The 111,003-nt window shown below is 44.4% G+C and overlaps 2 protein-coding genes across 4 annotated transcripts; one reads left to right on the top strand and one right to left on the bottom strand.

The window, feature by feature from the left end:
• Nucleotides 1-8,625: 8,625 nt before the first annotated feature.
• LOC108937774 (zinc finger protein 521-like) lies at nucleotides 8,626-88,365 on the top strand. 3 transcript variants are annotated; one of them, XM_018757922.2, is made up of 8 exons: nucleotides 8,626-8,817; nucleotides 22,935-23,126; nucleotides 41,354-44,715; nucleotides 45,215-45,299; nucleotides 71,029-71,160; nucleotides 77,179-77,294; nucleotides 78,642-78,695; nucleotides 87,653-88,365. In XM_018757922.2, the coding sequence occupies exons 3-8, from the start codon at nucleotides 41,713-41,715 to the stop codon at nucleotides 87,680-87,682; spliced, it is 3,420 nt and encodes a 1,139-aa protein (XP_018613438.2). In that variant the 5' UTR covers nucleotides 8,626-8,817; nucleotides 22,935-23,126; nucleotides 41,354-41,712; the 3' UTR covers nucleotides 87,683-88,365. The 3 variants fall into 3 exon arrangements, with proteins under 3 accessions (XP_018613438.2, XP_029109554.1, XP_029109555.1); XM_029253721.1 differs by lacking the exon at nucleotides 8,626-8,817 and adding an exon at nucleotides 9,343-9,515; XM_029253722.1 differs by lacking the exons at nucleotides 8,626-8,817; nucleotides 78,642-78,695 and adding an exon at nucleotides 9,343-9,515.
• Nucleotides 88,366-100,811: 12,446 nt separating this feature from the next.
• Nucleotides 100,812-107,733, bottom strand: LOC108937592 (histamine H3 receptor). Its single transcript, XM_029253719.1, has 3 exons — nucleotides 107,203-107,733; nucleotides 105,264-105,430; nucleotides 100,812-101,901 (listed from the first exon to the last, which is right to left on the bottom strand). Exons 1-3 carry the CDS (start codon nucleotides 107,453-107,455, stop codon nucleotides 101,173-101,175), a joined length of 1,149 nt encoding a protein of 382 aa, XP_029109552.1. The 5' UTR covers nucleotides 107,456-107,733; the 3' UTR covers nucleotides 100,812-101,172.
• Between the last annotated feature and the right edge of the window lie 3,270 nt (nucleotides 107,734-111,003).

Here is a 111,003-nt window from a genome sequence, read left to right as displayed (position 1 = left end):
TTGCCGCACGGGAGGAGCAGCGGCTCGTACTGAACACATCTGGAAAAAAAAACCAGCTGTGAATTATTCACATTGCCGAATAATTTCTCATCGTTTCCCCCGCAGCGAACAGATCTCCGCTCTTTATTGCAGCGTGTCACAAGGCCAGCGGTTTGCTCTAATGAAACATGCATCGTTTACAAAAGCACATCCTTGCAACTTATGAAATTAGCAGCAGTGGTGATGGGCCCTTGGAGGGGAGGCTGCATACACGTCTTTCATTAGCTATAGGGACCTGTGGGGTTTGCATGGGCAGTCCTCGTGGCCTCCTATTTTCATCAGCGGCTTTATTAAATTCGCACTGATGTGCATTCATCTCCCCGCAAACATTTTCACAACGTGTCAGATCAATACAATGACAAAGGAGGCTTCCGCAGCACTGCGCCGTTTTGAAGACCGTGCGTCGTGTTATTGCCCAAGAATGATTAAAGAGGGGCCCGAGCAGTTACTGTGGCAATTAAAACCTTGTTACTTTCGGCCTGGAGACTGAGAGAGTCGCTTAGCCACCAATCCCAAAGAACGACATCTTAAACAGAATAGCAGTGTCCTGGGAATATGACTCCCCACTTTATTGTGCATGTAGGTTTAATTACCTCTGTCTGTTGGGCAATATGAAAAACACAGGGTACATATTAGGATATGTGTGTTTATGAAAAATGAAACAAAACATAATCAGTCCTTTCCCTCTGCTTTGTATTTGTGCTGATGTTGCTATCTATCTATCTATCTATCTATCTATCTATCTATCTATCTATCTATCTATCTATCTATCTATCCAACAGAGCTCATGCCTGCTGATCAGATAATAATGTGGTCAGCAGGTCATGTGTCTCCATTCCCCATGTGGTCTGTTGAGCCTCAAGACCCCATTGGTGAAACGTGTTATTATGCAGGTCTCATTTAGACTTTCGGCTCCATCACTCAGTGGTCTAACACTGTAACTCATGCTCTGGACTTTGGAACATTACTAGACTTACTGAAGATGTAGTAGAGGACATTTCTTTTGCAGAAATACTCTTTAAAACATTATTTTATCTAAAGCATGTATGGGGATATGGTCAAGGTGAAGTTATTTTTCATAAGCCTGTAGAGTACCTGTGCCCAAATGTTTATTTCAGACACAGTCCAGTTTCAATCCTGTTGGCTTCACAGACCCACAGGTGACCTTGAAGACATCCCAAGGATGACTGTCCATCCTGAAGAGAAGAGAGCAGGATTATGGGATATACTGTTCCGCTGTATCCTGAATTTTGAGCAGTTGTAGTTATGTTCTGTAGTGGGATTTCCACTGTCTCTCAGTGAGTTTCATTCTTAAGGGTGTGTGCAATAAACATGTGAGGAAAACCATTTAATACACTGATACTGTTCACATAGATGGGCTATTTAAAGTGGATTCTGTTATCACATTTTTTAAGGGTCTCTCAAAAGGGAAGAATGAGTCCATATTTGAATTTGCTCATAATCCTGAAAACAGCATTGATTCACTATGTTGTGGAACATCAGTATTATAACTGTCGGGATAATTTTCCGACACTAAAGAAAGGTTTGGTGACTGGAACACAGCAGGAAGAAGATGTCAACAAGGGGTCTAAAAGAGGAACCCAAACCAAAACTCAAAAAGTGCTTTTTTTTACCCCCAATCCTATTCTGAAACATCCTCTTCCCCACTGCGGGGAGAAAAATGTTGGTTTCCTCTCTCTATTTTAGGAGCCATGTGCCCTTCCCCTTGTGGTTTCCACTCCGCTCACTTGGACCAGGCTATTTTTAGGGGACACCTCTCAACATCCTCCTGTTCTGGTATGAGCATGGCCGCCACTTCCTGCATACCAGCAATACACCAGCTGTACACCAACCTGGCTCCTTTCAGCAGCCATGGGACACCTTCCCCAGGACCGGTTAACCAGCTACCAGCAAACACCTGGGCACTGCTTTCACAGGTGAGCTGTGGGCTGGCGAAGGTGGGGCTATGCAGCATGGATGCCTGGATCACCAAAGGTACACTCAGTGGCTGGTCCCTGAGCCCCAGGCAATTAACCCCTTTGTTTAATTAATGCCGTCCCAGAATTCCGAGCTTCCCCCTTTCCGGTGACGGCTCGTTTCCCTACTGCCGTCAGGGGAGCGATGCAGATGAATAATCTTCAGGTTTCCTGGCAGAGGAATTTCTTCAGGTCCTTTTCATCTCCACCTCATTCACTGGTCTCCGGTGCCTCACACAAGGTGTATGTCGGTGCCGGTACAGATTCAGACTAAACATGGCAAAGAAGGCCTTCCCCACAATGTTTCTAAGACAGCATGATGAAGCTCTTTGTGACGGAGCGCACACACACACACACACACACACACACACACACACCTCTGGCAACAGAAACACCTTCTGTGAAGCCCAGAGAACTTTTCTGCATCTCGATTCAGCATTTCAACTTTTCTGTATCTCGATTCCCTCCCACATTAGCTTGCTCACTGCAATATTTGTGAACTTCTGATGGAGAAAATGTAGACAAATATTCCACATGTAGTGAATGCAATAATACCCTGCAGATTTTTTGCACAGTCACACTTTTGTGTTGCTGAATGACATAATTAAACACGGCGAAGCGACACGCGGCACAAGTTGTTAGGAATCGGCCGTGGAAACACTTTGTTCCAGGGTCGTGTGTGTGTCTCCGTCTCTAGGAAGCACTGCCTTGGATTAGTCTTCTCTGTATGCTGGAATAGATGCTGTAGGGTGCGACGTTCATCCGCGCCCGTTAACATGTCCTTGCCACTCAGAATGTTCAAACCGATGCAAACCAAATGCTGTCACCTGAGGGAGGCCAGACAAATGTTCCCTCCTTTTTGTCCACTTCTTCTCCTATCCATTCCTCAGGTTCTCAGTCAGCTCTCTGCCTATAATCTTCCGTGCACTCCGATGCGGGGGGAGGCTGCAGTTATGTACACGCATAGATGAGCATTTGTTTCCTTCTTCTGAAAAGCGAGTGAAAAATACTGCAAATCATTGTGCTGCAGTTATGATGTCTGGAGGACAACCGGTTGTGGCAGAGAAGCTGCTGAAGATAAGGAGGAACTGCCCAGCAGATAAAGAGACCTTCTAACAGCAAACAGCTTAATCAATTGAATGTTTTAGAACAGAGGTTCATTAACCTTCTGTAGATCAAGGACCACCTTCAGGATCTTATGAAAGCTGAGGACACCATCTGAGAAAAATGCCCCTTAAAAGAGAGAAAATGTTGCTCTCCGTTTATTGCACTGAAACTTAATCACCTTACCACGGGTTTATGTCATAGGCAGCAAAACAGAGCAATATTTCCTCAATTTTTTAAACTTTCATTTTGTTAATTATTTTTGAGAAACTCTGCACTTCATGGCCACCCTGAAGCAAATCCAGGGGCCCCAGGTTAGGACTCTAGTTTTAGTGTAATGTCCCTTTAAACTCAAAGCAAACTGATGGGAGGAACTGTAAGACCTCCTGAGTTTGGACCAGGAGGTCATGATGTCGGCCCAGTGTGATAGTGAGTGAAGAAGCAAAGAGCAGACCCTCCTAACCCCGTGGACTCTGACACCAGCCCTTTTGGCCGCTGTTGTGGTCGACCTGGTCGCAGTAACCGGCTAATGACCCGGTCTGGGAGTGCAGGTAAGTTTGGATGTTCGACAGAAAGACTGACATGTAGCCGCCTCAAGCTGTTGTTGAAAACATTGTACTTTCATCACAAGGTGTCCTGCAGCAGCAGCACTGCTAGCAGCATCAGTATGAAAATCAACACCAGTTCCAGAACCAGCAATAGTACCAGAACCAGAATGAGCATCGCGAGCATACAGTATCTGAGCCATAGGGCTTTGCAGGATCTAACTGATGTTGACTCAGAATTTTATCAGCACCTTCCTCCTCCTGAGCTGCCAGACAACAGAGGGAGGGTGGAAATAAATCATTTACATCATTTACCAAATGAATTTTTAAAATTATTTGTTTACCTCTTTTCTTGTAATCTACTATTCTGTACCGGGTTGTATATGGAATACGGAGTGGATATGTTATGTGTCAAATTCCTCTGAGGAATTTGTTTTATTCCATTTGCTCAAAGCATAAGCTTTTAAATAATTAAGTTAAATCAACTATACTGTACTTCAGTGTCCATATTTACTTTGGCCGATATGATGAAATTCAGCTGTTACAGCATGTCAGTATTTGTCACGGAATTCTCCCGGGGCGGGAGCGCCGGACCTAAGCGCGGAGCACAGGAAGGGCTTTCAGGGGGCAATCCAGAAAACATGGTTAAAAACAGGCAAAGGGTCACCGATGTGCGAACGAAGTTCAAAGGGAGAATCCGAGAGACGTAATCTGGGGAACAGGCAAAGAGTCTTGGTAAGCCAGGAAGTCGTGGAGATACAGGAGAGGGTTCAGGGGAACGAGGAGGAGGAGGAGGAGGAGGAGGAGGAGGAGGGTGAGGGTGAGGGTGAGCAAAGGCAAGGTGTGCAGATGAGTAACAACACTGAACAAGGTTCCTCATCTGTGTGTGCTCAGTGTCTCCCTTTTATGCGCCCGTCCCCTCATCAGCCACAGGTGCTCCTCGTTGTGCCGAGGGGGGCGTGGCAGCATTGCATCCGGGAGCTTTCTTGACTTGTCAAAAATTTGGTCATTGTTCACGTGGATTCTTTGCTTAAGTAAAAATGAAGAGAAAAATCGTAATGATTAGCAGTGATTTAATATAAGTTTGGAAAAAACTATTTCCAGCAAAGGGTGTTCAGTGGCACAGCAGGTTTGGCCTGCGCCTGCTGTCTGGTGGGTCTGGGGTTCAAGTCCTGTTTGAGGGGCCTTGTGATGGACTGGTGTCCTGTCCTGGGTGCATCCACAGCCCTGTGCCACCAGGTTAGGCTCCAGCTTGCTGTGACCCCACTCGGGACAAGCAGCTTCAGTCAGTGTGTGTGCATGCAGCAGCAATGTGCAGTAACTAAGATGTCAGAATAAGTTATAGTACTAAATCCTGGGTTTAGTGCTGAACATCATGTACTCAGAATTGTAGGAATGGTGCCTTTGGTGTCACATGTGAGCTGTGGTATTAGACTTGACTGGTGGAGCCTGAGAGCGATCTGAGTGTCACTGCTTTCCAGGTTGCTATGCATGAGACGAGAAGAGGGAAGCCCTTCAGCAGAAAGGCTTATTATTTGGTTCTTTATTTATTTGGGGAAGGGGTGCAGGGAGAAGCTGAGCTCTGAGAGATCTGGGCACCAGAGCAACCTGGCAGCGCAGTGGGACAAAAACAGTGGTTCAAAGTGACAGGAGTTCCCTCTGTCACAATGAAACTACTTACAAACAAGGGCTTTGGCGCTGGTATCTTTGTGTTCTGACTATGTGTCTCACCCACCGATGAAGGTCTCCGTGTTGCAATGTATCTCCGACAGCCAAAAGCCCCTCCTGCCCCACAGTTAGGGAGCATTGAGCAAAGTGAGGTTTTACTCCTGCACAAGCTGCTCTTTGCTCTGCGTTTTTATACAAGGAGTCCACGCTGAAGGCACTGGTGAAATACCCCATATTTATGCTACACTTAGGGGATCAAGTTTCAGTACACCGGGTGTTTTTTCAACATGTATGAGATGGTGTCAGTGCAGGAGAAGGAGCAACAACCACAGTGGGGGCATTGGCCTTACAACAAAAACATGGTGGCGCAGCAGGATGCCCTGCTGCCTCACAGCTCCTGGACTGTGGGTTCAGATACAGCTCAGTTTTGCATGTGCTTGTGTTGGTTTCCTCCAGTTACTCTAGTTCCCTCCAACAGTCCAAAAACATGTGCTTCATATGCACGGATGCCTCTAAACTGCCCATAATGTGTGTGTGTCATTGCAATGAAGTAGTGTCCCATCCAAGGTGTACCCTGCCACATCCGCTATGCCTCCAGCCTAGACTCTGGGCCACTGCGACCCTGCATTTAATACGTGGTTATTGATAACGCAAGCATATGAAATTAATATTCTCAGCAAATACAGAAATGAAGCCCTTGATCTTTAGTGTGAACAGTGTCTCTGTGATGCAAGAGCAAGGACCCTCCTGGGTCTTGAACCTACAACCTTGTGCTTGCAAGTCTCCCTTCTCGAACACTACACATGCTGCTGCTCCAGTCTGCTCACACCCCATTGAGGAGATCTTCCAGGTGAGCTCTCAGCATCATTTCCTGCCCCACCTGGTTCCCTGCATTCTGGATCTTCAGCAAGATGGAGGTTTAGGATTCTGGGGCCAATAAAATGTGACATCTTCAAAAACCTGCACACAATAAACAGGTATTTACAGACTAAATACAAGTGCTTCTTAAGAGAGCAGATCATTTAATGCCTCTGCGATGGCTGTTTGTATCCTTGAATATCTTTTAATTGCATGTTATCTCATACTATTTATTTGGCAGATTATTGTTAAAAATATAAATTTAAATGACCAGAATTAACAAACATCAGAATCAGAATGAGTTTTATTGCCAAGTGTGCTGACGCACACAAGGAATTTTCTGTAATTCCAGATGCTTCCAGTATTTACAGACAACAAAGAGCTGACACAGAATTACAGAATAAATAAATAACATATTTACAGAGTATACAAACATGACAGAATAAACAGTAGTATAAATACAAAAATGTAAATAAATAAGTAAATTACAAAAGTGATGGGATATTGTTGCACTGACAGGTGACCTATAAAGGAGTGTTAACTGTTCATGAGAGTGATGGCCTGATGGAAAAAAACCGTTCTTGAATCTGGCCGTTCTGGCAGACAGCGCTCTGTAATGCCTGCCAGAGAGGAGGAGAATAAAGAGTTCGTGCCCGGGGTGTCTGGGATCAGTGATGATTTTGCACGCCTGCTTCCTCATTCTGGACTTGTACAGGACCTGAAGGGTAGGCAGGGTGGCACCGATGATCTTCTCAGCTGTCTTGACTGTCCTTTGTAGCCTATTTCTGTCCAATTTGGTAGCCGAGCCAAACCAGGCAGATATAGCGGTGCACAGGACAGACTCAATGACAGTTGAGTAGAACTGGATCAGCAGTTCCTGTGGCAGGTTGAACTTCTTCAGTTGGCGAAGGAAGTGCATCCGCTCTTGGGCCTTTTTCACGATGGAGTCAATATAGGTGTCCCGCTTTAGATCCCAGGAGACTGTAGGACCCAGGAACCTGAAGGACTCCACGGCTGACACGGTGCTGTTGAGAATGATGGGGGGGTTCCTCCTGAAGTCCACAACCATCTCCACTGTTTTGAGCGTGTTCAGCTGCAGGTTGTTTTGACTGCACCAGCCAGGCAGCTGTTCAACCTCCCTCCTGTATGCAGACTTGTCACCTTCCTGGATGAGGCCGATAACTGCAGGGTCGTCTGCAAACTTCAGGAGCTTCTCAGAGGGGTCCTTGGAGGTGCAGTCATTTGTGTACAGGGAGAAGAGTAGTGGGGAGAGCACACATCCCTGAGGAGCACCAGTGCTGACTGTGCAGGTGCTGGGAGTGAATTTCCCCAGCCTCACCAGTTGCTGTCTGTCTGTCAGGAAGTTGGTGATCCACTGACAGATGGTGGTGGGCACAGAAAACCACATCAGTTTGATCTGAAGGAGGTCTGGGATGATGGTGTTAAACTGATCATACATACTGCTGCACTTCAATCCAAAATCTCTTGGTGCTGAATAAAACAAAAATCACTGCATTCATCTAACAACCAGAGTAAGGCTCACAATAACATATAAAGCAGTATAATTACAGACATCCTTAACTTACATTTCTTATTTCTGCCACTAACACATGAAATGCGTGCGCCCAGCATACAATCTTCCTCATTTTTGAATAGGACTACACACACACACACACCCCATACGAGGTCACGGAGCCAACCCGGTAACACAGGGCATAAGGCCGGAGGGGGAGGGGACACACCCAGGACAGGACGCCAGTCCATCACAAGGCACCCCAAGCAGGACTCGAACCCCAGACCCACCGGAGAACAAGACTGTGGTCCAACCCGCTGCGCCACCGCACACCCCAGGGACTATATACAGTATGGTTTCAATGTAAAATGTATCGGGGTTAATTATTCTATTTGATTTATCAGTTTTGGAGCTTCTGTAGGGTTTAACACCATCACTGGTTCTGTCTCTCCAGAGCACTGTTATTAACCATGGAGGCATTTTTTCTACGATCGAGTGACTTTTTTTGCCAGCATGCAGCATAGTGATTAGGGCTGTTGCCTTTGAAAATAAGTCCTGGGTTTAAATCTCACTTTTCTAGTGGCCCCGATGAAGGTGCTTATCTTTGATCCAGTGAAAATGCCCAACTATATACATGGGTAAGTCATTGTAAAGTTCATTGCTTTGCACTATAAATCGCCATGGACAATGGTATCAGATTTAAATTAATCATGGTTAAAGTAAATCATATTCATGACTATTTTCCGTCTCGGAAGGACATGCAGCTGTATCCTGGATGCCCCGGTGGAGCCGAACAGCTCCGTTTCTGAAGTTTGCCACCAGAAGGGGGACCACCAGTCTGCTGGACGGTGCTCGTCGGCGCTCCGGATCCGAGCGCAAAGCGGAGTCCGCCTGTCCGGGTCTTGCGGCGCTCCCGCCCGTTTTAATCATGCCTCCCTGTCTGTGTGCGAGCGCAGGCGGCCTGACAATGATTTCCTCAGTGATTACGCACAGAGCGAGTCCCTGCGGGCCGGGGGCCCCCTCCGGAGCCGTCCTCGTGGCTTTGGGGGCCTCGCTTCCATTTCCCATTATTATGTGGAGGACCGGAGCGGCGGCGCAGTGCAGGACCTTGCAGGTTGGTGACGAGCAGGGAGGGCGCGCGCGCGGCTCCTCTTCTCTCCACTCCACGCGCGTCCGGACGGGGAGCAGACCCGCGCGCGGCGACCAACGCGAACGCGTCGCGAGCCTTAATTACTTTACGAGCAAAAAAAAGTGGTGTTTTTTTTTGTTGCTTTTTTTTTTCCCCCCAGTCTCACCGGGCGAGCGCCGATGCCTTCGTCGCGCTCTGCTCGATAGGATCGAACAGCAGAGGAGGAGAGGAGGGAGATTTTGTTTTTCCAAAAACTGTGCGTGCGTGTGTGTGTGCGCGCGCAAGCAGCATGCATGTGCGTGATTATTATTATTACTGTAAAAATGGGACAGTGCGCGGCGGAGCTCCGGCTCTCTGTTCAGGTTTCCAGCGCTAGGGAGTTAAATATGCACCGATACATAGGATAGTTCCGATTTTACACCACGTTCTGTACTTACTGTACAGTGCGCTGCTCTGCTCCGCGTCATATAATTTTAATCTAAAAATTTTTTTGCACGTAAATTTATGCGCTTTCGTGTCTGCAAAAGAGGTCTACTAAGCGGAAGAAAGGTTTTGCACGGTGGTGGCGACGGTGCCCGCTGTGACTGAGTAGTTAAGGAGAAGCGGGGATACGGAGCTCCGCGAGCGCCTGTCTATCTCTAGGATGTCTCGGCGGAAGCAGGCGAAGCCGCGGTCCCTCAGAGGTAAGTGCGACGCGCCGCGCGTGCACTGTGCGGTGTATACAGTAGGTACAATGTGCGCCATGTGCACAGCGCGTGGGGCTCCGGTACAGTGCCGCGGTGCGCGGTTTGCAGACATTTAGAAGCACGAAAGAGAGTGTTCTAAGACTGAGGCTCGTGTCGCGTGTCTGCAGTTGAACTTCTTCGAAACTGTACAATAAATGAAGCTTGTCATCCAGCGATACAGAGATTTTTTTTCTTTTTTTTTTTTTTTTGTAATAATTATAGGCATGATGATAATGATCGGGACTTGGCGTTCGCAGATTTTTAGTGCTGTTCATTTTGTGGGCGGAACTACTGTCAGTGAAATTACAATATCTATTCATTGATTTATTGACTGTTTTAGTGCAGGGCCGTTAATTAGGGGGGCACATCGTGAGCCGGATCCTTCCATTGGACGGCGGACTCCCGGGCAGCGCCGTCACGTGACAGTGCAGGGCGCGTGGAGAGTCCAGCGCGAGGGAAGAGCTGCTGAGAGGGAGAGCGTCGAAGAGCTGCAAAGGCAGAAAGTGGAAAAAGAAAAATACAAAAAAAACAATTTAAAACAAAAAACACTGAACATACTAATATTTAAACGGTTGGTTCCTGTCGGGCTTTCGAGTTACACCGGTCGGTTATTGGGTATTAGTTTGGGTGGAACTTCAACATCAAACCGCCGTCAAACAGCAGCCGTCGCTGAGGTAACGCCTCCAATTCGTTTCGTCAAATAATTTAAAGTACACACTGTTAAGGTGTCATATAATAAAAATATCCATAAAATACTGGTAGAGTTTAGCGGTGTTTAATCTGTGGTCGTGTTTAGTAAATTTTTGCACATTTCCAGGTGGCTAGTAGACGACGTGCTTAATTTTATTTAAGAAAATTCGTTTCTTTACTAGTTATTTACTGTATAAGGATTTATTTTTCTTAAGATTTATTTTTTTTCTTTTCTCCGGCCATTTAGGTCTTTATCCTGCAGAGAAAGTGCGAGCTTTGGAATAACGTTAAAACGATATGTGCAGCAAATTTAACTCTATTTGTTTCTGCCCCATGAGAGAGAGAACTCCATCTTCCCACACATTTTAAAGTAGTTTTATGTCAATAGTCGGTATATTTTAAAAAAAAATTGAATTCCTCCAGGAGAAAAATGCTGGCTGACATTTTCATAGTTTCAGTTTATTTAGAATTTTTGGATCTTTTAGTGTGCAAAAGAAATTGATAAGTAAACAGTGAAGTTCATGTATATATTCTTTTTGGCTGTGGATTTTCCTGTATTTTTTTTCCATTTTTTTATAGTGTAATTTATCTTACACTTTTTTTCTAATGTTATATTATAGATCAGCTCAGGGTAAGTACCTTGATTAGGGGTACTGCAACAGGATCAGGGATTCAAACCTGCATCCTTCAGCTGCAAGGCAAAGACTCTCTAAGCATGCCATCTGTTGTAGAAAAGAGTGCCAGATGGAACATCATGAAGGGTTTTTGGTGAGCTGCTGTCAACCTGATCTCACGTGACGGTGCAGGTCTATGGCGAGCTGTGGTGATGGCAAATCACACCTGGGAGGAGTTCTTTTCTCTAAGGCCCATGGTAACCACTTTGTCAGTGAATAAGATCTGGTGGGAAGAGCTGAACTTTGATCTCCAATGCGAAACACAGCAACCTCCACCACATCAGCAGTGGGCCAAGGCCTTGCACTTAGGTTTCTGGCTTCATCACAGAACGTTACCCCATGAAGTGTTTTGTCCAAAATGAGAGGATCAGGAGGTGATGTTTAATCGCAAAGTGGAATGGTTAAATATCAAAGCCCATTTTCTGACCATAGGTCAGATAGTAGAGGGTGCTGTAAAAGCAAAAAAAATAGGTTTTTGGTGAGTATAAAGACCTTATGGGGCAGCAGTTGGCATAAGAATTAGTCATTCTTTGTCCTTGAATTCGCCAGGGTTCAAACCCTTACTTTTTCTCTAATATCCATTGTCAAGGTTCTTCCTCTGAATTACTCCAGTAAAAATTACTCTGTTGTATAAATAAGTAAATCAGCATAAGTACCTTAGAGTAGAGACCTCAGTTTTATGTTGCCTTGGAGAAAGATATCGGATAAATTTAAAAAAAAAAAAAAAAAAGAAGAAGAAATTAAACTACTCTGGGTACTTCATTTCAGTTGAGAGCATGACCACAGTCAGCTCAGTGTTGTGAATAGATCTGTGCTGCTCTGAGCAAACTATTTCTTTTGGGCATTGCAAAAAGTTGCTGTATTAATTTTTTAGGGACATGATATAGCACTTCACACTCTGTAACTGGTTTAATTTTTGTTAGCAAATAGAACCAAAGGTGTGTCACACTAGGTTTCTAAGTACTGTTGCTGTGCTTTTTGTTCTTCCTTTGTATTATGAGTAAATTAAATCATCAGAAAGATGATAGTCAAGTAACTCAGTCTTATATTTTTTTTTAAATTTTGTGTCTTTGTGGCAAAGGGGATTCTAGATCAGTATACAGAGATGCAAAGCGTTTCTGGCTTCTGTGCTAGGATACAGTATTGATCATTTGAAAGATTAATAAGTGATAAATGACATCTATAAATGATAAATGACAGCTTGAATATGTACTCACAATGAAATGCACAATTCTGGTACATGTCTTTGAGTGTTCTTCGCATCAATTAATTAGTTTTTTTTTAATCAATATTGGCAGTATTTTCAGAAAGAGCACTGCAAACATCAATAGTAGTCTTCCATCACAATGCAAGGTATTTGTTATATAGTATTGACTCTTTCACGCCTGTGATTTCAGCTCCATCTCGGAGTGATGGGTTATAATTCTTTTGGTCGTTAAAATGAACTCCATCATTTGGCAATTTAAACAGATCCTGTTCTTGTGAATGCTAATATCACATATAGGGAGAGTGCCTTGTTCTTTAGGCTTTTAGTCCGATATAAGCTTACAGGTCAGATGTCTCTCATTTGACTATTAAAACACATTTTTGGATTCTCAGCAGTAGGAGACTTGATTATGGCAGGTAGTGGGAAAGCCTAAAAGGCATTCAGATGTGAGTAAGAGCTGCATGTCAGTAACTTTTTTTCATTAAAAATATTACAATTCATTGTTACTTTGTTTCTCACTGTTTTCTTATTAATAATGCCCATTTTAGTGTTAATATTATTAGTTAAATCCAAGATCAGTCAAAAAGATTGTACTATTGTAATGACCTGCTTACGGTATTTGAACATAAATTACTAAATTTTAATAAAGATGCTTTAGTACAAAATATACTGAATTAGAAAAACAAAACCTCAATGTTTCTAATCGTGATGTTCAAGTTCAGTCACTGAAATAAGTAATTCAAAGCTACACATGTTCATGGCAGGATCAGAAGGATCCTGTAACTTTGTAGGATCTTGTAGCTTTTTTTTTCTTTTTTTTTTTTGGTTGAGGTGGCAATAATGTTTAATAATTACTTCATAGTAAATCTGAAAAACAGGCTATAGGAAAGAATAAATAAGATGGCATACTCTAATGATTAGTCATAATCAAAAAAACAAAAATGATATTAAGGCAAAACTAAGCAAAGCAATGAGTCATTTGTAGATTACCTGAATATGTAGAAACATTTACAGTGATGTTTGTTGTGTTAAGTGGTCTATAAAACAATGTGTTAAGTCATCCACAGTGAACATCTCATGCACTTTGCGGTTTTTTGTAAACAAAGATGTAGTGGAGGAACCAATTTAGAAGTTTTATGGGTGTGATAAAACTGGAAAGAAGTTTTAGCGCTGAGACAAAACAGCGAAGGAACGGCTAACTTTTAAATGAGCACTTTGCCGGTGACAAATTAGCACTTGCTCTTGCAGTGTTAAGAGTGGCGGCCTCTTGTCATTATCAATTGGCTATGCGAATTTCATGCCTCGCCTGCCTTATTTCACCAACAGGGACAATAATCAAAACAAAAACTCAAACTCCCCATGCCAATTTATGGTGAAGCACGGGGGGATTCATTAAATCCCTTTCTCTAAATGATGCTACATGCAAACCCTCTATAGCAAAGGAGAAACTCATTAAGATGTTGTTTTAAAGTCAGAGGTCTTCCTTTACCTGGGGTTTTTAATAAGGGTTCTGTCCTTGTGTAGTTGAAGGCTCAAGACGCAGTCCTCACAGTAAGACCGCACTCACAAAGGTGAAAGCTCCTGACAAAGGTATGCTTGAACAGAAATAATTAACATACCATTATGTAGCTGTATGCAGTGTTAGTGTTTAAACCACCTCACAATCTCTGATAGTGTGTTTCTGACATAAGTACATCTAACAGTTGTCTGGGAAGTTATAGACAGCTCTGATATTTGTTTTTAACAGTACAATGTCACAGTATTTATGGTGATGGTCAGGTAATATAATTGGCAACAGCATTTACATTATAATTGCAGGATATGGGTCTCTGCTCCTTTGATGAAGGTACTTAGCCTAAACTGATACAGTAAAAATCAACTTACTCTATAAATGGGTAAATAACTGTAAATGTCATAGTGTACAAACCTAACATAGTAAATTACCTTGGAGAAAGGAGGCAGGTAATGTAAATTGGTGGTATTGGTTACTTTGCTTTTCTTTCTTTTTCATCCATAAAATTTATCAGTGTTTCTTTAAGAAAAGTTGGAATCAACACATGCAGACACTTGTGCATTATAAAATATCGCTGTTAGTGAGGCAAAAGTTAGTGTGAATTCTTCACACAGCGTGTGAGATGTGGTTAAAAAATGCTTAAACAAATGTTAACAACAGAATGTAAAAGCTTCTTTTGATTACTTTTTTTAACCTTTGAGTATGAAGCCCAAGGCTCCCACTGAGAATTGCATTCCATTTGCAATGTCTGCATGCCGTTTTAAATGTTTCAACTACAGATAATTTGCTATTTTCGCCCCCCCCCCTTTTTTTTTTTTTTTTTTTTTTTTTTTTTTTATAAATGTGCTGAATTGCATTTGAAAGCTCTGCTCTGCTTTCCTGTTGCTAGGATGGTTTCTCTAGTTTGGAAAGTCACAGGGTGGATATGGTGCCCATGACTGAGAGCGCATTTCTATGGTGAGGATGTGATTTTACATGAACCAGGTGGGAAGGGGTCTCTGCTGCATTCCTACTGTTAAAATGTGTTTAGCTTCATAAACATAACAGGGTGCAGAACTTTCTGGTAGAAGTAATACTGTGTTAAGTAGATTCTCTTGATAAAAGCAAAGTTGTGAGTATGTGTTGGAACATAGTCATTTCAATGTAAGAATGCACGTGGCCTGCACTCAACATTTTTTTTTAAATTTACATTTTGTTGAATAATTGAAAATGTTTAAAATGATTAAATATGCAGTAGTGGAGTAAAAAAATAAGATTGTGAATAAGACTTCACTAGTGATTGTAGATGAGACATTCTGCTTGTTACTGAATAGTTGAATATGCTTTGTCTATGCTTATTTGGCTGTCATGTTGGAATAACTACTTTGCCTTTTGTTTTGTCTTTCTAAAAAGACTCTCTGCAATATGCTTAAGAATGATTGTGGAGATAGAATTTTTGATGCTTTGAAAATGACCCACTTTATAAATCGTAAAAGTTCAACAATGGGCTGGAACCATGGTCGTAAACGGCAGGTACTGTACTTGTCAGGGCCATCTCCTAGCAATATAAAGACCCAGATCCAAATATTCTTCTGTAGTACCCTTGATCGTGGTACTTATAATGAACTGATACAGCAAAAATTACCCAGCTGTACAACTGGGTAAATTATTAAGTAGCTTAGTGTACAAACCTTGTATGTTGCTTTCAGAGAAAAGTATCATAAGATCTATCGTGTACGACACAATGGCTACAATCTCTTTACCTTAAGATTTAAATGAATGTTATGAAAGCAGCATGATTAGGAAATTGTCCAGATGGATGAAAACATTTATCCTGTAATTCGGAATGTGCTGCCTGCAGTGGCATGACTCCCAGGTCATGTGACTAGTGCCTGTGATGACTTTGTGGCATGGGTAGGCCCTGCCCCAGTCTGTGATTGGCACCCTGCGATCCCTAAGCCTGGCACGGCTCTGTGCCTGTCGCTCACCTTGTGTTTCCCAGGCAGTGTTCTCATTAGTGAGGCACCATCTATTGAGCGGGTCTGAGTGTCACAGCACATTACAGGCTGTCACCATGCCGAAGCGCTAGCTGAAGAAACTGCCACCTTGATTCATTAGAATGCACCCACATGCCTGAGAGCTAATGGGGCCTTGAAATGCTTGGGGGAAAAAATACTATTCATGTTTCCTTTTAGAGGTGTGACTCGGTCTTGGAAGTGCACATTTAAAATTTCACTCTGTAACAGCTCAATGTAGAAATGCAGACTGGAGCAATGGCTTACTATTTTTAGTGACTTTTGTTTTAAAACAATGCAATAAAGAGTTTTATTTTATGATTGAATCAAAAACTCCACTATACACAGCATAATTAAATACATAATCCATTCTGTGTTGCTAACTCCTTGTCTGTGCTGGAATGCCGCGGTCAGAACCTAACCAGTAAGAATGTGGTGTGAGACAGTGTGCACCCCGGACAGGATGCCAGTGAATCACAACACACAAATAAATAAATCTAATTGTTTAATACCTTTAACTACCTATGTAGATATCAGCGTCTTCCAGAGTTTTTTTTTTTTTTTTATATATTGTGGCTGAATAATTATCCGTGTCTAAGGGGTAATTGTATCCTAATCATTTAGCAGTGACTTGCCTGTGTTCAGAGTGGAAATTCTGTTGTATCTCTGCAAACGCTGATGCAGAGATACTTGAGGAAAGACGTGGCTTCAAAATCCCACAGCATCAGCCAGTTCCATCGTCGTCTTCATGCCAAATTCCATATTTAAAACATTTTTTTAGGACTTTTGATATCCTCCTCTGTGCCCTGTAATTGCAGCAGATTCTACAGCTGATTGATGTGTTGGGTCTAAGTTTGAAAAAGAAATGATACGATGGGTGCTGGAATTTGTAACAGTACACGTACACGTACTGTATGTGCTTTTGTTAGTAGGTGCTTTGTTATAATTAGATGTCCTGGTTACCTCAACTCCATGACAAAGAAAGCAGGCTTAATAATGCTAAATAAATGAAAAGAAAAAAATTGGCCCAGTGTGAATATGTCAGTATTAGATTGACTGCTTGCTCCACTGCTGATGCAGCATTTCTCCTTTTCTTTTTCCATTAAAGCTTTTCTCACAGCAGTGTCAGAAAATGAAACTAATCACAGTGAAAACTGGCGGCTTGCCCGGTCGGGCAGTGACATCCTGCTCTTTGATTAGTGGTTGACAAGTAAATTGCCTGTCGTGAGATGGTGCGCATTTCTTCATCCACAGAACAGAATGCTGATCCTTTCCTGCTTTCATACTAAGTTAGCTTCAGCTTTTGCAAATTACTCTGTTAAATACACTTTTTGAATTTTCCAAGCCTTAGGAAAGAGTAGACGAAGGGGGGGGACAAAAGGTTTTTAACTATACTTCCATCAACTTGGAACTGCACTTAAGTATCACACGTCTGCATCTAAGTTTCTCTTCCTTCTAATGTAATGCACACATTGTATTTTCTGTGAGATGTACATCGCTTTGGAGAAAAGCATTTGCTAAATGAGTAAATGTAAACTTGCGCTGGTGGATATTCTTCGGAATAAAAGAAGTACAATAAAGTTGTTTATTCATTTAGAAGATGCTTTTCTCCAAAGCGACTTCAGTGAACACTATGTAGTGTTATTAGCCCACCTTATTCACCCTACACTATTTACAATGAGTCACTCATCCATACACCAGTGAAACACACTTTTTCCCTGTCACTAACACATACTCTAGGTGACTTTTTTCAGAGTCACCATTTCACCTGAACAGCATGTCTTTCAACAGTGGAAGTAAACCCATACGAGCACGGGGAGAACATGCAAACTTTGCAGACCGTGTGGGGATCGACCCCACATCCTCTCACTGCACCCAGGCACTATGAGACAGCAGCGCTACTCACTGTGCCACAGTGGTTCCTTAAAAAGATGACTAGCTCTTGTACCATATGACACATCTGAAATACTGGTGCTGCAGTGTTTAGGATGTTTCTTTGCAATCTAGAGGACTGGGTTTGATTTCCATTTCTTTAATACCCTTTATCAAGGCACTTACCCTGAGTTGCTCCAGTAAGAATACCCTGTAGTATACATGAAGAAATCACTGTTTCTTGATAAGTGTCAGCTACATAATAGTTAAAAGTTTTGGCACAGCACATGTTGTTGTGAATTAGAGCCCACGGTTTTCAATAGGTCTGGTGTTTGAAGCCCTCTCCTGCTGTAGTGCCCTTGATCAATGAGCTTACCCTAAAATGATACAGGAAAAATTACCCTCCTGTATAAATGGGTAAGTTACTAGATAGCTTAGTGTACAACCCTGACACTAAGTCAGATGTATAGCTATAATAAACATCACAGGCATCTACCCTCAGGGCCTGGTTTGAGCTCAGTGAAGGTGCTCATATTTGTTTCTTTGTGCTGCTGATTGCGCTATTATCCCTGGGAACAGGTCGCTGACCAGACGGTTCTCCCTTCACTCCTGTGGAGGGTTCCCCCTGTCTACATGCCTGTCGGTGGTTTCTCCAGGAGCAGGGAAGAAATCCAGGTCATAATTCTGAACAGCCAGTATCAATGAGGTCTTTTCTCTCTTGTTTCCCCCATCATCACGACTGAAGGTTACATTTTGTTTTGGTTGTTTTAAACCCGGTATGGCTGGCTCCATCAAGCAATCTGGCTGGAGGGTGTAGTACTGCCAGGATACATAGCAACGATAAGCTGGAGATGGTAGCTTGACCATCATGGGTGTTGTGTATGTTTCTGTGGGTCTTCCTTGAGTGGGAGATTAGCTGTTTACCAGTGACCTCAGTGATCATCTCTTATGTCACAAGCAAGTCATACTGGGAGGGGCTGACTTTCTGGGAAGAAACAATTCTGTCATCAACATGGACCCCCACCTTCATCTTGGGAAGGATTCTGGGTTCAGTGATAGTTCAAAGGCTTGTCTTTTGGATGCTCATAGATTTCCTTCTGAATCAGTCAGATATGGTATTCATACTTCCATCATTTTCATCCAGAGGGCAGCAAGGGGCATAGTGGTTAGAACCGTCTACTCCAAAGATCCAGGTTTTCAGTCCTTCCACTGTTGTGCCCTTTAACAGTGTACTTGCCCTGAGTTAATCAAGTAAAGATTACCCAGCTGTATAAATGGGTAAATCACTGAAAGTTGCTTAATATTATAAGTTGCCCTGGAGAAAATGGTCAGCTAAATAAACAATTGTATTGGCTAAAAATAAGTTGAGCCTTACTGGTATGATGTAGAGTTTCTTCAGCATATAAGTGTTTCATGTTTATGGATGTGGCCACATTATATCCATTAGATCCTCTTTTAATTTAATACACATCCGTAACGTAAGCTTAATGTTTCCTGAAAACATCCTATGATTCTATACCAGCATGTACATACATTATGTAACAATGGCCTTTAAATGTAGCATATGTAACAAATGTAGCGTTTGTCTTCTCATTGAAACCCTTTGTAAACGGTTTTTGTGAACTTGCAGAATAAATATTTTTCAGTCTATTAATTTTTTTAAAAAAATCTTCTGTTATTTCTTAAATCTCTGGCCTATTTCCGGGTTACTTTTTCTGCCAAAAATGGTTTTATTTTTAGCTGAAAAATTGAAGATTATTTCTTAGGTCACTAGGTATGAGCATTCATTACAATCTGTTCAGCTCAGCATTGTGGACCGCAGGGTGTCCTGGACTGCTTTGAGTGTCTCACGGCTGCATGAATTGCAAAATACGTCTGAAATTGAGTTGGTTGTGAGCCAGATCTCAATCAGAAACAGTTCTTATGAAATTGTGATTTAGGAAAAGGTATAAGAATGTGTACAGCTTAACTGTACTAAATGTAATTTGTTTTTTATGTGAAAATTTGTTGGAAGATATATGTACTCTTTGTGTGCTGAGACTTGGAAGCAACTAACAGATATTTTGATATTTATAAGTACCAGTGATCTACAGGCATCAGTCCGTCACTAAACACAGAACCTTATAAAATATTCAATTCTTTACCTTACTGCTAATCTAGCACCCAAACTATCATCTCTTTAAATTCTCCTCATCCTTACGTAGTAGCTCAGTGTAATTATTTGTTATGCTTTCAATATTAGGTTCTTATGAACAGTATCTTGGGCAAGCTCTTGTATTTGACCACCGTTACACACTAATATTGAAATTGCACAGGACTAAAGTCTGAGAGCAGAACTAGCAGGCACCATAGTGGCTAGAACTTTCTGTTTCCACTTAAAAGACCTGGGTTTGGATCCCACCTGCTGCTGTAGATCTCTTCAAAGCTACTTACCCTGAATTGACATTGTAAAATTACCTAGCTGTATAAATGGGTAAATCAGTGTAAGCAGTGTACAAACTTCAAAGCGTAAGTCACTTTGGAGAAAATCATCCTAAAAAGAATAGCAAATTAATAGACTAAATGTTGTCGTGAGTGACATTAAATGAAGCACGAATGCATCTCAAAATACCTAAGACTGTGTTGATCTCTAGGTAATCACAGTCTTGGATATCTAGCATTGTCTGTGCAAAATATTTTGAATGTACTTAAAGTACGCTAAAGAAAGTATCCCTGTGAGCTGCAAGATACTGGCATTGAAGGAGATGTAATGAGACAGTGTTTTTTGGAAATCACTGTACAGATCTCAAGTCTGCAGCTTTACTTTACCACAGACCTAGTCTGTATGCAATTATAACCGCATGATTCCCTCTCTCTTCCCCCCCCCCCCCCCCCCCCCCTTTTTCTTTTTCCTCTGTGTTCTGGTTGTGTCGGGTTTCGGCTATTTGCAGGAAAAGGATGTCGGATCCATTAAACGAAGTGGACAGAGTTCTCATGTAGAATGATCCGGAAGCACTCACAGTTTAGTCATAATGTGATTATTGCCATTAAGAGGTCAGGCAATGTAGTAGTCTCCCATCATCATGTTATGAGTTGTTACTTGCTTAAATACTGTATGCTTGCTTTTTTGATAGTTACGAACTTTGCCTCTTGTGTCCCTTCTGTGAAATTCTGTACATTCTCTGGGCAGGTGTGCCTTCCATGTTGTATTAGCGTGCCTTACAGTATTACTGTGTTTGCAGTTAAGAAAATTATTTGTTTTTGTTTTTCAATGACAGTTGCCTGGCTAAGCAACTTCTGGACAGCTGTCATGAACATTATTCATATTTATTATATAAATTATTTTTGAAATACCTGAGAATGTAGTTGTTAATATGCCCCAAAAGTGTGGTATATAGCATCACTACTGTCCTCTCCGACAGAAATTGTATTTAAACAGTATTAAGCGTATCAATTATTTAACATGTCAACTGGACTTTAAACTTCTTCATTTGCTGTTTTCTTTTTTATGGAAAACCTTCGAACTTTTTATCAAATGGATGCGATGTAGTGGTCATAAGCCATCTGTAGCTAATTTGCAGAAATATTGTGACGATTCGTAGGTCCAGTGTTAGTTGTCATTCCTGCTTACATTAAACTACGTTTATATTCATTAATCCTCTGGATGCTGTTCTTGTGGACAGAAAGTTCTGGTGCGGTCTGTGATGCTGCAATGGTGGCCGAGTCTATGACTTCATATGCATCGATCCACAGCCTGCTTGTGAGGCAGCTAGAAAGGTTATGGACCTTTCAGGGAAGGATAACAGCTCTCTATTTCATACAAATTTGAAAATTATGTTGTATGTACTTTACTGCTCATCAGACAAGCCTCATTACTATGGTGTTCTTTAATTTCAAATAGGGGATTGGACTCACTGTTACAGAGACCGCAATAGAGACAGCAGTAGAATTTAATGTTACCGCTACATCCTGGTGCCATATAGTGCTATCCCATTTAGTGCACATATACTATATGTGTTAACCATGGAACTCTGCACATTAAGCAACAATGGTCTTGGTCTTTGGCTTTGCAGAGTATGATATGGAAAGATCCTAATGGTAAACTTACATTCCTATAAAATGACAAATAATGCAACAGTGATAATATATCTAGCAATAACACTGTATATCAATTGTATCTAGCAGTGTAAGTCACCTTGGTGAATAAGATGTGTGGGCTGATAACACTGCATAGAGTTCATTGGAAATCGCTTTGAAGAAAAGCGTCCGCTAAATAAATAAATGTAAATGATAATGATTAGGAAAGATCTAGAGCTAAACCGGAGGCCTTTTGTTTACTCAGCACGTCTTCACCTTATTGACACGATCTATTAACACCACATGTTCATTATATCTGTGGATCAACCATGCACAAGAATTTGTAGAACTTTCTGCAAGGACGGTGGTGGGTGTGTGCACACTATTACATCAGTATTTTGCACGAGTCTTGGGTGGCTCTCGTGAGTTAATGGAAAAGTACTCCTCTCTCATACATGGAACAACTGATGCTTAACATGATGCAGAGAGTTTTTGAGTCTGGATGTGATGGAGCTGATAAAAATCCGCATCCGTCAAATGCGGATTTAAACTTATAAATCCATATGAATGCGAATGCAGTTTTTAATGAAAATTAAAATGGAAGTATCATTTTTACCAATGCACATAATTAAAAGATGAAAAATAAATATTTTTTTTCATCTTTACATCTGGGAGTAATTTTCATTTTCTGCAATTGAAGAAACATTGGTTCATGCTCAAATATTACTAAGAATATCCGCATTTACTTATACCAGTACGAATATTTCTTAACTCAAAACAAGCTGCATACTGTATATGTGAACTTGCATAAATCTATGTGAAATACCACAATGACATATGTGGTATGCAAACTTTTACAAAGCAGACCTAATACATTTCACTGTGTAATCAATGTGACTATACACACAAATCACCAAGTAGTGATTTGCATAAAAAGGTGTGTACAGGTGTGCACGTAGTACTGAACAATCATTATCACAGTCTCTCTCAAGTTTGCCTAGACTTGTGGACAGCAACGTATATACATATAAAATAAAGTTCAAGTTTCGTTGCTTTGACTACTTTTTCCCCACATCAAATTCTTATCTGCCGAAAAAGCGTTGATAAAATTCTATGCGTTTCGGATATCATATGTGCTTGTTTAAGTCTGAGACAGTATTATTTCTCAGTGACCTGTCCTGGATTTCATGCACTTTTACAGTGAGGTGTGGAGATGGGTTCATGATCTGCCTTAAGTGGTGGCTTTGTGTTGGCTAGCCGTAGTGACCACGGCTTGGAGTTGGAACACCGATTTAGGTTTACTGGATTATTGGTAGGAGCTGTGGGCTGACCTGGTGTTTGTCCCCTCCCCCAATGTTCTTCCTCTTGCAGACCCAGAGAGCAAGCTAGGACGGCGTGTCGAGGGTGTCCCTGAGGCGGACCTGAGGAGAGGACAACTCCCTGTGGAGGACGAGGAAGACGGCGAGGAGGAGGAGGCATCGCATAGCTGCCCAGGCTGCCAGCAGGTGTTTGAGTCGCCAAGCGACCTCGCCGAGCACAGGACCGGCCAGTGCCAGCAGACAGGTAAACTGAGCCCGGTGTGCTGCTTGGACATACTCCCTAGAGGACCTCCCAGAGAGGAGAGGCTGGCAGGAAGCTGTTCATTTCCTGGAGGTGTGCAGCTAAAAATACCAGGATGGCTATTGCGTGAATTAGAACTCCAGCAGACAGTTTTCAAACTTAATCTGAGAGATTGTATAAGGCATGGCTAGAACCTCAATCTAGGGATCCTACTTTCAGTAAAAATAACATATTTCTAAAAAAAAAAATCCACACACTGTCGTCTTACAAAATCCTCTTGGATACCAGTTATAGTGTAACTGTTTTGTTTTTTCACTTTTTGCATCTCAGTTTATAAATGTTGAATTAATTTGCTATGTGCATATGAAGGCTGACAGTTGTTTCCCTGTCTATATACATTTGAAATGAAAACTAGAACTAAGTAAGGAGAATAAAAGGCACTTTTTGGTGTTCAGAGGCCAGTTGTGCACCCCTGAAACATCAGCGCCGGCCTTTCCACCAATGATGGTAGATGTTGGATCATTTAGAGTGCATTGTTGCAGTGCTAAGTATGATTTATTTCTGTCAATATGTCTGAGAGTCAAAGTCCAGTTTATTTCTAAGCAATTTTTTGAGCAATAAATCAAAATGATGCTGCAGATGGATCTTCAATGGAAATCATTTTGCAATTAGACTCTGCACCTGTTTGGGTGAAGCATATGAATTGATGTTCTGCATTTCCAGATTTGCTTTTCAGTTTTTGTTTTTTCAGTGGCATTCTGATACTGCTGATATGACATTCCACATTCCACTATTGTTGTTTTCTGCAAATATTGTATTTTTAGCCCTGTGATTCACTTAAAAAGTGAGCATCCGTTGAGCAAATAAACACAAATGTCAATGCATTCAGAGGCAAATGGGAATTTATTAAGTGTAGGCACGTGAGATCTAGGGCTTTGCAAGGGCTGAAGAGTCATACTCGCCCTCATCTGAGTGATGACAACGGTTCCTGTTGTCTGAAACCCTGAAATGTGAAGGTGGCCATTTCCTCTGAACTATAAATCTTGCTTCTGGGGAAGTCCAACAAAGCTCGACTGGCCATCCCCAGTCCCTGACCCAGGAGGGCGAAATGGACGCGTTGACCTTGCTTGGCACCTGCAGATAAAAGCGAGGCAACGATCGCTATCCCACCTACCCCACCCCCCGATCAATGGCTGTAGCTGCTCCTCCTGGACTGTCAAGGGTGGCACTTCTCATCTGGCAGAGCTTTCACCTCCCTGCCGCAGTGAAAAACGTATGTATTGGTCCCAGTCCCCTGATGCCGCCGCCCCGATCGATCGCACTAATGGTGAACTGCGCCAGGGAGAAGGGCTGCAGGACTGGACCGCCAGGGACCCCCCCCTCCTGGGGCATTCATGGACCGCTCCCTGCCTTCAGGATGCCTTCGGATCCAATTTCATGCTTGGGATCAGCATTGCGCTGCTGGAGAGGACGCACCCAGGGGATGGTGCAAGATGGGGGCGGGGGTGGTGTTACGCTCTCTGCCTGCTGCTCGGCGACAGGTCCACCCTCTCTGTGTCTGCTGAGCCTCCGTCTGTTGGGGAAGTCTGGAGCTTTTTTTATTGGTGCGGTGTGTGTGTATGAGAGAGAAAGAAAGAAATCCTGTATTGCAGACGGTCTTGCCCCTGGATGGAGCATTTGGCCAGTGTTACTAACCACACTCGTCCCCTGGCTCCCATGGAACCTTCTAGCAGCCGGTCCTCTGTTCAGTTGTCCTTGTTTAGTCTGTCTCCCCCTCTGTGGCTTCGAGCCATGACTGTCATTGCAGACAAGTTCCACAATAAACAGATTTAAATGTCTTTTTACACAAGTGGATTTTGTCCACATCTTTGTTTGTCTGAGGGCACTTATCTCTAACCTGAAAGACGATGTGATGTTAATTCTGAATGGGTGTCTTTGTTCTCTTCTGCTGCTTGTGGGCATTAGTGTGTTCTACAGGGTTTCCCTTGAGAGATATTCATGTGTCCTTCAGAAAGAGAGGGAAAAATGAAACCTCATGGGATTTGGAGGCCTGGCATTCGAACCCATGGTGGCTTGACCTTTGGAGAAGTGCCTTCCTTGGTTTCCGAGAGAATAAACACAGCATTCCGCTCGCCCCCAAGCTGACATATCAGTTATAAATGGAGGAGGAGTAGGCCAGAAGCATGTGCCTTTATTTAGCATGTATTTCAGAACACAAATACATTTGTCTGAATTTGGGTGATTTCTGGGGGGTTTCCTGAAATACCACCTACCAGCTAGCATTATTCTGTGAACATTAGTTAGACCATTCTATGTTGATTCATTTTATAGGAGGTCTGCTTTATGCCACTTATACAGGTTGAATCTGTGTGTATCCATGCTGAAAACAGGATGTTTAAAGACCAATGAAGATGACAAAGCTGAGTCAGCAGGAAGTGACATGTGTGCAACATATATTGTGTGCAGTAGTGTTTTAAGTGCTTCCACACACAGTGCTGGAAGAGGCAGTTAAGTGTTATGGTTGGTGCTTCTTCAGCTTGTCTGCCAACCAGTGTTTTAGCGTGCATGCATTTCAGTGAGACGAATTGCATTAATGAATCTCGGAGAAGTGTGGTTAGCCACCGCAGAGAAGGACACGAGGCCAGAGCCCTGACCTTGGCTCCACCCATTTGAATACTACTGGAAGTAAAGATACAAATGTTTTCCAGTTGGATTTTTTTTTTTTGCATTTTTTTCAGTAACTTTTCTGAAAATTTGCCTTTATAGTGGTGGAAATGCAACCCGTGTTACCATGTGTTACATTACATTACATCACATCAATGTAAAGAGCATCAAAACAGAACAGGGACGTGGAACTGCCTTAATTCAGCTGACTTCTGCAGTGTTTACAGCTCTTGTCTTGTGTTCCTGAGTCTTAGTATAACAATAACAAGGTGAAAAACTTCAAGTTTATGGGATAAATCAGCCAACACTCAGTGCTGAACATGGGTTTAGGGATAGTTTTTTATTTTTAGTAATTGTTAAATTATTTGAATGTAGCTTGAAGTTGTCTTTCAAAGAATTACTTATTATAACTATATCCAAGATTTTATAGAACCTAAACCTTGAATAAATGGAGGAATTACTATTAGCTTTTGTTGAGCTGTGATTTAGTGGTAAAAGTTGAATTGATGCATAAAACAAATTACAAATACATTTCCACTTGTGTTCTTAGGTTGTGGAGCTTGTGAATCCCACTTTTTCTTATAAAAATGAATAAAGTGCGTAAGCAAACTTGCATTTCTTAAAAATAACTACCCAACACCTGCAATATCATCGCATCAGTGCAGTAATCACAAGGGACTTTAGAAATACATCTGAATATACTCTTGAGTGAACTGGTAACTGTCTGCTGAAGACATTATATCATGAGATTCAAGTGCAGATGTCCTTTTCATTGTGGTGGTTGTTCTCTAGAGGCAGCGCCCCCCTACAGGTGTGGATCACATGACACATTAGCAGTCCCCTTCTCAGCCTCCCATGGTGGTTTGAAGTCTGGTCTGTTGTCTGTCTTGTGTCTTTGCTGGTTTAAAGTAAGCCTGAATCCATCACCCTGAGGTGAGCCCAATGACTGACACCAGATGGAGTTACTCTGAAGTAAGCGTGATGACTTCAACCGTCACTCGGAAAAGACAAAAAAATATAAAAAATCTTTGAAGACAATTTTCCGGCCCCTTGGAATAGAGTACCATTTGCTTTGATCTAGTCCCAAAAAAAAAATCCATATGCAGTGTTTACTTTGGATGTTATGTAATTGTTTAGAGTTAATGTAATTAACCTGGGGTGGAAATGGATTGGATTGAAACAAAAAGGTAAGGAGGTAGCCCTTGTGGGAAGCCTTTAGAAGGAAGTGGTCCGACATTTTTAGGTGATTGCAGGATGCCCTGTGGTGTTGCATCGCTCTCACATGTAACTTCATCGAATTCAAAAGTAATTTGTGTTCTGTGTTACGAGTCCCACGACTGGATTCGGCTTATTAAAAACTTTCCAAAATGTCATCTCCCTCGGTGCTTCGCGCAGTCCTTAACCTCCTTTTCCAGAACTCGGAGAGATTTGCACCAAGGCTGTTGCTTCTGTCTCTGATTATTTTTTTTTTCTTTTTTCTCCCTTTATTGAAACCCAGAGCAGATAGCCAGATCCGGTAGGGACTGAAATTTATTTTAAAAACCCAGAGTTTTGTATTTTTATGTGCAAGGAGGTCGGGAGAGTTGTGAACGGTGCACAGGGCTCGGGTTTCTCCCCGAAGCAGCTTGTTAAATGGTCTTGTTGAGCACTCTGCAGCAGCTGTGCTGGGATGTGGATCGGTTGTCTGCTTTATTCGCCTCCGTGGGGTTCTTACTGATGATTCAGGTCACTACAATGAATGTAGTGAGACATTTCATTAGACTACTGCATATTGTGTCTTTTTCTGAGATGCTGCCCTCCCACAGAGAAGAAGAATGCACAACTAAACATATTTCTCCTATCTGGAATTTATTATTATATGGTAATTGTTTTCATTTAGATGTATTGGAGGTATGATTTTTGGATGCAATGTAGAATATATTATCATGAGTCTCTCCCCCATTCTTTGTGTCATGGTTTTTTTTTTTTTTTTTTTTGTTGGCTTGTTATTATTTAGCTGTACATTTGTTCTTCCAGTAGGTGAAATATATTTTAATTGAAAAGTAGTTGTATGTTCTACTGGGGACAACTGGTAGATTAGTGGTTAGAAGTACTGCCTTTGGACCCAAAGGTTGCAGGTTTGATCCTTACCTCTGGCTGTAGTACCCTTGAGCAAAGTACTTACCCTGAATTGCTCCATTAATATTACCCAGCTGTATAAATAGGTGAATAATTGTAATCTTAACATTGTAAGTTGCTTTGGAGAAAAACATCAACTAAATGAATAAATGTGAATTTTGGGGAATTATTTTGTGAGTGTGTAAAAAATCCTCCTTCTTGACTAAGGTACTCAGTCACCTCATCCTTCAGAGCCTCTTCCTTCTGATGTAGAGCTGTAACCTGGGCAGTGATGGGATATTCCTGTTAATCATTTGGTGAGCCTTTGTGGTCCTGGTTGAACACAAAATCGCTTAGGGATTTAAAAGCGCCCCCTGCAGGGTTGCTGGCAGAGCACTTTGGTTGTGTCGAGGGGAACGTGTTGGCCAGGAACACCTAACTCAAGGCTTGCTAGAGGCTACCTGGGCTCCACAGGGAGTCTGCACTGAGGTGAGTTCAGCTGTGCCCTCCCACAATGCAGCACGTTCTCATGTTCTGGCCGATGGCTAAATGTAGCTGACGAGTGCAACACGGCTGCCTTTTCACAAAAAAATGTGTTATATGGCCTTTAACCTTTTAGTGTCATCTCTTCCCAAGTACATGTTTGGAAAACTGGCTCAAATTTATGCTTTCTAAGATACTTTTTGTTCGGTCTGTTCATTTGTTTGTTTAGTAAAAATCCGGAAGTCTCTGTACTTCCTCAGAAATGTGGTATTATGCTACAAAATGTAAATATATCAATCAGATCTCCTCTAACACTCTTGTATGCACTTGCAGAGCTAGTTTTGTGCAAGCAAGGTGGAGGGGGGTCCTCCACTTACCGCCCTCGCTCACCCTCACCCGGCCAGTCCTGTGCGCAAGTGCATGCTGATCCAACACCTGTCCCATCTCTTGGGAGGGCAGCAGCTGGTCTGCAGGCCTTGTTTATGCAGTGTGATGGAATGGCGTCTGCACAGGGCGACCACACTGCGTTGTGGGAGTCAGGCTTGGATACATTTTTGTGCATGTCTGTTGGAAATGCGTCCATGCATCAGTATGAATTTTTTTTTTTTTACAATAATGTAAGTGTAGTTGAGATATAGATGTAACACCTTGTTTTTACATAGTAAAATGCTTTTATATAATTTGTAATAAGTACAATATCTTGTCTGTAGTTGCAGAAAATTGTCCTGGCATCTGATAGATACTGCTCTGCATCCTTGGTTTACAAGGCTGTTATTGTCTGCCTCTCATGGGACTTCTGAAAGTGATGTATGCCACAATATTAGTTTTGCCACGCGGTATGAACGACAATGATAGAAGTGGCATTTGGAGATAGGGTAATAAATCTGAATACAGGGGGAGTGGGCGTGCATGCAGCTTGGAAACACGAGTCTTGTTTGGTGCAGAGCCTGCGCCACTGGGTAGAGGCGTGTTTACAAAGTGTAATTTTACAAAAAATCAGAACTGTTCCTAATCCTTCCAGGAACTTGTTTTGCTGCAATATTGTGGAGCTTCTGGAGAGAACAAAGAGTTTTGACTAATTTGTCATTTTTGCATTTTATTGGATGTTTCTCAGAAAATAACCTTGTAGTTCAGAATTGAGAGGGATGCGGTCATCATGCGGGTGGTCAGGGCAGAAGGAGACCTATGGCTGTTTCTATGAGACCTGCAGGGTTTCCTGCTGGGAATGCTAGAGCTAGGACCTATATACCCCCTCCCCATGAGCCTTTCTAGCCATGTGCTTTGTTTGCCTGCCCTCTGCGTATTAGTTGTCTCTTTCTGTCCTTTGCCTGTTTCCATCTGTCATTTTTCATCAGAGTCTTTGCTTCTCTTTCCTCTCTCTACTGTTGTATGTCCAGTACTGTACTTCTTCCTGTCTTTTGGAGTGTTTTGGTTTTCCTCTTTGGTTAAGTGTCCACCCCAACACATCCTCCTCCACAAACTCTCATCAGGATAGCATTTTCTGTGGACCCTGCTCATTGACAACACAGACACATTATTACTATTCCTGTTTTCCATCCAGTTTTCACACTACGGAAGGTGTGGCCGTCTTACTTCACTCGGACATTGACGGGTCTCTTGTCTCACCTTTGCCTACCCTCCCCTCCAAACCCCCCCCCAGTCTGCCTCTGCTGCTTCTGTCATCAGACCCCCCACCACCGCCACTACAGCAGCTAAGCTGAGCTCTATGGTGTGTTGCACATTTTCCTTTCCTTTCTCTGAGGGCACCCCCTCCTCTCCGCACAAAGAGCGACCATTCCCTCACCTTGTCCTCCGGTGATGTATAAAACATAAAGCTTCAGGTAGGGGATGAGGAGGTTGAACTGACATTCCCCTGAACGGCCGCTCCCACGGATGCACCTAATACTTCACCGAGCAATCTGTCAACATGTCAGCAACACATGTTTCGTAAAAAGCCTCCGATGGGAGCAGAAGGGGGCAAGTTTCTGCCAAGGCCCGGGAAACGCTTTGAATTTGCTGGATTTCCATTGGCCCTGACTCCCCCGGGGCGCCCTTTACAATTCTTGCTTTTCAGAAATTTGAACTCGGGACTCTCTGGGGGCTTTCTCTGTCCAAACGGCCAAAAACGCAGCACTCCCCAAGGGCCCTTTGCTAATACCTGAATTCGGAGAAGCTGGAAATTACTGCACTCCCTGGAGGGAGCTTTATCCACACCAGGAAGAGGTGAATAACTCCGCAGGGATGTTACTTAATGCATTGCTGAAATAAAAGAATCCAAGAAAGACTGACTGAAGTGCCCATGTTTTTTTTTTTTTTTTAAAAAAATAAAAAAGCCTTTAGCTTCGCATGGTGCTTATTTGTTAAGAAAAATAAGGAACCCTCTCCCATCATCTACAGCTCTGCTTTAAAGTTTCTGGAGACCTCGGAGCAGAGCTAGACAAACACCCCATGTGTCCTTTGTTTCGGATATGTTGTTTATGTTGTTATCCTGTACATCTGATGCATCTCATTCTTCTTGTGTCCCTGCTCCCCTCCTCTCATGTGGTTGGTTGTTTTCATCTTTTGTTTTTCCCTTCTATGATTTTGTCTTTTAATTATTGTTTTGCACAATTATCTATAAAATACTGCTGCTCCTATTTCACTGAGACATTCAGACAGCAGCTATTGCATAAAATCATAGAAAGGAATGAATCCACTGGTGGTCAGTTAAGTGTACAGACGCCCCTCTACTTATGTAAATTTGACTTGCGTAAATCCGGATTTCCGTAAAAAAAATTCCCGGCATACACATTATTTGTGGATAGCACTTTTATTTTATGTAAAACATCTGAAATACGTTACGCGCAAGTCTGCATAACAAGACAAAGACAGTTTCCGCATGTTTTGAGATGCGAATGCATCTCCTCTTATTAGTGTAGTGTTTTTATTTTTTTTAATTTTTTTTTTTTTTTAACCCATTTTATTATTCACAATGGCTGGTAGTAAACGTGCACTTGAAGGAAATCGAGAACCATCTTGCAAGCGTACAGCAATCAATTTCAAGATGAAATTAAACATAATAAGGAAGTATGAAGGTGGACAAAGATTATCATCTATATCACGGGAGCCAGGTTTAGCCGCTTCAACTATAAATAGGTTAGTGAAGGATGCTGCACATATAAAGGATCATGTGAAAGGAGCAGCTAGCATGAAAACATCTAAGTAATAACTAAATAATGACAATGAAATATCAAGGTGCAATAGGTGAGATGGAAAAATTATTAGTGTTAAGATACTGAATGGTGGAGGAGGAGAAGGAATCTGACACGTAAATTTTGACTTATGTAAGGGGTTGGAAAAAGTGTTTGCGTAAGTCGAGGAGTGTCTGTATAGTTTAAGATATCCCATCGTCCTCCGTTTTGTGGCCGCCTTTTGCTGGAAAATGATTATGTATCCAGGAGTTTGTCCTATTTTTATGTTCTTTTGTTTCACATAAAACAAACTCATTTGCTCATATAAGAATATCACTTTGAGCTGTCAGAGCAATATTAATTTTGGCATTTTTTATTTGTCATTTTTCTTCATTTATTTGTTATTTTCAGTTTGAAGCGGACATAATCTGTGTCTTGAGCACAATGTTTCTCATTTGCACTCTGCCCGTTTCCATTATCAATAACCCGTTATCCAGTGGAGGGTTGCGGTGGTCCGGCACCTATCCTGAAAGCGCAGGGTATGAGGCAGAGTTCACGCTAGATGGAATACCAGTCCACCACACTAAGGGCAATTTAGAGTCACTAATTCACTTGAAATACATGTGTTTGGACGGTGGGGGAGGAAAACAGAGGATCTGGAGGGAACTTATCCCCATACGGGGAAAACATTCAAACTCCACACAGACTGAGCTACAGTAGATTCAAACCTTCATCCAAACCCACAATCCAGTAGCACGACCTGCTCTGCGCTGTGTGACTCCCCCTTTGGTTCCACCATCTTTTTAAAGCATTATAAATCTGACTTATGTAATTGTGGTTATTGAGAGGGACTCTTTTTGCAGCATTTTATCACAACAGGATTCTTCATAACTTTTACCTTAATTATGTTGTAAAAAAAACAGTCTCTCTGATCGCTGTTAATTATTAAAAGTGAGATATTCAAATCTCCATTAGTGGCTTTGCAGAAGTAAAATGTTTTTTGTTTATGTTTCTCCCACTGAGAAGTACAAATCAGTATTTTTTTAACTTAAGTAATTAGTTTTGATTAAGTTGCTCAGGAGGGCAATTAATATTAAAAAGATTATAGTTTCATTATTAGTTAATTAATTGGCCATAATTAAGTTTTAGCATCTTTGCTCTCATTAGTCACAGACAGGTCTGCAACAAAATAATCCCACAGAATTTTGAAGAGTCAAATAATGCTCAGAATTCAGCAAACCTCCGACTCAACCTTTTTTATGCAGAGTTCATTTGCTGTAGAAGCTCATCCTGCAGACTGGGTTTTGTTGAATCGGAGAATCATGGTTATTGATTATTTATCAGTTTGTTTACAGATTCTCCGAAACAAAAACGCAACGGATCATTCCCAGGGATAAACTGCGGCTTCATGTTTCAATCCAGCTGTTGTGGTAATGATAAACAAGACAACCGCGGTGGGAGATGGAGGGATTTTTCTTCATGAGAGTAAGAAATAAGTTGTTCTTCTGAAAGAAAACAGTGCACTGACTAGTGGTAATTAAACCCTGAAGAATAAAGGTTATTCGAGGTCCAGCCAACCGCGAAGTGGCACACAGCAGGGCTTTGTGTTGGGAATCTGTAATGCAGACTCACTTTTAAAACAGCTCTCTGACTGCAAGCTCATGTGTGTGTTGTGTCTCTGTCCGCATGCTTTGTTTGGCCATTTGGCTTCCCTCCGGAAGGCCTGCTCTTTGTTTTCGGGAGCATGGCAGGTGCTTAGAGCGCGCAGTACCAAGGCATTGCAGTTGCAATCACAATGTGCACCGACTGTTGCCGGTATAATACGAGGCAGAGGCATGTTAGGAACTCCTTGGAGATGGTCTACGCTGCCTCCCATTGCTCCACCTGCAGTAGAGGCAGGTGCGTCAGGGATGGAGTGGCACCCCCTAGCTGCCTGCCGGGTTGAATGTCTCCTCTCTCGCTTCCTGCAGACTAGAGAGCACGGTGGAACTCTCCCCACGTTTTAGCAGACAAAGAAAGGGAGCAGGAGGATCCCAGTGATCCACTGTGTCCTGAACAAGACGGCTGGATGGGTCGACAGGGGAAAGCGATCCACCGCGTTGGTGTCTTAAGTAAGGCTGTTCTGAGGCTAATTGAGGCAGATCCTTATAGCTGAGGTTTTCAGTCACCTCCAGGCCTTACTCTTTTCAATGTTTGTTTAATTCAGGAAGGGTGTTAAACATTTGCCAGGATTTCTTCTGTTTCTGTTTGATTTCTTATCACTAGCCAGATATTCATTTACGTTTACATTTATTACATTTACATTTATTCAGGTGTAAAAAGCAATAGATTTTTTTCTTTTTCTAACTTGATGTTTACAGAGGCACAGACAAGTAACAGGTATAATGATCTGTGTTTAGTTGACCGGTAGATCATCATTTCCATTGAATAAAAATTTTTTTTCCCCCCCTCTTGTGGAAATGACTTTGGTGCAGCAGTAGACATATTAGTACTCTTCAACCACAGGGATATATCTATTTAATTTAATTTAAGTTATTTTTTTCTTTCTTTTCCATTACATGCTCATTGGTTTGATTAAAGATGAATTGTTTCTGTACTCCCTCTCTAAAGAATCATGTTAGAGGAACTTGCTGCGGCTTCAATAAGGGCCTCAAACACTTTGCTTTAAAACAATTTCTGTCCAGATCTTTTAACATGCCATATATTTGCATCACATCATCTGTTATGATCACCTTGGTGTTTCTCATCAGACTCTATTCTGTAGATACTCTGGAGAAAAGCATCTGCTAAATTAATAAATGAAATGTAATGCTACCTGGTTTGAGTAAGTATTTCTATTAGCCTTCATTTCTTTGCTGTAGTGCAGTGTATACATGTAAAAGGAAGGTATTCTTACAAAGCACCCTTCTTAACCTCTATAGATCTTTTATGTGCTCAGTTGAGAGGCTGCATTCATTGAATGACACCAATTTGTCCTCAGGTGGTGATTTTTTTTTTTTTTTTTTTTCCCCCCCTCCCTAGTCCAACTCATTCTCTTTGTGAAGATAACCAATGTTATTGGGGGGGGAACTGAAGGGGCAGAAAAATGGAGAGCAGCTAGTTTAGTAAAGGAAAGAGGAAAAGGAGTGAAAAGAGACTAAAAGCAGCAGATGCAGTTACATGCATTTTACCCGTTTAAAGTGGGTAGATTCTGATTATGCATTCTTGGCTGATTCAGAATTGATATTTGGTCTGTCCCTTGATAAATGGCAAAAAATAGTATCCCAGATGGCGGGGGGATTGGTAGCTAAGTAAATAGTTACAAAGCAGTGGTGAACTGGGCAGACAACAAATCAGGAAAATCTTTGCTATAGATGTGCACGAGAACCTGTCATTTTGCCTCTCAGTTTGAGGATATCTTTCAGTATAAAACCAAATTGAAGGTCTTTGACATTTACGTTTTTTTGCTGACACTTTTCCCCAAAGTGACTTGCAATATTAAGTTACTTACCTTTTGTACAACAGGGTAATTTTTACTATAGCAATTCTGGGTAAATACCTTGTTCAAGGGTACTACGGGGGTATGGAACTGAGACTTAGGTCTGTCAGGGGGGCTGGTCTGACTGCTATGCCACCTGCTGGCCCAAGCAAAATCGTTAATGAACTAATTACTGAATTAATCAATCTCCAGTACTCTTTATGTATCTAACTTGCATCTGACTTGATATCAGATAATACAGTAGCACAGTGGGTAGTACTGGTGTCTTTCAGCTACTGAGCTGTGGGTTCAGATGTGGGTCTGAATATGGCTCAGCATGTGTGTAATTTACCTATTTTCATTGTGTCTGTGTGGTGTTTCTCCCGTAGACCAAGAAAATGCGTTTCAGGTGAATTGGTGACTTAAGTTGACTGTTCTGAGTGTGTGTGTGTAGCATAACTGTGCTCTGTAGATGGGTGAATGATTGTAGAGAGTTTAGTGTAGCGTATCTTACTTTTTAAGTCACCTTGGACAAAGATGTCAGCTAAATACTAGTTAATACCAGTATTGTCTCTACATTGTAGGTGAACTGGGTTTGCTGTTAAGCCTTTGTCGGCACGCACATACGTTGCATCGCTCACCTGCTTTTCTGCTCCTCACTTGCTGGGCCACATCCCAGTGTATATGGTCTTTTATGGTACCTTTGTAGTTCTTGCCTTCACCCCCGCCTCCTAGCACCCTGAGATAATATCATAAGTCTGCACAAATTGGTTAGAAATGCGACACGATTAAACCTGCCCATATTAATTAGGTAAGCATTAGTGGGTTGTAATGTTGAGTTTCTCTCTTGAAGGCTGCTGCTCCATGACTTCAGCATCTGCATATTTTTCTCTGCTGTACGCCTGGCCTTGTGCTGTAGTGCTCTGCGCAAAGGGGATGTTTAATAGCATTTTCTTGCCAACTTAATCCGTTATGTAAAGACTGAAATGCCACTAATAATGTCTCGGAAAATTTACCACCAATTCAAACATTAATGATTTCCCTTTATGTGCAGTATATACAGCCTGTAATAAATAGATGTCCCCTTCTGCAATGCAGGAGAGAATTAATGGCTTGGCTGTTCAATTTCCTCAGCAATTTTTTTCTGCAAATAGTCCCCATTCAGCAGAATAATCTAGACAAACAAAAGTAACCAAAACTTTTTTTTTTTTTTTTAGTATGTCCAAAGGCAATGGGACCATGGTAAACATGACCAAATTTGAATGAGTGTAGGTTTTGCCTACGTTAGAAGCGGTCTTTTGTGGTGGATGCAGTCTGCAGGGGGTACACTGTGTGCTAAGTTCGCCCTAAACAGGGAGGCCGCACAGCTTTGCCTTCTTGAGCCTGACCTGATCAACTGTCTGTGGAGACTCCCTGGTCCTCAGTCACAAATGTCAAGGATATTAACGGGTAGCGAGCACCCAGCCTCACGCCTATTTATAGATGTTGTTTTGTTATTCCAGGAAAGCTTAACTGTGTTTTGGAGAAAGTTCTGGATCTCGATGGTTGACACATGGTAACACATTTATTGCATTTTTCGATTGTGCTCGTTAAAAATCATCGCTAAATTTTATTATTGATGGCTTGTATAATAGGAGTACAAAATTTAGACAACTACATAGTAGATTTTAAAGCAAACCTTTCATGAAAATTCAAAAACCCCCACTTTTGTCCAGGGGTGAATTTATTTTTCTAACGTTCTCAGGTTGCCAAGTGGTTCTGCAGTACAAGAGCTACAACTTGAGCTAAAGGACTTGTGTACTTGGAGGAAAGTGTAATGTAGACAAACTAGGTGGCACTTTTTCTGGTCCCTCTGGAGGAAAGATGAAGACTCTGTAACTCATGTCCAGGTCTCAGGGATAGATGGGGACACTGCAGGCAATGGCGTGAGGCAGAACCAGATGCTGCACGTTGCCCAGACTGCACTCAAGGATCTGACCATGCTCTTTCACCCTGCTTTCCCAGAAGAAAAAAAGAATTCTATGGCTACGGTGAGAGGGAGGTTGTCCAGGTAGTGCTCCTGTCACTCAGCTGACACTTCCTGTCACTTCCTGTGTAACTGTGGGCATTGTGAGAAACCTTATATCAAGAGTCATGAGATGTCCTTCTCAAGTTAAATGTATTCCACCAAGCTCCTCTAAGCAAGTTTGACAGTTTTGAGATTCAGATTATTGAGACATTCAGTAGGGTAATACACTTGCATACTTTTGTGTTCAAGGTATTTAAGTGGTATTATTAAATCTATGACTGTTTTGTTCAAAGCGGTCCGATGTGCATTGTGGCCTCCTGTGCTTCCATCTCCGGCCTTGTGGAATGACAGTTTCTTCTGTGTGCACCCACCTCTCCGATGAGTAATAATGGCCACCAATGGCAGTCCTCCTTCTTCAGTGATGTAAAAATCATTGCCACTCTGCCCAGGGCATCACACAACACAGCCAATGTAAGCAGTCTTCCAGACCAAGGTCGTTGCTGCTACATATGCTGCATATAGCAACAACCTTGACAGTGCGTGTCTCAATTTGGCCCATTTCACACTTTGGCCTGGTGGTCAGCTGCGGCAGCTGTCCGCAGCCACAGGCGCCCAGGCAGGCGCTGCTAGCGCAGAGCATGCTGGGAGATGGGTTGCCGGGAATGCCGAGGTGACTGACACCACCCTGCTGCCCTGGCAGCTGCTCAGGATGGAGACTGAAGTAGGGGGCTGCCATCTTTCCCTCCTTCTCAGTCTTTCTCTCTCTCTCTCTCACACACTTTGTCCCACCCAGCTGGTATCTTCAAGCAGGAGCATGGCTTATACATACCCGCTGATGTTGAAACATCCAGTGTCACTACACATCTGCAATTCAAGATACAGTATGTCTTAACCCTTACAGGTATAACTGAAGTGCTAAATAATTATTACAATTATAATTTGAAGCACAGTGGTTTATTCTAACATGTATTTTGGTAATTTTCATGAGAAATAGCACCTCATATTGATGATTTTTTTTCTTTCCTTTATCACATATTGATAGAAGAGTCCCTTTGTACACTCAGGCTTGCAGCTCAAAGGAGATATGTGTCTCGCGGGGGGAGAAAGTATTAAACATGTAAATAAACTACAGAAAATATAGTTCAGTTCCACACACAGTTTCTTAGTCCTGTTCGATAGGGAAATTACCACATTTTGCCATACATACAGTTTCAAAAATAGGATAAAATTTTAGGTTATCTGCAGTCTGGGGACTTTGGATGTATTTACAGTGCTTAGTGTGAGATGGCTATGAAACGGTTCAATCTTAATCACATAGTGTTATATTAAGATCTTATTACAGTGAGCTACAGTCTTGACCTGTCAGTAAAGATCTGCTTTGTATTTTTGCCACTGTTTGCTGAAGCGGTTGGTTACAGCTGTCATTTTGCCATACGGATGTCACGATGGAGATCTTTCTCCCAGGGTGCCATTGAGGAGGAGTTGGTGAGTAAGGGCTGATGGCTTGAAATGGACGGTCCCTAGAGCTGCAGTGCGGAGAAGCGCAATCCTCTGGCCAGCAAGCCGAGTAGAGTAAAGCAGTGGCTGTTTCTGGGCCACAGGGTATCCCCGCAAGGCAGGGAACACAGGCTCAGGGCAGGGCTGTGTAGGCACCTACCCAGCGTTCTGGAGTTCACACACTGCTGGAAATGGACAAGCAGGTGGTGTTGATGAGGGGCAGCCTTTGGGGGCAAATGCAGCACTGATGGAGCGCTAAAGAACAACAAGTACTTAAAGTCACATCTGGATATTTACCCTGGACTACATGCCATCGCTGTCGGCTTGTATGTAGAAGTTGTTCTTCAGATCAGTGTTTTGAAATAGTCCAGCAAATCTTTTTGAACCGAGATGCACTAATGTTTTTCTATCGGATTATTTTCCGCAGAGTAACTTTACAACGTGAGGCATGTTTTGTAACCCGCACACAGTAATTTACCCATTTATACAGCCTAGTGATTTTTGCTGTATCAGTTCAGGGTTAGTATCTTGATCAAGGATGTCATGGCAAGAACATGTCTTTAAACCTGGAACCTTTAGTTGCAAGTTAATGACTGTCACTGCTGCACCACTTTCTACTTAAAAATGAAAGCTGTGATAACAGCTCAAATCATTGATGAGTTGTATTGGAAGTAGTGGTAATCAGCAGTGGAGGAAGAGGAGTACTTGGTATGACTCAAACCCCCAGTTATCAACATTTTTCCATACCTGCTCATTCTTACTGTTGAATCATAATTAAACAATTAGAACACACACACACACACACACACATTGTCTGAAGCCGCTTGTCCCAAGCGGGGTCACGGCAAACTGGAGCCTAGCCCGACAGCGCAGGGTGCAGGGCCAGGGGGGATGGGACACTCCCAGGACGGGATGCCAGTCTGTCGTAGAGCACCCCAGGCGGGACTCGAACTGCAGATCCACCAGAGGGCAGGCCCTGGCCAAACCCACCCCACCCCATTAGAATACTCTTTGTTTTATTTGACAGTTAAAGGTCTTGTGCTTGACAAGGCCCTAGGACTAAAGAGGGAACCTTTGAACCACACATACTCCTTGGTTCTCTGTCTTCGCTGAACTCATTTGTTGGCACTGTTGGACTCAGGGATTTCCTTCAACCTGAGTTCATCTATGCTCAAGCAAGGAGGGAAAAGAAAGGGTGCTTGCACAGGCAAAGTGAGACAACACTCAATTAAACTCAACCTGGAAAAGGGGACATTTTCATAACCAATTAGCTAATCTTTTTCAGTTTCTGCATGGTTTATATTATAGTAACCACTTAGCTGGCAAGTTTAGAGTGATCTGCATTTCTTGCAGTTTTACCCTTCTATTTATTAAACAAGTCCATGTCTTGCACTATTTTTTTCATTTCCATCCTTCTGAATAGACCAGTATGCCTACAACACTGTTGACACCAACAGACCAGTGATAATTTTATGCAGTCATATCCGTTTTAAAGCAGGGAATGTAATTAATTTCAGTGGAAAGGGCTTTTTTAGTGCTCAACTGTTTTTCTCACTTGGTCTAATAAATCCATTTGATTTCCTTTTGTTTGTTTTGTCACCAGTTTTCACATAACTTGCTTTTTCCAGCTGCTTGGAAGGACCTGTTTTATTTAAGTGAGGAAGTGTGGAGCGACTGGGTTTCAGTCGAAGGAAGAGGTGGCTCACGACCTTCTGAACCTCTGAGGAAACCAACATTTGCCACAGAACTTTCATTATGCGATTTCTAAATCCCTGTGTGTCTTTGGTACTCTCCAGAATTTAAAATAATAATTTGCTTTTCTTGTTTTCAAGCCATGTACATTTGCAACACCAGCAATGCATTTTAATTAGCGTGTGGTAATTTGTTAAATTAAGTTTGAACACTTCAGTTTTGATTCCCTCTAAGTGTTTGAAATATTTTTGAAAGCTTTTCAGAAGTAGATTACGACAGCTGGGTTGCAATAGTGCAGCAGAACTCGAACAAAACAGTGTTTACTTTCCCACTACCAGTCAATCAATCAGTCAGCCACCTCCTTGATGCTGTCAGGGATTTGTCATGATTAGTTTGATGCATTCTGGAAATGAAGTAATAAACATAAAAGGACAGTGTCAAGCTGATGTAATAAATTCTTGTAAAACAAGTATACCGTTTCAGTTGACTGTTAACTGAAATATTACAATGGAAAAACTGAGAGGCAGTAAAATTTTGTGGGGAAAATATTACCCTACTTCATGTGCACTGATCCCTTTTCACTAAAAATGAGATTTTGAGTGTTATTTCTACAATATTCCTCGATGTAGTCATGAAATCGCATTCGGAAAGAATTGTGTAGTTTCTGAAAGTAGTACATTTTTTTTCAAAAATGAGAAGCAAACAATAGTTATAATTAAAAGAGAAGAAATCATGGAAATGAACTAATTTGCAACATGTAGGGAGCCCATCTCGAGGTACCCACCCTGTTCCACTTTGGAAGAAATGTCAGCAAGACTGCATTCGGAGTCTCAGTGGGCCAAGTCATTACATGACCACATGCAAGGCTAATTATAGTTGAAGCATTTTCATTTTCTTTTTTAAAATGATGCTGAAAGAAATTCAAATTTAACGTAAAAAATGAAAATGAATCCCAGGGAAGCCTTTGTTTCCAGGACCCAGTGAAAGAAAAAGCAATAATGATGATAATAATAATTCATATTATGACTTTGCGACCTCTAGTTGAGTTTTAACACCTTTTTTTAAAGTGTTCGCCAACTGCTGGGAGTGAACATGAAGCAAGAACAAATTATACCCCCCATGTTTTCTTCAGTAACAAAACAAATGTCTTTGATTTCCACAGATGGTCCTGATGTAGACGATGACCCGTCTTGCTCCTGGCCTGCATCTTCACCTTCTAGCAAAGACCAGGCATCCCCAGATCACGAAGACGAAGGAGTTGACTTTGGAGAAGAAGAGGGTGGCTTGGGACTGCCGTACCCCTGCCAGTTCTGTGACAAGTCCTTTAGCCGCTTGGGCTTCTTGAAGCAGCACGAGCAAGGCCACGGTGACCGTCTGCCCTTTCGCTGCACCTTCTGCAGCCGCCTCTTCAAGCACAAGCGTAGCCGTGACCGACACGTCAAGCTGCACACAGGTGACCGCAAGTTCCACTGCCGTGACTGTGGTGCTGCCTTCTCCCGCAGTGACCACCTCAAGATCCACATGAAGACGCACGCCTCCAGCAAGCCGCACAAGTGTGCCCTGTGTCGGCGTGCCTTCCAGTCCTCCAGTTCGCTACACAGCCACATGCAGGTCCATGAGCGGGCTAAAGATGGTGGACAAGGCCTGTCTGGCGCTGATGACTGGAAGCTGAAGGAGACCCAGAAGTGTGGGCGGTGTGAGGAAGGGTTTGACGCACCGGAGGAGCTGCAGAAGCATATCACAGAATGCCACCCTGAGAACTCTCCTGCCCCTGAAAGGGGTGCCTTGTCTTGCATCTATTGTAAGGAGCTCTTTGGCGATGAGAGTGCTCTCCTAGGCCATATCGAGCAGGCTCACAGCCGGGACAAGAAGGGTCACACGTGCACCATCTGTGCTGAGCAGTTCAGTACTGTGGAAGACCTTTATAGTCACATGGATGTCCATCAGCAGCCAGAATCCAGCAACCATAGCAACAGCCCATCCCTGCTCACGGCAGGCTATACCTCAGTGTCCAGTACCACACCGGACTCAAACCTCTCTGTTGACAGCTCCACTGTGGTAGATGTGGTGCCATCCCTGCCAAAAACCCGACGGAGGAAGCGAGGCGCCCAGCATGCCGCCAGCACAGGCAGGCTATCCTCCAAACAAGCCAAGGTCACGTACAGCTGTGTCCATTGCAACAAGCAGGTGTTCTCTAGCCTGGCCGTTCTACAGATACACCTGAAGACTATGCACCTGGACAAACCTGAACAGGCGCATACTTGTCAGTATTGTCTAGAAGTTCTGCCCTCCCTGTACAACTTAAACGAGCACCTGAAGCAAACCCATGACACGCCAGACCATAGTGTTCTCCTGGGTAACCTGCCTGCCGCTGCCCTGCAGTGCAACTTCTGTCCCGAGGTGCTTGGCGATCTCAATGGCCTACAAGAGCACATTCGCTGCTTCCATGGCTTTCCCAGCCCTGTCGCAAAGGAGAGCAATGCCTTTTTCTGCCCCCAGTGCTTTATGGGATTCCTCACAGAAGCGAGTCTGGAAGAGCATATCCGACAAGCGCACTGTGATGGAGGCAGCTTGCGTTTTGACTCGCCCTTGGCTGGGACCCCCAAGGATCCAATAGTTGAGGTGTATTCCTGTTCTTACTGCACTAACTCACCCATATTCAACAGTGTCCTGAAGCTGAACAAGCATATCAAAGAAAACCACAAGAACATTCCCTTAGCACTGAATTACATGAATAATGGGAAGAAATCTCACTTGACTCTCAGTCCACTGTCCCCCATGTCTGTGGAGCAAGCCTCTTTGAAACAGAGTGGCTCCTCTTCTCGGTTAGCAAACGAATTTATTTGCAATCAGTGTGGTGCCAAGTACTCTAGTTTGGACTTGTTTCAGACTCATCTGAAAATGCACATTGACACTAGCCTTCCTGAGCTGAACTGCCCACAGTGCAACAAAGAGTTCCCCAACCAGGATTCCATGCTAAAGCACGTGACCATCCACTTCATGGTCACTTCCACATACCATATCTGCGAGAGCTGTGATAAGCAGTTTACCTCAGTAGACGACCTGCAGAAGCACCTGCTTGAGATGCACACATTTGTGTTCTTCCGCTGCAGTCTTTGTCAGGAGATCTTTGACTCCAAGGTGTCTATCCAGCTACATCTGGCCATGAAGCACTGCAACGAGAAGAAAGTCTATCGATGCACCTCCTGCAACTGGGATTTTCGTCATGAGTTGGATCTGCAGCGACATGTCCAGCATAGCCACCTGGAAAGCCAGGGCAAGGTCCACAAGTGCATCTTCTGCAGGGAGGCCTTTGGCACAGAGGTAGAACTGCAGTGTCATATCACCACCCATAGCAAGAGGTACAACTGCATGTTCTGCAGCAAGGCCTTCCATTCTATTGGGCCACTGGAGAAGCACCTGCGGGAGAAGCACTGTATCTTTGAAGCCAAGCCCCAGAACTGTGATACAAATGGTGCTGCCCCAGTGTCAGAGTCGGCACAGAAGGATGACGTAGAATTGCAAGGCCTAGTGACCAACAGCCACGAGTCCCACAACAGCCATGACGGAAGTGAGGAGGATGTTGATGCTTCTGAGCCTATGCATGGGTGTGACATTTGTGGCGCTGCTTACACCATGGACTCTCTGCTCACTAACCACCAGCTTCGTGACCACAACATCCGGCCAGGCGAGAGTGTCAAGAAGAAGGCTGACCTGATCAAAGGCAGCCACAAGTGCAGCGTTTGCTCCCGGACGTTCTTCTCTGAAGGGGGCCTCCGCGAGCACACACAAACACACCTTGGCCCCGTCAAGCACTACATGTGCCCCATCTGTGGGGAGCGCTTCCCATCCCTTCTTACCCTCACCGAGCATAAGGTCACCCACAGCAAGAGTCTGGACACGGGAAACTGCCGGATATGCAAGATGCCCTTGCAGAGCGAGGAAGACTTCCTGGAGCACTGCCAGATGCACCCTGACCTGAGGAACTCCTTAACGGGCTTCCGTTGTGTAGTCTGCATGCAAACAGTCACATCCACTTTGGAGCTTAAGATCCATGGAACTTTCCATATGCAGAAGACTGGCAACCCGGCAACCAACCAGCTACCTGGGCGCACCCAGCACCCCTCTCAAAAGCTCTACAAGTGTGCCTCCTGTCTGAAGGAGTTCCGGTCCAGACAGGACCTGGTAAAGCTGGACACCAGTGGCCTCCCGTACGGGCTGTGCTCAGTGTGCATGGGTGCTGGTAGCCAGAATTCCAGCCCTGCACTGAATGGCCGAAAACAGCAACAGGATGCTGTGGCGGCAGGCCAGGGAGACGCACTTGGGCCTGGAGAAGGCAGGAGCAAGGCTACCCCCATCAAGACCAGGTGCTCTAGCTGCAATGTCAAGTTTGAATCAGAAGCAGAACTACAGAACCACATCCTGTGCACCCACAGGGACATGCCTGCTGAGAACCAGAGCGGACCGGTCCAAACACCGCAGGTGTCACCCATGCCCAGGGTTAGCCCCTCACAAACTGAAGAGGTAATATATATACACACACACACACACTCTACCTGCTTTCACATTATTTACGTTTGGAAACGTTCACTGTTTTGGCTGTTTTTCGTTTTGACCTCTGTTAAAAGATAATCAATATATGTACATTTTAATGTTTGTTTAATTTGGATGATATGCTGGAAACCCAGACTATTTGCTTTTCATAAAAATAATTTGTCAACAGAGAGCTTTGAGTCCGGTGTGTAACTGCTTCTATGCTGTTGGTACCAGGTCTTCCACAGTTTGCTCTTGTGTTTGCATGACCTCCACTCCTAATCATTGTATGGTCTACATTTCCTCCAGGGATCTCCATTGTATGCAACTATTGTCTTCTACTTGATCATGCAATTTGTTGTTGTTGACCATCCATTGTATTAATCACAACTGGCAGTCTCTCACAACTTGGCTTGCATGAGAGTCAGGTACCGAACACTTTGACGAGCAGTTAAATTCACCCCATTGAATTGCTTCTTTTACTATGCAGAAGAAGACGTACCAGTGTATCAAGTGCCAGATGGTTTTCTACAGCGAATGGGACATCCAAGTACATGTCGCGAACCACATGCTCGGTAAGAATGAGTTGCATATCTTATTTGGTGCTGAATAACGGAACAGGAGTTCTGAATTATGGTCTGAAGATACACATGGATTGTTGACTTTTTTAAATGGACCGTGGGAAACCCGTATGGTTGCTGTGAGTAAATTGCTATAGATATATTTGTGTGCATATCTATAGTTTATGCCTTATGCCTTTTTGTGTTTGTTTCCTACTGACAGAGTTGTTTCTTCTCCTAGCTGTCCAGTATTCTCTTTTCCCCCCAATATCTTACTCTTTTTTTTCTGCCCCGATTTATGCTTTGACATGAGTGTGATAAGAGTTTTGACAAGTGGAAGTGTGAGAGTTGTGGTGGAGGGTCCTTGAAAGAAATCGATAGTTTGCTGCTGTAGCACTGTGCTAGGTGCATCTTCCTGGCCCTCTCAATGGCCATCCTTTGAGAACGCCACCCTGAGTGTCGGTGTCGCGTGTTGAGAAAGTTGTGTTACAGATGTGAGCCGAAAACTCTAATTTTGTTGATCTCTCGATTCTAACAGTGCCTCTTCTCTCTTCAGCATGTTGATCCCTGAATAATACATTTCTCCTTTGGCACTATGCACCTAGAGACAGCATCTTGGACTGATGGTTTCTGACAGTGCAGCATTTCCATGCTAAACCCTATGGCTGAGACCCCACCATCACTGGTACCAGACATGAGGCAGGAGTATGTACTCTTAGTACTGCTTGCGACTGACTCCCAAGTGAGAAGTATGTGCTTTTCCAGCCAAATTTAAGAGATGACAGAGGCAAAACCTTGTGCTTTCCCACAATACTCTGGTTGTCGTCCTCTTTTAAGCATTCCTTGAGTCCCTACCCGTCTGCTGTCCCTGACGACTCGAGGAGAGTGGGCTGGGATGCTCTAGATGATGTTCTACTTTAGAGTTTTTCTTTTTCTTCCCGAAGCATTCACCTCAGAAGACTTCTGTCTGAGGTCTCCTGTGCCAGATGCAGATGGGTCTTCTGTGCATTTGAGTCACGCACTAATCACTCATTCGCATTTGTTAATGACTGACGCAGCTTACGGCTTTCATGGGTTTTCCCCATTATACAGCTGGGGACTTTCTGAAGCAGCTCTGCCAATGTTCGTCATTCACAACATCGAACCTTCTGGTTGTCACATCCAGTCTCTGTTGCTGAGCCAAATGCAAAGAAAGGGGAACATGTTGAGGAATGTCTGATCTTTTTCAGTAATTCCAGTACATTTAAGTTCAAGGTTGCAAATTTTGTAGCGATGACTTGTTTTTTCCCCTCTGATTAAAAACCTGGTTACAAAATGAAGGTAGTTTTTTTAATTTTTTTTTTTGGATCACCTGAGAAAGAGTTGATTGCACCTGGTATTACTTTTTTAAAAAAATCAGAAAGTAAATTTAAGAAGAGGGTCAGAAGTAATTTTCAGAATTTAACTGGGGTTGTTGTTTTTTTGGTGCTGTGCATTGAAATACTAATTGAAACAGTTTCCTACATTGTGTAAATTAGACTTGTGTGCTGCGATGACAACAGAAGACAGAGTTCAATCCACCTATTCTGTAACACTGCAGATTTTGTAGTTAAAGCAAATCAAGCAAGAAAAAAACAGAAAAGCCAAAATAACCAAGTAATTTAAACCGCCTTGAGTTGCATCCCAGTGTCACAGTGGGTGAAAACTGAGAACTGATGCATTTTGTTGCTTCTCTTGTCTTTTTTTATTTGTTTGCTTCTGTGTTGCTTGTCATTTTGATTGATTTCAATCCAAATGCATTTAATTCCCTCAACAAAGATATGATGTTCATACAGTAGGTCACCAGTAAATAGTCTAATATTTATTTTGAGTGAATTTGAAATTAATTCATGAATGCAAAATTGAATATGGAAATTAGAGCAATTTTTTTGAATATAATAAGAATGTTATTTATTTATATAAATTGAGAATATTCTCATTTAAGGAATATTTTAAGATATTATAATGAGAACAATAATGTATTTTGGGATTGTCATATGTCTATATTACAAATAGATTCCAATATACACACACACACACACACACATCTTCAGAACCGCTTGTCCCTCATGGGGTCAAGATTCCAATATATTTAAAATATATTTTTCCTAGATGTTTAGTAATTTGGGCTATCAATACTTATTTTATTACTACCTCCTGTAAAAAATAAGTAGGACCCACATGGAATAATTATGTATTTACCCCATAACATTTTAATTCCCCGGGCTAAATGCTGTGTCTTTCACTGCTTCTAAAGGCACCTTTGTTGCTGTGATAAATTCAGCTGTAAAAGAAAAGGCAAACAGCTGGAGACGAAATGAGCAGGTCTCATGCAGCTGATTTGGGGCTTAATAAACGATGGAAGTTCCACAACAGGCTTCCTCAGCGACAGTAGCTTTCACTTGGACCCAGGGCTTATTACTGGGAAATCAATTTGGATGAAAACATCCTCATTTGGACAAGATTTAAGAACATTTTCTGCCCCCACTAGAAGGGGATGCTCTCTGCTATAATGGCCATCTGTCCAGGAGAGATTAGCTTGGGCCCAGGTCAGTTTCCGTCAGCTGTCATGTCTCGGTCCTAGGTAATGGTGGAATAACGCCCATTCTTGTGGGCATCGTAAGCCCTGCCCACTGGCAGTGTTGATGAGCAGCGACGGATCCATTAGAAAAGATATGGCCTGGTACAAAAACAAAAGAGAAGGGGAACATAGTGACAAATGGCGGTAATGGAATGTTGTTGCCCTGCCCCTCACGCTCTAGCCCTCCAATCACAGTTTAAGCTGAAACTCCCGCGAGTCCTTTGTCTGCCAGCACATTTTAATACATCAGCAAGAAGGCTGATGGAAGCGGGAGTGGAGAGCCGGCTGGACTGCGCCGTGCTGTAGACCTTTTATACGTTGGATGTGCAAATAGGGTTGTTAAAGGGAGGAGACGGCAGGATGGAGACTGCCCGGCCCCAGTGGTCCTCGAGCCGCTCCATACAGCCCAGTTGAGGAAACTCACAGTTGCAGTGCAGCCTGCGGCGCTGTATGGGGCTGCCTTTGTGTGCTTCGCTCGTGGGAGGGGAGGCCAACACGCTACCAACCAAGGAACAATTTAGCACCAGGCGAGAAGGCAGTTGGTCACTCTTACTTAGTGTTTTCTGGCAAAGGGCACTTTCATGGATGGGTTGCATGTTTTTTTTCCTTTTCAGCCAAAGGAATTTTAAAGTCATTAGCATTCCGGGTTTCTGTTGCATCTGTTGTTAGTTGTGGCTTTGTTTCTCTTGCAGCATGACTTTGGACATTTTTAAAAATGAATGGAATCAGTTGTGGTTCAGTTGTGCAACGAATTTTGTACAAATTCACACGTTTTCCTTGCCATGCTTTTGTTTGTGTTAATCAGTGGGCGTCTTTAATGCACAGGTGTCATCAGTCACAACCGTGAAGTCCACAGTTTTCCTCGCTTTTGGTTATATTTGTACTGGTCTTCTTTCTTTCCATAATTGCTGCAGCTGTGTTAGCAACACCTCCACAGATTTTTGTAGACCATAGCCACTTAAGCTCTTATGTTTCATCTAGGTGGAGTTTTGAAGGAATCTCTTCTGTAAACCCAAACAAATTTTCCCTACTCACACTGTTTCTTTTCGTTGGCTTTTTCATGGCTTCTTTAAAACAATTCGCAAGTATACATTTTAATTCGACAACAGAAGTGTTTTCTTTGCCCTTCGGGTAACAGTGGCCAAAGCAGCGGTGTGAGAAACCTGAGGTGAGCTCCAAGTCACCGAGTCACCTCTACCAGTTGGGCTGTTGACAAGCAGCATCACCTGCCAAGCCCCATGTCACAGGACGGTGCAGCAGCCCAGTAGGCCTCAGTCGGAGACATGCTAATTCGCTGTACAGCTGGTGACTCTATAGGGGGCGGCAGTGTGCCCTCTCTCAGAGCTGCGACCAAGGCGGGCGCAAGGCTACGCCGAGCAAAGCTGGCCTTTCCTTGGTCTTCAAAAGAAAAATGCTCCGTTGCTTACTGTTTACATGGCAAAAACACCAATCGGGTGACATTTAATCTGCCTGCCGTAACTAGCTCTGCAACAAGGCGGAAACATAATGAGAAAATGCCCTGTTTTGTTGCCTGCTCAAACCCCACAATTGCCCAGGGCCCCTGGAGACCTTGCTACTGCAGGCGGACTCTACACCCTTATTGCACTCTAAGGTGGGGGAGGGTACCGGCCGTCTGGTAAACCAAAGACAAGCTTCCTGTAGCATTAGCTGGTGGGATCGCAGCCGAGTGGTGCCTATCGCGCTCCCCAAGGCCGCAACGGAAGCAAAGGTCCAAGTTCGTTCATTCGTGATTCCAGATGGCATCAGAGTGCTCTTGCTACACCTCTGTTTCAAATCTCTATAATTGGTCCTTAAACAGCTCTTAATTGGGGCCTCTTTGAAGGAGGGAGAGCGAGCTGAAACTGCTTTTGTAGAAGTGTGCGCTGGCTTTTGACTTGCGTGAGTAATCTAGTCACCCGCCGGTTCAGCGTGATCTCCACTCTGCGTTAATTGATGATTAATACAGTTCAGCGTTGCTTAGAAAAGGTGCACTACAAAACCTCCTGGGCAGCCAAGTATGTTATTGGCCATAAGCAATTAGCTGCAACTTTGTGCTCATTATATTGCAATTTCTCTAATATACCCAAGGGACGCTTAAACCACAGAGAGGCATTAACTTACTTAATTCTTTGTTTTGGGTTTTTTTTCCCCCCAGTTTGCCCATTTGTTTCTGTTGCTTTTGCCTTGTTGCTTTGTGTTCACTGTTTAACACTTTTGTGCTGCACAAACATTTGTTTAGCGTTGTGATTTAAAAACTACTCCTATATGTTTCAAGCCCACACAATAAATCAATGCAGAGCTAATCAGATACCTTCACGACAGCACAACTGCATGCAAATACAAAGACATGCAACCGAGATGTATTTCTTAATTTGATCATTCTGAGCAGCACAGGAACGTGGTGACAAATGTTACAGGCGGTCATTTCCACTATTTCTCTCATTTAGATGATTTTCCGCAGCAGCGAGCAGTCACTGACCCGTGTGTTTCCATGTTTTATTCATGCCTTTGCAGCAGAGTGCCCTCGCCGTGTTGATGTTGATCCTTCCGATTGTGGACAGTAAGCCACGATCCCGATGATTGTTAGCCCTTCCCAGAATCCTCATAGCTTCGCCACATAATCATTTATGTTGCTAAGCAGCTGGATATATGGAAGACGGAGCAAATAGTCCTCTCTGGATCGGAAAGGTGCGGACCGGAGATAGAACGACACAGTGACGATGGAGACAGCCTGGTGTATCCCTTGACTGTTACATGGTTATGCCACAAACAGACTGACAAAGACACAGTTCCTCTGATTATAAGAAAGAGTACGGCACATTTTTGTAAGTTGTGGTAAATAAAAGCCTTTGTGATGCCCCTGGCCCAAGTTCCGGAGCCTGGTGGAATGTTACGTTGCTTTAATCGGTTACAGGTGCTGTGGGTGGAGGCCATCCAGTTCCACTCCACTGGCAGACGCGGCATGTGGAGAGAGGGTAAAGACTGAATACAGCACTCCATCATCGTCTTACTTTTCATCCGGACCCGTTAGTGTCAGTGCTCCGGTAGACTTGATGTGCTTCTGTTACACATCACATATTGTAACTGGATCTATTGTAGCGCTGCTGTTTCTCGCCTCAGTTACTTTTCCAAGTTATTTACATTCAGAAGACTAGAAAAACACACATGATTCGCAGAATATTACTGGGTTATTTTACCAGTTTTTCTGTGTGTAATAACAGCACAGAGAAGACTGTTTGTCAAATGTGTTAATTTTGTGTGAATCTGCAGTCAGTCCAGATTTTACATGATATTTTTGAGTGGTTGGGGATCCCCCTGGCTGAGCTGGAGGAAGTTGCAGGGGACAGGGGCGGCTGGGCCTCTCTGCTCTCCATGTTGCCACTGGGACCCTAGAAGGATAAGCAGGCAAGAAAATGGATGGATGGATGGATGGATGGATGGATGGATGGATGGATGGATTTTTGAGTCAAAATAATGGGATGATGGTTTATGACTGTTACTTTCAGCTGTTATATTTTACACACGTTTTGTTCACAGACATTCATTGAGTGAAGAGGTGCAATACTGAGTGTCCCTTGAATGTCTTGGTCTGATAGAAATCTTACAGGTCCTTTGATGAAATGTTTTATTCATTTCAATGTTAATGATTCTCTCCACTAATATTAATGCTATAGTGATTTAAAATATTCTTTGTGAAGTAGTAATGTGTAATTTCCTTGGTAACAAAACACCCATCAAGATTTATCATTTTTTTACCCTGTTCATAGTTATTATATAATCAGACTTGATTTGTAATTAAACAGTCTTAATTGCGTGATTGTACCAATTATGCACATTTCATCTAGGCATTTTATGTAAGAACAAAGCCTTCAACAACATAAATAGTATAATAGGGTATTTTTTCTTGTTAAATTTACATTATATATATTTTTGCTTTTAAAGAAATTCTGTACGGCAGTTATTTCTTCTTCATCTTGTAAGACTTGGTTTAAATGCTACTGTTCAAGAAACCAGAGGTTGGTAGGCAAAACCAATACTAAAGTAAATATACTCTTACTTTTAAAAAAATTTAATGTGAAAGCACTCTAATTTATTTTCGTAAATGTAAAAAGTCATATAAGAAACTACTCAAACATGGAAAAAGTCACAATTCAAGTACAAACAATAGCGTGAATCTAACTCATTACTTCCCACTTGTTTAAATTACTCATATTCGGGATAAATTTTGCTTTTTTCTTGTTGCATCCTCACAATCAGTGACCTACTACAAAGATAATTTTAATCAGCAGACCAGTGTGTCCTCACTCATGGTTGCCTATTATGATTTGCGCACTTAAAAATTGTATTATTGGTAGATCCTGTAATGTTTAAATATTCTAATAAATTCAGCTTGGTGAGGAATGTAACGCATCCCTCTCAGCTTAGTGCACGGGGCAGAGGGAATCAAAAGCTTGAGTAATAAGTGAAGAACTTATACAGTATAACACAATATTACACAATATAATGGCATCACGGCCAGGTTGTAGCCATGGTGTCTACTGAGAGAAGCTCATATGAATTTCTGGCCTAAGAAAGATGTATGGAAAGTGCAGAAATGGCTGTGTGAGATAATTTGAGGTATCCTCAGAGCTCCTGATCTCGGCAGAGTACTGAACAAGTCATTTGTAAAGTTATCTGCCTTTATTATCATTATCATTATCACCATTAAATGCTAACATCATTTTTGTTCTTTGGCAAGCATAGCCTCCACCTGATTTTCTTCAGCTGAAGATACCTGGCTATTCCCTCTAGCCAGTCCACTTTGGGAAAGGTGCTTAAAACGTAATGATTATTATCAAGAAATATTAATGTGTCCGGCGTTAGCATCCTAAAGGCTCATTATGGCCCAAGTTGTGGCTCATCAGTCAGAGGAGGGTTGTGCCAAACGGGCTTCTGGTCGGGCAGCCCCCTCCCGACTGTGGATTCTCGCTGGGAAAAAACAGGGTCACTCCTGCTGGTGCCCAGCCCCCACATCGGTGGCCACTGGATTTGCAGCTTTCCAGTCTGGCCAGCTGCAGGGCTGTGACTACCACTTTCTAGAGGTAAAAAACCTGTGGCAGAAGCACTGAGTTATGTGTCCGTGTGTATGCACATACATGTGTTTTCATGCATGTTAATGCTGGTGTTGTCATTGGGGATTGTATTTGGAATTTTCATATGATAAAGACATAAATCATTTTATAATCAGGATTTCTAATTATTAAAATCCGCTTTATTTCCCTAAGCAGATTTCTTTTCCATATGCGATGCTGGCATACACTCATATTACCCTGGTAGTTTTCTAATTAAAATATTTAATGGAAAAATATGTAATCCTTTCAGTGATGTTTTCACATAAGTAATGGAATAACAATAAATTTACTACACATTAACCTTTGCTGACAGTAAAGTACTGATTATCTTTGTAAAGTTGGATTTTACAAGTACTTCTACACCTTTATCAGTTGAAGTTATTGTTTTAACACTTACAGTGTAGCGCCTTTGCCTAAAGCAAGGTATTACTGTCCTGGCTGTGATGCAATGGACAATCAGAAGTCTTAGCTGCTAAACTTCTTGTCACGGTGCCGAACACTGCGGTCCTGGTGATACAGGGGCGCTACTATTTTTCTGTACTGAAAAACAGCTGAATGTAGTGTTGTCTGCTGCATTTAAATGTTTATGGCACATTATGAATGAGGGCCTGAAATTTGCACCACAAGTCAAGCCAGGTTAGAGACGGTGACACTCGGAGATCCTCTGTGAGGAAAGGGCTTGCTCTCCCTGTGACTCTGCAAAGGGAACCAATAGCAGCGATAAGCAGTGTCATTTACTCTCACCAGTAGAACTCATTCATCTATCATCAGTAACCACTTGTCCAGAGCAGGGTGGCAGTGGTCTGGAGCCTGTCCCAGAATCATAGAGTGTGAGGCTGGGTACATCATGAGCAGGCTATCACAGGGCAACCACACACAGCCACTGCCATACAACAAACATTTCAGAGTCACCAATGTACTCTACAGACACCTTTAGATTATGGGAGGAAACCAGAACATGTGAAGGAAACCCTTGTGAAACAGTGAGAACATACAAACTCTACACATACTGAGCTGCATTCGAACCCACAGCCAAGGAACCACCAGTTTCATGTGCTGCCCTAACAGATAAGCTTCTGTATTTTATTGTTTTGGAGCTCTGAGTAGATGGTGATGCCTAGAAGGAAGATTGTTCATTTTATTACACTATACATTCAGTTTTTAAAACTTTTTTCTACGTTGTTGATTATTGAAATACTGTGTATGAAATGCAACTTTTAAGGAAATTCTTACATTATTCACCTAGGAATTCTGTGAGGCGGAGAGGTTTGAAAAAACATCCTGTTTATTGCATCGCTGTTTATTTGAGCTTTGCAAACCTTTATACCTTTTTAGTATTTTTATTCTTCCAGTAATTATTATTTATTATCATTAGTGTTATATCATTGTTGTCCCTCTCTGTGTATTTCTAATTTTGTGGGCTGGGTGTCCATTGAGGGGATTTGCCGTGTTGCTGTTCTAACAGGCCAACACTGAGCAGCATCGGAGTGATGGGGGCATTCGGAGCTTTGGGGTTGTTGGTGTCTTTTGTGGCGCTCTCAGCTGCGGAACAGATGTGGGCACAGTAGGGGGGGTCTGCCGCCGGCCCAGATGCCCCCCCAGGGAGCCGGGCACCGGATGTTTCCCTGCATCTCCCACTGCTTGGCAGTGCACTGTGAGGGAGGTGCACACAGACAGACACACACACAGAGACATTTGTTCAACTGTTTATTTTTCATTTATTTATTTGACCATTTTCAGAGTCACTTAAAATTTTCGGTTTACGCAGTAAACTATTTATTTGCCCATTATACAGCAGGGTAATTTTTACCATATCAATTCAGGGTAAGATCAAGGTACTACAGCAGCAGGCCACAGCGCAAGGCAGTGGCAGACTCAATGGTGTACATTAAGTGATATGCAAAAGGACTGAACACTAATAAGAAAGAAAACATTTCTAGAAATTCAAGTTTTTTTTGCCGCAACCCCCGCTGGGACAAGTGGTTGTTGACGTTGGTTGGTAGGTAGTGAACTGCTGTGTGTTTTGCTCTGTAGGGTACAGAATATACCTGTGTGTGTGTGTGTGTGTGTGTGTGTGTGTGTGTGTGTGCGTGTGTATAAAACCAATTAAATTTTTTAGGGTTTGCAGTGTTCCATCAATGTTGCAAAACATGATTTCTCTCATGTACACACATATGCAGGCAGAAGCTCTCTTAGCCCTGCTGTTCACTACCCCTCCTCCCAGTTGGTATGCTGTGCAGTCTCTGGGGGCCCCTGCCGGCCCCTATAGCCCTGCTGCCAGTTGTTTTCTAGTGGGTCCTGATGGGACTGTGTGCAGTTTGTGCTAAAATGCAAGGCCTGTGTTACTGACAGCAACCCTTCTGCCTCCATCAACATTCAAGCCATAAGAGTCATTAAAGCTGAAATGAGTCCACCTGCAGCAGTAGAGGCACCTCAGACCCTAGGGCTGCACCGCGGTTTTCCACACTCCTCTGCCTTTCTCGTGTCTTTCCATATCATCGTTTTCTCATTTACGGCCCTGGCACACAGTTCGGCGTGTGTGCACTGTCTTCCAAGGGTCTCTCCATTTGGACGTCCTTCATAGTGGAGGCATGCTGAACAGGTGTTTGGGAGGTGACGTTCTAGGAACCTTGCACTCCCATTCAAGAGAATCAGGAAAATAAATGCAGAAATGTGAGGTGGTTTCCACTGCTGGGCCCATGTCACGGGTGGCGATTTGCTGCCTGCTCGTTCCAGTGTACATAAGTTTGTCCCAAACCATAAAGCCCAATTTCAATGGGAATCTGTTGGTGAAGAGGGTTGGTGAAGGGTTGTTGGAGGTTTGAGACCATTCTTAAATGTTCAACAGGATTCAGCAGCTCTGAGGGACAGAGGAAGTACATCCGAGCACATCAGGTCCAAAACCAAGAACCAACGGACTTTTGATTTTGGACCCCTTGTGAGTGGGACGACCAAGTGGCCATAGGTACAGGAGTGCAGTGTTGTAGCAGGTCCAGACCTCTTTCTGTTGTATATTTTGGAAGCATTTTTTAATTTAGTTAGAAAGATATGGCAGTTCTACAACAGAGGAGTATTATGCTGTAATTATTTCCATCATGCGAGTTCCCAAGACTTTTATTCATTTTATAACTGTTACTAAAAATAAAACACACTTTGGTTGTTGTACTTCTCCATATTTACTGCATTCGTTCTTTGGTATTCACGTTTTTGATAGATTGATTCTGTTTAGGTTCTTTTGGTTTCCCCTTTAAAAGTATCTGAACCAACACCCAAGTCCAGGATGACCTTAAGCACAATGTCATTGCTCTCATTAATGTCTGTTCAGGCCAGAGGAGTTCTTACAGTGTTTGTAATTCCCCGAAGAAAGTGCTCATCAATTCATAGAGGGCCTGTAAAAGAAACATTGATTTTCCTTTCCTCTCTCCCTCCTGCTCCTCCGGCCAAATTACTGGAACATGATGCTGCACTCTTGAGTCTTCAGAGAGAGAGACAGAGACAGAGAGAGAAAGAGAGTGAGGGAGAGAGAGATGCTTTGAGGGAGACCCTCCCTCCAGATGGCTGACATCACTTTGAAACTGTGACAGGAGGAGGTGCTTTTCAACAGAGATTGCATCGTGAGAAGCTCAGGCAGCAGGTGGCGTTCACATCAGACCCCCAACAGTTAAGAGGAGACACCAGAAGGCTGTATGCTCAAAACCCCCGAAGGCCTGCTGCGGCTGTGACCTTGAGGAAAGTTCTTGAACTTAATTGTTTTAGTTCATACAGATACAGGCAGCTTCATAGAATGGATCCTGAGGCTGATAAGGGTGCGAAACATAGCTCGCGGTCGGAAAAATCCCCTGTTGAAATGTGGGTGTGGTAAACTGGAGACGTACCGTACCCCTATGAAAATTCTGAGACTGATTGAAGGTTTAAGAGAAGGTCTCCTTTGTGATGTTCCATTACATATGCGATGCTTGGGCTGGTTGTATTCCTCCCTGTTCTTCCCAGGGATGGAGATTTTGTTCTCCCGCAGGGAGGGATCATGGGAAGGCAGACCGTAGCCGTGTCCCAGCCCGCTCTGCCGAGCTATCGAGTTTCCTGCCGAGCTGATCTCCCACCCCCGCCCGCCATTCTGGTCCTGCACCTGGCCTTCATTGCCTCACTGCCCTGAAAGCGATTTAAAAAAAAAAAAAAAAAACAAAAAGAAAACCTGCAGCTCCTGACCCCCCCTTTGGTGCCCCTGGCAGGCTGGGTTCCTCTGCGTTGAGGAGGAAGGCCCACCGTCCCCAGTATGGGCCTGCAGCCGGGAGCGGCACGCACCTTTTCCTGCTCCGCGGGGAGGGCGCCAGATGGAGGAATTTGATTAACCGGCAGCCTGCGACCAAATGTTGCACGGGACTCGGGGCCGGAGGGATGGCTGTAGCGGGAACCTAAAATGGCTGCCGGTGCACGCGGCCAACGGCATCCGAGGGGAGAGGAGCAGAGCGTGCGGAGGTGCGGCGAGGCAGACGGCCACCGAGGACAGCTGCGCCTTTTTAGGAGCCGCCGTCCCCAGAGCGGACCCTCGGCAGCCTGGAAGCGGGCCGACCGCGCCATATGTGGAACTTTTCTGTTCTCCACCTCGTCTCCCCGGGGGCGGGCGGGCCACTGGGATGCGGGAGGCAGGTGAATTGCTCTTAAAGCAAGGCACTTAATCACCAGGTTAACACAGGACGCCTAGGGAGAGGAAATGGATCTGGAGAGAGAGGCCGACTCGGACCGGCTTGCCCCGGAGCGGGCGCCTGGTGCTGCGAAAGCAGCGCTTTTATCCACGCAAACGCCTCCCTCAAACAGATAAATATTTTTTCGGAGAGCCTGCAACACTGTTGCGAATCTCAGCCCCGTTTTACCTCCTCTCCTGCCCTGTATTTAAATCTGTTTTCGTATTTTTGGGTTGTAGTGTGTTCTGGTTTTTTATTTTTTCTGGTTTAGGACACTTTTTTCCCTCTCATTTTCGGAGTATACGGCTGTACTTCCCGCAGAAATGCGAAGGCCACCGAGGTACCGCTGTCCGTCACGTCTTCTTTCGCGGTGCCACGCACTACAGAGGAGGGCTGATGATTGAGAGAGGGGCTTCAAGCAGAGCGGAGTTAAAGCGTCGGTGCCAATCGAGAGCAGTCGGTCAACATGTCAGGCGTCAGGGTCAGGAAGTTAATGCAGCCAGAAGGACCCTGGACTAATAACGCTCCACTGAAATGGCTACCTGCTTTTTTTTTTTAAAAAAATCCCATCAGCATTCTCCGGCATAGTGTCAGCTAGCATGTGGGGAAATCGGCTTCCTCAGCTGGGTGCTTTTCCCTGTGGCTTTCTCCACGCTCGGAGCAGGACAGCTGGGCGAAGGAACCTTTCTACTCTCATGGGAACGGAGAAGGTTCTCGGGCAAAGCGAAAACCAGAACGCTTTTGAAGGATTCTGCTCGACTAGCGTGACAGTTGCTGTTTCGAAGTGACAGTTGCTGTTTCCCTTTAAATCTTATGAAGTATTAGTTGTCCGTCTTTAGGATGCCCCGCTTAAAGGAAGAGGGATCTGATCTCGGGCTGGCGTTCCTCAGCAGCCTCTCTCTTATACCTGGCCGTGAGTAGCAGTGAGGCAGCGCAGCGTTAAAGCTCGGTTGGGAGCACCCCCCCCCCCCCCCCCCACAACTGGTTGAGGAGGCTGTTGAACCCTACAGTGTGGCCTTGGAGCGTCGGTGTGGCACTGGGAGGTGGCGGCGACCCCTGGAGGAGTGAGCTGTGGCCGTCACACTGCGACAAGAGTGTAGACAGCCCCCCGGGAGGCAGCGCAGGTCCTCCGGCTGTCGGCGGTTCCAGCCGTGCGAGCAGCACGAGAGGGCCTCCGCTGGGACCGAATTACCCGGGCCCGGCGCCCCCATTCTGCACCCGCTGTTTCCCAGGATAATTGAGAGCACCGAGGGGGCTTCCATCCTTCACCTCGCCATTCTGAGGTGAAGGTGAAGACGACTGCAAGCGGAGGTGTGTCAGAGCCACGGGTGCGCTCAGCAAACACGTAAAAAAAAAACACTTCCCGTATAAGCAGGCAGAGCCAGACTGCTTACTGCAGTAAAACACGTTCAGTTTCAGCGAATCGTTTAGCGAACAAGATGCGTCAGGAGCAGCACGTTTTCCTAAAACACGGAGTGCGCCTAATTACAGACAGCACGTGTGTACAGGGCCAGCAGGTGGCGTAGCGGTCGAAGTTATTGCCTTGAATTCAAAGGACATGGGTTTGAAAAACCCTTCTGCTATAGTAACCTGTACCACGGTGCTTACCCTGAATTGAGACAGTAAAAATGACCCAGCTGTGTAAATAGGTTTAATGCGCAAACCTCACATTGTAAGTAACTTTGGTGTAAAGTGTCAGATAAATGAACGAATAATGATAAATATGTTGTTCTGTTTCTCCACCTGCTCAGCAAACCCTTTAATAAGTTCTCCTTTGGTTAAATTGTGACGAAAGCATACATCCTGTCAGAGTCATTTGTGTGGAATCTGCCAAGAGGGCAGCAGAACAGTAGTTTGCATGGGAGTGTTTGTGTGTGGAAGCCTGACATACAAACATCAGATGCAGCGTTTTTGAACAGTAACACAACTGTATGAAAGAGTTGTCAGGGGCTTTAACTGAGCCCACACGCTTTGGGGAATAGCTTCAGATCTGTCTCTGTGGTTTTTTTTTTTTTTTTCTTTTTTTTGTTTCTTTAAATTTTATTTTTTTTTACTTTTGTTCGGTTGGTTTTTTTTCTTCTGGGCTTTCCGGGTTCCCCAGAAACGGCGCACGCTTGTTTTGTTCTCTTCTATGCGTTTTCGCGGTGCTTGCGAAGAGGAGGAGAACGCAGGTACGCAGAGCGTGGCTCCGGCGTTTTGCTCTAATGGAACTGTCACCGTGCGCGCTCGTTCTGGAAAGCCGTCAATCAGCGCGACGCCGGGGCTCAAGCGCCCGGACAGGGATGAGGTACCTGTCACACGATCGCGTCGCTCCCATTCCGGAGCCATGCGGAGCTGTCAGAGTTCTCTCCCCGAGTTATCCCGCCATCCGAGGAGGCCGTGCAGCATCGCTTTGAGCCTTTGAGGTCTGGGTACGAGTCACGAGCAGCTATTCAGCTTTAATTACTCCACAGGCAGGGAACGCTGTCAGAGCGGCGTACCACACTGTGGCACCTCGGCATGTTGCTAAGCTCTTAAAGGCACCGCTCACTTCTGATGTCCTTTTGCAGAGAGGTTTTGTTTTTGTGTGTTTCACTATACCGGTACCCGAGTGCTTTGGTGCACTGGGTTGCTCCGGGGGGTCCGTCTTCCCCTCCCCCTAGCTGTCTGAATCTGTTTTTTTGCATGGATCCCCCAGACAGCCTCATGTTTACTACAGTATCTTCTGATGCTCTTAATGGACCAGCAGTTGCTTTTGGACAAATGTGTTGTAGGGTTGAAGGAGTTCGTCTGGCATCTTGGGAATCTTTGTCCACAAGTGGGGTGACATGAAAAGGAAGCAATGTCCACATGACGCTTCCACCGCAAACTCCACATAAGGTTGTTGCTTAGTCCATGTTCTTTTTCAACATAGAGGTATCATTCTGTTCTTTTGCAGAGCTGAAAACAATTTGACACACACACACACACACTGTCTGAAACCGCTTATCCCAAGCGGGGTCGCGGCGAACCGGAGCCTAACCCAGCAACACAGGGCGCAAGGCTGGAGTGGGAGGAGACACACCCAGGACGGGACGCCAGTCCATCGCACGGCACCCCAAGCGGGACTCGAAATCTAGACCCACCAGAGAGCAGGACCCGGCCAAACGTGCCATGCCACCGCATCCCCCCCAATTTGATACAACAGTTTGTATTTTTGAAGTTATATACTGTAGCAGATTTATACAGTTCTGTTGTATAAATTACTCAGTTCTTATTCTGAAAGGAAACGTATCCCCCACACTTTGAATTGCTTACACCTGGGCCGTATGACTGTAATTATTAGTTACTTCAGCAGCCTTCGGAGTGAGCCGTATTTTATGTGGATTTGAAATGATCAAACGCGTTTTCCTGCTCATCCTGGCATGTTGAATGACAGCTGTGTTGATCTGAGCTGTTCTCATACCACCCTGTCATGTTTGTGGAAAAAAACAACTGAGCTGTTTACTGACACATCCGTCAGTTGACATTTGGTTGTGGCAAAATTGGAAGTGATATATGCAAAACAACAAAACAATATGAAGTATACTAGTAGAGTGGTACAAACATGTCTCAACTGGAACTAACATCACCTACCATATTGTTTTATATTTGAATAAATGTAATAAACGTAAATAGATTTTGTTATTCATTAATTTTTCGGACACCTTTGTAACCTAGAGTATTGGGTTTGTACTCGAAGGTACTCGCCGTGATTTACCCATTTATCGAGCCAGGTATTTTTCTGGTCAAGGGTACGGCAGCGGGATGTGGGATTTGAACCCGAGTTCGTGTTGCCGTGAACAAAGTTTGAAGAGGTCGGCTGTAGAGATTCTGTGCGCTACTTGATATACTTACAGGACATCCTTTTCTGTGTTTTGCTTGCTGAGATCATCTCCATAGTGAGATGTAAATTGAATGCTAATGTAAAGTCAAGATGGCCCGTCAGGTGACACCCCCTATATTTGTCAGCGGTTGTGTTGCTGTGTAGGGACAGGGAGGGCATTACCATTTGGGGACCCAGCTGCCAATCAAAATCTGTCTTACAAGAGACAGAGGGGGTGTGACTAAAGGGGAGGGGCTTATCTGTTCGAGGAGTTCTTTCGTGACGCACTTCTGTTGAGTCTACGCTTTCTTGGAAGAAGTTGGGATCCAAAAGAATGACTCTTGTCAGTTGAGGAGTGTGAGGTCAGACCATGTGGGGATCATTGCACACTAGCAATGTTTTGTCGTTGTCTCTCACACTGGACATGTCCTTGTCACAGCGAGTACTAATGAAAAGCAATCATGCACCTTCTCAGGTTTGTATGTATTACTGTTTTAAGTTCTATTCAGTCTTTTTTTATAAGTTATGAATTATTTAACGTGTAGTGTTTTTGAACTCAACGTATGGATCATCCTGAAACAACAGGCATGATTGTGTATGATTGAATGCTCCTTCTGCCAGAGAGATGCAGATCCACCCTGCTTTCCTCTCACACTTTAGTTTGCTTGTCCTCTAATTTCACTTGACTTGCTTTTTGACTTCAGGGTGCCTTATTAGCTCTTCTAATGAATTTGCACGTGTAGGAAATGGACGAAACAGAAGAGGCGGCGATGTGATGAACTGGGCAATGAACCAAGCCGTGACAGAGGCCTTGTCACAGTGGTGTTGGGTTTGCCTGCAGGCTGTCGGGGAGACAGGATGTACCACACCTAATCCTGCTCTCCGAGACCACTTCACAGCCATTAACTAATTACATGCAGGTGTTCTCGTCTCGATCTAATAACAACGTGGCACACGGTGCGAGAAGGAGAAAGACGGCGGCTTTTTGAGAATGTGGTCAAATGTGCTGTCAGAGGCAAATTTCCCACCCCCCCACCCCCACAACTCCTCCAGCCTCAACACCGTTACCTCACATCTCCTCCCTGGATGAGCAGGGCCTGTATAATGAGGTTCCCCATCAAAATGAAGCGACTAATTCTGATTTAGCTGAGGTAATGAAGTCCTCTCTCCTGGTGTGAGCAGCGGTCTGAGGCTGGAAGGGGGTATAACGAAAGTACATTGCACACAAACACATACGCACGCTTGCAACATTATGCAAAAGATCTCCGTTTTATTTGCGGAGATGTATGAAATGTGTAGCATGGCCTGTGCTATATGCAATTATGTTAACGACGTGTGCCCTGTGGCGAAGGCAGCTTGCTGCTCGCCGTCCTGTGGGCTTGGCTCCGGAGCTGCTCTGCACAGCGGGAGACGCCTTTTCTATTAGAAAACCTCCAGATACCTGATGATGAATTTTCCCTCGCCAAATGTTCCTCTTTTGTGAGAGACGGGAGCGCCTCCTAAATGAAGCTGGAGAGAAGCGTGACACGTACCAGGGTCCACAGGGCCCAGGTGAGCTTCTCTGCATCCGCGTACATAATCAATTAATAGTGGCGCAGATAAGCAGGAGCTCGGCTCAGCGGAGTGGCCGGCCAGTTGTATGCCGCTGTGAAGTGCCGGCCAAGAAAATGGCCTGGGTGTTAAATTTTCTGTGCAAATGAGGGCTAAAAATACACCACCTTTTGCCTGCAGAATACTGCAGAATAGAGAAGACGTATATAGGTACGAAACATTATTATACATTATTAACATGCAGAACAGACTGTGGCTAAATGAGATATTCAAATAGGTCTTTGTGGTTCATCACTAGTTGTTGGCAAATTTAATATAATACAATGTAGTCTGCTGTGGCATACTGTAATACAACGTGCATTTTCTTTTCACTGTCTATCAGGTGAATTAGTGTGTGCACAGTATGTGTGTGTGTGTGTGTGTGTGTGTGTGTGTGTGTGTGTGTGTGTGTTTGTAATTGCCCTGTGATGGACTGATGTCCCATCCAATGTGTACTCTACCTAGCACCCTGGTTGATACCAGAGTTCCTTTTCATGGATATTTGTGGTAGAGGCTCCGGAGTAGCAAAACCCTGCTCTGGACCAGCGGTTTTTGAAAAGGAGTGGGTGGGTGGATGGATGGATGGATGGTGTCTTGGTGGGTACTGAAGCAGCTCAGCACAAACAAAGCTGCCTTTTTGACATCGTTCCTACATGATGCATTTGAGTGGTTTGCTACAGGTGAGTAGAAGATGTTCTCAAGATACATGAAAAACCTGCTCCATGTGTCTCGCTGACCCGCTTGGTTTGTCCCCTTTGGCCAGCCGTACCTCCGGCGTGCTCATGTGGTGTTGTGCTTCTACGCATCATTTACCACACAGTGGGCTCCTAGGAAGTCTTACTGTTGCCATGGGAAACCTTTTTTAGGTTAAAATATTTCTTCTATTATTTATCTGATAGAAACTCTTTTTCCAGAATGTATTAGCATTACGGGTCATATAAGAGGTACAGTATAATGAATCTGAAAGGTATTAAACTAAAAGCATCAGTGCCGAACTGTTAAAGTCGCTCAGTAAATTATGCACTATAGCCCAGAGACCAACACACTTTACTCTAACAGTGATTCTATGTCATCGTGGACGAGGATGAGGACCAAGGATCCTGTGTCTCTTTCAGTGGGCCTTAGGCACATATAACATCTTCATCTGCATTGCATTCCTTTCTGTTGATTTGTAAACACATAATTACTCATAGTTGTATAGTGAGCCTACCTGTATGTATTTACACCACGTCGGAGCTTTTCGAAACAATCTGCTGTGGGATTGCGGATGATCAGGGCAAACTTGTCAACACGACGTTGTGTCGTCGATACTCTGTGGGGTGAACGAAGGACACGTGTCCGTGTGCATTTTTCTGTGACCCCAAAGCGTTTCCGTCAGCTCTGCCCCCATACCGGGTGGAACCTGGCAGAATGACGTCAAGCTCAATACCAGGGGCATGACTGAGGTTAGGCATCCCATTATCACCTTCGCTGCTGACTGGCAGGGTGGAGCCCATGTTTGCCTCCCCCCAACTCACTTGCTCACACTAATGGGTGGCCCACTCCTACCCCTTAATCATCATATTGATCCAACCCCGTTACGCCATCTTATGGTTAAAAAGGTTCCGCTCTAGACAATACACTCCTCGCTGCAAGTTTCCTTGCTTTTGTCCCATCATCCCGTTTCTGCGACCAACTCTCAGCAAATTCGCCCCCGGCATGTGGTGTGATCTATCACCCTCTCTGGGCTTTGACCCGTTTACAATCCAGACTTCGGCCTTCCAGCAGTGAGCCCAGGTCCTGCCGCACCAGCGAGAACAATGCGGCACCTTACCGGCATCGCTCCCTTTCTACTGGAGAGCGGAGCGTGAAATTAAACAGAGAGCAGAGCATGTAATTGTGATTTTCAGTATGTGTTATCAACAGCTAAAAGCTTGTGCTGCCGCTGTCTGGAAGAGGCTCTTCTCTTGATTACTCTGCGGACTGTCGTATAAAACGAAATCACAAACATCTTGTTCTATTTGCAATAATGTGATACTTCAGTTATTCCGAAACACTATTATTTTAAATGAGTTTATTTTAGATCACTGTAGCGTGGTCTATAGTTCTGTCGAATTAGATTTTTAGATTTTTTTTTTTTCCCCCCCCTCCATATCCTCCTGCTTCACTCCTTATCGTGCTGAGGATCATCAGACAACTTTATCAGAGTCGCACCAGGCCCCGAATGCTTGGATTAGGCTGCTCTGGAAATCAATACATTCATCCATACTGAGTTTTGTCCTCGCAGTGACCTTCTAAAACCACTTTGTTATGCACCTCTCCTTTTGTGAGGATGTGAAAATCCACCTCCGGGGTCTTATCTGCAGGTCAACATTGACATCGCCCACTGACGCGCACTGTTTGACACTATTTCTATGCACATTGTTGAAATAAGCTGTCCCAACAGCATCTTCAAAAGCTACAGAAATACTTTGATTTTTGGTGGTTTGGAATGCCTTATTACTAATTTGTTGCATGGATGACAAATCTGTTCGTTACCTTTTTAAAAAGGGATCTTAGTGCTGGTGCAGTTGAGCTTTGCTACTGGAAACTTGTGAAACTCCTGAAATGCAAACGGTTGACCGTCACCAGCACTCACACACCAGTGGCGTAGCTGATGTTGTTAAGTGCCACTGATGTCGTAAGAAATTACGGCAAATAAGTTCACAGTCAGTTCAGATGCTCCGACTAGAGAGTAAAAACTGACCCGAGTGGCTAGTTATTAAACGTGTTCGTAACAGTACGGCGAGTCTGTCGAAGTCTTTCGATTGTGCAGACATCCTTACAACACTTTTAAATCTTGTAAATTCCCGCAGGTTTCCTAGAAATATCTATGAAATACAAAACAAAACAAAAAAGAAACCAAAACAGCAAAACATCCAATGTGCCTACAGTGTAACAATGTAGCATTGTGATTAAACTTGTAACCACAAGGTTACCAGTTCAAGTGACCAAAGGTGGCCTGCTTTGGTCTTTATATCCATGATGTCTCCTCATGGATGGTACTCCACCTTAAGTCGTTATCCTACAAATAAAATATGAAAATCTGCATAGGGATAAAAATTGGGAGTTGATTTGGATAATGAAAGCCCCACTAGTGATGGGAAGTAAGAGGAGGTGACTTGTCTGTTTGCCAAGAATAATCAAGCTTTCATTGTTTCTCTACTCTAACACACTGGAGTATCATCCTAGAGTGTTTGTCCACCACCCTTCCTCCTGTGGCCTGTTCGAGCCATGCCCGGTAGTGGATCTTCCCCGGTTCTCGGTGAACCGTGCTTCTCGCACAAGTGCAGCTGCTCATCTCTTTAGTTATATAGGGTCTCTCTCTGTGTGTGTGTGTGTGTGTGTGTGTGTGTGTGTGTGTGTGCGTGTGTGTGTGTGTGTGTGCGTGTGTGTGTGTGTGCGCGTGTGCGCAGGGCCAAGGGGCTTTCAGCACTGCATTTAAGAGCTTTTATTTTCTTCATTCTTTGCTAAGTGATAACTCATGCTGGGAAGATGGTTAGAACAGAACCCCCTGCTGAGCAGAAGGTTGTGGCTCCCTAAATCTCACCCAAATACAGAGTAGATTTACAGGTAATATCTGTTTCTTTATTACCCTGACATGTGGCCTTCGTAGTCATTTTTCTTGTCTTTCCAGTGTCTTTCCATTCCAGCAATCCAGATGTTTTCATTAAAATTTTTTGAAAGGAAAATGAAGTATCCACCTTGTGAACTTGTAAATACTTTCTGAAATAAATAATACTTTTTGAAATAATTTTTTTAGTCCCCCTCCCCCCCTGCATTTTTGTCCATGAGGTTCCCACCCATTTGAACACGCTGCCAAAGAAAACCATTTTCCCAATCTAATGGACGGTGAAGGCAAGGACCGCTGTCACTTTTCTATTGGTTAAGAATGAGCGGAGATGATGTGGACCTGGTTTTCAAAATCATCATCTTTATGAAAAATTTGCCCATCCAGTTTTCAGAACCAGCTCAACATCACTGTGTGAGTGATCACTGTGAAGCCTGTTGGACATGATCAGTAATACTCCTTCACAGTACTGTCACCCGAGACTTGAGCATCGTTGAAGATAGGTTTGCGTGATTTCTATTTCTAAACCCACAATTTTGACAATGGCTTAGCCCATTCAATACATATGTCCTTTTTCATATTTCCACACCCTAAAAAACACATACTGTGCAAACACATTACTGCGCACATTACTTGTGTGTGAATGGTTACGCGGGAATGGCCATAGCCTACTCTTAGTTCTGCTTAGTTATGTTCACTTTAGTTTGATTAATTTTATTCAATTTATTTTTATAGTGTCCTCCTTAACCTCTGAGCGTTTAACATCAAATTCAAAATGCAGAGCTATGTGACAATAGTAGTTATTGTAATAGTGATAAATCATGAATGGATGTTGTAGTCAGCACAGTGATACAGCGAGTAGCGGTGCTGTCTCACAGTGCCTTCCTTGGGGGTGCGAGAGGATGTGGGTTTGATCCCCTCTCGGTCTGTATGGAGTTTGCATGTTCTCCCTGTGTCTGCGTGGGTTTCCTCCGGGTGCTCTGGTTTCCTCCCACAGTCCAAAGACGTGCTCTTCAGGTTCACCCATAGTGTGTGAGTGACAGAGAGAGTGTGTTCCACTGATGTGTGGATGAGTGATGCAGTGTAAGTCACCTTGGTGAATAAGGTGTGTGGGCTGGTAACACTACACAGAGTTCATTGGAAGTTGCTTTGGAAAAAAGCATCTGCCAGATAAATAAATATAATGTATGTAGATGGATGTAGTCACAAAACAGCTATTTCCTGACTCTTGCCTTCTGCTCTTCAATGAATGTTAGAAAAGGAAGAGAAGGCATAGTGAATCTGTTCCGTAAATATTCCGTATGCTGCTGTCAGAGTGTTTCTGCTAGGAAAAATATATTTTTCTGCTGGAAAAAGAAATTGAGGTATTGAGGTAGAGTAGATGTAATTCCATAGCTGGCTTGTAACTGGATACATCAAAGTTGAGATGGGCCAGATTCTCTGGTGGATGCGCTCATTGGTCATCCTGTTGGGGTATGAGTCAGGAAGTGACCTCAACCGTCATGGGAAATATGGGGAATCACTGGAAATGTTGTGACATCCTCTCTAGCCCCCATAAAAGAAATATTACTACATAAAGGCTACTGGGGTATATAGGGGGTGTGAATCAGACATCCCTTGTACCTACTTCTGGTGTCACAGAAGAAGGTTGGACTGAGCAGTGAAACAGCCGGGCAGGTTGGCATGGCCCGCAGGAAACTGCGAGTTATACACATCAGCGTGTATACGTAGATGCGCAGTACATACTATATAATACATCGGTCTCCACAATGCCAAACACAGCCCTGGGAAACACCGGAGCTGTTGTGTTTATTCCTCCGTAGAAGTGGGAAGAAAACATAGAAATATGGTTAAACTCTTTTTAAGTGCACTTGTAATTTTTTTCTGTTAAATACAGTGAAACTCTTTCCATACCATATGGGCTGCGTATCAGATTTGACCCTGATCACGGTCCCGTGTAGCCCGACAGCCACTTCATCATTCACCCACCAAGAGCTCCAGTGGGTCGCGACGGGTTTCACAATGGGATGCCCCGTAGCATCACGTACAGTACCACATCCCCGGCGGCATCCCCCCACCCCCCATCATCCACACGCTGGGTTTATGGTCCAGCACAGGGTTGCTGTCCCTCCTGCAGGATCAGTTGTTTTATATATCATCACCCTGTGGTGGTCTGGTGAAATTTTGCATAGTCCGCGAATTGCCGATGAGCAAGGCGTCGCACTGGGCGATCATCTGATCGTTGTTTGCTCAATCGGTCGATGTCTCTTTCCAACGCCATTTGCAATAGTTAGCAATACGTACCAGTGCTCATGGCGCGTGGTAAACGCGTTTTGGCTGGGTACAGCTCTCCCGTTATTTAATTAGCCACATGTTCAGCAGCGTTCTCCCTGCATTAACGCTTCCATGCTTGCATGCTTCCATGTCCAGCCATTAGGTCTTACAATGGAATTAGTAAATGTTTGCATGGTCCATGAACAGCGGTCTGTTCTGTGATGGTGGTTTAGTGTGAAATGCAGGTTGTGTATTTGATTCAAGTTGCGCATCACTCTTCCCCGAGTTTCTCTCCGGTCGTGGCGACAGGAAAGAGCAGTTCGGCTCTGCTCACAGGATGCATTGAATTCCATCTCTCTCTTGGGACTGGGATGGAGTTGTGAGGCAGACGTTGTAGATGGGGCTCCGCAGCCGAGTCGAAGTGGAAGTGATCGTTGTGTGTGCGAGAGCGGAGGTCCGTAGTGTCAACGATGGATAACAAAGTGCATATCGAAGAGCCAAGATCAGAATTATATGTGTGTTTACGGAGCCATGAAAACATTTTCCACATTAAATGAATAGGAATCTGTTATTTCTGTGGTTCAAAAATCCAAAAACTACAGCCCATTGTTCAGCCAGTGGCTGCAGTCCATGATTTCAAGCAGCTATTGTCCACAGTTTGTGGGCTGACGAGAATCGGGTTCTGCCCATGTGGTTCTGTCACAGAATGAAGAGGGGGAAAAAAAACAGACTTGCTTATGAAATCATTGTGGGCCTATGGTCTCTGAGTTTTTTTTTTTTTTTTGCCATTTTTTCTATTATTAAATAGTTTAGCAGACACACTTGTACAGAATTAAAAATGAAACCTGCCCAAGGCATCATAATAACACTGAGCTGGAGACACACAAATATTTCATTGCTTGGCAGAAGATGGCAATTAAAATGGAGCTATGGCCCTTGTGACCCCATGTGCCCCTTCTCTCAGTGACTCCGCCTCTGGCAGTCTGTTGCTAGGCAGCCTCAGATGCATTGTGTTTTGAAACTTTCCCTTTCACCTGGCCACCACGAACCGGAGCTGATGCTTGGTACTCGTGTCTGAAGGGAACGTGGAAAACGGAGACTTGCTTCTCCAGGGCCCAAGAGCGCTTTTTGGACGGTTGTTTAGTAAACATCACCTTCAAGATCATCACATTAAACCCAGAAAACACCACGTACATCACACGAGTCTATAAGCGAGCTGAAACTTCTTGAAACTTTCCATTGTTTGTTTAGGTCTTAGGCTGTTGCTCCCAATGACAGATGTTGGATATTTTGAGGAGTTGAGCAAATGATGCTAATAGGTGCTGTTTAAAGGAAGTGGACAATAGCCTTGCGGTCTGTGCATGTGTGTGTGTGTATTGAACGATCACAGCATTCCTGTCTTAATTTGACCCATATGGATAAGAGCCCTTGAAGGCTTAATTAAAGCCATACCTGCTAACATCAAACACTTGGGGTTGGAAAGAGGAAAATGTCAGATACTTTGGGTTGCCATAGAATGTCGTACCCCAGACATTAGACCTTTGAAGTACTGCTCTGACCTTCGACCGGCCCGATGAGCTGTTCCAGATTCCTGGCTCCCGTTTGCCATATCTGGACTAAGCCAGAACGCAGAATCCATACCCATATGGCGGTTTTTTTTTTTTTTTTTTTCCCAGAAGCAGTGCAAAAGATCCCTTGGCTGACCTTACTTCTGATTCCCCACACGCACAGTTGGCGCATCATGGGATGCAACCTCATTGTCTCCTGTCAGGAGGAAGCTCAGGATCCAGACAGATGCATAAGCCCCCTGAATTCTGAGCAAGTTGACCCCACAGCTGGTCATTTAAGCATTTCTAATTTCTGTCATTGGTCATTTTTCTGTCAGCGTTCTCAAGCACCTGTGTTTGCGTTTTGGTATGTAGGAAATACAAAGGCTTTGTTAGCAGGATGATAAAGTGAGCCTGAAATATTGAGTTCATTCCCAGCTCAAGGCTCATCACAAGGCCTTTTCTGGAACTGTCCTGTTTACTGATGGAGGTGGTGACTGATTTCTGTGTGTTTCACCTGCCCTTGCAGAGGAAGGTCTCAACCACGAGTGCAAGCTCTGCAACCAGACGTTCGACTCGCCGGCCAAGTTGCAATGCCACTTGATCGAGCACAGCTTTGAGGGCATGGGCGGCACCTTCAAATGCCCCGTCTGCTTCACAGGTATGTCTGTAGTCTGCTGCCTACCCCTCATTTCACATATTAACCCTTTGGTTTTTTTTTTTTTTTTAACTTCTCTGTGAACAGCCTTGGCTGTTTGCCATGGTTCCTTTTTTTTAAATCTCTTGGGGTGGTTGAGGGGTGGGGCGCAAATGAACTCCAGGTTTATACATCTCTTTACAGAATAAGCTTTTAGAACATGGATCTCCATGAAGCGTCTTCAAGGTTGTGTTCCGGCTATAATTAAAGCCTGTCAGGGACCAGGTTGAATGAAGCCGTCTCAATTAGCTGATGTCCTCAGAACACGTTTCAGAAATATCAAAGCAACGAAAAAAGTTAACTGTTGTGCTGTTTTATGGGTTGTATGCATTTGTCTCTGTTACCTTTACTCCAGCTTAGGCACAATGAAAACCCCACAGCAACATTCAGTCACTTTTTTTGAAGGAAGGTATGTTGGGAAAGTAGCTCCCGAGCCCAACTAGACGGTTAGTGCCACAGGTGCCAGGATACATATAGAATATTTAGATGCACCTTATAGATGTCATCCTATGCTTTTAAATGGTACTGCATGTCTGGAGGTGGGGCTTGAACAGCTTCCTAGAAATCCTACAAGTACAATAATAAGTAAATAACTGAATATTGAATGTGGTATATGAATAATACATTTAAATATATCCCATGTAAAATGAAACATACCTCGACATATGGCAGTACACGTGCCATTAATTTTTGGAGCAGCTACATACATATATATACAAGTTATATTTCTCTTCAGTGAGGGAACCTATCTCCAGAGAGGGGAAAGGCTTGTGGACATGTTTGTTAAGCTGTGTGGCTGCAGTAAATATTGTACATAAGTGCATAAATACAAGTTTAAAAGCGCCTGAGGTGGATAGGTCTGCTAGACAAGCAGATAAGAGGAAATAAAAAAAAAATGTGTAATGGTACCGAGGTGCCGCTCTACAATTAGTCTTAGTACCTCTGCAAGTGGGACAGGAGCGCATGCAATTACTGTTGTCTGAAGTGGATAATTATTTTAAAACTGGGGGGAAAGGGGCAGGCCGGCTGGCAAACTCGAAGCAAGAGCATTCTGCTGCGTTTGGGATTCTGAAATTGCTTCCAAATCAGAAATAAATTAACGTAATCAGCACAGAAAGATGTGTTAATTGTCGATGTCAGTCCAGGTAATGTTTTTCCTCTCGCCGCTCGTCACAACAGAGGGAGAGGAGTCCTCCGGCGAGGATCGCTTTCCGCTACCGGGGTCAGCGGGGTTAATTGTCTGTGTAATGAAATCTGTGAAGTCGTCAGCTCATTCTCCACACTTTAGAAACAGGGTTAAGACAGAAAGCAGTAGAAATCAGCACAGTTCCCTTTTTCCCGCTAATGTCTTTATTTAGTACTAGTGCTCCTTTTCCAAGACTAAAGTCGAGACTGGGATGAGTTTCCTGCGGCATTTCAGGAAACGGACCCCGGATTTGAGTCCTGTGACTTAAAGAATCAAAGCTGACTTTTCTCACCGTAAACATGAACGCCATAGTCCGAACTGCAGGCAATGCTGCACGTTGGCACGTGACAAGGAAAAAATGGCACGTAACAGAACGCGATATCCGATGTTGTTCGGGACGTCTGCTCGGCAGATTCGCGCTCCTAATTCAGAGGTTAGCAAAACAGGAGGAAAATGTACTGTGAAGAGATGGAGATTAATTTACTGTAACACTTAACACTTGGCAATATCACCTCTTATTATATAGTTTTAGCAGGAGATTAATTTTCCATTGGTCCAGGATTTAGCAGCTTGTAATAAAATAAATATGTCATTCGCATTGCCAGGCTGCCATCAATCAGAGATATTACACCCAGGTGTGTCATTGCGAGGCACGCCACTCGGGCTCTGTCTCCTCCATCTGGTCAACTGAGTGGCGCAGATGCAGGAACCGGGGAAGTGTCCAGGGGGAGGCCACCTCCGGGGAGCTCCAGGGCAGAAACTGCACGGATAGGGAAAGGGGAGGTGGCGCTCCCCGATGTCAGGTGGTACAAGCAGGGCAGGTCGTTCGCTTCAGAGGACCATGAAATGTGTAAAGGAGGCGCGGGCAGGCGTAACGGGCCGAGCCGGCATCCTGGAGCAGCTCGAGTTCTCCATTTCTAGTGGCAGCCCTGGCAGGTCGAGGAGGAGCTCTTAATTTCACTTCATGACGGAAGCAGAATGCACGGCATCAGTAGGACTGCTGGTTCTTGGAGTTTTTTTTTTTTTTTTCTTTTTTTGGAAAGCAGATGATTTTGTTCGCATCAGTACGCTGTTTCATCAATTTCCGGAGTATTTTACCGTAACAGTCCTGCTGCGGTGGCAGAGCCCCTCCTGAGACTTGAATTGTCACCTTTTAGATACAAAAATTTGTCCTATACCCCTACACCATCTGAAGCCTGACAATTCAACTTTGAGGACTTTACTATAGTAACACCTTGCTTAGCTTCTGAAATCGGGTTGCGGGCTCAGCTGCACCTTGTGTGACTTGTATAAGTGTGCGGAAGCGTGTGACGGAGGGGTGTTTTATTTCTCCGGCAGAAGCCGAGGCAGTCGATGACATGAGCGAGGTGAAGAATCCATTTTGGCGAACAGGTTGCCCTTCCCGCCCACTGCGGTGCGTCGTGCTGGACCGCAAGCGATTCTGAAATCAGCGGGGACGTTACAGATCTAGCCGCAGTCGTGGTGTGACAGCAGGTCGCCAATGACTTCATGCTCCTCAATTTATTTTCCTGGCAGTGTCAGACAAGTGCACCGTTCCATAAACTATAAATCCAAGACCACCCCTCCCCCGCTGTTGCTCTCTTTCTCTCTATCTTTTTCTCTTCCCTCTGCTTCTGGGCCGCTGCTCCTGTTTAGCTGCTGGCTGGTGTTAGTCGCTCCCCGAAACGCTTCTTGCCAAAGGAGCTTAATGCACAAAGCGTGTCTCTCTTTTCGGCCCATGGTGGGGCTGGCGGTGGGGGTCATTTTACAGGGATGGGTCCAATGAGCAGGTTCCTTCTCGCTCTCATCGATCAAAGCAGGTGCAAGGAGCCCCCCACACCCACCCCAGAGGAATATGACCGTGGCACTGTTGGCGAGCATACTGATAGCAAGGGCACAAAAAATAAAAGCCCTCCCTGTGCGATGGGTGAGAGTGAGGGTGGTCTCTGGGATGATTGATTTTTCTTTTTTTTTGAGCAGACAGAGGAGCATGCAGCAATAACTAAAGTGCCTGTAAGATACAGCCGTCCCTCTCAACCCAGACAAGAAGCTGTGCGATCAAAGCTTGCGTTTCTTTTGTGTTATTTTATGGTGCTTTCTTGTCCTAAATTTAAATTGACAATTAAGGAATACATTTCTCACATACTCAGTCCTAGTATTTTTCATTGTCATTTCAGATTTAGGGCTTTTTTCTGATTTTCATATCATGAAGTTTCTTAGCAGGCATTATAGCTGTTGGTGCAAGCAGGTCAATGTCATACTCACAGAAAGGGGACGGAGGGGCCGAGGACCAAATTGAAGGGGGAAGCAATCAAACCTGAGGTCTGGAAAGAAGTACCACGCACTGGAGCAGATTCAGAAGGAGAGAGGTGCTCTACAGTAGCATGGAGAGGGATTTTGAATGGAGGAGAAACAGAACAGCAAAGATTAGAAGAGGGGAGGACTCGAGGCCCCTGGATGGTGGGGTCAGAGCATGTCTCCTGGTGGGGCTTAACACGCATCGGATGGGGGGAGTGTGGGACGGTCGGTGATCCGGTTTTCTCAAGGTGACGATGGCACTGCTGCCAGTGTCATCTGAACATGGTGACCTGATGAAGGTAAACAAAGGGGAGCGGTTGACGAAGAATGCGAGCGCCGACTGGGTTTGCCTTTACGGGAAATTCAGTTGAAAGTTTGTCACAGCAGTAAAAGTGATGAAATGTGGTATGTGTGATCCGGTTTGAATTACAGTCCCATTTCTTTCCTCCCAGTCTATTATAATTGCCATCTGTACATTTAACCAATAAAGCGATACAACAGAGTTAAATTAGTTTTGTATTGCTGAATTAAAGTCTTGCATTTCCAGCTATCAGAATGTGAAATAAATTTTTCACAGTAAGAAGTTATCCCCTGCAACTTATCTAATTTCTTATTTACAGTTATTTCTCAGAATACAATTCTGCAGAGGTGGGTGTTATGCTATATATCCGTATTAATTTTTCCACATTTGTGTTTTTCATAGGAAAGGAGTTTTGGATTAATAAAACTTTTTTTTTCATATTTTTCAAGCGAGAGTGTGAGAGAGGGGTGTGGTGGCACAGCGGGTTTGACTGGGTCCTGTTCTCTGGTGGGTCTGGGGTTCAAGCCCCGCTTGGGGTGCCTTGTGATGGACTGGCGTCACGTCCTGGGTGTGTCTCCTTCCCTTCCTGCCTCACATCCTGTGTTGCCGGGTTAGGCTCCGGTTCACCGCGACTCCACTCGGGACAAGCGGTTTCAGTCAGCGTGTGAGTTAGGTGTGATGATTTGAACAGCCACATTCTGTGATAGGGAAACTTGTACAGTTGAAAAGTTTGAAAACTTATGGAGATACTAAATTTGTATATATATGAAATAAAAAAACCCATTCATACAATAAACTTCAAAATATAAGATGAAGCCAGGTACAGCAAGTTTCTTTGCTCTAATGGAGGGAAAAGTGAGCCAGCTGTATTATTTTTCTCATCTGTACAGCGCTTTCCGGTGCAATGAAACTTTTTTCCATTTTGTTTTTGTCACACACATTAATACTCTAGACAAACTTTTTTTAAGGTCATCGTGGACCAGGCTTCTGTCCGACAGTCTTCCTGCCAACCCTGACTCTGCCTCTGGCATCGACAGCTCAATTATTAATACCAAGTCTCTCAGGTGAACTCTTCCAGTCTGAGGGCCTTGTTTTGTAATCATTAAAGTTGCAACTTGTTTATATTATTGAAGCCACTTGCATTGAGCTTGAGAGCCCCTGACCTCAAGGCACCCAACGAGGTTCGGCCCTTTTCATCAAATGGACTGTGGCGCCAATATAGCCCTGGGGTTTCGAGTAATACGAAATTCAAATAAATCCATAAATGCTAACTTTACCAAGAGTAGCAAGGCCACAGAGATTTGATGTTTTCAGCAGCAGCCCTTAAGAACATATGGGTTTATGGGTCTGGGATAACAAACAGCATAGCTAAAGTGCCCCTCTGAGACTCACTGCACATTTTGTCAGTTTTATACCAATGCCGAATACTGCTTAATTAAAACCAAGAGATATACATTTTTTAACTGCCAGCCATTAGTCTTTACGTCACTTTCATCATTTTCTGGATTGGCATTAATAAATTGTACATCCATATGAATATTCATATTGTCAGATGTAATTAGGAATTCAGACTAATGGGAGAAACACTTTGCAATTCTAGTGATGCCAGAATTGTTGTTTATTTTCTGTATTTTGCTCCCCCTTGATCCAGAATGGTTTTCGTCCCTGAATAAAACATATTTTCAGTCATATTAAAATATATGGATGTGCCAGATTGATGGCATTGATTTTCTGGTTTTTCTATGTATTGTTTTGCAAGAAAATGAATCTTTCTGTCATACATGTGATGTTATCAGTTTTTATATAGCCTACTTCTCTATAATCATTAGTATTAATAGTGTTATGCCATTTGAATATATAGTTAACTTCCTTCTGCCTGCAAAGTCCTGCATTCATTGCCCTTACACAGTGTCACTCCTTCTGACCCCAAAGGGCAAAAGGTACCGTCATTTGATTTTTGTGACTATGTATAAATGATTGAAGCACCCAGTATACATTTTTGTGTAAAACACTCACTCGCTCACTTCCATTAACCACTTGTCCTGGTCACAGTCGTGGGGGTCCAGAGTCTGAGTCACTGGGAGTAGGACAAAGGGGTACCCCTTGGATAGGACACCAGTTCATTGTAGGGTATTGTGTAAAAGCGTGTACGAATTCACAGAGCGCTTTTTGAAAGAGTTCTGCTTTTTCTTTCCAGTGTTTGTTCAAGCTAGCAAGCTGCAGCAGCACATCTTTTCAGCCCATGGACAGGAGGACAAAATCTATGACTGTTCCCAGTGTCCCCAGAAGTTCTTCTTCCAAACTGAGCTACAGGTACGTTTGCTTTTCAGAGGATGTAGTGCCAAGAATACCAAGAACCAGTTATTTAATAGGCAGTCATATTTCATAGTTCAAATAGAGCGCATTACGTTCTGTAGATGTGCAAGCAGCAACTTTCAAAACTTTCTGTGCCTTTCCTGATGTGGCCTCCCAGTGCTTGGGCAAACTGGCCTTCAGTGACACAAAAGGGAGGCAGCGTACTGTATGAGTCATTTAGCACAGTCGGCAGCGCGCGTTTCCTTGTGTTTGTGCCTCTGAGGTGGAAGAAAAAACTAATTCTAATCCGGCAGTATCTGATGACCGTATCCCGAGGATTCATTGCTTCATTAGACTTATTCATAAATCCAAACATCCGGCTGCAGTATCTGCTGGGGGATTATATTCTATTACACAGACAGAGGACCGCGATAACGCTGCTAGATTAGCAGCATTAATCATAGGCCTCTGACAAGCCGGCAGAAAGTAGCCTGTCCCTGTAATTATGTGAATTTCAAAACATGATTCAGATTCTAGCTCTTGAACTCTAGATGCTGGAAGCCAGGTGGGTGTTGTTGATAAACATAGACTGTGTTTATGGACAAGAAATACCATACATTGGTTATTAATGATATGGTAATTCCTAAGCCTTTGCATTTCCCTGTTGTCAATCCATAAGCATTGCTCTGTGCTCAGTATGCATATGCCAGAGATGAGTATATATTTTGTATATGTGTTCATAAAGTAGGTCTTTACTGTTAGCTGGTGCTGTAAAAATGCATGCACAAAATCTATGTGGTGTAAAAATCATATAAACAGGACAAGCTGACCTCATAAAGAGCGAGCGTGCTGCATAGTACTTGGAGGTGGTGCCTTTCACCCAAAGGAAGTAGGATTAAACCCCACCTAACGGTGTGGATCTCTTGATCATCGTTTGGATGCTGAAGACGACACCAGAAGCAGAGAAAGGCGTGTTGTGGGAAGGGAAATACGCTTCTCAGATCAGCAGTGGGTGGTGGAAAAAGATCTTCATCAAAACTGCTTTGTGTTTGAGAAACGCAAACTCTGTATGTGGACGGGATCTTTCTTAGGCCTGAGGTTTCTTTTCATTTTATATTAGTAGAAAAGTGCACTCAGAACTTCCTCTTTTCATATTACTCACACAGGAGTGACACTTCGCCCATCTATCATTCGCTCAGTGAAGATGCTGTCCAGATGTTCTTCACTCTGTACTTACAGAATTGTGTGCTTATGCGAGAGCTGAGGAGCAAACCTGTTGTAGAGAAGCAGTTGTAGTTTGAGGCTCCGTTGCAGAGACCATCTCCAAGGCTGCCTCCTTGTATTTCTCCTTATTTCACTTTTCAGTTGGTGGGGAGTATAAAAGATCAAAATCGAGCAGGGAGAGACCTACCAGTACAGGTGAGGAAACGAAACACAGAATATTTTATTAATTTGCTCCGAGTTTGTGAATGCAGAGGTGCAGTGCAGAGCAGTGACAGGTGTTTCTGTCTAATCAGCCCTCCAAGGACCTGCACCTGCCCCCACGCTGCCCCTAGGCCCTTCTCTGTATGGATGAGTCTTGGGCCTCTTTCCCCTATTCGTTGACAGCGGGGGTTCAGGGTACAACAGCCTTCTCCTGACCGGCTTGCCCCCAGGGTGCCCCCCAGCCCACACCCTGTGCTCAAAGTTAGATGCAGCTTAGATATTTCATGTGGATGAGAGGCTGTCAGGAGGAGAGGGAAGTAAATATTTCAGCACTGTGTACCCCAACTCTTCCTTTGACCTGTCCAAGTCGGTGGGAAAAGGGAGATGAGTTTTCCTCTGATCTCGGATCCTGTAGCCTCTCCTTTCCAGCTCTGACTTCCCCGCCTGCTTGGTTTGCCAGAGAGCGGCAGCTGAGAACACTGAAGGATTTATGGTGCGGCGATGGACTGTCTGTCATCTAGAGTTTCGGTCAGCGGGCCGCGCAGAAGGCGACTGCGCGCCGCCTTGTGCGGCGCTCATCTTTTGCTGCTTTGCACGATAAAGTCTGGAAATTCGAGCGGGCGCAGAGCACTACAATTCACAGGAGAATAAACAGGGCTGGAGCTTCAAAGGAGTTTTTTTTTTTTTCCTTTTTTTTCCAGAGGAGTTTTCTATTACAAAGATGTGAGCTTTTCGCCTGTCTTGTTAGAATTATCCCCACTTGAACATCGTGGTGTTTGTAAAGGAGTAGAGATAAGAAGAGAACGTTTACAGCCATGTGAAAGTTAGAAACACCCACTTAGTACAAACATTTACGGTAGGTGACAATAATTACACAGAAGAGATTAGAGATTGTGTTTTTGAAACCTTAGGGAGCATAAATGTTATCCCATATTAAGATGTTATGGCTGAACATGTTATTGTGAGTTTACATGCAGGCTAATTTACATATTTAGCACTGGTGATATTTATGGAAAGCAAACATAAAAACATCTGTCCTGGATAATAATCTTATGTCCATACAGTCAAACAAATTTATTCAACCATATTTTCATTGTTAAATTATTAAATAATGTCCTTCAGCAAGTCAGATAAATATATCCTCAATTATTTTCTATTTATTCACAGGTAAAGAAATTAAGCATGTCCATACACGTGTTTCACGTGATGTGTTGTAGACATTTTTTACGTCATCATCTTCACATGCTGACCTTGAACAGTGAAATATCACAAGTCACATACAGTATCTTTGATTACAAGGAAAACAGCTTGAACCATCTCATCCACCCAAGGGCTTTAAAGAGCGGTCTAAAGGGATCCCATAATCTGAGCGCTGAATGAAATGTTAAAGAGCTCAGCCAAGAGAACACTTAGATTAATAGATTATTTATACTAATGCAGCGACAGTAAACATTCCCCCGTGCTCTTTAAAGGAAGCCAGACATGATGATGAAGAGGTTGAGAGGAATCTCGATGTCACGCTATCGTGACTCTCTGCTTCGCGGTTAGACAGGGTCTCACGTGGGTCTCGGGATGCTTTTGCTCGGCTGAAATGTGTAATTTGTGTCTGTGATGGTCGTATCTGTATAGAGGACACCCTGCAAACCCACCGACAGGGTTATGGGGTACCGCCATCTTCTCAATGTGGCCGTGTTGCACATCTGTATTATTTCAGTAACAGCGGAGTGTTGTGGATAACGATTATTATTTCCTGGCATGACGAGCTAGATGAGTGGCAATTCTTCAATCAGTCATTGACTGAGAAAAGTGTGTTCATCCCGTAAAAAAGTAATTTAAGAATAAATCATAAGTTGATCAATTTCTGATGTTTTCTTTTAATCTTTTGAGGAAAGTGCTGAAGCAAGATGTTCATCTTATTGTGAGAATTCTAAGTTTCTTCTCTGTAATCTGCTATATCAGTCATATCAGTTTGTCGAGCTATTCAGATGGGAGCAAAACGTAATTGATGGCAAATTCATCAGTATATCTGTCAACGGACTCCTCTGTGGGGTTCATGGGGTACCGTGTTGTCAATACTTTTAAAGTATTATAAATATCATATAATGTATGAATTTAATATTTCATTTATTTTCTATTTAATAAAACTGTATATGCTGGTTTCTTGTGTAACAACACTGGTGATATATCTTATAACGGTGAGTTTCCAGCTCTTTTTAACTTTTTTTTTTTTTTCTCTCAAAACATTGTAAATTTCAGAAAACGTTGTATCTTCCCAATTTATGACAAAGTAGATGTATTTTCAAAAAAAAAAAAACAAAAAATGAATTCCAGGCAGATTCAGTTGTCAAATTGTGTTCATTTAGCTGTTTAGACTTTTTTTCCTGCAGAAACCCATGTCCAGATCCATGCCAGTGTTGGGCAGTACGACCGTCCTGTACCCCTGCTTTGTTGGAAATTGTAGCCTTGCAGATTTTCCCTAAGCTCTCACACATCTCTCCCCATACGGTGGCTCCTCAAGAAAATGATTGATTATGTTTTTTTTCCCATCTTCGTTCGGTGCTCAGACCGTCTGTTAATGACGTCAACATCTAATTGAGCAGGTGGGTTTTTTCGCCTGGTAATTTCCCTATTTCCTACTCCATCAGTCTCCTCTAATGAGGCCTTTGATAACACTGAAGGAGTTGATTTGGCTCCGTCAAACAGCAGGATTGCTGTGTTGGTTATGCGTTTTCGGGCTGCCTTCGCTTGTCTGCTTAGGCAATAATGAGTCTCATTTGGAGCCGAGGAACAATGTGCGCTAATAGAGCTATTGGAAAGAATGAGTTTATTGAAGAGAGCGAACAAGTAAATTGGAGACTGAGCGGACGGTAGGGGAGTGACAGAGCAAACGTGGGCACGAGTGAACGAGTGTGGTCCCTTTAAAAGGCACCTCGGGGGTCGTTCCACTCACTAATGGGATGGCAGCCTACGGCGTGGCCCAGGCCTCAGAAAGCAGGGGTAGCGGGAGAGCGTGCAGCAGCTCTGCCTTGTGTCTCCCAGTGGGGGGGCCTCTCACTTGCAGCCCCTGAAGAAAAATCAGAGGATGTGCTATGTATGGAGAGGGTGTCAAGGGTGAAAACAATCTCTCTGTAAAATGAGGCTTTGTTCCTTAAATTGAACCCATTTCAGTGTCAACCTGTGGCAAAGTACATGTAAAAATAAAATTTGCTGTCTTTATTCGATGCACGTCTAACGCTCGTGGTTTTCCGCAGTTTTCAGATGACCTGTACTGCTTTTTGAAGCAGGGATTTCATTTTTGCTATGGTCACACAAAGTTTGAGATGCATGGTGACTTTGTAAACTAAAGCAATAATCTTTTTCCCTATTTCTCTGCACAGTAGGGAGAAAAAAAAAGTCTTTGTTTAATAAATATCCAGTGGACGTAAGAGACCGGGACTGAATATTTCAGGTTCTTTCTTATTCTTACTGTTTCCTGGAGCCTTTTGAAAATACGTGTGTATACAATAAAACCTTTGTAGAGCGGAGTACTGAATGAGATGGAGAGAGGGGTCATCCAGCCAGCTCTGGGGTCACTGACATGAAGTAAAAAAAAGAAAAAAAAAAAAAAAGAGCTGCAGACTCACTTCTTGCAGGCCTTGCAGCACCTTCTGGCCTCGGTGGAACCTGGACTGGAGGAAAACAAGCCTATAAAAACAGCAACCGAGTCAAATTCCTATACTCTGAACCCAATACTTGCCTGTTGTTCTAGCCTCCCTCCTCGTGCCCAGGGCAGGAAGCCTGTAGGGAAATGCTCCCAGCCCTCCCCCCCGCCCTGTCCCCCCAGCACATTACCTCCACAGCTCCCTTGGGGTCCTGCATCAAAGGCGATGGTCAGTTTCCAAGGAGACTGAGCCAGTTGCAGCAAAACAGAGGACAGGGCAGCTGGTCCCCAAGGCTTGATAAGTGTTGAGTGTGTAGAATGCCAGCTGTTTTTTTATTTCCTCCAGCCAAACTGGACAGCAGTTCCCCTGGCGGCACTCCAAGTCAGGAAGGAATTACATCCCCCGCCCTGCTCGCACCCCCAGCCCGGTTGGCTGGAGGCCTCAAACCTTTCTCGGACTAGTCATTTCAGAAATTACTTTGGGCTGAGTCAATACAGGCTTGGCTTTAAACTCCCCAGCGCAGCCAGATGAAACTCCTCCTTGTTTCCTCAGACTTAGGAAGGTCCAACTATGGACGCTCGCAATGCTGCAGACGGCAACAAGCAGCAACCTCATGTCCCAAATTCAGCTTCCTTTGAATTTCTGTGTGGCTGTCATGTGCGGAGCAGTTCCACAGAGAGCGAAATTTCTCAGACAGGTTGTGTCAAGTACAGCAGTAATACTTTATGATCTCGTGTGTCAGCTGTGTTTTTGAGAAGATAGATTTAGGGAACACTACAAAAGCCAAATGGTATACTATATAAGTCAAACTTGACTTTCCAGCACTCTCAGAGGGCTGTCAGAGAATGGGCTGCTCTCTACCACCGTAAGAGAGAAAAATGATAAAGTGATTCGCATGGGGAGATGATCTCAGCAAGTTTTATAGAGACAGGTGAATGAAAGAATGATAAAAACATCCTGTGTGTTCGCGGAGGCCCTCTGCATCACCAGGGAGTTGTCTACAAAAAGCCGGATCAAGCGGGGATTTGTCTCGCGTTTTGTTCGTGCCGGGCAAGAAGTGCACGACAGTAATGAAAAGATTCAAGAGGATGCGTGCTAGTGATTTGGTGGTAATCAAACAGCCATCGCGTCTCTTCCATCGGCATTGTGCCGCTACGCCTTAATTAAAATCCTGACGGATAACTCTAGATGAGCGGCAGACATGTCTGTGAGCGGAATGTAAAGCAGCTCTTCGTCGGATGGCGATCTGAGCCTACCACTTCATCGGATCCAACAAACAAACGAGCGAAAGTAAAACAAACACGAAGGAGAAGGGGCAAAGCAGTCGTGTGGGAGAGTAGATGTGCAGAAACAGTGTGCTTTTCATACACGGTCCTAATTTCCTTAAGGCCAGTTGGTGGAAAAAAAATTGTGTCCTTATTCTCAGTGTGAGGTACAATAAAGTAATAAATAATTAAAATTCTGTAGCTGGTTATATTGTCAGCTTTTCTCAGTATCTGTGATTATTTCGTGCACTCTCTCTGTGGGGGTGTGTTCTATAGTCAGGGTTTATTGTGTCGCATTCATAGTATCAAAAACTGTTTTTGGTCAACATAAAATATGTATTTTGGGATCAACAGGTGCCGTATTGGTTAGGGCTGCTGCCGACCGTACAGAAGAGCCATGTTCAGATCTCCCTTGCTGTAGTCCTCTTAATCGTGGTACTTTCCCTGAAGTGGTGCGATAGAAATTACCCTGCTCTATAAATAGGTAAATCACTGTAAGTATCTTAACATTTACATTTACGTTTATTTATTTAGCAGATGCTTTTCTCCAAAGCAACCTCCAGTGAACTCTGTGTAGTGTTATCAGCCCACACACCTTATTCACCGCGGTGACTTACACTGCTAGATACACTACTTACACTGGGTCACTCATCCATACATCAGTGGAGCACACTCACTCTCTCTGTCGCTCACACTATTATTATAAACATTGTAAGGTGCTTTAGAAAAAAGCTTCAAATATTAAAGAAATGTGAATCTAAGTACTTCTAACTACTAGATAAGCCAAACATGTCTAACTTTTTTTGGCCACAATCATTATTTTTGTTGTGAACTGTTCTGAAGGCCACACGTAAAAATCATAGTATTGAAAAACGTATTGTTTATATCATCAATGTCACTTGCATCCTTGCAACACTTCTGGTAGTAAACTTGGAGACATTTTAATTTGAATTCAGGCTCAAAATGCATGAATTCATTGTTTTAATTCATTGGAAATTAAACTTTTTTGTTTTTTGCTGAACTGAAATGCGCAGTCCTTTCCCACCCATGCATGGGCTTGGCGTTCTACTTTTGCAGCCTTTTTCTCTATCAAGGTCAGCTACCGCTCCGCTGTCCGCTTTTGCTGGATGGTTTCATCTTGGATCCCCTTCATTTTCCATTCTGTCAGACGCCCGCTTTCCAGCGCACTTTGAAGCCACCTGCTGCAGATCGCTAGCCGGCCCCTCGGCCTCGGTGCCTATCGATAAAGGAGCTGGACGCACATCATACGCGGCATGCGATTCCCTGCAGGTCGTCTCCTGGCTGGCTCCGACCAAAGCGATGTAACCGCTGTAGAGCCCGGAGTGCCGTTCCCGCTACCGACACGCACAGGGAGGTCTGAACTGGCCAGAGACACGCCTCTTCCTCTCTCCAGGCCCTCCTTTTTTCTGACGCACAAAGGCGCATTAACAAGTTGCACCTGGTCTGATTGGTGTGGCTTATGCAGGGCTCCCGGGGGGGGCAAGGCTGAGCCGAAGGGGGGGTTGTGGATGCTGCAATATGATGTAATCAGATGAAAGCAAATGCAACAGCCGCGCTGATGTGACGGAGGGAAGCCGGCCTGTCCACGCAGCGCCACTGCAGATGAGAGCTAATTAGCTGACAGCTCGGTTCCTCCACTGTGCTCTTGGATTTCACGCATTCGTGACAATAGGGTGGCTGCGGGTTCCGGAAATCGGCCTGCACTTTTGATTGGATCTGGTCACGTTCATACATGAGAAAATGAAGCTGGAGTGGACATCGAGGTTCTCCGCGCTCCCCCAGCCGATCCCTTCCCTACAGGCATCTCCCTGCTCAGACGGCCTTTCATCTTGGTCTTATTTGTTAATTCCCGTATTGTTTTTTAAGCAGTGGAACGAGTATCTCCAGCTAGTACAGAGGAGAGCTGCACGTTCTTCTGATGTCAACCGATGGCATGGGTGCCATAGAGGTGTTTTAGCGCTGTCCTTGAGAAAACCCCCCTGCCGCTGAAAGGCCCCTCGGAACGCTCGGTGCAGGAGGAAAGAGGATGTGTTATCCAGATCCCAGAGGCCTTTGCCTTTAGCTGTAATACCTGTGATTAGCCTGAGCCTGACTGACAGCTGCTGAGGAGGTGGGCAAAGCCACAATGGTGGTCTGCATCGTTAATAAGGCTCCGACTCCCATTATTGCTGGGATGCCTGGGGTGCTCCTGGGGGACACCCCCATTGGGGCGCGCACTCGGAGAAGCAGAGAAGCTTTATTTTTGACTGGGCCCAATGTGGAACCGTGAGAATCGCAGGAAGGGTCCGGCCCAGAGAACTTTAGGATCTCTGATTACACAACTGAACTTTACAGTTGCATTTTCAATCCCAAGTCCTTTCCCATCACGACCGTTATACCTTTGAATGACGTAGTAAATAGTTTTACTCGATGTGAAAATTGGTATTTTTTCCTTTAAAGAAGAACAAGAAGTTAACAACAAACAATAGAAGTTTAACAGAAATGAGATGACCTCACACAACCTGAACATGTTTATAAGTGAAACAGCTGCTCCAGTGGACAGTGGGCACAGGATAATCTTTTCTGCTGCCGCTGTGCTACGACACCTGGCCCCACTACAGGTGCGTGGGTAATGAGAAGGGGCCGTGACAGGTGTGTGACATCTGCCCTGTTAAAGGCCCCTCGACAATGCCCGTCGGAACGGCTGTGCCGTGGACTTTCCGCCGGCGGGAGGCTGCTGCGGAAGGTGACCTGGATTCCGCCCACTGGGGACACCAGTTACACAGCCCTTGTACACACACGCTTTTCAAGGGTTTTCAGCAGAATCTCTGACCCGTGCTCAGCTGTGAACGTATGTGCGTCTGCGTCCGTTTGTATGGGAGGCAGGGAGAGAGAATGGGAAAGAGAAGAAAGTATATACACGCTTTTTATGAGCGAATACAATTGAGGACTGTTGACCATAGGAATTTCTTTACTGTGTTTATTCATTGTCTGTTTGTGCCATTGTAATATTTCGTCTAGGTCATTCCGTGTCATAGGTGTCCAACGTGCGGCCTCCCTTTTCAACCGTTAGATAGCATAAAAAATGAATTTTAATTAATCACATCATAATATTTATAAATACGCTTGAACAAATTGCACGTAACTAAAGTAAAATAAAAGTAATTTTTCCATTTAGACATTTAAGTTCTAGTATTTCATCTACTGTAATTTTTACATGTGGCTCTTAGACCAGTTCACAACAATATAAACAGCAATTGTAGCCAAAAAAGTTTAGCCACACATGATTTATCCAGTAGTTTGAAGTACTTACGTCTTCATTCATTCATTCATTAATCCTCTTCTCCAAACTGACAGTGTTAAGCTACTTATACTGATTTACCCATTTATATTTCTGGGTCATTTTTACTGTATCACTTTAGGATAAGTACTGTGAACAAGGGTACTACAGCAGACAGTGGGATTTGAACCTGAGTCCTTCAGTTAGGTGTATGGAGATGTGTAATTACTTCACTACATGCTGTTTTGGGCATTAGGCTAAAATTGTGAGTTTGGATTAATGCTTGGTGTATTTTCATTTGGCTGTTAGTCCACTGGAAGGCTCACACCTGCTGTCGAGACAAGTTGCTGAGGCTCCCAGTGGTGCATCTTTGGATAGCGAACATGTAGACATGGGGAAGAGCGCAGTCAGAAACACTGAGGTTAGCGGAAGATAATGTGCCTTGTGTGTAACTGAGAAGCGAGTGTGGGAAGGGTGTGGTATAATACTTGTCTCCTTAAATTCTGTAAACTGACACTTCAGATGGAATTGGCGGCGGAGGTGTGAACACTGACAGGACAATTACTCAAACCAGCATTGAGTACATTGATAATGATGAGCACTGGTTATAATGAAACCTAAACTAACGTCTTTTACCTCACTCGCTCACTGTCTATAACCATGCACAGGACTCTAGGCTAGGATGCTACCATTACAGCGAGTCACTTCCTGACCCACATGAACTTTGGATGATTAACGTTCCCGTCGATTTTCTTTTCCTTACAGAATCACACATCAAGTCAACACAGCAGCTGACATGATGGACATCCTGAAGGAGGACAGAAGCGTGGCAAAAAAGAAGAGTAATGAGAAGAAAAAGAAATGTGGTACCCTTAATATAGCGCTCTTATTTCTTATATGGAATTTTCCACAACTGCAAGTTGTGGACCATTACAGAATATATGTATGGTAAGAAAAGAAAGGAAAAAAAAGACATGCTGTTAAATGTAAAGTAAAAGAAGCAGAAAACTGAGCTGTAATACTCAGGCTGACATCATGTAAATAAAGTACATTCTGGAGTTGTAAAATGCAGCCATGGAGCAGACGGAGTTCGGTGGGTGCGAGTCTAGGATCCAAAGACTGCGTCGGGCTTCAAAGGGAGGGATCTTTCCGGTTTTGTTAATCACCTGCTGACGAAGGAGCGTCTGACTGTCCTGGACTCGCAGGCATAACTTTCTGCACTGGGGAGAAGAGACGAGATCAGCAGAGCAGATCATTTAGTCTGGTCTGCTATCGTTTGGACTGCAGGAGGACCGTTGTCTTATTCAGTGGTGGCGACCCAATCGGAAGCCATCTTCGCGTGTCGAAAATAAGCCGGGCCTAACTCTGCTTTGGTGGCTGTCTGCAGGCCACTGTATGTTACTGTTTAACATGTTTATTATCTCACCTGGGCCTGGAGATGATTTTTGCATTGGGAAATAAATACTGTTTAACTTCAAGAACCTTAGTGTGTCCTCGTTTCTGCTCTTTGTCATCTGCTCCTCCAAGACTCCATTTTCAAGCTGTAAGCTGTGATGAGGTTTTCCATCGATCACAATATTTTTTTTGTGATTTTCGTGTCTTGTAACACAGACCAACCCTTTTTAATGAGAGAAGGTTTAAAAACTCTCATAATGTAATATCATGATATGTCCAGAACTTAGGTCAAATGTGAAGGTAAGGTCAGAAATATGCTCAAGTATAGCATGTATCAATTTGACATGCATTTCAGAGATCAGTTGGTATGACATAGTGAACACTGTTTAAATTGAGTCTGGATTTATCAGAAGTTTTTGCATAAAAATACTGACACGGGTGTGGTGGCGCAGTGGGTTGGACCACAGTCCTGCTCTCCGGTGGGTCTGGGGTTCGAGTCCCGCTTGGGGTGCCTTGCGACAGACTGGCACCCCGTCCTGGGTGTGTCCCCTCCCCCTCCGGCCTTATGCCCTGTGTTACCGGATTAGGCTCCGGTTCCCCGCAACCCTGTATGGGATAAGCGGTTCTGAAAATGTGTGTGTGTGAAATATTGACACAATTTTGTCACGTTAATTGTCCGAGGATCTGTTATGAATTCTCAAGACCTTTATAAAATGTATCATTTAAATTTTACTGGCCCAAAAAGCATTTCAATTTCACGAGATCTATGCAAACTACGCTACAATACTGAAGGTGCATAAAGATGTTGTGGTCACTAAAGGCAGGAAGTTGAAGCATGATCCCGTCTGCCTTCGTACTACGAGGTTCTCGACGAGGGTTGATTTGGCTAAAGGAGGGAAGCTAACGTCCTGCTGAGCTCCTGCAGATGTCCTTCCAGTAGAACCTGGCACCCTGTTTAGAGGACCCCTGGCTGGGAAACCGATCTCACACCAGATGGAGCTTGAGTTCTTCGCCCGGTCTACATCCCGATTATTAGTGTGTTAGAGGAAACCCAACACATTGATCCCATTTGGATCAAATCTTAATTTTTACAGTGTCTATTTGACTTTCCATGTAGACACATCTATGTGTGTGTTTCTCTCTGCATACGTTTGTCGCTTCATTCGTCCTTGTGAGAAACAGACACAGCCTGTGTTGCCCACAGTGCCGCCATCAGAGCCAGCAGATTATTTTTGATTAAAGCCACCATGCGTTCACTTTCAGCATGGCTCCGCCTCCCCTCTAATTGACGAGCATCTGACCGTCTTGGGGGGAATGCTGTTATTAACGATGTCATTACCCAGCACCCCGTGCAGCGTATGAGAGAGGCCCTGATGCCAGGTCTATTACAGTCTGTGGGGGTAGGGGGGTGAGTACGTGGGGAGATGGGGTGGGCGGGCAAACCCTCCCCAGGACTAATGCCCCGAGCCGCTGCAACAGCATCTGTCTCTGCACATGATTCATAATTGTCATTAGATACAAGATCTCAGCATTCTGCTGCATCCTCTGAATGTTAAACTTTCTCTGTCGCTGTAGTTGATGGTATTGTCCGAAGGGGACTGTACTGAGCAAGATGCAAACTTTGGAATAAAAACAATAAATATTCTTCAACATATAACTGTAAAACTCTCCTGAAGTTATCACATTTAACAAGGTTTTCCCCATCATTTAATGGACAGGTGTACTATATTTGGGCAACGGCACGTGACGTAGCGCTTTGCACTGCTGCACTGTAGTCGAAGGGTCTGGGTTCGAATCACTGCTCCTGGTATAGTAGCTCTGAGCAAAGTATTAACCCTGAACTGATGCTGTAAAAACTGCCTTGGTGTATAAATGGTAAAAGCTTTGTAAGTAGTTTAGTATGCAAATTTCACTTTAAAGGTTAGACAGTGTTAAGTAACGGTTAATAAATACACTTAATTTGTGCTGTATGCTGAGATCTGGAGTACCAACTCAGTCCAACCTCTGCCATAAAAGCTGGTCAATAGAAGCTTTTAATGACAAAAGTTAACGTGCACACACGATGTCAGCGGGATCTTGTGCTGGTGGACGTTCACCCCGATGCTGCACTTCCCTTGCTCTCCTGCAGGCTCCAGGCCCCTAAAGCAAGCTCTGTGCAGGTCCACGTCTTGTCTCGACAGCCATAATGAGCTTCAAGGGCGTTTGGATGAATCCTCGGCTGCCGTCACCAGAGCCGGCCCCCTTCTGCATCATCCATTACTTTAAATGAGGTGCTTACCGCGGCTCATATTTGTGCTTTAATTAAATTCGCTCGCCGTGCACCTCGGACCCGCGACTGCTCCGCGAGCAGAGAGAGAAGTAGAGCTGGTCTGAGCCTCGCGGAGAATGTTAGAATTTGGCAAAGGTGTCCTCCGGGGTGCGTTTAAACTGCCGTAATTATACAGGCCCACGCCACCTCTGACAGCTTGATCAGACCGTGCGGCGTCGCTGAGCTCTCGGCGTCACGATAACCAGTGTGGCTGATTGCAGGGGCGAGCTGGCGTGTTCTCTCGCCAAGGCCTGGCTCTCGCTCACTCTGACCTTGGGACTACCTTGCAGCTCTGAGCGCAGCTCAGTCAGCACCACGAGGTGACTGTTTCCAGGCCCTGGCAGAGTCCTCGTACCACTGACACGCTTCAGTCAAACGTCCAGATGGATGATTAGCTTAGTCTGCCTTCTAAGGTGCCTTTTGCCGAAGCACCTGCTGCCAAGTGTAAATACTATTACTAATATGAATAACATGAATCGTCTATTAGATCTTGGGTACTCCGGTGGCCGGATTCCGGAAACATTCTCTCGCGCCGTGTCAGTACCCAGGTGTTGTATGATTACGTGGACAATATTTGTTCTCTCCCATTTTACAGTCGAAGTTGGAGAGAAGCTTTTGAAATTTGAAGAAACAACTTTCCATTTTAAAGTCTCAACGGGGCTTTGGATTCCAATCTCGAGTTGATGGTTCCTCCTTGGCTCTCATTTCATGCTGCTTCCTGCGCTGAAAGGATTATTTACCTGCCTGCGACTTGGTATCCCGGCAAAGTGAGTATGAGTGAAGCAGCTCCAGTGAATGGGCGCTAAGTGTCTGTAGTTGCGTGCGACTTCCTGCTGGCTTGTCTCTCCGAAGCCCCCTCGCTGGAGACTTGTACTCTTGTGGAGAATCTGCGGCTTTGAAGGACGTCTTCCACTCCGGCTCTCGATTCTGAAGAAGTGGGCCGGGATTCAGGTTTGGCTCCGAGACAGGAGATGAGCTAATGCTAAGTGAATAAAAAGCAGATCCACCCACCGCTCGGTGCCACACGGGAAGCTCACACTGTGGTAACGCTCTTCGGACAGGTCTCCACTCCGTTCTGGCTGCTTACTCACTTTGTAGAGTTCAGTGAAGCCGTACTTCAGCAGACTATGAGAGAGGTGGTTCTGCGAAGTGCTTTGCTGAAGTTAGCGGCCGAAACGGGGAGCGATGGCACCTCCGGGCCGATAAAGAGCGGAGAGTGACCGGTCCCTGCTGTTCCCCACACAGTCGGGCTTATCAGAGTTTTTCCTCCTTCATTTTAACATTAAGGATGCTACCATAAACCACCAGGCCTTAAAACCGACCAGCACTCGTCCCAAAACATCCCTTTGCCTGTAGCAACGGCCATGGAACTCCTTCCACGTCCTCTTCTCAGGACCATTTTGGTCCATTAGGGCCTCAAGCAGTAAGGAACACTTTTTCCGCCTTCATTTTTCCATCTTTCTCTTGAAAGAGTTGAGTGCTACTTTTAAAAGCCTCTCAACTTCTCCTGACGACATTTTCTCGGAATTCACATCTTGGGGTGCTGCCTGCATCCCACAGGGCGTTAGGTACTGAATTAGGCCTCCTGCATCTGAGTGCACTTCACTGACAACCAAAGCACCGGCGTTGTGCGGTGCCTGTGCGGACGAAACAAATTTCATGCGGCATAAATCCCAAGTGGACTATTTCCGCCGTGGGCCTCCAGAACTTTTCTCCAGGTCCTCCTTCTTCCTTTACAATTTACCTGGGGCAGTAGGTGGTGCAGTGGTTAGAACTGTTGCTTCTGGAACTGGCAGTCAGGGGTTAGAATCCTACTTTCTAGAGCAGTACCCTTGATTAATGTACTATCCCTGAATTGTACCCTGCTGAGTAAAGGAATAAATCGCTGCAATTAACTTTAGTGAAAGGTGTCAGATAAACGTATTTTAAATCTGCCATGCTACTTAGATATTTGACACCTCTGTCCATGATGCAATTTTGCTATTCCAGCAAGTAAAGATAGCAGAGTTGAGCAAGGAGAACATATCTGTCATGGTCTCAGGAGCTCAAGAAGCCCCCCCCCCCGGCAATCGCACCTCCCCATCCCGCTCCGTGGCCCCATTGTCTGCGGTGATGCGCGCCTTCGCTTTCACTAACGGGATTAGCTGCCCGCTGCTGTTATGCATCTTTTCTGCAGCAGATTATCGGGGGCCCGAGCTGCTGGAAATAATGAATTTATTATCCTATCGGGGGGAATCGTTTAATCAAAATGGCAAACACTGATGTTGTAAAAAAATGTGTCTTCAACCACAGGGCCCATTGCCCCATAAAGACAGGAGAGTCCATCTCATTTAATTATCTTATAAAGCACTCTCTGGAGCTCTGCTTCTTTCTGTTCAGCAGTATTTAATACCATGGACACACACAAAGATACACACACACACATTGGGACAACAAAGGTGTTATATTTAATAAACTGATAAGCCTAAAAATAATAACTAACAAATGCGCTGCTGATCAGGGCCTAAATTGTGTCCATACTGAAGAGAGAACAATCCTTCCTCATTCTACGGTGTGCGTTTCTGGGGTTTTCTGTCTCCGTTGTGTGTTTCTCTATTGCCAGGAAGAGGGTAGCTGGGCTCTTCCGAGGGAAGCCCGAAAATGGCGGCCGCTGCGGCACTAAAGCCCATGACAATCGCATCAGGAGAACAACGCGGCGAAAGCACGCTAATCCCTTCATGGCAGTGCGTGGAAGCCACAAATCAATTAGTGCTGCAGTCAGTGTGTTCCTGCAGCGGGACCCGCGGCCGCAGCAACGCGGAAAACACGTCTGTGGCACGACGCCGTCTCGCTGCTGACCGAGATGTCGTGCCGGGCACCCGTTCTTATTGAACCACAATCATTACCCGTGCCAGGAAACTTGTAAACATATCCTCACATTCACAACCAAACTGTGCCAGTGAGCAGGTGATGTAAAGGAGTTATTTGTATTTATTAATTTAGCAGACACTTTTCTCCAAAGCAACATACAAAGTTAAACTACTTTACAATTATTTACCCAGGTGGACAATTTTCAGTAAAGCAATTTAGGGAAAGTACTTTGCTCAAGGGTACTACAGCTGGAGGTGAAATTCAAACCTACAACCTTCGGGTTCCAAGACAGAAGCGTTAACCACTACACTACCAGCTACTTCTATAAACCTATACCATAATGTTATACCGTAAACCCAATGTGATACGAACAACGCTGATATACCAGCACCAGATGCATGACAAACGGTACCAAGGAAAGTTTAGTAAAATGAGGTGTTGCACAAGGTGGAGGTTCTTTCTTCTGCTCTCGGAGGCTTTTCCCAGACCTGGTGAAATGAACATATTTTAGCTCGTTATTCTTTATTTATGCATCTCCCCAGTTGTCCGTCTGACCTCACATTAAAGTCTTAGGTACAATTCCTTCCACCAGTCATCGCAGGGCCTTGTCTGCTCCGTTCGGCAGGGGTGCAAGAACCTGCCCAACCTGGTGTGAGGCCCAAAATCGAGGAACAGCTTAGAAATGTCTATGACCATTAATCAAAGCGACGGTAATCATACATACGGCATGTCCAGTGAAATCTGGATTTGTGCATTACTTCTCTTGTGTGTAACACGGAAAGGAAAGGGTGCTTTTGGGGTCCCCGGGTGCTCATATGTCACATCTGCCCCCACCCCGAGTAAAGTCAATTTTTCTTTCTAATACTGCCCCCTCGTGGTGGGGTTCGTGTATCACAGGTGTCGCAACTATGCGATCTCGATATAAAAAAAAAAAAAAAGAAAAAAAAAAGAGATAAAAGGGCATTACCTTAGTCGGGTGGGGGCGTGGTGGCGAAGTGGGTTGGTCCGGGTCCTGCTCTCCGGCGGGTCTGAGGTTCGAGTCCCGCTTGGGGTTCCTTGCGACGGACTGGCATCCCGTCCTGGGTGTGTCCCCTCCCCCTCCAGCCCCGTTAGGCTGCAGCTCCCCGCGCCGCGACCCGCCGTATCATGGAACAAGCGGTTTCAGACGATGTGTGTGTGTGTGTACCTTAGTCAGTAATAATATCCACATGCAGAATTATTCGGTAGTATGTTATTATATTGTTTTTGCTGTACAAAGGGATGACTGTGAGAAAGTTTTCATTACTCTGGAACACACACACACACACACACACATTTTCAGAACCGCTTGTCCCATACGGGGTCACGGGGAACCGGAGCCTACCCGGCAACACAGGGCGTAAGGCCGGAGGGGGAGGGGACACACCCAGGACGGGACGCCAGTCCGCCGCAAGGTACCCCAAGCGGGACTCGAACGTGCGATAAAAAGCAGAATTGCTTCCGAAATTCCCCAGCGCCGGGTGGGTTCGATGATATGTGTCACAGCCAGGCTGTGATTCCTAACCACTTTCCGCTGAAATGAGGCCGATTCGCTTTGCTCCTGCTCCACTCGGCAGGGGGCGCAACGCCCAATGGGCCCCCGGGCCTCCGCGGCACATCGCTAATCCCCGGCGTTCCGTGGAAACAGGCCGCCTGTGATTAATCACTGCCGTGTTTTGCTCCACTCGTGCCGTCTTCTGTCAGCACTTGCTTTCCCCGCCTCGGGGAAGTCAAAGTGCCGGTCAATATGGTGCCTCTCTGGGTTGGAACATTAGCGGTTTAAATTATTAGCTCTCCGGAACTTTCACTGGCTGTTCCAAGTTTCCCCAGAAAGTCTCATTTTCGCTGACGCGCGAAGCCGAAGGTAAATGTTTGCAAATATCCAGGTGAAAATTAAGTCATTTAACTTTGTAATCCTTCAACGATATATTCAACTGTTGGTATAATGTCATTTACGGCCGGTTCAGACGGGATGGTGGACGGACGTGGACACACACACACACACACACACACACGGCGAAGTGTCTCCCGCGTTCCGTTCTGCAGGAGTGACAAGAACTCTACCGCGTCCTCCTCTGCTCTGGGTGTGTGTGTGTGTCGCTGTGTCTGCATACACTCTTACTACTTTATCATGCAACGTTACACCGCTCGCAAGTGTTTTAACCCAACTGGAGACGAGTCAGTGTCTCCTTGGGCGGCTGTTGACGGTACCGTGTGTGAACACACTCTCCAGTGTCTCTTACAGTCCCTTAGACGGAGTAACACGCATCCTGACACGGTTTGGGAACGAGTGTTTTAGAACTTATAACCCCGTCTTCGTGGCTCAATTTCTTATCCGCGCACCTCCGTCCGTTTTAAGCAATAAGCAGCGAAGAAAACGGCGAAATGTCCAGGAGCCTTTAGGGACCATTTGTGCTGTCGAATGCGAACCTGAAAATGAAGCGCTTTCTGCCCTCGAGGTGCTGAACTATCCGTTAAAGTGGCTCCATTAAACGTCGCATGGCCAAAACACGTAAAGATGGTTTTAAACACTTGATCAAAACTGCAACGTTATGTGCGAACGCTGAAATTAAGTCCCGTTTGTGCCACAATGCTATAACGGCCCGCGGCACTCGCAGTTTGAGCGGGAAAATGACTACGTATAGTTGGATTCTGGGTAAAATAGAATTGTCTGCAACCGCTGTGGGAACTCACGGTGAATATAAAAGAGGTGATTGTGTGGCAGTGAAAAAGAATGGAAAGCTTGAGGAGCTGGCTTGATTTGCAGGTCCTTCAGGAAAACAGGGAGCATTATTTTCTTGTCTTCACGCCAGTACCTCTGGCTGTGTGCCCATGTTTCAGTAAACGTTCTCCATGGACGCTGTCCGGGCGTCCTTCGTCCCAGCCGAACTCGGACCGCACCGTACTATAACACAGTGAGTTGTCTTTTTGTCTCGTTTAAATTCAAAATGGCGAGAACGGAAGTCGAAATGTATGAAGACTTTTCTTCGCTTAATGAGGAGGGGAAAGTAAAAGTGGATTTCCTGAGAAGCCAGTGAAGAACTGCCCTGGTGAGGCATTTCTGAGGTGCACCTGAACCCAATTTCTCTCTTTCACCTCTGCACCACGTGACGTTGCCACTGCGCACCTTGGCTCGGCCGAACCTCCCGACCCAGTCCGTACGGCACTAATGAATTACTCTTAATCAATGTGTGAGAGGCGAGCGGCCGCCCGCGCTGATTACATTTAAGTGCTTAATTGCTGGCAAAGTACAAGTGATCCTTCCTGAGAGCATTGAGGGAAATTATATCAGCTCCTCAAAAGTACACATTCTAAAATAAAAGGGAGGGGGGGCAGGACTACGGCTTTTGGATGGAAACGTGCTCTTTATCAACGCTTTCCCATTTAATCAAGTGGAAAAATTACCCGAGTTTTGTGTTTAGCCGGGGAGATTAATATGGCTCTGCTGTTTCATGAGAGTATGGCACTCATCCTCCCCAGTAAGCAGGAGCGATATTCACTCTGAGGCCACGTTTCCACTCACTGTGTAAAAACCAACTGGTTTCCTGTAGGGTTCAAATGCTGCCCCAGTCCTCCCACCTGGGTACATCCACCAGGTAACCAATCACCAGTTTAGCTCTCGATGGCGCCACACAAGCAGTGCTGCAGATACCGGTCCCTTGTGTTTCTTCACCTTCTATAACATTTTAATCAGTCTGCTTATTTGAGGTGACCCGCATTTTGCTACATTATTGTTTCTGCTCCAACAGTCCCGCATGCAATAAAACTCAATTACCCAGAAATGGTTTATCTCAAGTGAACAGTTTACATACATGTATGCATTTAGCTGATGCTTTTTTTTTCCAAAGTGACTTACAGTGTTGAGGTTACACTTATTTACCCATTTATACAGATGGGTAATTTTACTGAAGCAATTTAGAGCAAGTGCTCAAAGGTATTACAGCTGGAAGTGAGGCTCAAACCTACAACCTTTGGTCCAAAGGCAGTAGCACTAACTTATGCTACAACATTGCTCTAGCTGATGCTTTTCTCTGAAACAGCTTACAGTATTAGTTTAAATACAATTATTCACCCACAACAGGGTAATGATACTGAAACAATTTTTAGTGTAAGTACCTTGCTGAGGGGTACTGAACATGCAGCCTTTGGATCCAAACGCAACAGCTCTAATCACTACGCTATACAGCCCTTTGTTATCAGCTGCTGTCGTTTTGTTTTAACAGCAGATAGTTTTTCCATCACTCTCATTTAAATGTCTGATAATCAGTAGTAAAATCTGAGATGAATATTAGAGAAACAAAGATTGGTGTTTTATTTTAAATTAAAAATGGTACTGATCTTTGCGGCATAACATTATGTTTGAAAGCTTGTTTTATTTAATCTTAATCATGACTGTGGCCATTGAGGTGAATTGTCTCAGAGCGTGACAGACATGTAATATAAAATGTATTTTTGTCAACATGTCATCTGCAACGAACAATAAACCGATATCACAATACACTGGTGTGAAATAACTCACCTTTGCGAAAAATGAAAATGACTCGGAACGATCAGTGGCGACATCTGCTGGCGAATCTCCACTACAACACCAGTGATCGGGTCGTTAAAAAAGTTCCCGTTAATTTAAAAAAAAAAAAAAAAAAATATATATGATTTATTATTATTCATTATTGAGTCCTTCGTTGAAAGCATTCGCTACAGCAGCCAATCTTTCCTGTCAATTGAAGTTTTTTTTTTTTTTTTAAGAAATAAGTAACTCGTTAGGTGCTGCGGCCAGTGCCTGCTGTGGGGTGTCTTACGGTGGATTGGCATCCCGTCCTGGGTGTGTTCCCCCTCCCGCTTCGGCCTTGTGCCCTCTGTTGCTGGGTTAGACTCCAGCTCACCGCAACTCTGCTCAGGACAAGCAGTTGTTGATACACACACACACACACACATTTTCAGAACCGCTTGTCCCTTACGGGGGGACAGGGAACCGGAGCCTACCCGGCAACACAGGGCGTAAGGCCGGAGGGGGAGTGGACACACCCAGGACGGGACGCCAGTCCGCCGCAAGGCACCCCAAGCGGGACTTGAACCCCAGACCCACCGGAGAGCAGGACTGCAGTCCAACCCACTGCGCCACCGCACCCCCTGCTCAGTTGTTGATATTGGTTGGTAAATCCCTCTAAATCCTTTCAGAGACGACAATGAATGGAATCGCGCGTTTTCAGACCACTTACCATACTAGGCTGCAGATGTAAAATGCATATGTTTGAGGACTGATCTACAGAGTAGCGCTACAGTCTGCATGTGGAAGTGACAGTTAGGAGGCCTCAGTTACAGAGAAGATTTCAGTGGAAGATCAGCTCATTACTATAAAAAAAATAACATGTTCAGTGCTCCTCTAACCATCCTTTTCTTCTTCAAAGCATCCATGTGAAACACAGCAGTGCTGAAATATAGATGTCAGTTACCATGTTGTCAAGTCATGGACAGTGAAATATACTTTTTTTTTTTTTTTTCCCCCCCCCCCCTTTTTTTTTTAACTGCCTGCACACACACGAAGTACACTCACTGCGTGCTTTTAACTCTTACGCTATGAAATAAAATATGGGGGGAAAAAATGTAAAAAGACTGTGCTTTGTGGTCTTGCAATCAGCCAAAAAACTTTCAGGGATTTAATTTTAAATACGACCCTATACACAGCTGGAGACGAAGTTTGCCATGTATTACGTGGACAGGGCCCACGCGCACTCAGCCACAGCATCATTTTCCACACGTGGAGGTAAGTGTCTCATTTCTTGCCCGACGCTGCCCCCTTGTGGACGAATCAATTACAGCAAATTATGGCAAGTCTCCTTGGGTCGAGTGGAACAAGCGCCGCACTGTACCACACTATACCACACCCTACCATAATGTTTGGAGGCCATCCTATGGTAAATACCCATCTGTGTGCCGAAAATAGTTTCTCTGAGAACACATACAGGTTGGCAAAAATAATCGTAATATTGACTCAAAATAGCAACTGCCGCCCCCTACTGGACACTAAAATAACACGCGAAAGTCGAAATAACACTGTTTAGAATAAGTCACTGTCGTTTCTCCGTTTCTGACTGTAAAATAACTGCTGTTGCTGTGTAATAAATCTCTGCTGAATGTAATACAGAAGGAACAGTTTTCTATGACTAGGATTTTTACTCTTTAATTTTTAAAATTTTTATTTAATCATTTTAGCTCAGTTTGCATATACAGCTGCATTACAGAGTTGGGCCCTGGGTGGTGGGTGACACATACCTTTTAAATAATCAGAGCCCAATACCTCATTCATTTGCTCTCATCACTCAACTACCACATTTATTATGTGTAATCATTTAATGTATTCAGTCCAAACTCAGGGTGCACAGCTCATGAGAGTTGCAAAAGTGTTCTGGGCGTCATCGGTTAGATCCACCGACTTGTAAAATCGATTCGTTGCGAGAACAGCAGAGTGGAAGGGATCTGTTAAGGATGGATTACTGATCATTTTCTGGCTGAGTGATTAATATGTTCTTTTCCAGTGGCCCCTTCATTGGTAGTTTCCCAGAGGAACAGCAGCATAGGACGAGTCAGAGGGAGCAGGGTGACCTCGACACCAAGGCCAGGGTCGAGCTGGGAGTCGCCACGTCCCTCCTGACGCTCGCCTGTCTCTCCGTCCGTTTGTCCGACCCCGTGAGGCTTAGTGAAACAGCTAATTATTTGTTTTCAGCATTAGGTCATGACCCTCGCTATTCCAACAGCATCGCCACCAACACGAAGCAAATACAGTACATACTATACGTATTATAATTAAAGTTATACTTCTGTTCATACTTTTGTTCATTAATCCTTTCTAGACTTTTTGCTGTTTTTCTCCTTAGCGAATGCAACACAGCTGACAAGTCAGAGCGCGATGGATCAGATGGCAAAACAATAAAAAACCTTTTTTTAATGTAGTGACATTTCAAACCCGCCAGAATATCGGCGGCGGGCAACTTGCTGGTTACAAGCGCCACTTCCGTAAAAATCCGTGGCCGACTCCATGCGAATGACCAAAATTAGGCTTGTGTTTCTGGAAATATCTGAATTTTTTGATTTTTTATCCGAGTATTTATCCACAGAGTTTAACAATTTTTTCACCACCTTCTTTGCCTTTCTTTAGGTGTGTCGTCAATACTGCAGCACAGCTGCATCTGCAACACAAAATAAGCATGATGTGCAACATAAAATATAAGCAAAATGAGAGTTTTTCATGAGGGAAAATACCTTTGTCAGTTCAGCTTTACTAACACTGATGTGCATAAGTAAATGAACAAAAATAAATAAAAGTAAATGGAAAATAAATACAAAGATCCGGTGATGTGTATATATTTGACTTAGATTCTCACTAGAGTTCGGGAACAAAATTATTTAGCGATTTTGTTTTTAATAACAGTGTGGCCATTTCTGCGGTTGACCGGCCACAGAAATGGGCAGTAAAAGAAGTAAGCGGTGGCCGAGCCCGATTCACGCCGTAGGTGGCGCGAGTGAGACCTGCTGTACGTACGTAGATGAACACCTCTGAAAAGGGCTCTTTATGGCTTCATTCATCTAGCAAACAATTCCTTGCTGTCTAAGCGCATGAGACATACAGACAGGACAGGCAGATGTGCGACGCCAGTCATCACTGTGGTTTTGCAGTCATCCCAGCACTTGGGCCTCTGCTGGAAGGGGAGGGGGGTCATTGGCAGCAGTGATGCTCTCCCAGGTGCTGCGGTGCCCCCCGCTGGGGGCACAGGATCTTGGCGAAGGCCCTGCGGAAGCTGCTGTGGCACAGCGGGTACAGAAAGGGGTTGATGGCCGAGTTGAGCCAAAGGAGCCAGAAGGTGACCTCGTACCAGTGGCGCTCGACGCAGCGCCCGCTGCAGGCGGCGCGGATGATCATGAGGAGAGTGTAGGGTGCCCAGCACACGCCAAACACGCACACGATGACAGCCAGCGACTTGGCAATTTTCTTGTCCCGGGACAGGCGCAAGTTCTGAGAGCTGCGGTTGCCGGTGCCGGCGGGGCTACCCTCGGGGGTGGGGCCACGGGGGCACACGAGCCTCGTTTCCGCGGAGACCGTGCCCTTCTCCGCGATGGGAGCTCCGCCCCCCGGCAGTGGGCTCTTAGGGCCACGGGCCTGGTCGGCCCAGCAGCGGTTGCGCCGACGGATGTTCAGGTATATGCTCAGGTTGAAGAAGGCCACCGAGACGAAGGGCGAGAAGAACTCGAGGGTGGAGGCGCTTAACAGGAAGTACCAGGTGTAGTAGAATTCGGCGAAGCACTCGCCCCTCGGCACGCGACTCTTCCCCACCGCCCACTCCCAGAAGATGATGGCCGGGCCATACAGCAGGAAGGCCAGGACCCAGACAGCGGCCATCTTCAGGATGGCAGGGTTCGCTGCACCCTGCCGCGCTCGGTACGCCACCTGCAGTAATAGCGACACACTTGATCACGTTCATCAAGCAAGCACGCAGTTTTTATGAAAACAACAGCAAGACTAACAAGAATATAATTTTCCCTCCTTTTTCCTTTGCCACTTGTCCATTGCAGGGTTGCACTGGTCCACAGTCTATACTGGAATCACTGGTAATGAGGCAGGGTACAGCCTGGATGGGATTCCAGTCCATCACAAGGCAGTCACACACACTCAAATTACGTTTGTTTAGCAAACGCTTTTCTCCAAAGTGACTTCCAGTGAACTCTATGTAGTGTTATGAGCCCACACACCTTATTCACCACGGTGACTTACACTTCTAGATACACTACTTATAATGGGTCACTCCTCCATAAATCAGTGGAACACACTCTCTCTCTCTCTCTCTCTCTCTCTCTGTCACTCACACACTATGGGGGAACCTGAACAGCATGTCTTTGGACTGTGGGAGGAAACCAGAGCAACCGGAGGAAACCCATACAGACACTGGGAGAACACGCGAACTCCACACACACAGACCGAGTTGGCACGGAAGCCACAGCTCAAGAACTGTGAGGCACCGGCGCTACTCACTGTTTTGCCCATAATATATGCAAAATTTCAAAGACATCAATTACTATTTTACTGTCGTGATAATAATTGATGTTTGCTGCTGGATTTATTTGTTTGTTTCTGCAGCTGCAGCAGCTGATTAGATGGGGAAACGTCTCTGCTATCATTAGCATTATCCTTCATCTCCCCGCACACTGCAGCCCTTTTTACTCCCCTTTGATACTTCTGCTAATCTGTTAAAAACACCGTGTCCACTGGAGTTGCTTTGATGCACTTTCACGGGAGCTCAGGTGTCTCGGGGAAACGCTCGAACCCGCGTGCAACTCGAACGAGCTGCAAGCTCACGCGTACGTCCCGATCCGGAGGGCGTTCTCTTCGAGGTCACGAGGCCGAGGCCTACGGCGACTCCCGTCGACAATCCGTCACCCGAAGCGCTCGCTCGCGACGTCGAACAGATCGGGCCCCTCAGGTGCTTTCTGGGGGCGAACCGCTCGGACGACCGCGCGACCTCGGTCCGCTCGCCCGCACTTTGGCGCTCGGCGCAGGTTCGCTTTGTTGTCATTGTTGTCTGGGCCGTCTACCCCCGGGGCCGCGAGCCTTTCAGGGAAAACGCACGCCAATTCCCGGCTTCCCGTCGACCGACCGTCTCATTCCTCTCGCTGCCGACGGTTCAAACGGAGCGGAATCCGAAAGATTAAAGACGACTGCGTGGAGATTAAAGGAGCGGGTAATTATGATATTATGTGTATTCATCACTGCGCTTCACATTGTGATCGAAATCGCCAGCGTGCGGCCGTAATGTACCGCTGTTTCATTATTAGATATAACATTTTGGGTCACAGGGCGACAAATTGGAAGAGGGTTTGACCGCACACGCAACTCCTCGTCCCTGTTGAGCCGCAGATATGAAAAACTCCAGTGACGAGCAGCGAGTTCACCTACAATGTTCCGAGTGAGAAAAATTGCAGGAATAAAGCATTAATGAAACACCTGTCCATACTGGGGCAGCAGGGGATGCAGCGGTTATAGTGGCTGCCATGCAAATGAAGGAACCAGGTTCAAATCCCACCCCCTGCTATGCAGTAGTACCATTGAAAAAGGTCCCAACCCTCAACTGATGCAGTAAAAATTTCTTTGCTGTAAAAATGGCTAAATCACTATAAGTAGCCATATGCCGTAAGTCGCGTTGGAGAAAAGCATCACATAAATGAATAACTTCTTCCATAATTCCATAGGAAAGGATGTTGGACACTTGTCTTGAATACATTTATATCATCTGACCTTTGTTTAGATCCACTCAAGAGTGAGTCTGTTCATAACTCAATGTGCTCATAACTTTGGTTCCATTCAAACGTGAACGCGACACTCTGGACTAACACATCCTTTATGTGATTTAAGACCTTTTACCCCTGCTTTTCTCCACAAATAAGCCGGATTAATGCTCCAGTATCGCAGCCAGTGCTGTGTTCACACACAGACTAATCTGTGCTGTGAACCTGACTAATTTAGCTTCATGTCACACCCAGACTTCCTTATATCAGATTGTATAAGGGGATCTTTTTGTAATAGAGAAGGGCCCGCTTCACTGAGAAGCCCCAGAAATATGGTGTTTTACCACATCTGACAGTAGTCTGACTGGTGATATTTTGATTATTTTGAATGCAGATAAGAAGCTGTGATGCCAGATGGGACCCCGAGAGGAAATAACTGATGGTAAAAAAAGATTCTGGGTGAAGCTGTGTACAGAGTACCCGTCCATCACAGTCTTTAACAGTCTGCCCTGGCTATTTTTTTTAGTTTGAAACATTAATCATCGAACTTTAAAAGTTAACGCGGCAGCAGGTGGCGCAGCAGTTAGAACTGTGGCATTACAGTGTGCAAGTTGCTGGAGAAAATCACTGCGTCTTCTGTCTCCTCGATATCACTCACCCTGAATTTGCACAGTAAAAATGGCCCTGCTCTATAAATGGGTAAATCATAATCAGAATCATGTAAGCAGCATGAAGTGCAAACTCAACATTGTAACTTGCCTTGGAGAAAAAGAGTCAAAACAACAACAACACTAATTTTCAGACCTACAATGCAAACAAAAAAGGATCAACAATTTAGATTTAAAATTTGCTCTCGGACTTGTTTCGTTTGAGCCGATCAAGTCGGCGGCGCCAAGGGTTAAACCCTGACGTTTCTGGCCTTTCCGGTCAAGTCACATTCGGGGCAACTTAACATTTCGAAAACATGTCTGTTTTTTCCTGTTATATGTTCTCAAATGTCACCGTGCGTCTGAGTGATACAGATGACTCTCAGAAAGGCCATTGTCATTGTCGCTGAAAGTGCGTGACTAAAACGCACGAGTGCTCATCTTCCCTGCTCCTCTCACTAAATTATTTCAGCTGAACCTTTGCAAGAGAAAAATGTTCAAAATGTGTGAACTTTGGGCGTGACGAACAATAAGAAAATCCTTCCACGCTGACAAAGAAATGTCAACACGTTAATGTAGACGTATATGATTAATAATATCGACTGTCTATTGTATAAATACGTATTATTCATTGAGAAAATAAGCAAGAAACAGAAATGTACTTTTCCTGAAAATGTAATAATTATTTCACTTAAATGCAGATTACCTTTCTCTGATTTTTCCTTGGCAGTGTTCAGACTCACTAAATGTAATGCAATCTGCAGCGCAGCCCCTATTGCGTCACAGTTAAAGGCAATGGGTTCGAGTCCCTGGGGGAGTCCGAGCCGTCAGGCCGAGCCGGGTTCTTGCTTCAGACGGACAAGCGGGCGGAGGCAATACTCACAGCTCGGGTCACCGACAGGAAGCGGTCATAGCTGATGAGGACGATGTTGAAGACGGAGGCCGTGCACAGCAGGTAGTCCATCACCAGCCACAGCTTGCAGAGGCCCCTTCCCAGCATCCACCTGCCAGTCAGGACGTACGGGATGTAGAACGGGATGCAAAACGCACCTGGGGTACGGGCGACACGGCACACAGACAAAAAGGCTGCTAGAGGAACCACGGTACCATGTCCTCGCCACGGTGCAGTTGTACGGTGCTGCGAGAGGAGCGGCAGGTGGCGTAGTGGTTAAAAACATTGCCTTTGGACCGAAAGGACCCAGGTGTGAATCCCACCTCCTGCTCTAGCGCCCTTGGTCGAGGTACCCAGCTATATAAATGGGTGAATCGGTGTCGGTGACACCGTAAGTTGGTGTCCTGACGTGCGCTTGGTGGTCGTGCCCAGTAGGGCGAGTGACAGGTCGGCACTTTTCCTTCCTTGTCCACAGCAGAGTGAACGGGCTTCCGTCGTCTCGCTGCCATCCGGCCAACTGGATACCAGGGGGTGTTAGCAAGCAGTTTCTGCCCCCTCCCAGCATGACCACCCCCCCCACGCATGCCAACCGCTCCTACATCTTTGATCAAAAATTCTCCCCATATGATGTCCGTCAGGGACACTCATCAGAGGCCTCTTGTCCACGTACAGCCTGCTGTCCCTGGCAGACATCAAAGAGGCGGTCCGATGGGCCAGGAAGGGGCGTCACATGACCACCCAGCCGGTCCCCGTGTAACTGAGCGGCAGCCCGAGCGCAGAGCTCTCCGCCAGACGGGCTGGGATTCAGCGGAGGTCTTTGTGATGTCGACCGCAGGCTGTTACACAGGACCAAAAATCCTCTTTGATGACCTTTGCGACCTAGCCTGCTGTACGAGCTTTTAATTTCTTTCGCTAAAGTTACACTTTAAAACACAGTTATCCGTTTGTGTACGGTTTAGCTTCGGAGAACAGAAGCATTAATCCACCAAAGAGGATTAATGGAAAAATTACGATACGCTAAGACATCACAGTAATACGTACTGTCAGTATGTGACTCCTCTTCTCCCACCCTTTTATACACACACACACTCCATATGAGGGGAGATACCAGCAGACAGAAAGACAACTGGACATGACAGGAGAAAAAGAACCACTGAACATCATTTTCCTCTTTTTACCATATTGCACTAGTGTTCCCCGGCACAAAGACGGCAGGCAAGTTTGCAAAGCTTGAAATGCGCAGCCATGGCCAAAAATGGAAACATTTGTCCACTTAGAGGGGTGTTTTGATTTATTTGCAGTTCAGTTACGTCCTTCTTTGAGAGATCCGCACCTGTGCAGAAGTGCGGTCAACGTGTGGTCTCAGCACTGAGCTTTAACCACAGAGAAAACCGGACTGATCGGATCACCACAGGAGCCCCTTTCGTTCACCCCACAGATACAGGTGTGCATTAAAGCAGGTGATGATGGTTTTGTGGAGGATTCAGGGATTCTGCCCCCAGCTCCCATTAGGAGGAAAGCAAGGATTTCACAGCAGCTCCGAAAGTGCGGAAATTTTCTTTTTCTGCATTTATTTCTCAGCACATGATTAGTTAGTCAAGTAATAGCGGTGGTGGATCATTTTGGATTCCTCTCCCCTGGGTTTCCGCGTCTCGGATCTTTTTCTTTTCAGTCAGTGTGTCTCTTGTAACACGCTACGTTACAAGAAGATGTAACCGAGATGTTTCACGTGAGATGTTTCATGTCCAGCCAATTAGTTTCATATAATAAGGAGGAGCAGCTGGCAGGATAGCAGAAGGATGGCATTCTTGAACGTTATTCCGTACATCCCTACAAACAACGTCCAGAAATGCTCTTAATTAATGTAAGGAAACATGCAAACAAAAGTTTTTCTGTTATTTTTTTTTTTAATGACCGTCCTCCAACTCACCGACCAGAAAGTCCGACACGGCCAGGTTCAGGAGGAAGTAGTTGCTCTGCCGCCGGAGGCTGCGGTCCACCTTGAACGCGTAGATGACCAGCGCGTTGCCCAGCACCGTCACCACTACCAGCGTGACCATGAGCACGGCCAGGATGGCGAGCACGTGCCGCGGGAACGCGCCCTCCGCGCCGCCGAGGCTGGCCGCGTCCGCGGAGCCGTTCGTCGCGGGGAGCTCGGAGCCCATGCTCGTCCTCGCGGTCATCGCCGCTCACATCGCCACGCGACGGACGGACGCGCCAAGCGCGCGAGATCGAACTGGAACGCACTTCGTAGCCCCGGCGTGGTTCATGATTATGAACTCTTTTAAAAGCTCACTTGAAAAGAGACAACGAATTTTCCCCTTTGTCTTCCATGCAAAAATATTACATCAGTTGGTTCTTGGTTCTTAGTCCGAACAGCACTTTGCAGAGGTTTCCCCAGCCCAGGTGAATTTCCTTTCCGCAGGTAAACCGCTCCAGCCCAGGAGGAGGGTGTCCTCGCAATTCGCAGGAAAATCGAGCCGTGAAGCCCCTAAATAAAGGGAATAAACTTGGAAACACTTGAAGAAATCCAGGTGGACACTGGGACGTGACCCAAAGGGAGTGGTAGGCTCGATGCTCTGGGGTCTAAAGTCTCGCAGATGTTCACATTTCGCTTCACCCCGGCAGACTGAGCCTCCGCTTCGCCAGACAAACTGTCGGGGTCTTTTTCATGCGCATTTTCTCAGAGTAATACGGGGCACCGCGCCGTTCGTAAAACGAGAACGGGTCACAATCGGTGCTGAACAGGGAGACAAACCTTATTACGTCTCAGTGTTCATGCTTAATGTCACTCCTGTGGGTGGATACTAATAAATCAGTTTTTGGTGAATAGCTCATATCTCTCGCAGAACTTGTATTTATTACATTTTTAATAAATGTTATGAATAGATTTACTAACCTGTAGATTCCTCACTCAGATTATGATCATTTTGAGTAAAATACCGTAAAAACAAGAATATAACATGACAGAAAATCGTATTAAATATTATTTTGTATTGCTTTGTTACAGAAGGATTTTTTTGTAACATTTAAAAAGATCTATTTTTATTATATTAAAGAACGCATATTTTCAGATATATTTGAATCTGGAAATTGATAATTTTGGGTTTTTCTTTTATCGATCAAAATACCAATTCCGATGTGCTAAATTCGGCTGGAAACGATCATATAGTAATACAATACGTTCATGTTTCGACCTATTAAAAAATTAATCAGTGCCCAAACATTAATATACAATATCTGGAGATTTTTTTTTAAAAAAAAATAAGTGCAACGATAAAGCATCTCACAAGCACTGAAAAAGTAAAATGTGTATTCCAACTTGGATGCCAAGTGCTGCTTGGATGTATTGGAACACTACGCATGGTCATCATTTTTGTATAAAATGTTAAACACATAAAATCTAAATTTTGCAAGAAACGTGTAAAATGAATAATGAATATGATTCACACACCTGATTTTGCTTTCCAACTTGGTTTCACCAATGCAACTTGGGGTTCACCCATTTTTGTACCTGAACTACTTCTGTTTGTCTCCTACACACATGACTTCCCAGTCTAAAGCAACACATGGATGGAATTTGTAATAACACACCCATTATGCCAGATGAGAAGGACTGATTCTCATTTAATAACCATTTCGTGGTAAAACTAAGGGACACAAGAGCGTTTATATATTTTCAAGCAGCACTGTACCGCTGGTGTCTTACAAAGGTCGGGATATTTATTTTTATTGTTCTTTGTAAGAAGAATATTGTTTGTCTACCATATTTATTCAGTAATACGCGCAACTAAAAATAAGGGGCGGGTCTCTCGATGCATCTGAAACATGTAAAAATGTATCGAGGATGTTTATTGTAAGAATATTTATTTTAGACAGACAAGAAAATGCAAAGGCAAATACCAGTGACCTGGATTTGGTAAGAATGAGAGCCTTTGTTGGCAGGAGATAAGGATATCAAGAAATTTAATATCTGCAGATAATAGTTTTGTTCTGTATTCATCTTCTCCAGATGATGCCAGACCAGACAGCTAGCAGTACTATGTATTAAAAAAATTAAACACACTCATATCCTGTACATTCATAGCTGGTTGGCATAATCTAATAGCACAGAAAAGTATTTTAGAAGACATTTGTAATATTACAATAAGTATAAAATAGTGTCACATCAGCGTCACTGTATTAATGTTTACAGTTTGTGGAGTTAATCATAATGTGAGAAAGTAAAGTGTTGTAATAAAACGCAGAGTACAATATTCAGAAATTATAAAGCCAGAAATCTCAAGCAACAAGCAAGTATACAAAAATGTACATTTCTTCCTATATTGACAGTGAATCCATTGGGGGTCAGGAAGCATGTAGAGAGGCATAAACATGTCTGAGAGAGTCTGTTTTTCGGCGACAGTTCATGCAGCACTGAGAGAGTCATCACCCAGCACTACAATCAGCTCAAGAGCACAACAGTGAATAGGCACAAATCCCCCTTCCCGCCCCTTTTGGTGCCGTAACACTCTTATAATAAAGCTTAATCAAGTCACGCCCACCTTTAATGTGTCATTCTGCCGGCGTGGGCCAAGAGTCAACATTTACACAAACGCAGCACAGTTATCGACGCTACAGTAAAAATTAATGCTGAAAAATAGCATTAAAATGGAATCTCCCACCCCCTGAGCATCCACTCGCTCTAAAAGTCAAGGTAAATGTTTCTCTCTTAAACTTTCCCCCCACCTCAGTTAATCCGCTTCCTCTCTAATTTAATGAATTTCGTTCAGAATTTAGTCTCTGAGCCCAACCTGTTGACCTTGAGAGTCCAGAAAAATCATAATTTTCTGACACCCGTGAGCACAAAGTACTCTGCTGTTGTGCAGCTACATTTCTGGGCCAACAGTTCTGTTGCCATCATTTTTACTGTTCTGGCAATGTGCATATCATTTACATAATTAATAACCTGTTAGAAGCAGCAGTGCGCTTTGCGCGAGACCACTACAGAAGAACCCCATCACCGCTGCTGCTTACACCTATTTATACCCACATCCCTTCGCTCAGGATAAATATGCCATAATTAATTAAATGTTTATGTGTAAAGTATAAACTATATGAGAAAATTTCTGACAGACTCAAGAGGGAGAGCGAGGAGTGCCGTCAGTCACAAAGGAAGATGCAGTACCCTAATGGGCTTCAAAACGCGCCGATCCGCAAGCTCTTTTGAAGGCACTGAATGTCAGATGGGAGGCCGCTGACAAAGCGCTGGCCCTCGTCCCTGCACTGCCATCCTCCAGCAGCCATTTGGCAAAAAGAAAGGTCATCCAGCAAATCGGATGCATATGTGTGGGAGCAACAAGCTCACATCAGAAGTTCATTAATGTCCATGAAAGGTGGGCAAACGAAACACCTGCGGTCCCTCATTAGACCCTTTACATTAGAATAGGGCTCGCCCGTATTCATATGCGGTCTTTGTGTGGATGTGTGAGTTAATAACTGGATTAATTCATTAGGGGAAATGAAACATACACTCTTGTGCAAGTGGGATGTGGTCCTTTATCTGAACGCTCCTGGATTGTTCACCCTGCGGGCGCAAAAGGTTTGCAGCCCAAGCCGGGTGTCCAGGACCACCAGGGTTAACGTGATTGTTCCAAAATTGCGCCTCTCTCTCTCGCGGTAGGGAACATGCAACCGTTTAACGGACAAAATGGGGAGCGGAGCATCTTTGCTGGACCCTCTTTTTGGCTCG

The sequence above is a fragment of the Scleropages formosus genome, chromosome 7 (genome assembly GCF_900964775.1).
Source record: "Scleropages formosus chromosome 7, fSclFor1.1, whole genome shotgun sequence".
Taxonomy (NCBI): domain Eukaryota; kingdom Metazoa; phylum Chordata; class Actinopteri; order Osteoglossiformes; family Osteoglossidae; genus Scleropages; species Scleropages formosus.
Note: the sequence above shows the minus strand (reverse complement) of the source record. Positions and strands in the feature narration are given on the sequence as shown.

Bases quoted from the DNA above. Each gene is read 5' to 3' on its own strand.
- LOC108937774 (XM_029253721.1), top strand. From the start codon at position 9,476: ATGTCTCGGCGGAAGCAGGCGAAGCCGCGGTCCCTCAGAG. The intron at 9,516-22,934 runs GTAAGTGCGACG...TTCCTCTTGCAG, and splicing joins GAAGCCGCGGTCCCTCAGAG to ACCCAGAGAGCAAGCTAGGA. The intron at 44,716-45,214 runs GTAATATATATA...TTTACTATGCAG, and splicing joins GCCCCTCACAAACTGAAGAG to AAGAAGACGTACCAGTGTAT.
- LOC108937592 (XM_029253719.1), bottom strand. From the start codon at position 107,455: ATGACCGCGAGGACGAGCATGGGCTCCGAGCTCCCCGCGACGAACGGC. The intron at 105,431-107,202 runs GTGAGTTGGAGG...CCCGTACCCCAG, and splicing joins CGTGTCGGACTTTCTGGTCG to GTGCGTTTTGCATCCCGTTC. The intron at 101,902-105,263 runs GTGAGTATTGCC...CTATTACTGCAG, and splicing joins TCCTGTCGGTGACCCGAGCT to GTGGCGTACCGAGCGCGGCA.